Source organism: Osmerus eperlanus, chromosome 25 (assembly GCF_963692335.1).
Source record: "Osmerus eperlanus chromosome 25, fOsmEpe2.1, whole genome shotgun sequence".
Classification (NCBI taxonomy): Eukaryota; Metazoa; Chordata; class Actinopteri; order Osmeriformes; family Osmeridae; genus Osmerus; species Osmerus eperlanus.
In genome coordinates, this window is record NC_085042.1 from 5,658,000 (window position 1) to 5,780,199 (window position 122,200).

The 122,200-nt window shown below is 45.9% G+C and overlaps 2 protein-coding genes and 1 long non-coding RNA gene across 3 annotated transcripts; 1 reads left to right on the top strand and 2 right to left on the bottom strand.

Moving 5' to 3' along the window:
• Positions 1–9,383: 9,383 nt before the first annotated feature.
• Positions 9,384–14,009, bottom strand: atad1a (ATPase family AAA domain containing 1a). Its single transcript, XM_062451695.1, has 10 exons — positions 13,923–14,009; positions 13,073–13,313; positions 12,841–12,939; positions 12,631–12,751; positions 12,298–12,498; positions 11,967–12,073; positions 11,655–11,744; positions 11,497–11,547; positions 10,887–11,059; positions 9,384–10,595 (listed from the first exon to the last, which is right to left on the bottom strand). The coding sequence occupies exons 2-10, from the start codon at positions 13,244–13,246 to the stop codon at positions 10,469–10,471; spliced, it is 1,143 nt and encodes a 380-aa protein (XP_062307679.1). The 5' UTR covers positions 13,247–13,313; positions 13,923–14,009; the 3' UTR covers positions 9,384–10,468.
• A 433-nt stretch (positions 14,010–14,442) lies between these two features.
• Positions 14,443–23,657, top strand: LOC134011907 (uncharacterized). The gene is made up of 3 exons (XR_009928516.1): positions 14,443–14,474; positions 15,109–15,183; positions 23,549–23,657. It is a non-coding gene; the product is annotated as an uncharacterized LOC134011907 (long non-coding RNA).
• Positions 23,658–30,170: 6,513 nt separating this feature from the next.
• Positions 30,171–76,996, bottom strand: galnt9 (polypeptide N-acetylgalactosaminyltransferase 9). The gene is made up of 11 exons (XM_062451744.1): positions 76,039–76,996; positions 69,037–69,217; positions 60,724–60,890; positions 57,824–57,998; positions 52,308–52,505; positions 49,748–49,865; positions 38,716–38,901; positions 36,341–36,478; positions 34,205–34,300; positions 31,251–31,418; positions 30,171–31,090 (listed from the first exon to the last, which is right to left on the bottom strand). Exons 1-11 carry the CDS (start codon positions 76,277–76,279, stop codon positions 30,944–30,946), a joined length of 1,815 nt encoding a protein of 604 aa, XP_062307728.1. The 5' UTR covers positions 76,280–76,996; the 3' UTR covers positions 30,171–30,943.
• Between the last annotated feature and the right edge of the window lie 45,204 nt (positions 76,997–122,200).

Below are 122,200 nucleotides of genomic sequence, written 5' to 3' on the forward strand. Positions count from 1 at the left end.
CACACGCAGACGTTGGTGTTAAACTAAATTCATTGTGATTTTATTTTGACAAGACACTCGTACAGCATGGACTTTGGCAGACAGGATATTGGGCCTGCGCACAGCTTCATTCCCCGCCATCTCAAAACACACTGTGTCATACTGACACTTTAAAGCATGGATTCACGGTATCGACCACAGATGTATGAGAGAGAGAGAGAGAGAGAGAGAGAGAGAGAGAGAGAGAGAGAGAGAGAGAGAGACTGTCTGTCTAAAGAAACATGCCAACCTTCCTGTGTAACTACCAACCCTCTCCATCTTCCACCACCCTCACAGAACCACATTTCATACAGGTCACACATCTTAACCAGAGGCACAATTACAAACCTGAAGGTGCAGAGGGATAGGTGACGTAGAAAAAATAGAAATAAGGTTTACTATAATCAACACTGCACGTAATGGAACGTTTGTTTCATGCAGGAGACGTTAATTCATCTAAACCCATTTCAGTGACAGATAATATAATTTTTTCCGTGGTGTGAGTGGAGTTTGATTCTTCGTCTTTTCCATTCGTATTCAGGAAGGTTCAAAGACGTTTTGAAATGATTGAAATGCTCCATCTCTCAACAGACACACGCAACTAAAGACTAATCTCATAGGATTGCAAACATTCTTGCTGTATTTATCAGGGAACATATTTAAGAAGGCCATGATGAACAGCTATGAATAATCAAACGCATTCAAAATGCTGGGACTGAATAAGTTAAGGGAGTCAGGTGGCTGAGCGGTTAGGGAATCGGGCTAGTAATCAGAAGGTTGCCGGTTCGATACCCGGTGTGCACAAATGACGTTGTGTCCTTGGGCAAGGCACTTCACCCTACTTGCCTTGGGGGAATGTCCCTGTACTTACTGTAAGTCGCTCTGGATAAGAGCGTCTGCTAAATTACTAAATGTAAATGTAATGTAAATGAAATGTAACATTAGGTGGCTGTAACCTGGCAACGTGGTGACATATGGTAGACGTCGCAGTTAGGAGAGACACAAAAAACACCACACCTGAAACATTCATGTGCTGCGGGGGAGCTATCTGTACAAACGCCTTGAAGGTATTTGAGTGTTTGATTTGTGTTCTGCCTCAAAGCAAGGCCTGCTGGCCGCCAGGGGAGGAGCCGAGGAGAGGGGAGCGGATGGTCGGAGAGAGGAGAGAGGGGGAGCAGAGAGAAAATGGGATTTACTGCTCGATCTTGATGGCTTGGCATAGGCAAAGAGTAGATTGTAGAAAACAACAAAAGCTATTTCAACAAAGGGATTGCTGGGAGGTCGGTGTATGATTTGTTCTGCCTGGTTGTTCTTTTGTTGTTCTTTATCTGTGAGCGGAGCAATTTGTGTGGGTGATACTTTGAGTGTGTTTTTTTTTTTTTGCTTCCAAGGCGCAATTATAGAACAAAAGGAGTTTTGTAACACCTCTAGCTTGCAGGGCTGAATAAGGCAGATTACCTCAGCAGCAGACTAGTCCATTTCAGAAGGACGTTGGGAGAAATCAGCATGGCTAGCCAGAAGGAGCTGACTGTTGTAGCCTATGCAAATCAGAAGTGAAAGAAATGAAGTAGAACAGATCAACCACACCTGCCCCCACAAAGCTTCATTTCCAGAACAACAGCAGTAAGTGTTCAAGTTATTTTTAGGGAAGAGGAAGACTCTGTAGCACAAACAGCCTAAAACATGTAAATCCTCCCAACAATGCTGCAGGAAGGCTTTTCCTGATAGATCAAAAAACTAATTTAGCAGGTATTGAAAGCTTGTAATTTCACCTCTTTTCATTTTCATAGTTTTTGTATTCATGTTCAATTGACTTTCTCTGTGTTTTAGTCCCCCCCTTGACCCTTGATTGTCAACGTGTGGCTTCAATGGAATGCAAATGAAGGCTTTTAATGTCAATGTTAATACACATTTGAGAAAGATGCAATTACTTCCTTGGGTTGCAGTCTGAGACGAAGAAAGGACTACAGCCAAGTTCGTTTTCTTCCAGACCTACCCATATTCTACAGTAGTAATCTTGTATTTTAATAATAACCAGGAAACAGTATGAGTCTGATTGGTCATTTATATGAAACCGCTAGAATGGGGGAACAGTAATTGCAGAGCAAGGTCTATGTTTGGTTGTGTGAAACTGCTGTTCTTTGTTAGGGTATTAGCACTATTATTACTACTTCACGAGTTCAGTAATCACACCGTAGATTGAATAGATAGCTTTTATTGTAGCAGAGCTGGTAGCAGAGCTGGTAGCAGAGCTGGTAGCAGAGCTGGTAGCAGAGCTGGTAGCAGAGCTGGTAGCAGAGCTGGTAGCAGAGCTGGTAGCAGAGCTGGTAGCAGAGCTGGTAGCAGAGCTGGTAGCAGAGCTGGTAGCAGAGCTGGTAGCAGAGCTGGTAGCAGAGCTGGTAGCAGAGCTGGTAGCAGAGCTGGTAGCAGAGCTGGTAGCAGAGCTGGTAGCAGAGCTGGTAGCAGAGCTGGTAGCAGAGCTGGTAGCAGAGCTGGTAGCAGAGCTGGTAGCAGAGCTGGTAGCAGAGCTGGTAGCAGAGCTGGTAGCAGAGCTGGTAGCAGAGCTGGTAGCAGAGCTGGTAGCAGAGCTGGTAGCAGAGCTGGTAGCAGAGCTGGTGGAGGCCGGTAGCAGAGCCGGGCCTGGTGTCCGGGCATGGACTCGGGGTGTGGCGGAGAGTCCTAATGGGTCACGGCCGAGCAGCAGCTCAAGCAGATCCCCTGGGAAGCCTGGATAGATGACAGGGAGAAGCAGAGAAGAAAGGGAAGGGTGGGAGGGTGACAACAACATGCTAGCACAGGGACCAGAGGAATGGAAGATACTTTATACAGAACTCTTAATTGACCAAAGGGAGTTTGGTCGCATTCTTCCGTGCTTTACTGGGCTGATGCGTATTAGTTTGATTGGAGAAGGAGGAGTCTTGGTGTGCCACCTTCCTCCCGAACTTTAGTTAACCCTTTCAGGCCTAACTCCATATCTTGAGCTTTTGCAGCAATCAAGGCATGCAGGACTTTCATTTTCACTGTTACTTGGAGAGCTATTCTGGGGCGTGACTTTTGAGATTGAAAAACGTGACCACAATCACCTGACCTTTATCAAGTTACATTTACATTTAGCAGACGCTCTTATCCAGAGCGACTTACAGTAAGTACAGGGACATTCCCCCGAGGCAAGTAGGGTGAAGTGCCTTGCCCAAGGACACAACGTCATTGTGCACGGCCGGGAATCGAACTGGCAACCTTCTGATTACTAGCCCAACTCCCTCACCGCTCAGCCATCTGACTCCCTCAAAACAAAAAGTTCCTCAAAACATCACGGAAACTCCACACAATCTCCACAGAGAGTGGAGTTTCTCCAAAGAAAGTTGAGCAACAAACTCAAACAAGATCAAACAAGGCTACGGTGATTGTAACGTTGAAAACTCAGATTTACAGAAGAAAGGAAGAATGGACAGGGAGGAGAAGGAGAAAGGAAGGTACTAAAGAGGCGTTTTGATGAGGGCAAGCCAGTGGAGCCAGCGGCTGTTTGTTCCACAGCAGAATGTCAAGCAGCCCAGAAGCTGCTTGGACTGAGTCAGAGAAGGGAAAATCATGTCAGGCATTAGAGAAGACGACTCCATGACTCCGAGGACCCACAGCGCCACCCGCCAACATGGGGAGGGTTCAGACAGGAGCATGTGTTACCGTCACAGTCACCGTTTCAGGGAAGCTATGTGTTGTTTTCTTCTCAAACAAGGACACAACAATGGAGGAGACATTTTGTTTACGTTCAGTAAGCAAGTCAACGAACCAGAAAAGTTACTGTCCCTTGCGCCATTTGATGTATAACTGTAAATACGGAACAGAATTATATCCTAATAATATTTGACAATGTAACCGTTTTTCTCAGTCGCTTTGGTACATTTCTATAATCCACCTTTATTATGTGTATGTGCAAATATGATACATTATTATTACATAGCATTTTTACCAGTATGACAATTTCTCAAAACAATTTGCATCGCACAATGAATTACCTGTAAAAGCCTGTAACTTGCTCAAAATCTTTAGTTAATCTCTCAAAAGTAAGTATAGCGTAGATTTCGAGCCACATTGAAACATTTCAGAGTTAGTACTTTCAGTTCAGGTGTCCCTTATCCCTCCCAAAGAGGCTCACAAATGAAATTCTATGTTTGGATTTCAGCTTCGTTTCCCAGGGTCTTTGTGTACGACCCTGCCTCCCTCACATCCATGGAAGCTGGTCCTAGGTCTTAAATCACTATTGCACTGTAAACCAAAGATTATTAAACTCATTGCCTCCCTGGCAAGCAGTGCAGTTCATTTTAATGTAAGCCTCAATTTCAGAAAGATAGGAATATGATTTATATCATTTCATAAAACTGCCAGCTGGTAATTTTTTTTATACTGTCGTCTTCTCTCTCATTTGCTACCTCCACAGAACATCCATGTTTGACTGCCTGGACTGAATCTTGGGGCAGACTCTGGAATTCCACAGCTCTCCCATCCTTTGCAATATGAGGAAACTCCACGCTGCTGTGTGTGCAAGTTATTTCGATGGCTAGTACTCAGTTTACAAGAAAAAACAAGTCCAGCTCTGAGTATACTACCAGTAGTGTTATGCTAGTGTGTAATTATCTGAGAGCTGTTGCAAATTCGATATCTCATCTGTGCCTCACGTTTACCTGTGAATCAGGTTCTGATTAGGGCATGGAAAATCTGTGTTCACTTTCGTAGGCAATCAATAGCATCTATTGATCCATTAACAGTAGGGGCGAAGGGACCAATGGCCGTTGTCCCCCACCACTCAAACCAGGAATAGATTTTCGGAGAAATGTATTAAAATATCCACAGAGAACAAAAAAAAATGTCATCCTTGAATATTTGAAAGAGTTCCGAATTAGTGACATAGCAAATACGGATCCTTTGGAGTCCCAGGCTCCAGGAAATTGAAGTGGTGAGAGGATGAATAGTAGGGAGAGAAAGGGCAAAGAAAAAAGAGGAGAGGGACAGCAGGGAGATTGAGGTTTCTAAAGGGTAATGACTGCGTCGGGATGAGGATTACAATTCTGAAGGATTTGCATCAAGTCTGTAGCTGGGGGAGAAAACAACCCTAGAATCTATACCATCACGGTCTTTAAAGGGGGATTTGTCATATTCCTCTGTTGGAGGAGATGCAACTTAATACAGAAAAATAAAAAGTCTTGTGCGATACTACAGAGCATAAACATAAACTATTGGCCTGTTGAGCTGAAGGCTACTTCCTTCTTCATCAAATTTATCGTTCTTTGATGTGAGAGCAAATGAGGTAAGAGAGCTTGCCTTTGAGGTCCTGTAGGCATAATTCGGTCATTTGCAGGACAAAGGAGGTAAGTAGCCTTAGTAAACGACTAAATGCACTTTCCGCAGGATGACTCACAGACCCGCCGTCATTGGGGGTAAAGGGGTCAAAGGGTACAGATGTCCCCAGGCCCAGGGGTGGTCCATTAAAAGGTCCAGGGGAAGGGCCCATGTTCAGTAAAGTTGTGATCATTTGCTTATGACAGTAAAATGCAGATTCCACAACCGTACAGATGCTCATTGATCATGATGGAGATGTTCTGAAAGCGAGGCTACAGCCTGATGGAGTGTTCTTCAGTTGTGTTATGTTCGAACTGTCTGCAGCTATTCCAAGAACATCATCTATTCAGCAAATGTCAAGATTTCTCAAGATTAAACTGTCGTCTGCAGATTGGCAGCGCACGCCATTCTTCTCTGTCAGATCATTACAATGCAATCGCAGATGCTACTGATGGGCATACTGAACATTAAAGTCAAACTAAAAGCTCGATAACAGATAGGCTACAGCCCATATTGCTCATGGCTGTCATTGTCTCCTAAGACGCTGATATCTTTACGGTTCGGCTGAATAAATAAAGACATCTTGGATAGTTGCACACGTGTTTCTGGCCAGCAGCCCGCCTCCTGTGTCTCCCGCTGCGTTGAGTGAATCACCCGCTCATATTTTTGTGTCGGTGGAGATAAAGCCGCGACCCCGGTGCGCAATTAATTAGCGATCATTATCCCATATCCGCTTCCCGGGTAAGGCTGTACTTTAGTCTTATTAACATAGCTAACATAAAACTGAGGCAAAGCCGCATGATTCAGGAACATGGCAGCCAGTGTGTACTGGCAAAGACACGCCAAGCCCTGCCAAATATTCACACATGATTTATTGGTGGCATTTTGGTTATGAGAGAAGGAAGCAGTAGAAAGGGGCCTCAGGAAGTGGGACTTCGTATAGGCCATGGAGGGATCACACACCCATGAATGGGATATTATCTTCATATGGTCTCGTTTAACTTTAACCCTACGGTCTTAAGTTTACGATAAGGTTTTCAAATAAGGTCAACGTTGTTCACTTAAAAGCCAGCTTCCTAGTTAGCAAGGGAACTGAGAAAGAGAGAGAGATAGGCATAAAGATACAGACTTAACGCACCTACACACACACACGCACGCACACACAGACCCATACCAGGCCTCTGATTTTAAGGGAGCACTCAGTCCCATGAGTGATCTGAGTTAGACCACGCCCCCTGACCCCACATCAAGCCTGAGACGTTGACCCTCTCAGAGGACCCACTCCAGCACACAGCCCCCCACGCACCCTCTGATTACCTTTCATCTACGCATCTGCAGCCATCAGAGACCTCAATCACTGCTCCTAATGGCCCAGTCCCTCTTTAAACCCAGTCTTCCAGTTCGTGAAGAGTAGAAAAGTCAGTTGGCAAGGAGAAAAGAAGCTTGAAAAATTGAAGTTTCTTTTTTTTCCTCCATTAAAGCGCTCAAGCGCAAGTCACCTTAGGCACTGTGCAGGTCCGGTTCTGAAACTCATAAAACTCGCATAAAGGGTTCTAGATGCTCTTAAAGAGTCTTTAAAATAGCCTTATCCGCTTCCAAGAACCCACTCCAAGTTCCATTTAAAAGCACACACATATATTAACCTTTGGACCGAAGAGGGAAACACACAGAGCAAAGTTAATTCATGATGACACTTTTATTATAATCACGTCCGATGCAGTACGGCAGACAGTTTTCTCTGACGCAAACACAAATGAATTGTGACGATTTTCCTCTGACTGCACTGGAAGGCTGTAATCCAGAGAAAGTGTGACTTCCTTGTTCACTGCTGGTTTATAATAGATTCCCCAGAAGAAGAAAAAAATCCATCCATGAAGTGTTTTTTTAACAAAGTACTCTCACCATGACCCTACAAGAGATAGAGTAAATAGTTATTTTAAATCCCCATGGTTGATAAACCAACAGAATATTCTACTGAGTCATGGGGAGAGTGCAACAAGCTGCGGCTGATAACTGTGGGCTCAGTCGATCATCGCATTGGCTGGAGTCTCTCAGGGTATGGATAAAAGAGAGGGTCACAGCACGTATCACGCAGAGACAGTCCTGTCTGTATAGACAGTCGAACAGACCACAGGATGCCTTCCCTTTGGATCTGATAGTGCCGAGCCTAAAGAGTTGGAACAAACCAATCAGCCGCACCAGGCATACTGCTTTTGACTACTATCTCTCCCCATATAGAAAACTCTCTTTCATCTCCAGTCACATATGCTCTGGGGAAAGGGAGGCATTGCATTAAGATGCCCTCTCATCTTGTTTACCGACATGGCTGAAGTATTCTCTGTAATTGAACGAGATAGGAATGGAAGCCTTCTTTTGACCCATATTCCCATGTCTTTTGATAAACAACTTGGAATAATAACAGACCTCAGATTCCTTCAGCGCCAATTTGACACCCGCTGTTAATGCATGCGACTTATTGTCTTAATTGTTGGTATTATGATTATTAGAACACAATGTGCAAGATACACATCCTCTCTTCTCTCACTCTCCCTGCCTCCCATGCAACGTATATTTTATTTTATATTTTATTGTATAGTTTATTTTAAAATAATTCCACTTAGTATTGCTAGTATTGCTAGTTATGTACCCTTAGTTAGTCCTCATATTTACATTTTAGATTCCTATATGTTTAATGTTGCACCTTCCTGCCAAAGCAAATTCCTTGTCTGTGCAAACTTTCATGGCGAATAAAACCCATTCTGATTCTGATTCTAATGCAAGGGGGTTGGGTGGAAAAGAGAATTTCATGACAAGGGAGAAAGACTTGTCAGAATAAAAAAAAACTACCTTTAAATAGTAAGCCTTTAATGATTGAGTAGTGATTACCACATCACTTTGTCAATAAAGCCTTGGGCTTACCGTTTCTCTAATGTTTTAGCGCCCCTGAAGTGCAGAAAACACGTTCCTTTTCAAATATCCTGCCTTAACTAAAAATGCCTGCGTTTGGAAATTGGAATCCAATCCCTGAGATCTAGCCTGAGCTTTTAATATTAACAATGGATTCTCTGGGATCAGGAAAGGTCTGGGGCTACGAGTGTTTAAGTTGCATTGTTGTTTAAAAACAATGCAACTTGGATGCATGGGCTGATAGGTCAGCCCATGCATCCATTCACGCAAGGGAGCATCTCAGATCAAACCTTTTCAATGATTAGAAAAACCTGTGATGACCAGGATCAGTGGTGAAACTTTGACCTAATCTGAAGGAGATTCCTGATTGGAGAGCACTTGATGGGTAGAGAGTTTATGACCTTCGGCAGGAGCCACAGGGGCTTAACAAGACAGTGTGGACCATTATCATTATGATCTGAATTCATATTCCCTAATGCAGAACAAGAAGAAAATAGGTAATATTTTGGATGCTTTGTAGGGTTCACATATGGGTCCCCTTACACCTAGAGGGTCCCCCCCTGGCCTAAATATTATCATATGATAGCCACATTCACCTATAGAATGAATGGTCCAAAATGTGGGTTAGTTAGGGGATACCCTGAATTTACATGCATACATGTAGGCTACTACATTCACATCTCCGCGGCTGGGCTGACTTCTAAACTGTTTATTTCCACACTGACATATTTTCCAGATTTGGACCGTGATCCTGTGTGTCTCTTTAAATCCAGCGATGGCCCTTTTCCTGGTAAACAGCGATATATCTTGGCATCGCTCACCGCTCAGAAAGCGCCAAAGCAAATGACCGCCATAAGCTACATGTAACAACAGTGCCCCCTTATGGCTACTTCGAAGGTAGTAAACAATTTGCCATGGATTGAGGGACTTCAGTGTAAGACCACTCTGTAAGACTACTGCCTCATTAGTCACATTGCATGACCAGTCAAGGCCTGAAAAAACCCCTCTGGTCTGTATGAAGAGATTAGCTTGACAAGCATTTAGTATTTGATTGCTTCTTTGCTGTTTACAACCTCCTGTATACGTCTGGACAACTGGGTTTTAATAAGCATGGGACAGATGGCTAAAAGGTAAAATAATAGGTTTATTAGAATGTAGTAACATTCTGCAATTGAAAGGGGAACACTTTTTTTTCCACGTTACAGTGTAATTAGAGTTACTGTGTTTTATGGTTTAAGACGTCAAATATCCTTTTTATGTTAAATGTCATCAAATAATAACTGCCATGGCACACGCATAACAATGTAACTTAAATAATTAACCTACAATACACCACACAAGTCAAGTCCAACATTATAAACAAAACAGAAAAATATAAATGCAAACATATCCAGTATGTGTGTCAGTAAACCTGATACTTTGGTCAAGTGCAATGTTATATGAACTGACGCAACATTAAATAATTTATTTTTTTCGCATATAATAACACATAAAAATCACAGACATGCAAACAACTCAACGCTGGTGATCATTTCTCTAGTAAGAAAAATAACCGTGTCCATAATTATTCCTTATTCTTTCTTTCCACAAGGAATGCATGATTAAAACATCAATTTGCGTATTTGTGCGTCCTAGTTTGTCTGAATAACAAAAATGTTGCTGCATGTTTGGCGAATGTGAAGACATACAGACAGCCTATCCCCCTTTTCACACAGTCTATCCATGTGTGGACAGCTTAGCTGTCAGTCACGATATTGACCTTTAAGGTCTTCAAGTGCGCTGTGACATGGTGTGTGTGTGTGTGTGAGCATAGGGAAGGACAATTGGAACATGTCCCTATCAATGCCAAGAGACAATTGAAACATCCCCACCAATCAGTGGCAGAGTAGGGATAATGTTAGCATAGGGTGATAAAGATGTTTTGTCCTCACTCCTGTTCAACCCAAACCTATGGCCTTGTGTAAGATTGTGTATGTGCACATGTGGAGCAGCATTAGTTATGTTTATGAACTGTAGCCAGACAGTAAAAAAATGAATTGAATGTCTCAAGTGCACTAGTATGAGATAATATATATATTTTTTTTTAAAAGAGCAAGAATCCTGGCCTCATCTGGAACAGTGATCTGAGAGTGGAGGGGACAACATACAGGGGGGCCAGGGCCACCGACAAGAAAACTAGGATGTCTAAGGGGGGCAGGCCGGAGGGGGACTAGTCCAGAGGGACCTCCCCCAGACATCTCTGGGGCATGGTGGCCTTCTTGGACTCCTTCATCTTATCCAGGCCAAACAGCAAGTCCAGCTGGGTCACGGGCCTCAGTCGCTCCTCTACAAGAGACCTTGGGGAGGAGTAGGGGGGGGCAAAGACGTTTGAGGGTGAACATAAGACACAGGAAGGCATGGGCTACAGAAATATGTAGATACACTGCACCAGAATTGCTAAGGTGTAACATTACTCATGTTCACGTTTTTCTCTCTCTCGTTAAAAGTAAAAGTAACAATTGCGCTAGGCTAACAACACACTCCCATCGACACTGACTCGTAAAAAAAAAGAGAAAAAGATCTCCCAGAGCATAGAGCACCAGAAAAGTGCGAGGTTCTTGGGGTGGAGGTGGTTTTGCGAGACTCACCTGTCCTCCTCGTCCTCCTCCTGGAGCTGCTGGGCTATCTGCTTCATCTGCTGCTTGCGGACGTAGTCCCGGACGCGGTACATGGCCGCGTCCCGACACAGCTCCCGGAGGTCGCTGCCGGAGTAGCCCTCCGTCTTCTCCGCTATCTCCTTCAGGTTAATAGCGTTGCTCAGCTGCGGGGGCAAAGGGGACAAAACATCCGTCACACAGCGGCGAGCGGTTTCGAGTACAGTGCGTTTCGAAATGATCACTCGAGAGACGAGGCTCGTTTGTCACTCAGGACGGGTGACGAAACAATGATTCGCACGGCGCTCTCAGTGGGCCTTTGGTCCAACTGGGACGTTTCCGTTGTGTGCGTTTTCGGGTTCATTTCTTGACAGATGTGTTTGGTCATGTATATTACATTGGTCATGTATATTACATTGGTCATGTATATTACATTGGTCATGTATATTACATTTAGTCATTTTACATTTATATTTGTATCTTGTCAAGATTTCTTTTGTCTCGTCGTTGTCACGTCTTCCTCAAAGAGGAAAAGGCTTTGGCTGACCATTTTAGAGTCAATCCACTCTAAGGAGAGAAAGGTCATTCTTCCACAAACGCTTACATTCTCTCCATCCAGGATCAGCTTCAGAATCTCCTGCCTTTGTCGTGCGCTCTACAGAAGCAGATCAAGAACACAGAAAACAGGATTAACAGTGCACTTGTGTTTTGCCAAAATAGTGAGTGTGTGTGTGTGTGTGTATGTGTGTGTGAGTCTCTTACTGGCAGGCCCACATGAAAGGTGGTTGGCATCCTGCGCAGGATGGCTGGATCCAGATCCTGAGGTCTGTTAGTAGCTCCCATCACCATCACCTGTGACGGAACCACAAACACAATATCACCTCCAAACCACAAAACACACAGCGTGCTTATTTACCTTATTTATTTTCCATTTATTTCTGCATCCGACTATATATCTATCTCTGCGTCTGTCTGTCTGTCGACCGGCATCTGACTGTTTCAGACAGTCAGTCATCCATTGTCATTAACCCCTCTCGGGAATAGAGAGGTAGGAGGCAGGGTGTCGTGGTCTACCTGGCTGGTTGCGCTCGTGTCCAGCCCGTCCCACAGGCTCATAAACTGGGCCTTCATCATGGCTGTGGCCTCATGGTCCAGGCTGGAGCGGTTTCGCAGGAAGGAATCTGACCAACGCGTAGATGGGTAGGTTAGATATATATACAGTGTCTGCTGATGGCTGTTTCGTTCCTTGATTATCTACTGGTGTAGTGCACAACCGTAACCACATTTTTCGAACGACACCGATTCAGGAAGTAAGCAGGTTTCAAATATACAATGGTGGAGTTAACAACATGATATTACTGTTTTGGTCAAAAGTTCATCGTTATTGTGGGGAGGTTAAACTCACCAATTTCATCAATGAAGACGATGCAAGGCTGGATCTTAACAGCCAATGAGAAGACGGCGGCAGTGAGCTTCTGGGATTCACCGTACCACTTGTCTGTCAGTGTGGACGCCTGCAGGTTGATGAACTGGCACCCGGATGCTTTGGCGGTCGCCTTGGCGATAAGGGTCTTCCCGCATCCAGGTGGCCCAAACAACAAGACACCTGAAGAGAATAGGCAACGATTCATTTTTAAAATTATTTTAAAATAATGACGAGATGACTTTATTTACAATACATTGTATAGCATATTATATTCTTCCCAAGGACGTCTTGTAAAAGGCCTGATACTGGTACCTTTGGGAGGCTGGAAGAGTTTGGAACCAGCCAGCAGGTGTCTCTTCTGGAAAGGTAGGATGACTGTGTCCTGCAGTTCATAGATGACCTCATCCAGCCCTGCTATGTCTCTCCAGGACACCTAGAAAGATCAGGCCCCGTGTCAGGATGAGTCTCAGATATTAGCCACAGAAGAACGTGACCACACAAAGGGTTTTCGGAGTGTCGTACCTTCAGGCTACGTGGATCGACCAGGTGAGAAGCGATGTTCATCTCATACTCTGTGAGCTTGACCCCCTCGACACCAATCTGCTTCATCAGCTGCTCTGCCTAAGCAAGAGGAGAAGCGACCATAAACTTCACTCATAAATATTTTGGATCATTCAAGTTATCTTGATCCAAGTTCTTTTTCCATGTGTGAGTGGGTGTGAGTACTGTGTGTGTTTAAGTGACGCAGCAGTACCCTCTTTTTGGCCTGAATCTTCTGTTTGTGTGTAGGGTCCATTGCTTCTACCACCCATTTGATGCTATAATAGGTGGCAGCTCCGAAGATGGTTAGCCTCAATAACATTCCCACTACTTCATTTCGGGATAGTGGCCTCATCAGAGCCTCCCGTGGGATGTCTTTCAGTAGCATCTTAGCATTCGGGTGTCAGTCCATTGGCAGAGAACTGCTATACGTGGATGTTTTGGCAGAGAGCGATCTGTACAAAGTAAACAAGCACAGAATATGGTTATTGTAGTCTAATTACACGGAGATGGCTACAGTGAACATGTCATGGGTATCCGGACTTTTAGCTATAGAGCTAGCTAGCTACTGGAGGGATGGAAGGTGGTTTCACTTGTTTTCTGAATAATGTAGTCAGCTCGTTTAGGTTTAAGATTAATTTTAGGGGGGAGTTAGTAGTGCTTACTGTAAAGGTAGCACTTGACTGCCGATCAAGAGGTCGCAGGCATAAATACCATAGCCTACTATTAGCTATACGTTGCTTTGGATTAAAGAGTCTGCTCAATAAAAACATAATGTTTTATTAACTAGGACAAACGAGTATTTTTATTTATAAGACATGCCAGCAGGAGACTTTAAAATTTAAAGCGCTAGGGAGCTAGACGACTAGTCAAGCAATCAAGCTATTTTAGCAGATACAGTACTGTAGCTAACTTGCTGCTACTGTAGGCTAGCAGAGATGTGCTAGTTAGTAAAGCAACCACGTCGTCACTGATGGAGGATAAAGTATAGTGAATATCAAACCCCACCAGTGAAAACTATCCTTGTATTATAATAAAAAAGGTGTAATGGAAGTCACACTCACAAAGATATCCACAACTACAGTAGCATCCTTTCAGATGCACCTGCGAAACGAGAAGCCAGTCTCAATCGGTAATATCACTTCCGGTTGATATCTTTGTGACATTTTTCAAATTAAGGTCACGAATTTAACGATTTAAGAATTTGGATTCTGAATTGTGATTGGTAAACAATGTCATGTGTTCTTATTAATAAAAATAATGTCCCTTGATAATGATCCAAATTAACTGTCTTCTTTTGATCAAATAAACACTGTCTTCTTAATTGATCCAAGTAAGTCTTCTGAGTTTGTTGTCTCACATGTTGTCTCAATGTCACTCAGACATTTTGTTAAGATTTGTTCTATTATTGAAATGTCTTGTTTTTTATTCTTCCTCATTTATCGATTATCCCGTGCCACCGAATTCTTCTCAGGGAAACCGGAAATGGTACAGAGGACTTTCAAGGCCAGTTTCACTTTACCGGATATTAAAATGTGTAATTTTCTGTTAATCTGTGACACTCCATCACATTTTATAAAGATTCTCCGAGACAAGCGGTGCTGTTTGCGATGTCTGTGAGTATCAAAGGGATTACGTGGTTAAACAGAGAAAATACATACACTATTACTTGTGATCAAATTCTTATTCCACTAGATGGCAGATACAGCACACAAAAACGACATCTGAAGCAACCACTGATTTTATTTTCACTCTGGATTATCCAGGACTCACCAATTAACCTTGCCATTCTACCTATAATGGCAATGACGGGTGATGTGTGTAGTTGTGACAGTTGCACAAGGACATAATTTCATTGAACCAAAAGGTTGTTAACGAACACTTTGGGGATCCGCGTTAGCTCTAGTTATCCAGCATTACTGACAAGACGGTTTGGTAACGGCATGATGTGGGCGGGGTCATTATTCACCAGCACATTTGACATTTTATTTGTTTATCTACGAGTTTGTCCAAAGGGATTGTGCAAATAGTGCAAATAGAATGTACAGCACTAAACTGCATTATGTCTCTGAATGGCACTCCAATTATTCCTTTCCAACAGCACACGCAATTACATACATCAACATAGGCTACATAACACTCAAAGAGCAACACTCATAACCTCCCTTCCTCTGTGGGCTAAACTTGTGAACCGAACTGAATAGGAGACATCGGTCAAGAAACTGTTTCATAAAACCTTTAATTCCACAGTTCTGCAAAAACCAGTCTCCGAAGACCTCGGGCTGACAGGGCCACTTTGATGGGACTGAGCATGAAAGCACAGACGTGAGTATCTGCAAAGTGCTGCCTGGCCTCGATATTCCCACAACACCTTGCACCTTGCCCAAACAGGCCTCCTCATGGGGAGGTAGGAAAGACACATTTAGCTTGCATGGCTCTCAGTCTCCATCACAGAGTCGCAAAATTAAAAGTAACAGTTCAGTCCTGGGGGAAATACGGTATATGCTAGGGTTTCACACAGCAGATATTTTCTGGGAAGAATGATTCCAATAGCTGTTTTAGCTGTTGAATACGTAGCTGTCACTAAGATTGAGTATTGTGTGTGTTTTTGTGTGTATGTGTCTTGTCGTGTGAGTGTATGGAGATTTGTTTATCACCCACCCTACATGTAAGTCACATAAAATTATGAATGACCCTTTAAATCTCTCTAGGAACAGAAATAAACCCTGGCAGCCCATAGTGTATGTGAGTCTTGTTTGAAAAATGACTAGGCTAAATGTAAATGTTGTTAACCAGATGAGCAAAGAGACAATACAAGTAATTTTCTATAAACAGGGGTTGGAGTAAGTGCCGAAACTAGAATGCTTTTGATTTTATTTAATCAAAACTCAGAACCCTGTAAGATTTAATCGTTTACATGTGCTTCGACATAAGAGTTACAGAGGGCTCAGGTAAGAGGCATTGTCACGTTTTTTGTGGGTTAGCTCAAATCAGCTACTCAGCTCACATTGTGTGCTTAGTGCCGAATCTGGATAACAAAGCCTTAAGTGATCTATAATGAACCAAGGCACTATTCCTGATGAAATCATTAAAGTTGCAGAAATAGAATCACATCCGTTTTACGGTTCATCTTCAGAGGGCCGTTATCAGCGGCGTCGGAAGGCATACTGAACACATGCCCGTCAGATGAAAAAAGATGATCGTCCCCATCTAGGATGTGGAAGATGAGAACGGGGAGGGATGAACCGAGAAGACGCGCATGAAAGGGACGACATCTGAGCAAGACGCGATGGAACTCACAAAAGAGATTTCTCGCGGCGTCTCTCCCCGTATCCGCCGGCTCCATGTGCTCTTTGTTCATTCGAAGAAGGCAACACGGGCGGGTAGAGACGACCCAGTGACACGAGCAGAACAAGCAGATTACAGCTGTGTTTTGACAATGACAGTTTGCCGTTGTTCCTTTCTCTCCGTTCGGCAGAGCCCTATCGATAAGAAAAAAAACCATGCTGATTTACACCAAGCAGTATTACCCTCATGCATCTTCACACTTTGCAAACTGTCGTCTGACTAGCAAGCAACATTTGTCACTATGCACAGCGCATAGAACATCCACGACCGAATTGACTTTTCCTCGTTGCACAGTTTAACGGTGTCGTCCTGAAGCTGGAACCCCTCACATGTGAGTCTACAAACGCCATAAAGGTTAATACAGACGCAATGCATCTCCTGACATTTGATGGCTCATTTCCCAATGAGCTGTTGGATGACTAACCATTTTTGCAGGTTGACCATCTTCTGTCGTGGTTCAGTGTGTTCCCTCATGCCGAGATAGCTTCCGTTTACACCAGGGCTGATAAGAATGAGAGGCCACTGCCTGAATGTGTTTAGAAAAGATACCACTGTTATGCTATACCTTTATGGGTGAGCCTACTGCCAAGCACGTGGCTAATGGGTGACCCCTGGAAATGTGTACCATCCAATTAGGGGCCGAGGCATCACAGTGGATGTGGACATTAGTCAACTTAAATTGATCTGCTATCTTTGGACTTTGTTTTCGATGCTGTCAGAAAGAATCAAGTCCTCCGATTGGCTGCAGGTGTTCTGTGTCCGGACCTCAGCTGCCTGGTTATCACACTTGGCCGACCGTGACCCTCCACGTCTTAGCCGGTCATCTCGGACCGTTTTTTTAAACACCACTAACAAGAGAGCTGGTTAGATAGTGACAAGGGAGGCACGGTGAGGACAACAGGCCCCAAGGCCACCCCAGCTACGACTTGGACGTCCAGCATTGTTACCATCTCCACCCCCCACCCCCCCCACACACACACACATACACGACTCTCCATAATACTCACCTGGCAGGAATCATTCCCAGCCACAGAGCTGGAACAGGAGTGTACAGCCCTTAATCCCTCAGGTGGCTTCCAATATTGAACTCTCTCAGGATGACTCTGTGCGGGTATGGGGAGAGTGTGTGTGTGTGTGGTGGGGGTACACTCCTACAAGGACATTTTAGTCCAAAGCTTGCAAGGCTTGTCTTGCTGAGTGAAAACAATTGGCCAGTTCCTGCTCCCATTCATCAAAATGACAGGCAGTGGCCACGTGGAAATTAATGAATAAATAAAGTGAATGCATTCAGTGTTGTAGATGAAATGAAGCCTATTGAGGGTGCCTGGGTCTGAACTGGAGAGTGGGAACAAAAGTGAAGTCTGTCAGCGTACTCATGTCAAGGACTGACATCCCCCGTGGCTGGAACCTTCTGGAATCTTTCTTTGACATGACTCTCAGTTTGTCTGTCAGACAAACTGAGAGGGGGGGGGGGGGGGGCAGTAAAAGCAATGTCACTCCAAAAAAACTACGGAAAGTATTTTCTTTGTCATAAAAAAATGCATTCCTCATTCATGTTTATAATGGCCATCAAATAATAAATACAGTAATCTTGTGCAAGGGTCTTTTTTTTCAGCACACAGCCTTCTCGAGCTATGACCTGACACACAGGCCTACATTATTGATCATGGCATTGCACTAGCTGCTGAGTGTACTGTACATTTGAGTTGCCTTGGTTACCTATAGAAATCCATGTTGGATCAAAAGTCCCCTCGTGCTGAATTCACAAGTGAATAAAAAACACAGCGCAGAACATTCCATGTCATAGTATCATGGATTTGTTCATTGGATCACAAGGGATATAAATCATTCATATATTACAGGAACATCTATATGTACTTATTATGATTTTATTCCGTCATCTGCTGAGTGTCTTCCTTTACCGTCACATCGGCCTGTCCAATTCTCATAAAAATCCATAACCTTTTTATATGGTAGCCAATCCATTGCCATAGTGCAGAGCAGTTACTGCACTCCACTTTTTCAGAGGACAAAAAGCTGTAATTTTCCTTGTTGAATGAGCTCCTTGATCCAGGGAGGACCAAAAAGACAGATGCCTTAATCGTAAATCCCACCGGCACCTTGGCACCTCTTCGCATGTAGTGCCCAATTCTGCTGCGGGAAAACCGCGTCTGAAAGCGGCCGAGTGAAAGCGTATTGCATCGATGCACAGCCGACGGGACATTGAATCATCTTCTGAATCATCTCCATCATCCAGTGGCCATATTTGGCCATTACATTTCACACCGAGGGAAAAATGATGGGTCTGACTCTACTGATGGCTGTAACTGTGCAGCAGAGAAGCTTCCATCAAGCGTTGTGTCCCCCACACAGCTTGGGTTAATGGGAAAAGGCAGATCACTGTCACATCCTAAGGTCCCCGGAGGATTTCAGAGACAACATTTACTTTGGCTGATTAAACCTGCTGCCAAATAACATCACCTCAGCTCACTTAGGTTTGATCCAGGGGCCCTGGCGTGGTGATGTTTCAGTTTTTGAGCTTCCTCTTCCGGGAATATCTTTCAAAACAACAGCATTACTTCAGGGAGAATCAGCTTTTGAGTTTGAGCAACGTCATTCCTCAACGTCCTTGGCAAAGAATCCTCAAGATCAACTCGCAGACCCGACCCCAGGCTTCTGAGGCAACCCTCGCTGTGGGTCGGGTTGGCCTCACACAATGAGGTTTATCCCCTAAAATAATCTCACCTTCTCTGATAATCCCCTCATAAACCCTGGCTCTGTTGAGAAGGCTCACCGTGGTTCTCCTCTCGCTTGGCTTGTGTCAGGCTGGTTTACTTGCTTCCCCCCCCCCCCCCCCCCCCCCCGGCGCTCTCACCAATCTATCAACTCCATCAGTGTTTCATGTAGCCTGTGGGACACCGGTGAGATGTCCAAATGAGCTTACCTCCCCATCCCCCCTCTCTCTCCCCCTCTCCTTTCCCGGGCTGACAACATTCGTTGTCCTCCAGGTATGGAGAGCTCTCAGGTGGACTGCAGGATGATATTATTTCAGAAAGAGAAATTTGATGTCTTTAGATCTCTGAGAGGTGAGAAAACTCTCCCGAGTGCTGTGACTGGATCATACATCACTGTGCGCGGTCAGCCAGATCAATGGCATGGAAGAGGTGTTGCCAACAACTGTTCTGATTTGGTATTTTCTTGAAATTCTTTGCCATGGCAGGACATTGAAACGCTGTAAATGTGTGTCCTTACTCTAGTTTGTCAGACTAATTAGCACTTCAGGTTGGTTTATTGAATACACTTTGGAGTTTCACCCCAAACAATTACGTCGAATAAATGGATTAATGAATAAATGGATGAATAAATGAATCAATTAATGGTATGATGAATGGATGCATGATTCATACAGAAGACTCAGGCGGGGGTTGGGCTCTAGTCCCCTCCTTTGGCTCTGTATGGACCATATCCATAGAAATACCAAGAACAGAGAGTACAAGATATTAGGGTTGGCCTCTATCAAATCCGCAGGTGATCATGAAGTGTCAGCCGTCTTATAAAAAGAGGGCTAAGCCTTATACCATCCCCCATTAAAATGGTGTGCAGGGCTGTAATGGCGTAGCCAGACTTTATAGGGCTGTGAAGGGCACTGCAGGGAGTTGTAATATACAACCACAAAACTCACCTCTTCCACCCTGTCACGACACAGCCTTCTCACGCCAAGACGACACAGGGGATGCCATTAAATCAACCTAGTCATACTTCTTGATTGAATTTACAAACAGTGCAACCTTTCTTTGGAAAGGTCACCACCGCCACAGCAAAACCGCATGAGTAAAAATAGAGGTTTGCAATAGGGCTACTCTTAGGAATGGAAATCTATGACCAACGGTGGGAAATGTCCCCGGAGAGATTGAGTCTATAGATGGGAGAGTTGTACATTATATGAAGTACATGCAGCGAGAACATTCTGGAACCTCATAATGCTGCACACCGAGCCTTCATCCTCAGTCACAGTTTTCTCCTACATGTCCATTAGACAAACACTAGGTGAACCGATTTGAAAGGTTCTCTTGTGTGTTAAAATAGCCCTCTGGCTTTGTGCGGTACATTCTACCCTCCCCCCTCCCCCTCGAGCTGGCCCTAACAACAAATGCTGCTCCTGCTTCTTTTGAGTGCTCTGCGCTCTGACCATTGTCCGTGGTGTTTTAGGAGCCAAAACATTTCTATGTCAGACCACAGAGGACAAGAGGGGCCCTGAAACTCCCTTAAGGGCTGCTCCATCACAGTATATGTATGTTGAATGGATTTAGATTTTAGCAGTGCTTTCATTCTCCATAAAGAGCTCGAAAATTGAGTAGGATTCAAAACAACACTGGTTTTCAAGGCAACTCCCACTTGTTCTCTAATGGGTACGAATAGATAACGTATAGCAACAATGTTTTCCAAAGTGACATTGGCAACAACCATGCTCTGTTTATTGCTTTCTGAATGCTTTTCTGAAATCTGAAATCTGTGTTTGCCTCCTTTCTCGTTTTTCTTGAGGATGGAGAGAACACTGCCAGACAATCCCTGCCCTGCAGCAGTGGTTTATCTCTTCTCTTCCTCCACTCTCCCTCGCTTCTTTTCATCCAGAGCTGCAGCAAACTTGTTTTCTCTGCTCTCTTTTTGGTCACGTGACAGGAAATTCAGTGTGACGTTTTGACAAAGGCTTGTTTTTCCTCCATTTGTCAAGATAATACAATGATGCTGTATAAATCAATTATACCTGAATACTAGTTTGTGGCATAGAAAATATGTTTTTTTCTAAATGGCTACAATACAACAGAAGACCATTGAAGCGCCAGCAGAGACAGTTTTGAGCAAAGTCACTGTAGCTGTATTACAACCAACAAACAGGTTGTCAATATCCCAGACTAATAGTTGTCATCAGCATGTGGATGAAACGCTGTCATGGTGAATACCAGTCCTTGCCAACAACCCTCAAAATTGCACTCAATTAAATTCTAATTAAATTTGTTGTCATGAATAGTGGTCACAGGTGTGGTGAAAAATCTTCCAGCATTTTCGGATGGTGCATGCAGATCGCACAGCCAGCCTGTGGAGGTTTGGGGGTCTGGGGGACACGGTGTTCATACCCACCCTGGTGGAGGTCTGGGGGACGCAGTGTTCATACCCATCCTGGTGGAGGTCTGGGGGACACAGTGTTCATACCCACCCTGGTGGAGGTCTGGGGGACACAGTGTTCATACCCACCCTGGTGGAGGTCTGGGGGACACAGTGTTCATACCCACCCTGGTGGAGGTCTGGGGGATGCAGTGTTCATACCCACCCTGGTGGAGGTCTGGGGGATGCAGTGTTCATACCCACCCTGGTGGAGGTCTGGGGGACGCAGTGTTCATACCCACCCTGGTGGAGGTCTGGGGGATGCAGTGTTCATACCCACCCTGGTGGAGGTCTGGGGGATGCAGTGTTCATACCCACCCTGGTGGAGGTCTGGGGGACGCAGTGTTCATACCCACCCTGGTGGAGGTCTGGGGGATGCAGTGTTCATACCCACCCTGGTGGAGGTCTGGAGATGCAGTGTTCATACCCACCCTGGTGGAGGTCTGGGGGACGCAGTGTTCATACCCACCCTGGTGGAGGTCTGGGGGATGCAGTGTTCATACCCACCCTGGTGGAGGTCTGGAGATGCAGTGTTCATACCCACCCTGGTGGAGGTCTGGGGGACGCAGTGTTCATACCCACCCTGGTGGAGGTCTGGGGGACGCAGTGTTCATACCCACCCTGGTGGAGGTCTGGGGGACACAGTGTTCATACCCACCCTGGTGGAGGTCTGGGGGACGCAGTGTTCATACCCACCCTGGTGGAGGTCTGGAGATGCAGTGTTCACACCCAGCCTGCTGGAGGTGGTCTGGGTGATGTGGAGCTGGCAGTTGCAGGAGAATGAGCTCACCCTCTGAGAGAGCTGATGTCCCGTCTTCTGGGCCTCACAACACTGTGTCTGTCAGACCCCTGGGTCTCTCCCTGTCTCTAGGAGGCTGTGGATCAAGCTCCCTGCCACAGAGAGCTGTCACAACAGTTCTCGTCGTCGAGTACCTAAATAGAACAGACTTGGAGCAATAATACAGTTTACCAGAGCAGTAGAGACAAATACAGACATACGGGCTCAGGTTTCCTCACTAGTGGATTGTATTTAGCACGGGACTTTACATATATCAGAAATGCACGTCCTGTAAGCTGTTCCTGTGAGAGCCACAGCAGCTGCTGGCAGTTTTCTAGACCACAACATAAATCCTCCATCGCTGAAGTTCACAGCCTAGGGGGTGACACCAGGGATAAGGTGGCCTGTTTATTTGTGCTCACGAACCTGCAAAACGTCAGATAGAAAAACAATAAAAACAAAAGAAACTGCAAAAAAAATTATACTATACACAATGCACCACAACCAAGCAGGAGAGAAGTAGAAGAATAACTACATAGCGTGGTTCAGTGTACAGTATGTTGTCAAGATTAATGACCCTTCTTTGGGATCCTAAATTAAAACACAGTTGTTGTACATAGCTTTCTGTCAAGGAGTAATTAATTGCTACCTGCATACAATTGGTTTCTAAAGACGTTGCCCGGTAAACATCGGCAACATTTCAAAATTGTGATTAATAGTTTGAGGATCCCACTCTGGTTTGAAAGGAAATGTGCCAAGCGGTTTGAAGAGCACAAAGAACACAGGCCTGCCTCCTGTTCTACCCCCAAAAATGAGGCAGCATTTTATTCATCATGTCAGACGATAAAAAGTGACCTAAATACAGAACCTAAATACAGAACCTAAATACAGAACCCAAATACAGAACCTAAATACAGAACCTAAATACAGAACCTAAATACAGAACCCAAATACAGAACCTAAATACAGAACCCAAATAGAAATTGTGGAATGGATGGAGGAGTGGACACCAGTAAAGTCAATAGGTACTTGCAGGAAGACAGTGTTCGTAAAATGACTACCCATCTCACTGAAGAGAGACAGCCATTACACAGACGATAGAGAGTGCTCGCTTCAATGTTATTAATGAAATATTGAAAACAATTGCTGGTTATTGAGAGGACTGTGGCACATATTCTGTGAGGGGAAGAGTCAATCGTACAGACCACCTGCCAATTACAATAAATCAATGCGCAGTTTGATTCTGTTCCTAGTTTTGATCTATGAACAAAAAGATATGCTTGCTGTGTGGTACTAGCTTGAGGTGGTGACATTTTCATGAAAGGTAAGACAAGAAAGTGGCAGGCATAACATAATTAAAATTGTATAATTTTTCCTCCAATCTAAAATTGCCCTTTTCAGAATAGGACTCACAGGATTTTTATATCTCGCTGCAAGCAAGCCTCCAGCAAGCCTCCACATGGAACCAATAATGAATGCACTATTGTTATTATGCAGAAGTTAAACAAGGCAGGTGTCATTTCTAATCATGCTGTTTCCCAGAACAGAATTCATATATTTAAAACTTAGAGATGTTTTTTTTTTAGAGAGACCCATTTGGAGAAAGATTTGCAGGAATAGACGTAGGCTATGCATCTAGAATTTACCATGCATGAAATTCTTTGCCATGCAGGAAAAACTGCTCTTGTCTTGGTGTCTGACAACCAAGGTGAAAAGCTATTGATCTCTGAAATGCAGCAAGTGCATTTTCCAAAACAGATAGAGCGGAGAGCCAATTCAGGGAAAGAGCACAGGTGACACGATTGTTCGTGAGTATGCTACGCTTCCATCTCATGAAACAAACAAACCATAAATCACTGCTGATTGGACACTGTGGTCACACGCGCACATGGCCTCTCAGTATTGGCTGCCATAGCCCCACTGATACAAACAAGCAGAAATATCAGACCTTCACTTAAATCTGATGCGAACTCTGGTCTTTTAGGGTTAAATAGCCCTTGGGAACACATTTTTTAAATTAAAATGTCACAGGCCAGTACTCCCTGAAGACATCACATTCAAGTTCAAGTGTGACCCAACCAACAACTCTCATTCCTGCATTGGGATGTACAGACAGCTTAAAATAGCCTTTTGCAAAGTAAATTCCATGGGTAATTTCTTCCGGATTTGACAGTGTACTCTTTATTTTGTTACTCTGCATATTTTACCTATTACCCTGTGTAAGCTACTGAGAGTAGAGGTAATAAATGAGTATGCATTAGTCCAAAGTTCTGTTTAAATGATGGCCCACTTTCCCCTGATGATAATCATCTTCCTAGTGGAGAACAGGAATGGTGATTAAATGTTGATTTTCCATCAGGGAAGCAGCGGGTGATGTACTCTATCACGCTGTCTCCGAGTCCGACTCCCCGGCTGATTGGAGAGGTTATCAGAGGAGGAGAAAGGTTTTTTTTATTTTTTTTTATCTCTTTTTTTTCTTCTGTCCACTAAGACTACCAGCATAGTTCCTCGACTGCAAGGCTACCGTTTCACACCAAAGTTTGTTCTTTTGATAACAACATGGGCTCCGTGTTGATCTTGTTAAGGTCAGGCCTGGTTGGGTTGTCTTCTTGCTGTGTAAATGTCTCCTTCACCAAACTACATCAAGGGCACCAGGGAGGAAGGCATTTAAAGAGACATGACTGATTGTTTAGGTAGATAAAATGAAGGTCATTTGTATTCACAGATGAACAGACAAGAGTGAGAAAGAGGGAAAGGAAGAGAGAGAGAGAGAGAGACAGAGAGAGAGAGAGAGAGAGAGAGAGAGAGAGAGAAAGAGAAAGAGAAAGAGAAAAAGAGAGAGAGAGTGAAGGGGAGCAGAGCGTAAACTGTGACCTTGAGTAAGGTAAGTAGACCATCTTGCAAATACAACAATCAATGGTGGCATCTAAATGTATGACTACTTTATACAGTTAAGAACATACATATAGTGTGATACTACTATTGCAAGAAATTCTGTACTCTGTCTCAAGATAGTGTTAACCACCTGACTGAAGTGCAGTGCGTTTTGAGACTAAAATGTACTGTTAAACTTCAGAAAATCTCCCAGACCTATAACAGAGGAAATACAAAAGCACTATACTCGAGAAGACGAAGAAACATTTTTTTTTGTTTCTTTTTTCAATTACAAAGTTCGACACATCTTGAGGGACTGGTACCCTAATCTCTCATTTTCTTTTCCATCAAATAATCTATGACTGGTATTTAACCAAGGCTGTGCGTGAGCTGGAGGGGATTGACATTTGCTCTGAAGATGTCTGGCATTAATGTTGCTTCTCGCTTAGTGTCTATTTCAGTACATTCATATTTGATCACCCTCACCCACTGATAGACTTTGACAGTGATGAGGAAGAGAAATATGAGTACATTGTAAAGCCCAATCCATCTGCAGCACTGTTTTATCATGCAAATGTTTGAGTGCGATGGAGGCGTTGTCCTTTTTGCTACAGTACTTAAAAAACAAGCAGCACTTTGTCACCAAAGGAAATTGCATGTGCATTTCAAGCATGATTTGCCACAGGGAAACCAGCATTTGCCACAAGAAAACTCAGTTGTCAAACAAAACAGTAGTCCCCACATAAACGATGGATGTGAAAAATGTGCTTAGTGTTACTAAAAGTAATAAGTAAATTCACATTAGCTTTAGATGGACAACACCATAAGCACATTTGACAGCCATTATGAGGTGATGCCTGCCATTTCCACTCAAATCAATGAACGATCTCAATGGATATTACACATTGCACATCTGAGCAGAGATCCCCTGGCCAGCGGTTTCCCATGTGGTATGGGCTACTTCCTGGTTTCCCATGTGGTACGGGCTACTTCCTGGTTTTCGGTGGTTCAGTCCAGCGCACACATACAAGTGTTTCATTACCTCATCACTGTAGAGGTACGGGAGATTGATTCTGTTCATCCGTGTTATTAAAGCTTGGAGGACAGCCAATGGACAGACAGAGGAGTGAAGAGGGCTGTGTGTGTGTGTGTATGTGTGTGTGTGTGTGTGTGTGTATGTGTGTGGGGGGGGGGTGTGTGGGTGTGTGTGACATTTAAATTAGCTCTGTTGTTGTGCCAATGAAAGCTAACCTGTTCCAGTAGTCCTTGGTAGAGATTTCATAGCTACATTTGGCAACACCATATTTGTCTTTAAAGGCTAACCAATATTGTTTGGGTCGACTAAAAGGACTACAAATGTGCCTACGGCGCATATTATGAAGGGGTTTTTCAAAAAGGACTGACATTAATAGCTGACTATGTTGTAAGATCTATAAGTAAATGTAGTTCTGTTCATCCAATGCATCTCCATCAATGTAACTTTGCACTATATAACGTAGCATTGAAACTAGGCTGCTGGGCGTATTTCCCAAGGGGGAAGCGTTTGGTCACAAAGCCGTAGAGTCATATTTCATTGGTGTGATGCAGCTGCAAAAAGGGTTCGAAAGGGTTTTAAAAGCCTTCCTTCGATGACCCTTTCAGACTGGTAATGGATTCTCCCTCAACTCACATAGGTTTTTCCGAGAGACAGTGTGGGAGCTGGTACTGTCTGCGAGTGTAACCAACAGAACTATCTGTATTCATGTACGTGAGTCTATGTACAAACACACAGTATAAGGGATCTGTTTCAATCCATCCTGTAATTCAGGAAACAAGCCTCGTATTCACGTAGTTCAGCTACTATTTCCCACCGTGAAAGAATCACACAAAATGGAACATGTTGAATATATTTGAAAATCTGGATTTCTGTAATGTTCCAGTTTTTTTTTGCTCGTGACATGGCATCCCTATACAGGGAACGATCTGTTGAATAATGTACATGTCTTTTCAGAGAAAAAAGGCTTCGTTTCTCATCTGTCAAACCGATGGCTTCTTTTATCTACTGTATGTATCCTGATAGCTGCATATTGTACTCCACACACATCTCGCCACTGATCAGGTGGTTGGTTTCACCGAAGTGCCTGACAGACTGATAAATTCATCTCATAATTCATTTTTGATCTAGGGAAATGACTCATATTCAGTGTTCTTAGAATAGTCACATTGAAAAACTTATAGTCTGTCATTCAATATCTAAATGCAAAAAAGGCCATTTATTTCATGTGGCTGGATAGTGATGTTTGCTCGTTGAAGGAACCATTCAGGAATGAGCAATGAAGTAAGGTTATGATTGATTCAGTTTGTATACAGTCTGCTAGTTTAGGATACCTACATTCATAGATAAGAATACATTTTTCTATTAATTATAGACAAATAGTCAAATCTTTATTCATGGGATTGTTCCTACCCTGACCTGCTTCTTGGGTTGCTGTTTGTAGTCATGTTGTGCTCTGTAGCAATTAGAACTGCAACTGTAATAGTTTGATTGCCAAAACTCTACAGTATGTTCTTCCCTTCCACTTAATAGCACACACACACACACACACACACACACACGTAAAGACACGATCCACCTTTGTGCTACATTCCCCATCTTAAACTCGGCGGTAGAGCTACGCTGGGCTCTAATTGTGTCTTGGAGCTACTCTCCTGATCTCAGGAGATCTCATTACAGGATCCACAAGCTGTAGAGGCGAATACCCGGCCTCTCCCCTCGCTCATCACATCAGCCTTTAGTTAATGGACATCACAACGTGCCAAGATTGTCACCACACTTCATTGCATCAACGGTATCTATACGGCCATTAATGTCCATTAGGAAATAGGTCACTTTGAATTAGAGAAATACAAAGAGAAAGTCATCCATCATTTGTGGATCATTCCCTTCAGCAACGTACGAAGCAGTCTATTGGTCATTTTTAGTTCTTACAAACGTAAACGAGTTGGATTGGTTCAAAATGTTGGTGGCGTAGCTAGCTAATGTGGTGTTTGTCAGAGGTGGTCGTTGTGGGTATGAGTTGGAGGGCCGTGGTTCGAACTCCAGAGTGAGCAAGTCACAATGACACCTGTTGCACAATTGATGTAGCTGCTACTAATGTGTTCATGAGGTCTCCCAGAAAAGCTCAAGTTAAATAGTACCTCTTTACCATAAAAAGTATGTATGTATCCCAGGTGGTCATAAATATACTATGTATATGGTATTATATACATCTTTAGATATTGTTGCTGAACTGTATGCAGATAACGTAAAGCTTTACCCTTTGATACATATCGGAATCCAACCTGCACCATAAGTAATGTTTTATTATAGTGTATTAGAACCCTGAGTTATGAGCATGTGCTCGCTTCCATATGAAGACATTAAAAGCTGTGAAATATTGGACAGGAGAGATATCATTTAGTCTCTGCTGGCTCATAAATTAAGTGGCAGTAATAGGGAGTCAGGTGGCTGAGCGGTGAGGGAATCGGGCTAGTAATCCGAAGGTTGCCAGTTCGATTCCCGGTCATGCCAACCGATGTTGTGTCCTTGGGCAAGGCACTTCTCCCTACTTGCCTCGGGGGAATGTCCCTGTACTTACTGTAAGTCGCTCTGGATAAGAGCGTCTGCTAAATATAAATGTAAATGTAATATCTTACAATAAGACATGACTCCATTCACATCCTCCATAAAGTTCCTGTTTTAAACGGGTATGAATAAAGATTTTGCACAGCTCTACTCCTGAAAGGAAGACGAAAAGGCTTCTGGTGTGAGTTTGAGATAGTCGATGGTCCGTGAGATGGTTCGGTCGGTTGGCAGGCCGACCAATACTACCGCAGAAAGTTGTGTATTTCGAAGCCACACTGTATTAGCCTACGCTCATTAAAACCTCCCCTAGCATTCTCGCTGTCACACCAAGTCCCCGGCTCTCTGCTCACTGGAACATTCCAGTAATTGCTGTCAATTCCCCTGCACAGAATGTCCAATTGAATGCCGGACCATAGTACTGCACGTAGTGCGAACCGCTTATGGTATAGAATTTCACAGCAGAGCCCGCTGCATTTTGCAACGATGCCATCAGAGATGCCATCTCTTGAACGCTCCCTATCCCCCGCCCATTAGCCAGGAGAACCCTGTCTGTCTGAATGATGAAGTCACCTCTGGCTCTTGGCTGGGGCCCAGGCTGAAAAGGACTATTGTCAGCGTGATGATGGGAACATACACGGTCCCATGTCTGTGAGAGGTCTGTGTCCTTGCCCGCCTGCACCCTCTACCCCGACCATTACCCCATATGGCACCCCGGCCCATCACTCTGTCACCTTGTCTCGAGATGGCTTTGTTGTATTTGTAAATTCTGCCATAATAAAATAAGATATTTCAGCAAGACACCGATGTGCTCTGAGTTTAGAGGACAGAGATGATCTATAGCTTATATGAAATGATTAGAGGTAAAGAAGCCTGCCGTGGTTGAGTGCTCCTGCAATCTCTTGGAGTAAACCAGCTGGAAACAAAATTACAATCTGCAGGATGGGCACATAGGTGCGGGTTAGGACTCTCCTTACAGAAGGAGTCCTTTTTTCTCACCTCGGCCAAGAAATAAGCCAAGAAATTCAGCCGCACGTCTCAATGTTACGGTATTTGCAGTATATGGTTAAAAGTTTTGCTGCAAAGCTGTGAAACTTTTGGACGGATATTGTTGAACTATAAGGGGAAAAGGAGTGTGTAATAGATTGAAAAGCTTTCAGCATTTTCTGAAAAACGTTATTTTTGTGGGTGGATTATACCAAAGAGTGTTATGTAAGACTACTGAAGGAGGCAGAAATGGCTCTAAGTGGAGTCACAACAAAGGCCAGTAATTGTGCTTTTTCTGTGAGCAACTGGCTTCACAACCGCAAAAAAGCAGGTCATGGCTTTTATGGGACATACCAGGGACAGCATTTGCATAAAAAATCTTTTCAAAAAATATATTTCTAACGGATTCTTACTTTTAGAAGTAGTAATATTACAGCTATTAAAGACACTTCAAAGGTCATCATAAAAATGTTTTATTTTCCTAATTGTCATTGATGGTCTGATACCAATTAAAGTTTTACGATATATTATATATTTTTCTTTTTACATCTTTACATTAGATTTATATATTAATCACTTTAAAATCATTTGTACATGCTTGTGGGATTTAACATTCCCTGGTCAGAAGAAGCAGAATGATGGAAAAAGGCACATGATTGCTCCAGGTTGTACCGAGCAACACAGTCAAAATAAGAACGGGAAAAATAAGAGGCTTGTTTGATTTCTCCAAAGAATATTTTCTTCCTGATCATTTTATGAGTGGACATCAGTCTGTCAAAATCCTTTATCCAGATAGTGCAATGTGCTAACAACATCCCAAATCACTGCACCCGTCAGCCCATATCAAATCAAAGCAATGTTGATGTGCCAATCGATAGCGATACCATATTTTCATACCGTATTTTACCAAACCATATATTCAAATACAGATATTTCCCATATCTGCACAGACAAACAAACAAAAATAAATAAAACATTTTTTGAAACCTTTAACCTTCTGGGTTCACTGCATTCCAGTTAACCCTTACTCTTTTTTTAAAATACATGTAGGTAGACATTAGAAATAGAGAGGGTTTCAAATCAACTAGCTTTCCAGTCTGGTGTGACCCCAGGTGCAGATGAACACAGGTATTGATCATATTCTTCTTAAGATCCAGCAGCTGAAAGTTCCTTGCCCTCAGGTAGGACTCAGTACCAGAGGTCCATGGCTGAGTCAGCACACTAGCCTCTCCATTCAGGTCCTTCAGCGCTTATGGGTAGCTTCCGTCCTGACTGTCCACGGTTTCACAACCTGAGTCCGAAGTGGTGTCTCTTTACAAGATCCCGTATGTCATTTAATGCTTTGGATGTTTTATCCAGTTTCTAATCATCCATTTTTGTCCAGAGCACCTTTGAACCACCAGTCGAAGGCCAAAGTTGGCATCTTTGGACATCTCCACCTCCAGGCATCGCCCAGTATCGCGACTAATGATTGGACCGTTCTGCAAACAAGACATGACAAGATTCGGTTAACAGGGACACTGTGAACGCGGGCCGATGGTTAAATGAGTGCACGTCATGGATTTTGTCGATCAATCCGAATACCTTCTTTTAGATCTCAAAATTCAAGTTCTTGACGATCAAGAGTGTCATCTTCCCTACCTGTGTGAAGTCCCACAATCTCTGGGAAATGCGCGAAACACTGTCACATTTGTTCAAGAGGGGAGTGCGTTCTTTGCCGTCATCTATTATACATTTGGTGTCAGGCATGTTGGTGGTGGATCCCAGGGCTCCTAACTGCAGGAGACCTTCTGTGGAGTAACGAGCAAGCTGCAACATGGAGAAACAACACCATGTTAGTGGAGACTACGGAGAGACACGAGCAAAAACGCACATGAGATACATTCTTTACAACTTTCTCCCTGAATTTCCAGTCAGTAGATGTTATGGTATTTCCCTCACAGTGTACCAGATTCAATGTCATAATCAAAATCCAATTTGAATATGCAAAGTGGAAAGAATGACGTTTTGCATCTCTAGTGTTGCTAATACATCACCTCATGTTACATGCTTTTTGGCCTCCTATGCAGTACACTGTATTGTTTAATATTGCTTTAGATTTCACCAACTAAACATGATCCTGAAGTGTTTAGTGCTGCACATGAAAGGCCCAGGGTCTGTGCGTATCTATTACGTAAGTGTACAGTAGAGATAACATAAATTATTCATGGGTGTGATCATTCCTGAAAAATGAGATGCCAAAAGATAGTGGGGTCTTCAATACTACCACACACACATGCAGCACACACAGCACACACAGCACGCACACACACACACTCAGACAAACTCCCTCCATTGTTCTGCCATTTGCAATAAAATTGAGGGTAAGTGGGTTATAAGGGATTCTAAAAGGGGCCCTGGCAGGATCATTGTAAAGGAATAGTATTCAGCCACTGTTCACAACCTGGATTTACATGGACGAAACATTTACACAACGTGTTATTCATTAGTAGAAGCTTTTCAAAGCGACATACAAACAGTACATATGAACGGTTAACAGATAACATAAATATATCACATATATATGTGAACAAAACATATATATTTACATATATATACATACAATATGTATATATATGTAAATATATATACATATGGCTGCTGTGGCTCAGGGGGTAGAGAGGGTTGTCTGTTAATCGCAAGGTTGGCGGTTCGATCCCCGACTCCTCCAAGGCCATGTGCCGAAGTATCCTTGAGCAAGACTCTGAACCCAAGTTGCTCCCGATGGGCAGGCCGGCACCTTGCATGGTAGCTCGCTGCCGTCGGTATGTGTGATTGAGAGTATGAATGGGTGAATGAGAGGCAAACATTGTAAAGCGCTTTGAGTACCGCTAAGGTAGAAAAGCGCTATATAAATGCAGTCCATTTACAAAATATATATATTTACTACAAAGCAACAAAAATATCTCGACTGGTTAAATACAGTGCAACGATAACATTTCAATTCCAGCAGCTAGATGATGAATGGCGATACATACGTAACATGGTGTCGAAAGCCAAGTCTTCTGGCTTGTGAGTTCATGTGGCTGTTATGGGCTGTTACAGCCACTCAAGCTGAAGTGCAAGATCAATGTGTTCTTTAGCTAATGCACTCTCTCTCTCCAAAACTTGAGAACAGAAAAAAGAGACGTAAAATATTATCCAATCCCTGTTCTGGCTGCTCTCCCTAAGCAGTGTGTCTATTTGAAGCAGATGAAAAGAATTCTTTGTTTCTAAAAGGTTTTTCTGATCTTGTCCTTGACAAAGGAGCTGTGTGTGAATTTTGATTGCTACTTTCGTTTCATTTTTGTTCTCCTGTTTTAGATACTTAATGAGGATTTTTCTTTTATATAACAGAAGGTGTCTTGAACTTTATGAACCCTTTCCATTGAACCTTGTTTACAAAGTCTCCAGCCATCCTCCTTAATAGACACTAAAAGATCAGGCAATTTGATTTGTCAATCACCCTCCATTCCAGTTTCGTAGACCTTAAACTGATTTGACATTCTGGTCTGTCTGTCTAACGAAACTCGGAGACGATTTTGATCAATGGTGTAAATGACAATTTGGCTCTAATCCCTGCTTATCCTGTACGTGTTAATGGTTTAGAGTGGATGCCTTTGTATCCTTAATGCATTTAAAATTGGACCCCACAAAATGATAAACATGAGGAATTGAGACTGCCATGGCAATTAACCAATTCTAAAAGACAGAAACACAAGCTTGATTGGTTGCAAGGTTCCACATGTGAACAACCCCCCCCCCCCCCCCCCCCCCTGGAAGGAACGTCCAGTAGGAGCTAGAACATGTCCCTGTGTCTTGCAACGCTAGTCACCGTGATCTAATCACACAACGGCACCAATAAATACATTTCCATGTATTTATTTCCCACAAGGCCAGGATGAAAGACTCACATAGCTGTGCTTTACTGGACTACACCGAGATCCCCAAGAAGACGGAGAGAGACAGAGTCTGACAGAGCAATATATTTCCATATGCGGCATGTGACGGATAATAAACATGCCACCCTGAATCGGGAGAGAGAGGTGGTGGTGGTTGGGGGGGGGGGGGGAGTCGAGGAGGAGGTGTTCAGCCATGAATAACATTTGCATGATTGTTTCTTCGGCGCGTGAGCTTTTGTGTTGCTGCCCGCGACTGAAACGGCCGTTGACCCTCCCTCGCGTCAGCGTTCGCAGGTCAGCACCTATTGAGCGTTCTCTAATAGAAATACCAAGAGGGCTGGTGGGGGAAGTGGATTAAAACAAAGAAACGAGAGGAAAGAGAGCGAGCGACAGGGAGTGAAAGAAGGAGGAAAATGGGAAGGGAGGGTTGAGTGAGAGAGAGGGCACAACACGAGAGGAGGAGATAAGAGAGAGGAGAGAAAGTGAGAGCGAGAGTAAGAGACGAGAGGAAAAGGGAGAGGACAGCGAGCTATCAAGAGAGAGGCAGAGTGAGAAAAGGCTACACAGGCAGATTAACGGCCTCCGGGACAACTTGTGAGCTTCTTACAGTAACACCACAGTCAGGCCCTTGCTAACTGACCGCCGACTTTCCAAAACTCTTTGATATTCTCTCACCTGTGGTGACATCCCATGACAGGGGTAGAGGATGGCTTTGTCATCGTCCTCGGAGCCTTGGTCCAGGCAGTATCCACTGGCTTTGCTGTTTCTAACCTGGCACACACAACAGGCAGACGTGACAGTGGGGGGGGGGGGGGGGGGGGGATGAATGACATTCTTTTGTACTTCTTCCAATATTATGAGTTTGTAAGGTCTGATTTTTAGCTATGCTTTTTTCCACCTCCAACCTGCTTTGTGCTACCTTGTCATCTGTGCGACAGGCAATGTGACCAACGTGACCAATACCGTCCAATATCGGGCCCTCCCGATATTGGACGGTAATCTACAGTTTTCACCGCCACAGACATACACAGCCCTAGTCCCGATGGCAAGGTGCCAAGTGGAGTTCGTGACGGTCCCATTTGAATGTGTATCACTTTATTTCCAGCGTGTGAGATATCTATCATGTGTGTTGTCAGTTGCGTTCTGCTCCGCTGGTCTGGTCAGCGCTGGAGAACACCCGCGCCAGCCAATGACAGATGAGCCTTCTCTTCGGCTGCTCTGCTATGGCAACACAAAGTAACTGTTCCACGGCTTGTCGCAGATTTGAAATAGTGCCATCCAAATGGGCACTGCTCGGAGGAACACATTTGCTCGGTGCCAGAGCTGGATAAAGGAAATACTTCTGTACGGGTAGTCGGACCTGATTAATCGAGAGGTTAATTTTGATACATGTGCTTAAGACGGTTATAGATTTTTTTTTTTTTTTCTTTATTTGTGAATCGATACAGAGAAATGGCATACTTTGCGGTGCTTGTGACTGGTTTGTCTTTGGTGCCTGGACCTGTCATCATCTTTTACCCGCTGTGTTGGGTTGAGCAGCCAAGCCCAAAATAATCAAGTCGGCATCGAAAAGCTAATAAGTGTTTAATTAAAACTCATTATGAGTAAATTGCATCTAATCTTGTCGCCACGCAGAGTTGCTATGGGAACAAGATACCTTTACCTTTGGGTGACTCCCATGAATAAGTTTGATTTTTCCTTTTGAAATGTAATCTTTGAGGTGCAGAGGGGGGGGGATACGCTGTCAGCTAGGGACGTCTCGTGTGCGAACAGTACGATGGCAGTGCTTGTGCTGTTCTCTGTATCTATAAACATCACAGCGGGAGCTTATGTTCGAACTGTTCCCATTATGCAAATGTGGAGTACAGCTGAACTCTCAGAACATGCTGTAGCACTCCACAGCAAAAAGGTAGAAAAAGATCTCACCAAAGATTTGACGAAAACATTTCGGATTTTGATGTTCTAATTTAAAAGACTTGGCATGAGCTGCTACAATAATTTCATCGAACTATCAATGTCAATGCTTAAAAATACAAATGGTTGTGTTTCTACAAAAAAAAGGAAACAATATACTAATACTATGGTATATTGTTGGTTAGTATTCCACACAATAATCTTTTTTATGTGTACTTAAGCAAGAGTGCTGTTGTGATGACTATCAGTATAACAGTACTTGGATGCCTCGCACCTCTACCCAGACCCCAGCCATGCTGATATTCAGTAGAACAGCAGGACCTCCAGTGTGATATTGCTTTCATACAGTTCTACAAGCGCCATCTATTAGTTAACAGCAGTAAGAGCCAATAGATTGTGATTTGTTTGTTTATCATTCATTCCGTACACAAATAGTTCCACAACTGTACTGGACTGTTGCCAAGCAACACAAACATTTACCTGCACACGACTGTGTGTCATTCATATTTATCTGTATGTTTCTCTCTTGGTAAACATTTGTAATTTATGTGATTTGTGAAAATATATTTATATTTGTGGTGCAAAATTAGTTTCAATCTAATGTAGATAATGACTGTTAATGTAAGCGGAGAGATAAATGTTTAGTTAAGAAAAGTTTATTTGTGTAGCACCTCTCGCAGATAAAAATCACAAGGTGCTTCACAACAAAATGCAATATAACACTACAAATTAAGAATACAGGAACATTTTTTATAGAAAACATGAGTCCCAGTACCACTAAATCAGCACTCATGGAGTGCCTCTTGTCCAGTCAAATGACTTGGTCAGAAGTAACTGTTGTATAGTGTAAGATAACCCTATTATACTGACTACTGGGGGCCAGAGTGTGTTCCTCACCTCTCCATAGGTGATGGTGTCATTGTAGCTGCGCATCTCTGGGTACACCTGCTCCAGGTACCAGCGGAAGCTTCGACACTGCAGTCTCTTTCTCAGGGCCACGCGTTCCGACACGTCGCCAAAGTCAACGCCAGGGTTCTGTTGGCAGGAGAGGAATACATTCACCTCACAGACACTTTGTCAAACGCCCGTCAAACAGGAGACCTTTGCAGTTGTCGACTTACAATACAGGGGTGACTCGCGTGTGTTTCTGTGGTGCATATTTGCGTAGGGGTGAGCTTGTGTGTGCGTTTGTGTTTCCGTGTGGGGGTGTGTATGTGTGTGTGGCGATACGTGTTTGTGCCGCGATGGGCTTGTGTATAGGTTGTGTGTGTGGAGTGGCGCGCGTGTGGGGGCATGCGTGCGGAGTGTGGTACGCATGTGTGCATGAGCGTGCGCAGGCACGTGCGCATGCGGGTGCAGAGTGTGTGGGGGATGTTTGGTTCAGAGATGGATGGGCTGTTCCCGCCATGCGGGACCTTCATTGTTCTTTCATTAGACATGATACTATGCTGAGCACATTCTAATCAGCTGCTTAATTATGAGGCCTCACGGCCCTGTCGGCATTATAGAGGTGGCTCCCCAGATTGATGGAGGGAATGCCTAATAAGTCCACGGCTCTGTGCACTGGCCTTCTCTCTCTCTCTCTCTCTCTCTCTCTCTCTCTCTCTCTCTCTCTCTCTCTCTCTCTCTCTCTCTCTCTCTCTCTCTCTCTCTCTGTCTCTCTCTCTCTGTTCCTCCCTCTCTGGCCCTCTTTGTTTCTCTCGCTCTCCGTTCCTCTCTTTGTCTCTCTCCTCTGTCTCCCTCTCTTCCTGTCTCCCCGTGCCTCTCTCTCTCCCTCTCTCCCTCTCTCCCTCTCTCTCAGACTGTCCCTCTTTCTCCGTAACGCTCTGTATCTATTCCTCTCTCTCTCTCTCTCTCTCTCTCTCTCTCTCTCTCTCTCTCTCTCTCTCTCTCTCTCTCTCTCTCTCTCTCTCTCTCTCTCTCTCTCTCTCTTTGTTCATCTCTCCCTGCTCTCTCTCCCTCCTCCCTCTCGCATGCACATACACACTCATTCATCGCCTCATTAACACCCCCGAGCTCTCACAAACTTCCCTGCGTCTGACTCCTCTCCTCCCCCAACTCCTCTGACATCAGCCATATTTCAAGGTTTGTAAATAACAAATGCCGGTATCTGCTGTTACTGACTGCAGAATAACACTAACAAATTATTTCAATTTCAGAGGGGCTGTATGGACTGTGGTGACGACTGTACTGAATCACAGGCTCTGCCATACAACCAAAAGTAATCATCCCCTCAACGCCCCCCGCCACACCCAACACCTCCCTGTGTGGGGGCAAATGGGAACATGTTTTAACAGGCTTTACATGTTACATGTTCCTGTACATTACATACAGGAACCGCACCGCAGGACAGCTGGGTAGTCGAGTGGCCCTGCCACCATAGTTGTAATTATGCTGGATGAGGGACGTTGGCCTGCTGGCTGGTTTGTCAAAGGGTTGTTTCTTAAAGTTCCTGTCTGGCTTTCTCTCTGAAGCACCCCCAGCTGCAGCCCCCCCCAAGCTCCATACCTCGTTTGAAGCAGCTTTGGACTTGTCAATAGGATTAGCTGGACTTGGGCGTGTGTTAATGTGACTTCAGAAACAATCCAAGCTGCTTCCAACCGACAATGAGGTTGGAAAAATGGTTGCGCCATTCCCAACCTTGGCATCTGGCTCCTGACACTGACATTGTTCATTCCGTGCAGTGCCACACAGCGCTTAGCAGAGCAATTAGTATTCCTACATCAACCTTGTTTTAGTAATGAAAAAAGATGTTTATTATTTCCAAGCGTCGTTTCAAAGGCCCTTGAAAGCAATTACACGTAAACTGATGCGTATGAAAGCAGTCCCTGATTAAAGGAGCGCTCCCCTCTCATTCATGCGGCGCGCCTCTCCTCGTCTCAGAGGCCAGACGCCAGCCGGCGTCCGCCAACTGGCCCTGCCCGCCTGAAGGTCAACTGGGATGAAATCTGAATTCTGAATATCCATTGACTCCCGTCTCCAGGGGGAGAGGGAGAGACGGCTGGCTCGTCTGAATGAACAAGTGTGCGGAGCTCCTGGGCCTCAATGGAGAGGGAGAAAAACAGGGAGGGAGGGAGGGCGGGCGGGAAAGAGGGAGGGCGGGCGGGAGAGGGGGCGGGAGAGAGGGAGTGAGGGAGGGAGCGAGGGAGAGGGCGGCTGGGCGGAAGAGAGGGAGGGAGGGCGGGAGCGAGCGAGCGAGAGAGGGAGGGAGGGCGGGCGAGCGGGAGGGAGGGAAAAGGAAAGAGCGAGGGAGAGAAGAGGGGAGGACTCACGTTCATTGGGATGTTCCAGGCCATGTAGACGTGGGATTTGTAGTCGTCCATCCAGACCTCGGCCGCCCTCAGGGCGTTCCTCTTGGCGTAGTAGTCAATGTCGTTGTTGTAGGGCTTCTTGATACGTTCGATGTGGGCCACTCTGGAGCAGGATAGCACCTCCATGCTGCCTCCGCACTGCCACACCTGGGACGGAGAGGGGGAGCAGGGGAACCTAGAGTGAGGACTACAGCTTGTTTAAAGGCCCGGGTCTGCTGTTCTTATGCCTTGGCAGCTCAAAGGACGGCATCAATTGGACGCACCAGTACGGACTGCACAGGCAGTTAATGTGCAAACAAGGTTGTGTTGTGATTCGCAAATGTTGGCAGCAACCGCAACCACAACAACGAGAGCATGTGTTCTGTGAGAAGCCTCTTGTTAAGTCAAAACCTGAAGAGTCCCGCTTCAACGGAACAGAACATTTGTATCGACGAGGGTTTCCCGTTCGCAGCTTCCTTGTTTGTTTTACAAGATGGCGCACTCGGGTTTTGCTTGGCGCAGGTATCAGGAGCCCCGCTTCCTTCTTTTCTGCTGAAGTGAGGCGAAAAGGAGGATGAGAAATAGGTTTGTTAAGGAACAGCCCGTAAATATGAGTGTCCCAGGAGAGCTGTCTGTGACGAACTGGGGCCCTGACACCACATCCCTGAATAGTGTCTACGTGTGCTCTGAGATAATGTATAAAAATAGACCGTAAACGCGTCTCATCCTGGCGAAAACGTCCATCACTGCAAAAACTATCGATTCACTAAGGGCTCGAGAAATGCAGAGGCTCGACGGTGACAAACCCCACACTCGGGTTAGAAAAAGAGTGACTACTCTGGCATACAAGTGATTGGATTTTCACAAATAAATGACATAGTAACAACAGTTCCTTAAACAAAAGAATAACTTGTGATTACAAATGAAAAGCAGTTATAGAGTAGCTATAGCTGAGAGAGCAGCATAGTATGTTGCTATATACTGAGAGTCAGAGACACAGGAGTCTCTTAAAGACCATAATCACCATGCGTAACAGATGTTTCCAACCATTAACATCCCTCTGAACCCAAATGTAATACTGCCTGCTCCACATTAAAAACAGAACACGCCCCAAGTCCCAGTACGAGCCAGGGGAGTGGAGAGAGAAGCCGTTGCTGTTAAGGTTTATCTTACACCATAAATACAAGCTGCCATTCCAAACTGTCAGAAAACAGCAAGACTGCCGGAGGTATTATCATTTTCAAGGATATATTTGAAGTGGTAATCGAGTAACTCTCCTCAGAACGTACAGTAACAGGATATGCCGACATGGGTGCTCTTGCAGTCCTGTACTGGGGTTAGCACTGTGGTTAGTCTCCAGTCCAGCCTCACACCCCCACCCGCCACCTACGGTCTTCTTCGGACCGTCTGGTGGACCCACCTCTCAAGAGCGACCAGTCACAACCCAAGCTCTTCTCCTGTCTGGCCCCCCAATGGTGGAATCATCTCCCCACCTCCATCAGAGATACTGACTGTCCCTCCACCTTCAAGACAAGGCTAAAGAAGAACTTGTTCCGGGAGTACAACGATACTTAAGACAGATTTGTTGGATCAGATGTTAGATTATTTCTTCCAGGAACACAATGACACTTATTGAGGGATTCGCTGCACTTGTTGGTTAGTTGTAACTGATTTAACTGCTTGTACTCGCTGTGAATTATATTATTTTTGCTTACTTTCCTCCAGGTACACTCTAGCACTTTCAAGGATCATGGTGTTTAATTGAAATTAGTTTTACTACATGCTCTTCTGGTTCCACCCATTGGCACTTATTTGCTTTTCACAATGTATGCTTTATGTTTTGGCAACCCGCAATGTTTTCTCGTTGTTTATGATCATTGACCTATGCACTTTTTGTAAAGCTCTTTCTCGTAAGTCGCTTTGGACAAAAGCGTCTGCTAAATGACTAAAATGTAATGTAGCACTGTGGCTAAGTGGTTAACATGATCTTTGTGTCAGTGTCAATCACTTGGTGGACTTCTGGTCTGGGAATAGTACATATCACAGGTGCAGCACAATAACGCACACTTTAGCGACAGATTAGCATATAACTGTCAAAATACGACTTTTCTCTCCCTCCTCCATAATGTTTTCTGTCGTATCGGATGTAAACATTTCAGTTGTTGGATACTGCGTGTCAGCTTGCTAATCAGTAAGTCAAATCGAATAACTGAAGCAGTGTAAATTCTTCCCGAGAAGTAGGTCTACGAAATTAACTGAGACAAGATGTTTGAGTCACTAGGGCCCAAGCCATATGGCAAAGTGTGTCACGTTCTTGGAAATTCGAAAACAATGAAATATTAATCCAAGGCTCTATTATCATAATGCTCATGTGCGGCTACGCTGAGGTGTGTTTATGCCAGTGTGTGTTTAATTGAACGTTAATAAAAGACATTTGAAATGTTGGTCCTCTGATCCACTTCCAAGCGGTGAGACCTTCGCGGAGGGCCATTACTTCACACCCTCGGTCGTCGTCTCACTTGGCTGCTCTTCCGTTTGGTGAACCTCAGTAGCTTAAAAGCATCGTTTACTGCATGAACTGTGTTGATCCGGACTAAAGCAGTCCTTCCTCTCTTTCGAATGTGTATTCCGGGTTAATCTTATGAACAACCACCGTCATTTTGTCCACAACCATTTTTGACTAGTCTCACAGAAAGAACCACAAGATAGAACAAAGATGAGGAAGTACCTACAGTGTGCTGTTTATATGCGGTATAGATACAGTTGCTCTGCAAGTGCTTCAAGCGGCACCACAACCACACGAAAGACCTTCTCTATTTGTTTTCAAGAACGCATTTCTTGGAAGTATGTTCTGGAGTAGGTCCTCCCGTTGGCCCGAGGAGGTGAAAAGCTCCTCTTATGTTGCAGCCTAGCCTGCCACTGATAAGGGGTACAGAAGACGCGAGTGAGACTGCTCAAACAGTCCTGTTCTCTTCGGATGTGACATGTTTGGACACTCTGTGGGCAGTGTATCGGAAGAGTTGATAAAACACTTAGCGCACAGAGAGTTCAATTAGCCAGAGCGCTCCCTCTGCCCTCTCTCCATTAGCGGGCTGTTTGATGTTTTATCTGTCGATCTGAAATTGCTCCACTGTGTTTGTGGGATGGTTGATGTTGCTTGTCATTCCCATCTCCTACCAGTCCAAGCCACCCTCGTGCACCCCAGAGTAATAGCTAGATCATTGCAGGGATTTGCCAGATACAAACACCATCTTTAATCCGGCCAGAAATATTCGTCACTGGTGCCTATCAGCTATAACAAGCGATACGTGACAAGGTAGTCACTGTTGGTAATCCATTCCTAAAAGCTCAAAGGGATAGCTCGGTTGATTACAGACAAGGAATTGCTGGAGTTACCATTTATTTTCTATAAGGGATGTTTTCTCACTGGAATATCCAACAGTCTATTGATGAGGACGGTCTTCATCTGTGTGTGACGTTAATGTCATATGTTTACCTTAACTTTGATTGTCCCCGTTCCTGGGTGTGTGGGTGTGCGTAATTGTGAAGATGTTCTAAAGTGCAAATTACCTCGCCAAGGACTCGAAAACACGCGACGGCGGAGGCTGGGGAATATCGTCTTGATTAAACAGGCAGCGGCACGGAACACGCAGTCTGTGGGGACTGGGGGGGGTTTGTCTTTGGGCATCATCAGCCGCGATCTGACCTTTCCAACGGGCGACGGCTTCAGCCTCGGTAATGCCGAGCAGGAAACAGGTGGGCGCGCGCGGCACACTCCTGGCTTCTCATGTATGTCACGTTCCAGGTTGTCTTATCACGCTGACTCTCCCCTCCTATCTTCGGAGGCCTCAGCCGAAGTATTAGAAAAACAAATCAGACCAAATGCCTTATTTTCCCCCGGACACAAAAGGCATAATGATTATGTGATGATTAGTGCTGGGGCGGGAGACACAACACATGGATGACACGCTGAGCGAGCTTCGCCCCGGCAGCGCATTCTCCTCTTCTCGTTCCGGCGCAGCCAATTATTTCGATGCAGGTGTGATCATCTGGTCTGTCAAGCCAAGTTATGACACGTTTGGATGGAATTAATCAAACGCTTTGCAGTCGCAGCTTAAAGGCTGTTAGACTCATGATGATTATTGGTTCGAGACACAACCCAGTCCACTTAAGGCACAGGCATAACATAGCTGGGTGTTATTATCTTGTATTGTTATTGTTCATCTTTATTGATGCCAGGTTTCAAGCAAACAGATATTTTTTGCATTGGAGCCCTGCCTAAAATAGATATCATACACTGCATTGCCATATGCAGGATGTTTTCATATTCTGATATAAACCACAGGCCCATGACATTGCTCTTTCACAGGATCATCACCACAGCCACACTAGTTGGTTAACTGGAGCAGCACCCTTGTGGCGGTAACCTCCAGGGAATTCAGAAAATAACTGTAAAAACCCCCCTCCCAAACCAACTACTAGCCACAGTAAACAGGTTTGAACCTGAACTGTTGTACTGAAAAATCAATGCTGATGCACCCCCGTAGGAGAAAGGAAGACGATAGCTTTCCTTTCAAAACCGGAAAACGTATTGAACTCTCTACACCATGTCGTCAAAACAGAAGCTTCTTCCAGTGCCTTTGTTTCATGTGGCTCTCTAGTTCTCATATCCGCTTCCTAGTGGTCTCCGAAAATAACACTCACAAATGCATCCAGTCATATCTATCACCCGTCTATAGAGGGAAGAGGCAGGGGAAGATGAGGTCTGAGTATTGGGTCATGAATACCGTTTGGGATGATCTGAGGTTGCCTGGAGCATTGCAGAATTTAATATGACTGCTTCATCTAGCATGACAGCTGAGTGATTTGACAGACAGCATTGAAAATTGCCTGGCAGCTACTCCCTGAGTGTAACGGGTCGTCTGCAGGGTCTGGAACAGGAGCCTAGGGTCACCCACAGTTCATCCCTATGGATATCGGCTATTTCGTATGCCTGGCTGAGCCATTGGGAGCCCTCTCAAGCATGGCCTGAGGCTACCTTTGATTGGTTTTCACACCAAGTATATTACGGAGTGTTTTATTGTATATGGCGTGCAGGTAGCCCCACGGATAGGGTATTGGCAATGTTTTCCAGTATCTTGACTGACAGTCATTGAAATGAACTGCAACACTGCCGTCATTGCAAATGATATAACGGATCTGAGGTTTTGTCGAGTACATTTCAGTATCTTTGTCTGCTGTGTATTGGCGCCTGTTTGCCAGTCTAACTGCTATAGGAATCCATCCCCAGCTAAAGGATCCAAACCATCACCTGTCACATATTATGAGTGTGTCACCACATAAACAACTTGTTTCTAGCCCTGTCCCAACTTAGGGCCCACAGCCAGCATGACCAACCAGTATTTCCTTGTTGGCAGACAGTGCTGTAGAGTGCCCACATGTATGGTGTGCAACTAGGGACAATTCTTTTGAGTTTAAGCTGCAGTGCAGCAATATATGGACCTGCCTGGATTAAAGGCATTAGGCAGCCATATCCCTTAAAACCACAGAAGGTTTTCTCACAAAACCTGGGCCTAGTTGCTAATGTATAGCAGAGAAGAGATCTGTGCAATTAAACGAAGACAGCCTCGTGTCCATAGGGTTGTTCTAGCAGACGGAGTAACAAGCTTAGGATAATCAGCCGAGGCTGGGGAATCTTCTTAATTGATAGGTTCGCCTCTCTAGAACCCCGCGCCCCCGAGGGATATCTCTTTGAAACCAAATATCTAAAACGCTTGCTCGATTCAAAAGAAAAAACAACAAATGCTGATTTTAAACACAAAGGGGTAACCGCACATTCCCTCTCTGATGTGGTCGCACTGTCTCAGCCCTCACTGTGTTGAATTCCCTGTGACAGCATGTGGCTTTAAAGGCTGATTTCATCTCAGAGCCCTGCTGAGCAGTGTTGACACCTAGCAATCAAAGCACTGGTATTATCACGCTTAACAATTACATGCAGAAATGCTGATAAGGTTCTGTAGAAAGGGGCAAACAAAACAGTTAACAGTGTCATGGCTGCTGGAATAATGTTGCACTTCTGAATCTTTATCTTTTGCCATACTTTCTGTTTGCAGTTCGCATGTCGCTTTGGATAAAAGCATCTGATAAATGAATAAAATGTAAACGTATTGTAATAGGACAAAAACATTCCAATGTAAAGTGAAGCTTATACAATATAAATACTTGTACTGCAGAACCTTTATTTACAGAACGGTCTGTAAACAAACAAGGCACATTTTCTCGGAGTGTATACAATGCATGGTGTCAAACAGAATACCATAAAAGCTGAATAGGTAAACAACAAACAAGTAAAGACTCTCAGCACCAGAACCTTCTAGAATCTTCTGTTATCGGCATCAGCCTGAGCATCATTCAATCCGACTTCCATTCTTGTTTGTGCAAGTCAAGGGGTACAGTAAGCCCGGCGTTCAGGAGCGTTACTCTCAATGCGAGGATCATACAGCTCTCAGAACACAGTGACATACAGTAGTCACTGTGAATGCACAATCAGGAGTACAGAGCGCGTCTCCTAAGCCGTTCTGAACAACTTGAATACCCAAGAGGGAGGGACTGACGAAGGGACTGTAGCATCGTAGTTTGTTGCAGGAGTGTTGGTGTCAGTTAATCAGTCCACCCCCCCCTGCCAACCCCCCCCCCCCCCTCCCCTCCCCACGAGGATGTCTTAGAGATGACTGATGTTTCAAAGCAAAGTGTGCCGAGGGCTTTATCCTGCTGTGGGTATTAGCATCCTCTCCGGAGCCTCCCATCAAGTTCCTGCTCCTCTCCACCACATCTACAAAATGTACAGTTCAACCCAGGACATTTTTTGAAGCGAGGAATGCAGAGCTGCACGGCTTTGAACTCCAACGTCCACTGTCAAAGCTTCATTCAAAAGAGTGTTCCCTTTTATACTACCTGGATTAAGGTGACTGAAGTTGGCACCAAAAAAAAAAACCTGGTGTTTTGCTCAGTTACATAATCAAAATGTCACTTTTGACAACTAGGTCTGACAGTTTGAACAGTGGCAATTAACCTAAAAGCTGTTGAAGTTAATGAGAACAATGATCCACTGTAACATCTGCTTCTTGTGAAAGTTTGTCCAACTTATTGGCACAGGCGTCTTCAGAGAGAGTTTGATGCTAATTATCCGAACCATTTTTCCGTTGCTTAATGGGCTCTGCAAAGACAGAAGGATGTGAAACACACAATAGTTCTGAAATGATCTTAATTGCCTCGTCAATGTGTGTTTAAAGATAGTTGCGAAAGGGGGGCCCCTTTAATGAACTTTATGACTCGTGCAGATAATAGGTGAGCTGACAAGTCTGCCTAATTACATGTTCCTCTGGTCCTGATGGATAGAGGCTCTCGTTCTCTTTGGCAGCAGCCTATGTTCTGATCTCACAAACCCTTCGCAAACTCCAAAAGGCATTCAGGGATTTTCCAGGACTTGAGAATAAGCTGTATGCTGTTGTTTGGTGGGTATGAGGGTGGGGAGGATTCATAACACAATCTGTCTCCGCATAAATTAGACAGACAGATTGCTGTTGCTGCTGGTGCTGTGCAGATTGCTGATATGGACCTACTAAAGACGACACAAAATAGAAGATGGAATTGTCCATACTTAACATAAAAATAATATGATAATAAGCGTTATCACCACATGGTGCATGATATCTCTACTCTATCCTCCTCCTCCTGACTGGTCTGAGGTAAAACCGGAACAAATCAGTATATAACTCTAAGTCCATTAAGCCTCTCGAGATTGATTAGGACCCTATAATTAATGCATACACTGAAGAAGACAAACGCTTGATCGATACTGAACGGTCTCCCCCCATTGTCAGGCTAACACTGTACCTATCAATGGAGACCCCCCCCTCCTCCTCCCACGTCCTCTGGTGAAGGACTGTATTCTCAGGGAATTCATCATTCAGACGCTCCGGAGAGAGCTGGAGGAGGAGGAGAGGAGAACCCGTCTACAGACGACGACTAGAAAAAGACCCTGGGGTCTGCTGTCACATGACAGTGCTCTCCTCCCGGACCCCGTGAATACATTCTCGAGCGTCACGACGGATCTAGCGCGTCTCTCTTTCTACGCTTCCCTTCGGAGCTGTGTCACGGTGCGGTGGCGTCACACACTTCCTCCAGCTGCTACTGAATCCGTGGTTCGGAAGGCAGTGCGGGGGCTGGGCTCCAAGTGTGACCGGCAGAACCATCCCGTGATGGAAATGGCCTTGGCAGCGATTTTCAAGCGGCTGCTGGTGGTGGCGGTGAGGGCGATCACAGATGGTGGGAGGCCTAACATTGGGACGGCGGGGGCCCCCGGCGGCATGTGTCAAGGTGACTTCCTGTTTTCTGTGGATGCAGGTGGGAAGGGCTGGGAGAAACACACAGAGCCGCCCCCAGCCTCGCTCCCCCTTTTGATAATGATCCGGTTACTGTCTTCATTTGTCTTTCTTATCAGATGGGTGAAGCTCTCTGCATAGTGCAGAAATAGATAAGCGATACACAGAATCAAGCAGATCTGGAGTCTGCGTCTCTCTCCTCCCAGTATCCAGAAACTCTACTCTCAGAGTATGAGGAAGGAGGGAGAAACTGACTTTAATCAGCTTCTTACCTTTCTTTCCAACCGCAGTGCTTGGTGGAAAGTATAAGTCGATGGACAAATGCATGCGTGACGCAATAAAAATGTGTATTGACATCTGTGTCATTTTCATTCCTCTGCATTTTCATTTTGTTCCGTTTGCAAACTCAGCCTCATAGTAAGCAGTGTTTTAGGCTTTAGGAATCAGAACAGGCTGTTGCAGGAGCTCCAATTCATTTAAACCTTTAAAATGTTTTTGTTTGCAGAAAAAAAAGCGGTTGCTAAGTGATAAAACCATTCAACCTGTTTTCGTAAAACCCCTGATGATGCATGTTGCCCTCTCTCTGCGGTTCAGAGCTGGATCCATCTCTGCTGAAGGCTTTCCTCTCATGCCTTTCCCGCTTAATAATTCTACACATGAATACCTCTGACAAGAAGTTCCATGGTTTCTCAGATGTGAATCCTCTCCAGTGACATTATTCCTCTGACTGCATCACACTCGACACTACTGCGCTGCACGGCTGTCTGTTCAGAGAAGCACCCTTTTCCTGCACATCTTAACCTCCTTCATACTTAAAGAGGCAAGGGCCTGGGTGCCGAGGCAAGCCTTCTACACAAAGCTATACAAAAAGGCAGAACGCACAGTCAATTATACAGAAGCTATAACCTTCATATGTGAACTGTGCTTTTCATAGGGATCCACAGAGAAATGGGCCAGGACAGTGCTACTGAGAGCCACAGTGGCTAATTGTTAAACATGTTCCTGTCAATCAAACCTCTCCCAAATGGCCGCTCCTTGCATGCCCCACAATGAGCTGCCTCAGACAGGGTAACCTTAGAGAAATGATTGCCCTTATCTACCACGAGGCTTGATCTCTATTCCATTAACACCTGTGCTATGTTAATGGTCAAACTGACAGCTGGGGCTATTCTTAGTGGGTATTGTATGAGCTGCATTTGCTGAATAGCTAGCTTTGTGATGTGTACTCTTTCATTCACAGTTAGAATTGTATAGGGAGGCAGCATTTGAGCAGCTGATGTGTTCATAGGCAGACATTTTATGCTGTCGTTTGGGATGTGTTTTTTTGATGTCAGACCCTCTCCTGTCCTATGCTACTTCTCGGACAACCAATATGTCTAAACTGTTCAGTTCTTTGCAACACTGTAAGCTGGCAGACTGAGAAAAACACTTTTCAATAGGTTTCGTCTGAACTCAGCTTCATTCCCTTCGGAACCCACAGCGACACGGTTAGTTAACCATCAGCAGGCCTAATGAATAAGAAAACCTATTCTAACCTTGAAAACAACAGTTGGTGCTGGAATACATCACATTATACAATGACCAATAGCATCAATAAGAAAGTGTTTTGTTTGCTGGTAGCCTAATCAGCAATGTTGAGACACAATTGCAAAGTGTGTGCATGTGTCTTATTAACTGGAAAATCCGAGCTATTGAAGCAACGTTAGCCTAGTCCATTTGGAGTTATGAGGGCATTGAAACAGTCATCACCCGCTATAAACGTCTGCTGAAACCATAAAGGGTTGACGCGATCTATAAATCCTGACCTACGCCTTCGTATGTTCAGAAGAGCTTTTCAAACGCAAGGAAACCCGTTCTGAAGTGCCGTTAAAGTCGTTTCAAGATTCGCAAATGGATGTGACGACAAGGGCCAATGAAGGTGGGATCTTTCAAGCATTTCTCATTTCCAATAAGCCAAGAGTGAGTCTAGATTTAAGAGTGGTTCCACTTGACTGGAGAGAAACATTTTCTGAATTTAAACGCTAGCCAATTCTTCACCAAGCCTCTCCGCTCACATCAAGCGTTAAATTTAACTCAAAGCCGCGGCAAAGAGATTTACATTTTCCGTATATACCGGCTTTAAAGCATTTGGGTTGACTGAAGATGTGCATTAAGGGTTTTCTCCGGCCATCTAAGAATCATATTTCTAACATTAGAAAGTTTAAATGCCGCTCTGTTGACGCCTCTGGGTTTTGTTTCTTAAGATGTAGCCCTTAGGCTAGAAAACATGTTATTTCTTTTTAATTTTTTACATTTAAAAAGTCATTCTAAAGCTTGTATATAAGATTTTCTGAATCCTTATTTCCACCAGGACTTTTCCACTGCTCCTCCTCCCACCTGATATTGGATTTGTAATTACTGCTTTTGTAATTCTCCACACTAGTCTTTTCACTTGGCAACCACAGCTCAAGCCTTCATTTAGAAATCCAACTTTCCCTTCGGCACTGCTCCCATATATGTCTTTCACGAGTGAGAACTTTTTCAAAAAGAAGTTCTTCGAGTCTACAGTAAACTAGAGCACAAAAGTAGTTTCCTAGTTGTTTTTTGTTGTTACCAGGGAGACAGAGCTTTAGAGTCATTCCAGTACTCACCCTCATGCCCAGTTCGATGTTCTCTGCCCCATAGACCTCCATCCCAGGATCAAGCAAGCCAATCTCTCCGAAGTATTCCCTGTCCACCACAAAGGAGCAGCCAATCATGGCGGGCGTTCTAGAAGAAGAGTGGGCATTTTATTAGTGTTGTTGTTTGCAGAAACGGGGTAAGCGGCAGCTGTGAGCTGGCGCAGACGTCCTTGGTAAATATAGATGACTCGGGGAAGCAGAGGGCTGCCCCTAAGAGAAGACACGGGCAGAGCAGGACTGTGACGGCCTGGGGAGAATGTGCCACTCAACACCAGTCTGTTCTCTCAAGGTCTCTGAAGACCTTGTTTAATTCCAGGCCTCTTCTACCCCAGGCCTGCTTTTAATGGGCTTAACCATGGCAGGAAAAAGGCCTTGGGATGTCTGAGAATTTCTTTTGGAGACCAGTATATTCAAATATAAGTGAACTATGTGATGAATTAGAGTTAAAAGGCACTTTTGAGTGGAGTCAGTAGACAGCTGCTATGTAATGCAGTGTGGAGCCTGCAGCAAGGATAGCATACATTAAGTTAAGGCATAGTAGGAAGTGTATTGAGGCCACTTTATATGCACCTTGAAGGAATAGTTAGAGAAAAAACTGGACATTTTAGAAACTAAGCAGTGAGCCATTGACACCACTTAAACTGTGTAGTAAAATGTGATCAAAAGAAAGATTGTTTGGGTTAGGGCAAGTTATAATTATGATATTGTTTGTATTTGGCTTCTAGGTCATAATAATTGTGTATGCCTGCAGTTCTGTTTAAGCGGTATTTGGAGGCCAATGAGATTAAAAAATGCACAAAGGTAAACAAGCACTCAGACACAACCACACACACACACACACACACACACCCACATACTCACACACACACACACACACACACAATCCCCCACGCGCACAAAAAATGCAGCCACACTAAAAGCACAACTTCAGCATGGATAAATCCAACCCCAAAAAAACGCATGGTCACCCCGGACAAGCACTCGGTAGCTGCCAAAATAGTTCTCTTTGTCAACAGACAGATTTAATCCCCCTATGTATGCATGGTGCTATGGTGCTATGCACCCCTGCTTGGAACTCTTTCTGGCACTTTCATCCCTTTATCTTTGGGGAAAAAAACCCAGACAAAATCGTATTTTTATTCATGGTGCCGAGACAACTGACAGAGCAGGCATCAGTCTCGGCTTTGAACAGCCGTGGCCTTCTATTGTTGATGGGCAGAAAGCTGGAGGAAACAAGGGATGAATGATTTCCAATAGAGATCCTCCCACAGCCGACACACTCCAGATGCCCCTTGAGGCGCTCTGTCCATTTCCTGCAAAGTGTCAATAATGAGACTGCAAACAGCGCCACGGCACTCATTCCTCATTGGCGCTCATTCTTTTGCGGTTTCCGACACACTCTACCTGACTTAGATAAGGATTTGTAGGAAGAAACAGGAAGAACACCTCAGCGTGGGGAGAAGACGGCGGTTTTAAGTGAAAGTAAGTATGGTGTATTTGAATGCAGAGCAGATACAGTTACTCTGGCTAGTAAGTAAGTAAGTAAGTAAGTAAGACTTTATTTATATAGCACATTTCATACAAGAATTGTAGCTCAAGGTGCTTTACATAAAATCAATAAAAACGATAATACAAGTGATAAAAGTAATAATTAAAATAGCAAATTATAAAAACAATAATATAACTAATAAAAGTAAAAAGTAAAACCCTTCTGAGATAAAATTACTTAAATGCTTCGGTAAAAAGGTAGGTTTTAAGCTGTGATAGTGATGAGCAAAGGGGTGTGCGCTTGTAGTTAAGTTATCAGAGCGCTCTCGTTTAAGTCTTCCTCAGAGTAGAACGCTCGTGTGGACGTCCCTATTGGTTGGCTCCTGACACTTGGTGAAATTTCAATCAAGAGCTTGTACTCTTTCAAGCCCAAACTAAAAAAAGAAATGTGTCCCATAAGTTGAGTTGTCACATCCAGTCTTCAGACAACAGGTTTATGAATTAGCAATATGATCATACTGCTGCTTGTCTCTCCAGGAAATATGTTGCCATGACCTTGCCGGAGCCAAACAGCTGTCGAGAGAAATATGTGTCCATTTCCGTGAAATATGATACTGCATGATAATCAAGAACATCTCAAAATGATGGAAAACATGATTTACCTGAACGTACATTACAATAGCCACATTTATTCTAGGATTTGACATGTTAAAGGTCATCGACAGCACACCAGTGTGTGGACTTACGATTCTGTATGTGGTACCCGTAAACGATATGCAATTACACTAATGACATGTCATCGCAGCGGTCTCCTGTGTACAGGCTGACATAGATATTAACATATTCATCAGGTAATTAGACACTTTTTCATAGAACTGTTGACTCATGTCTTTCAGCCGGCACACGCACCCATCAAGCCCGGGGTTTGACAGGTCCGAACATGAATAAGTCATAAGCCGGGGGCCGTCCCTATCCATATTTCAAACGTCCTCATCTATAATGGAGCGGGTGGGGGTGGGGGGGCGGGGGGGGGGAAGCTCACCTGATGGGTGCCGTTTCGTCGCCCTTGTCCAGCCACTCCTGGGGGGGGCGGATGTACATGCACCAGAGGCCCCAGTTGTAGCCGTGCGCGCTGTTGGCGTACTGCTGCACCTCGAACGTGTTGTACTTGATGTTGTCGATGGTCGGGAGGATGATTCGCCGGTGGTCGTCCTTTATTCGGCTCAGAACGGGCTCGGCCCTTTGGAAGAGAAAAACGCAGAGGAGGCAGAGATGTTATCTGTGTTCTCGGCGAACGTCATGTTCACGTCAAACTGCGGGATGCCGGGGGCGCGAGACTTAGGGGAGAGTAAGGGGGAAATAAACAGATAGATGAAAACCAATTCTCCGGGTGGAAACGAGCCACTACGTCTCATGTGCCCCGACTGTCAGCCACCACGAGCCTGTCACCCCACGTCAACACTGGCTCTTGCTCCAGGCGTGCTCCGCTTGGCACATTCTCTCTCAGAGTACATCAAGCGGAGAGCTGATCATCCCGCCGGTGTCCCTTGGTCATTGGAGTTCTAGGCCACAGAGTCGAGTTTAGCTTTGTTTTCTTCCAGTCCTTTTGGCCTCAGGCATGAATACTGATACTTTTATGAGGCTACAGTAAATAAGAAGTGGTGTCAATGTCAATATTCCCACTCTTATTGACAACCTCTGGCGTGTATGTATGTATGTATGTCTGGTGTGTGTGTGAGAGAGTTTGCATGGTGGTGACTGCTCACACGTAGCATACATATGTAGCTATAGCTACCTATCATAATTACAATACAGTAGCTACATTGTTTGGTATCCCATCTAAATAGGAGACTGCAATTTGGAACCTCAGAATGAGTGCTGGAGATATAGATATAATTTAAGGACAACTATTATCTCTCTACTTTTCAACCTACTCAAGTCTCAAATGTTATTTTAAAACCATTTTACTCAATACACTGTCTTTGTGTCCAAAACTCCTCCACGTCTTTAAAACATACAACCTTTCATCTCCTAAAAGCAGCATAATTCCGTATCACATTAAAGCAACAAGTGCTTGGGGTCACTTCCACATGGAGCTTCAAATGATTTTGCCAGTTAAGAAACCTGACAGTCGCGACACATCGGAAAAAGGCCATCATTTAATGGTGACGGGGTTGTAAAAAGAACTCTGGGTCTCATTCCAAAAGATGGCTGATGCAAGGTCGATGCCTTACCCCACTTTGAGGGTATAATGACTGTGAGAGAAAAAAAACGTGGTCGAATGTCATCCTGAATAGTCTGTCATTAGAAAGATGGTGTGGGTCCACCGCACTGTGTGTTGATCTTGGTTGACAAATCCGAGTTGCGAGGCTTTGACCGAGAGGTTTCTCTGCTCTCCCAGTACCAAGAGGTTTTTAGGTTTTTCGGTCCGAGAATGGCTGCCTATCATATCCTGAGTATGCCTTGTGTATTTCAACCTGGATGCCATACGTATTCCCTAACCTTGAGCCCCCTTATCCCCCCCGCCACCCTCATCCTACACCCCCATCCCACACACAGACACACACACCAACACTCCAGGCATTCCTTTCCCTGGCCTTGAGAGCTTAGCCTAGCCCCCGAGTAAGCTAGCAGCACACTCCCTGTCCAGGCAGGCTTTCCCTTAGGGGGGCCATGTTGATGAAATCGTTCTGAGGAGCGGAGACACGGGGAGGGATCCGGGGTGACTGATGAGCCCTGTCATTTCCCCCGTCATTCTGTATGCACACCACCAGACGGGTTAGCCACCCACATCTGTCCAAATTCAATTAGATTTCATATTCAAATGATATTTTTCCTCCTCAGCTGTGACACACAATGGCGTGAATCTGTAGTGATAGTGGGTCTTACCATTAGGCCTGCTAGACTTGTATCTCATTACTGCACTGGGTAAGAAATCTCAGCTCTGTGATTTGGATAAATCAGAGTATTGGAAGATTGTGTCACTCTAATATGATATGTGCACGTTTCATCGCAGCCTGAGCAAACAGGCGTGTGTTAACTAACTGGCCCGTCATATATCTGGATCACCATCTCGCTCATCTCAATTTCTGTGTATTTGACTCCTGACTGCCGTCTTCTGAGAGGCCTTCCCTATCTGCCCTACCTTTGTCCTTTGCACAGAGTCTAGCAAGGCCTTTGAGATTACAAGCCAATATTTTCCAGATTAATGGGATTCCTGTGTGACACATCTTGAACTGCAAACGTTTCTCAAACACACATTTATCAGATAATGGGATCTAGTTTCTTTCACTACCATGCCAAAGGAAGACAGGACCCCAAGTACCTAAAATAGGATCTTCAATTCCTTTTTGGGGGGCTAAATGCATCTGAACATGCGAGTTTTCAATGCAGAAAGTCATAGGATTCTATTGACATGCAGTGGCTTCGGTTTAGGAGCAAATTATACAACATGAGATTTTATATGCAAGCTCACACACATTTGTACGTTAGAGAGAGGCTGTGTGTGGAGCTGTGAAAGTCATCTAAGCCTCCTATGCCTCGAGCCTTTTTCAGGAACATTAAAACTGTATGCATCGTCCTGTGAGTCAAATACTGGTCTTGAGGGCTGTTTCTCTGAATAGCAAATGTTAAGCGTAAGATCCTTTGAAACAAACATTTGGCTGAAATGTACATTTTAGAAGCAAGAATAGTTTTTATCTGTAACCGTTTACCGAATGTGAGATTTGTTTTACCATTTAACTTTTCATAAAGCGGGATATGTAAGAGGTGTACAGGTAGCCTAAATGGCATGTCTGTGTTTTGGGATGTTGACCACTTTTCCAGGATGGAAACACACCCATCAGCACTGAGCCATGACTTGTTTCAGCAAAGGAAAGGTTTCAAAGCACGTCAATGACCAGACATGCTCAGCTCTTTTCAATGTAGCTTTGCTAGCAACTGTTCTGCATCTGTTACAGGCAATGCTCCCGATATCCTTTAAAAAGGATTCAAGATTTGTCTTTTTTTATTTTTTATTACAGCATTTAAAACCATTAAGAGATAATTGTTTGGGGAGCTTGTTTCCTCTACCAGTGTAAAAGTGTTAGTTGAAGGTGTGTTGGAGTTATCAATGAACTGACATTCTGAGCCATTGTGTATTTCACTAGCCCTTGTGGATAGATGGACACTTATCATCCCACACAAATGTAACAAGCACTCTGCTAATGATCATCATTAATCATGAATAACCGGACACAGCAATGGTGTTGATTTCTAAACCAAATAAATATCAGTTTATCTCCAGGTCTTCCTGTTGGGACCTCAGTTCAAGAGGCATAGGTGTTCATTACTGCATCCTTCCATTTCACGTGCTTCTTCTCAGAACAGAGATATTGTAATGTAGCTTAGCACCGCTGTGGCTCTAGCCACAGTGAATGGATGCACCTTTTCATGGGATTTGTAAGGATGCATGCTGCCTTAAGAGATAATGGATTGAGTACATTTATATGCTAAACAAATTCTAATTAAAATCATTACAATTCAACCCAGCTGTTCCCCAGATGCAAAACTCTTGGTTAAAACGATTACAAGACTCTCAATGTATAACATGCTCAACAGAAATATCAAAACATGGTCCAAAAGAGGATAATTTCATTCCATATTTCCGGTGATATATACGCTGAGGAAAACAATGCCAACTCAATACACGTGATATCAGACGTAGGCTTGCTCTTCCTGGCTCAGAGTCCTGGCATCCTGCATGCTCTGACAGTTCCCCCAAGGTCGTTTGTGTGGGCCTCGTGACTCCCTCCAGAGAAACCATCCATCTCACTTATCAGTGTATGTGCCATAGTGCATAATCGTATGAGGATGGATGGGTTGCCTCACTTACTGTAACAAATGGGCATACAGTATACCTGCACCTTGGGCTACACTGCAGAACTAGGCTATCTCAATAAAAGCGCTGCATAACCAAAGCGTGCACATGCACAGGCTTAAACAAACTCACGCCCGCGCCAACACGACACCGAAAACCGAACACCAAACGTTGTGGCGTCAAGGAGCTTTCCCTCGGCCATGTCTTAATATTCCTGCCGCCTACTCTGAGGGAGTCGTGAGGACGGAACACCACGGGAGGAGTTTCCGCTCGTGGATCTTCCAAATGCGCCCTGATGTAAAACAAGCGCGAGGCTGCGCTGAACAAAGGAGCCGGGTTATGCAGGAAGGCCTGTGATGAGTGCGTGACTCACGGCGACAGGTAAATCAACTCGAAAGGAAATGCGGAGAGAAAGTGGCATGTAAAACAGGAAGGGAGTAGGGTGTGTGGAGGGGGGGTGGGGGAAACATCTAAAAGAGAGCACTTTCCACAGCGCTGAAGGGGTTGTCGAGGGGGCAGAAAGCACGTCCATATTTGAAAAGGAACAGATGGAGGCACAGATGAGGGAACCACCAAGGTATCAATTATCATCAGCTACCCCCGTCCGGATACTTCCCTGCCCCTCAGTGGAGTAGGCTGTGGCAGAGTCTGGGTTTGAAGTGCCCATTAGGCCCAACTAACGACCCCCCCTGAGGGAGGATCTAGAAAACTGTACGTGAGGCATAAGGAGTCAAAGGGACAAGTAAAAAAAACTGTCCAATCTGATTCAAACGGACTACCCGTGTTCACATTTTTTAGGCATGACCTTGCATTTTACAAACAAGGGGCAGAGACCTTTACAGCTTTGATCTTGATGTCATCTGGTCCAGTCATGTCCCGTCCATCAGTGTATTCAGTAGGTTCTTGAAAAACCCTATCTGTTGCCACTATAAGTCACAATAGTAATCATATTTCAGTAAAAGTCTGTGTTGGTGCTAAGCCTGATGCCGTGGCAAAGCCCTGTAGGTGGTTGAGCTAGGCAGTGAGACAATTTATAATCCAAATGTTTCTCTAACCCCCCCTCCCCCCACCACCCTCTCCCCCCTCCTCCCCCTCGACCAGGCAAGGAACGAAGAACCCTCCGTCTTCAAAAGCTGACAGAATGACAGCCTCAAATTAGGTGCCAATTACAAGTGCCTGAGTGATTTGTTTGGTGGTAAATGTGAGTGTCAGACAGACATTGGGCTGAGACCCCCCAAAGTAATTTCATAACGCTTAGAAGCTCGCAGCCTGAGGGAAAACAATGTGGCAAACACAACATTAGACTTTTTCGCGACTTTAATTGTCTTTCAGCAAACAACCGTGTTTGGAATTGGCTTATGTTGATGTGGGATGCCGGTAACCAGCGAGTGTAATCTCAACCACAATGTCTCTCCTAGACTGATTATCATTCACAGTTAAAGAGTAGTAGACCAGCAGTGGAGCCCCAGGGAAGGCTGGGAATTGAGGGAGGCGGGGGTCATTTCCACGCCGAAATGTGCCGTCTAAGGTTGTTATGTCCATGCACTGCACGGCTGGCACTTTATTAAACTGTTTTACACAAACGAGCATGTGTCATGGATAATGATGAATCTACTCCCAATCCATGCAAAAGAGGAACCACCACCAAGCGAAAAGGAGAGATAGGGCATCTTGTTAAAACCGATCGGAGCCGTACTCACCAGGCAGTGTTGAACTCCACATGAGCGTCGAAAAACCCCACAACTGCCGCCGTGGCCGCGTTCCAGCCGTGGATCCTGGCTCTGATGAGGCCCTCTCTCTTACTGTTCCGCACGATCTTAACCAGGCCTGGGTAGCGCTTGTTCACATACTGTTCTAGGTTGAACTTCAGATCAACTGTAAAAAAAAAAAGAAAAAAAAAAGGAATCAATGGTGAAGCAAACAGAAAGTAAAATCGAACAGAAAACAACAACAAAGACCTGTTACGACATATCAAATGATTTCCAACTGGGCCATGTGGCGCAGAACACGGCTGACCTTATTCATTCTGCACCGTAAAGATTTTCTCTTTTTTAAACTCAAGAATGAGGCTTCTCGCTTTATTTACAGAAAACACACCGTTAGCTGTAAACAACGAGTTCCATGAGTTTCCATGTGTGGAGGATGGATGATATTTTGACGTTGTTCCCTCCAGGATGCTAAGTGCTCTACTTTTGAATGTGGGGGGAGAACAATGGCACTTTCCAAGCAAGTGCAGCTTCAGAACTACATCATTGCCGGGACCCGACAAAGGGCTTTCAGCCATTAATCTACTCCAAGAAGAAAAACAACGCCTGAATCTGTGCATTTCTAACACAGTACATGTTGGCTTTCGGAGTGGAGTCAGAGTTCTGAGTTCAAGTCAGACTCTAAGTTATTCACAAAGTAAGAGAGTTGGGAGAAAGAACCCCCTATTTCTCAAGCAAACTTACAGGCTACATTATTCAACCGGGTATATTCCAGATCCAGGTAAGGTGTCTCTGTGTACCGGGCGTCTTTGCATTGAGGCATCTGGGGTTAAGGTGTCTGGGTATGATTTGTGAGCAGACAGGGAACTGTGGACACACTGAGGCAGCTAAAAAATGATGAAACCCAACAGAGTGCAGTAATTGTGTGGCCTGCGCAAGGAAGAGATGGGTGTGGCTTCCCTCTGATCCTCTGCAAACAAATAGAAAGTTGGAAAGCAACTGTGCCAGGGAATTATGGACCAAGGAATTCGTTTTATTGGATTGGCAGTGCAACACTGAAAAGAATAAATAACTATCCATCATACTATGAATATGACATTTTGCTGTGTTGGGCATATGCGGTACGGAGCTATAGAATCCAAGTGTGAGGATGGGGACTGTGGGAACTCAAACTGGGTGAGTGAGGAGAGGAAGTGACCTTACATTACATTTAATCAAGTTTGAAGACAATTCTTATGTAAATTTGCTCCTGTTACCAGTGCAGTTTAATGTTTAATGTTATCCAATTAAAATACACCTGAGTTGCTATGTTATGTGCACGTTATGGCCCGCGGAAGGTGCAAGAACATTGAATGAAGACCGGGTACATTGGTATTGTCGTTATGACTCGATAGTTTCTTCTATCCGTTAGATATGTACAGCAGGGCTCCAGACTGAAAAAATAGGAGTTTAAATGAGAGTGGTTATATTTAATGACCAGTAATGATCAAGTTCTCTACAGCATCTTCACTGTGTTCAATATGGCCTCTGTTTAATAGATCCAATTGTCGTTACATGAATCGTTAGCTCATGCTAACAGCATGACACAGTACTGAATTCGAAAGGACCATTGAGCATTTCCTTGTGGCGTTCCTGCGTACCCCCAGTGGCCGGGGCTGCAACTGCAACACGATACACCGAGCAGAAGCTCATCAAGGACGGCATGAATCCTGCCAGGCTCCCTCCGCGGAGCCTCTGAAAATAAACCTCTCAACCACCAATAAATGTCACTCCGGGTCCCAGCGAAGGATATGTGTCACGGAGACAAGGCCAACATGCTTCCTCAGAGGGGGGATTCATTATTCACGAGTGATCCTCGCCCCTACCTCCAGTCATGTCACACAGCCTCGCCCCAAATGAGAAGAGACGGCCATAGCCAGCCAGAAAAGGTCAAGCCTGCATGTTAATAGTGTAATATCAGTACGAGGAGCCGGAAGACGCATCCGCACAAATTACCGTCACCCAATCACAAGCCTCCTGAGAGAGAGAAAAAAAGGGGGGGGGGGGCGTGGTGGACGAGGGGGCGGCTTCTGCTGTGCAGGCAAACTGCTGCCATTTTTGCCTCCTCATTGGCTCTAAATAGTTGCCTATTTAAGCCCCTCTACAGGGAGAGGGAGCGTGCCAATGTTGACTCTCACCCGGCCCCCTTTCAGTATGTTATTTATGCGCCTCTGTTCTCCGCCAGCGGAGGAGGGGGAGGGGGGGGGTTGATTTGCTAGGCCCAGGCCCCTGTGCCAAATGATGGAGGGCCAAGTGTCAGCCGGAATCTAGTTCATCGTCCCCCCCGTCTGAACCAGACGGGCTTCTGGGAAAAGGAGGCTTGGACGCCACAGGCCATGCAGGTGTGGAAGCTTCCCTGAATTCTCCATTGGCGTCGTCCTGCGTTACCGTGGAGATTGTGTACGCAGAGTCTCGGCAGAGGACGGAGCAGATCCTCCACCTTTTTTTCCAGTTGCTATTTATAAAGGTGTGACCATGTTGAAGAGCCGGCCCTAGAGGGCTCGATAATCTCCAACACCTCTCTCTTTCCTCCTTGTGACTGGTACCTTCGTCGTGGCGCTGAGCTCGCGTTGGGGTACGCACTCACGCACACAGACTGTTTATGTGTGCAGAAATCTTTGTCTCACGTTAAAGAGCCCTGGTAATCAGGTTAAGCTGATCTGACACGTTGCCACGTGTGACAGACTAACCTCCTCCACAATCACGTGAAGCGTTTCTCACTTTGCAGCCCTTCACACTTAGACAATGATGCAGCGGGGGGTCAGGGGCTGGTGGAGGTAGAATACAGGAGAACGTAACCAGGCCGTAAAGGTCTAAGTAGGGGGGAGTTTTTATTATTATTTTATATGTCTCACCATTGTCACTGTTGTCATCTACCAGGATGATTTCCTTGAGGAGGTGGGCTGGGGTGCGGTTGACCACGCTGTGCACCGACCGCAGGATGACCGAGAGAGCCTCGTTCACAAAGATGAACACAACCGCAATCTGAGGGAGATCCTCTTGATAGGTCAACTGCTTGCATCTGAGGGGGGAAAGGAGGAGAGGAAAAAAGGCAGGCGTTAAGAACAATGGTGGAGCGATTGAATGGTTCTCAAAATTAGTTCTGCCATTCAGTCAAAGTGATCAATCACCTTGTTTGTTTGGTTCCAAATTAAACCCGACACACTACATTAACCCTTGTGCTGCCTTCGGGTCACATGACCCAAAGGTTCATAACGAACCATTGTTGTGTTTACCCAATTTTACCCAATACAAAAACAAATAAAAATAATTTTCTTTTAACCTTTGCAATGTGGGGGGTCTGAGACAGCCCATCAGTTAAAAGAAAATGCTTCACTTTGTTTTTGTATGAGGTAAATTTGTCGCAATACGACGGTGGGTCACAATGACTGATGGGTCGGAATGACCCGAAGATAACACAAGGGTTAAATATGACGTGATGTCTGTCTAGGTGTACATAACAATAACACTTTTTTGTATATTATAAAAGGTGTCTGCACAGTGAGTGGATGGTGTGTGAAAACCTTACTCATCTACTACAGTTCAAAGAGAAAAAGAAAAAGAACTTGTGTTTGCGGAGTCGTAGCGGCACTGTGTGATCCTGGGCAGCAGCATGCAGCCGGCAGAGTGTGTGTTAGCTGGAGGTGACAGAGGCAACCGACAGATGAGGCATGAAGACCAAGGGTGGGAAAGATTCCAGGACGGTTCTCTTTCCTCCTCTGCCTCCATTTCCTGTCTCCTCCTCTGCCTCTGATCTCCTCTCTCTCCTCCTCTGCCTCTATCTCCTCTCTTTCCTCCTCTGCCTCTATCTCCTCTCTCTCCTCCTCTGCCTCTGATCTCCTCTCTCTCCTCCTCTGCCTCTGATCTCCTGTCTCTCCTCCTCTGCCTCTATCTCCTCTCTTTCCTCATCTGCCTCTATCTCCTCTCTCTCCTCCTCTGCCTCTGATCTCCTCTCTCTCCTCCTCTGCCTCTGATCTCCTGTCTCTCCTCCTCTGCCTCTATCTCCTCTCTTTCCTCATCTGCCTCTATCTCCTCTCTCTCCTCCTCTGCCTCTGATCTCCTGTCTCTCCGCCTCTGATCTCCTCTCTCCTCCTCTGCCTCTATCTCCTCTCTTTCCTCATCTGCCTCTATCTCCTGTCTCTCATCCTCTGCCTCTGATCTCCCCTCTCTCCTCCTCTGCCTCTATCTCCTCTCTCTCGTCCTCTGCCTCTGATTTTCTGTCGCTCCTCCTCTGCCTCTATCTCCTCTCTTTCCTCCTCTGCCTCTATCTCCTCTCTCTCCTCCTCTGCCTCTGATCTCATGTCTCTCCGCCTCTGATCTCCTCTCTCCTCCTCTGCCTCTGATCTCCCCTCTCTCCTCCTCTGCCTCTATCTCCTGTCTCTCCTCCTCTGCCTCTATCTCCTCTCTCTCCTCCTCTGCGTCTGATCTCCTGTCTCTCCTCCTCTGCCTCTGATCTCCCCTCTCTCCTCCTCTGCTTCTATCTCCTGTCTCTCCTCCTCTGCCTCTGATCTCTCACTACGCCTCTTTCTCTTTTGTCTCCCCTCTCTGTTCCCTCTCCTCTCCTCTGTATCTCTCCTCCATCCTCATTCTCCTCAGCCCAGTGGCTCTCTCTGGAGGGAGACCCCCACCCCCTCTTCGCCCTCTTAAATGGCAGCGTTCTGGTGCCAATGATTACGGGTCTTTTTCTACTATGGACGCCATGGTAACAGCATCTGTGCAGCAGTGATTGGAATCCGATTTCATGTTGCCATTTTCAATGACCCAGTTAATGGATTGAACAGCACATGCAAATGCACCAGCGGACACACACACACACAATCACACGTGCACACGCACGCATACACACACACATGCATGCACACACTTACACACGCTCCTGCACACAAAATCAGACTCAGATTGTGTGCTGTGAAGCTACATAAGCACAAGCAACATATTTTACATAACGCTGGTAATGTTGTTCTTCCAGTCTGCGTGATTGGACCCTCCCCCCTTCCCATTCACTGGAGCACAGGTTTAAAGATGGCAGCTTTTGGTCACACTGTAGCTGCATGATTCCTATAGCAACCTCCAGCTCACATGATGTTTTCTCAAGCATTCCCCAACGCTCAAAGTCACTGCCGCAATGACAACTAAATTAAATTACTCCCCTATTGTCACTTTTCTCTTCTCCTGTTTCTTGTATTCTGCACTGAATCAGATTATTTGGTAATGTCAATTAGGTGTCAATCCTAACAACTGTGTTTCAATTTGACAAAATATTTTACCCATATAAGGTTTAAAACCGGCAGAAATGTATTCTGCACCTTTGCCTTTTCTTTCAAAGAAGGCAAGTCTTGGAATAGGCATCTTGCTCCAGCTCAGTATTGGACGGTGCACAACTGTGCTCATCTGAGGAGATAACAGGATTGTCTGGCTTGGTGTGGGGCAGGGTCGGACTGGCCGTCGGGAGAGTCGGGAGATTTCCCGAACGTCTGGTCAAAGGCGCCACGGCATATGCAAAAAAAAAATATATAATAATAATACACGGCCGTGGGCCGGTCTGCGTTTCAAAGTCCAGGGTTGTTTTTCAGTCCCAGTCCAGACCTGGTGTGGCCTGTTTCACTTGTGCTGGCAGGGCCGAGCTGAGATCAGACGTGGTCACACACTTTTGCGTGTGACCACGTCTGATCTCAGCTCGGCCGAGTCACTGTTGAGAGGCCACGGTGACAGTAGGGTCATAGTGGAGGGACACAGAGGCAGCAGATGGCACCCAGCATGATGCTACATCCTCTACGCCCACTGGCGCTTGTGGGGGGGAAGTGTGTGTACATTTCTGTGTGTACATTTGTGTGTGTGTGTTTCAGGGAGTGTGTGTGTGTGCAGTCGGCGCTCCACTAATGTCTCCATGCTCCTGAGACTTGTGGGCTTGGCTTGTGTTGGCCGTTCTTACAACCTCACAGAAATAGGACCTGACATAAAAGACATTGACAGTGAAATAGAGAGTTTCTCTCTGCTGAAAGCTCAGAGGAAATGGAGTCAGTCTAGTATTCTTTACAGTATTCTGTGAACAGGTACAGCAGTGTTTCCCCTATAGGTTTACATTTTGGGGGGGGGTTGGCGACCATGTAGAGACATGGTCACCTGACCATGTAGAGACAGAAATGCCCCATGCCGTCGGGTAAATAAGATAAATAACAGAAGGCCATTTAGTTTGTTTAATAAAAGAGCAAGTTAGAGACCTGTTTTATAGGAATGGTAAGCTTAAATGACTTATTTTGTGATATGGCGCTATATAAAAAAAATAAAATTATAAAAAATAAAATTATAAAAAATGTTTTTTTTATTAACTTGACCTTCCAGGGGGGGCGGGGGGTGCCGTTGGGGGGGCGGGGCGCCCCCCTAATATGATGGAAGGGGAAACACTGTACAGTGTGAACAGGTGTCGGGGAAACAACAGGCTGTGCTTTACAATACACCAATACACTATATGGTCTAAGCTGAAACTCTGTACAGTCCTGTTGCCTATACTGTACAATAACAATGGTCATCCTTACCACTACTGAATGAGAAAAGAAACTAGTTGACATGGTGAAGAATTGAGACTACACATACATATATATATATATATACACACTGTAAAATACGGTACATTTATTTATTTATACATGTTACATAAACTGTATTTAAACCCTCGTATGGTGTTAATATATGAAAAGAAAAATTGACACAAGTGGATATTTTGTCAGCCGAAAACTCATTGGCCTTGTCTCATTTTCTGGGAAGAATTAATTTTAATTAACTGTTCCACTGCCTCATTCAATCAACCATTCGAGCCTTAGAAACACAATGTTACATCTGGCAGTGGGTATAGCACAATTTTTTTGTGCAATGCAATGGCTTTCCTTTGTAGAGTCAGAGCAATGGAATGACATTCATCCTAAACAGAATGAAATATCTTTTGTCTTCTATGCGACGAATATTTCATGGCCGGGGAATGTTTAATGGATATTACCATAGTAACGCCTCATCTAAGTCAGAAGGTTCTAGATGGTCACCTTCACTTCTTCACTTGGGCTTCACGTCTGCGTCGACTACTCTGCGTCGAGATTTGAAAAGTGATATTGTAGTTCCTTTGGCCTAGTTACGGAATCCAATTTAAGACATCGCTCAACCTTAAATTTGTACCTGTCTGCAGGACCAAGGGAGGCTTGTAGACCATAACAGGATGAGCAATCGACTCATCTGTTTGTAATAGGACCGCGCTCACTGGCGAGCTCTCATAATTTGACCTGGAACGAGCTTTGACAGAAACAGAGTGCTAGATTAAGACGTATTCCCATCACTCCCCCCCGCCCTCTCCCCCTTTACACAGCCTGCCTGCATGCCTCAGCCCGACAGCCTGTCGGCTTTTCCCAGCTCTCTTATTCGCGGTGAAATTTCACATTAACCTTCGATAACCTGCACGGCACCAGATATGTGGAAAGCAACTTTTCAATAGAGAACGCTCGTCTCCAAAAGACAATCGTTTGCCTTGTCATTTCGCTGCCCGGTTGAGGAGATAAACCGAATGACTGTTGGTGGAGCAACAATTTGCGACAAAGGCTTTTACTTATAAACGGGCGCCATTATGACCTCGAGATCCCATTCTGTGGTATCTGAGGTTTAAGAGATGAAGGTTTAAGAACGTTCTTAGGAACGTTCTAAGAACGCTCCTAAGAAGCTCTTAACGCTATGAGCTTCTTAGGAGCGTTCTTAGAACGTTCCTAAGAAGCTCTTAGCGTTAAGAGCTTCTTAACGAATCTGGGAAACCCGGCCATTGTTGTTGGAGTGGAGTACCCAAGGACAGGCTGGTTTCAACTGCCCGCCGGTCATGATTATAAAGCCTCTACTTGATATCCTCCAGATCTAAGATTTAAATGTCACCACTAGAGGTGACTGGGAACATAAAGACCTGCTGAGCAGACAGTGAGCAAGGATAACAGGTTTTATTCTCAAAAAGGGTCTCTTGACAAATCCCAATTGTACCGGGAACCAGTAGTGGATGCAATTACAAGGAACAGGTTGGCGGTGGGGCAACGGGAAACTACATGCAAAAGAGGAAATCAATATCATAACCAGAGGACAGGCAATGAGAGACTGTTTTCACTGTTATGCAGATGATACTCAGCTATATATGTCTATAAAGTCTGGAGAATTTCCACATGCTATGGAAAAATGTGTTTCTAGGTTGAGAGCTTGGATGACTGCAAATTTCCTTCTTCTAAATTCGGATAAAACCGAGGTTCAAATTTTCGGTCCTAAAAAATATAGAAATAATTTTTCCAATCTGACCTTAGACCTAGACGGCGTCAAAGTCTCTCAAAGCCAGCTAGTAAAAAATTTAGGAGTCACAATGGACCCAGACCTTTCGTTTGAGTACCATATTAAGCAAATTACTAGAACTGCATTTTTCCATCTACGTAATATTGCCAAAATACGAAAATTTCTCTCAAAGGATGATGCCGAAAAACTAATACATGCATTTGTTACGTCCCGATTGGACTATTGCAATGTGTTGTTCTCTGGCCTCCCAATTACCCACCTAAAAAATTTACAGCGGGTGCAAAATGCTGCTGCTAGACTATTGACCAGAACAAGAAAGTTTGATCACATAACATCTACTCTTGTCTCTCTACACTGGCTCCCTATCCAAGCCAGAGCTGACTTCAAAGTTCTACTACTAACCTACAAATCTCTGCATGGATTGGCACCACTGTACCTCTCCGGTCTCCTTGCACCCTATTGCCCCGCAAGGACACTTAGATCTCAAGATGCCGGCTATCTGGTGGTTCCCAAAATTAAGAAAAAAACAGCTGGAGGTAGGGCGTTCTCATATAGAGCGCCTCTTCTCTGGAATAAACTACCCGTCTCAATTAGGGAGTCTGATACTGTTTCGACGTTTAAAATTAGGTTAAAAACGTTATTGTTTAGTCAATTCTACGACTGTTAAAGGTAAGTATGTTACTAGTTGGAGGCAACGGGGGACGGGTTGTTTCCATCCTTATTCTTTAAGTATAACTTATTTTAGAGTTCTCTTCCCCTGGAACAGATTTCATGTTCCAAATGAGGGGGGCTGTTGCTGTCTTGGTGTGTGGGGTTGCATCAAATTCCCCTTTTTTGCTCTGTTAAATTGCTGCACCAGTCCACACTTGACCGGTGGGGATCTCATTCTATTATGACTGTAACTGTTAGCTGCTCCTGGCATTTTCTAATCCCTGCTCTCCTCTCTCTGTCCCCCCCCACACACATCCCTTGTGGTGTGGGGGGTTTGAGTTGTCAGCACCTGCCTGGTCGTCGGTCAGCCAACGCTGGACCTGGTCGCGAGTCTCCCGGTCCTGTCCTACATCTATAAAGTTGAATAATGGATTTTGGTGTTTTAAAAACCCATCGACACTGTATGACTATGTTTAGCCTGTGTTCTGCTCCTCTCTCCCACCAACCGTCTCTGGAGGAGGGGATCCCTCTCTGAATTGCTCCTCCCAAGGTTTCTTCCATTTTTTTTTTCTCCTGTTGAGAATTTTTTGGGAGTTTTTCCTTGTCTTCCTTGAGGGTTTAGGTTGGTTGAGGGGCAGTTCTATGGGCATATGTGAAGCCCTCTGTGACATGCTTGCGTGTAAAAAGGGCTATACAAATACATTTGATTTGATTTGAGAGAATGAGTGGTGGAAATGTGCAGATTATGTATCCCTGAAGCCATCAAAGACCTCTGCTCAAAGACTCCTTTGCAATTAAGAGACCATTAGACAGGGGGGTATTGAGTCCATGCACTTGTATTGAAACATAGTTTTATTTAAACTGCAATGCCAAACCACCCCCACACGATGACTGCGATAGGACTTCTATTCCTGCATTGAGAAATTAGCCTCATTAACTCTCTGCTATAAATGTCTTATCTGTTACATCATCAATATCACTGGACATGAATGGACTGCGTAGTTCTTGTTTCAACCGAATCTTAGTGAAACACACAGGGAGACAGGCTTAGCTACAGTACATTGTTCTATTCAGCATATTGATTTCCTTTGTTTACATGAAACGTGGAGGAATCCATCTTCATTTCCCATTGTGTCTAGTGTACATGCACTGTGTGATTTGAAACTATTTCATGGAGGGTTTTTTGTTCTGTTTGAAATGACTTGTTTACATGGAAGACACAGCTCAGTGAGCAAATGTTGACAGAAGCGGTAACAATGGTCTTTATCTGAAATAGAACCTGGGTGCAAAGATTCCAATTGTGGATTTAGCATTCAGGCCACAGGCCATGGGTGACACATGTCTAGTCTGCTGTGAGAATAGTGTCAAACACACATGACTGAACAGACAAACATCCTTCACGGAGAAGTCACCAAAACATACGTAGCCTACCTGTGGAATCAATCGCGTCAGAACGAGTCATTTCCCCAAATCCCTTTTTTTGCGAGGACACTTTCAGTTAATAATTAATGCCCTTTTTTCCCCTCTTTGACTCATTTTACTCCCTTTCTGCACGTCTATTTTTCACAGCATAAAGAAGGCAGAGTACAAAGACGTGCGGGTGAATTGGATTGTTACCCCAATAAGCCGACAGAAGTCTCCGGCCGGCAGATTTCCTCTCAGCGTCTCTATCTTTCAGTCTGTTTTTTTTTCTCAGACACTGTGATCTAAATGCTGGAGGCAACCCTTGTTATTCCCCTTACACTCATTGTATGGGAGATATAGTCCAACATTCTAAATATAAAATTCACTTAAAAAGACCATTAATATTCACGTCTCCATGCCCTCTTTCATGAAAATACTGCCGGACTTTCTCTTTATTGCATTATTAACTATCCCCAACTATCAGCATCTTCTCAGTGGCCGTGGACAACGTCCTTTCATGTTCAGATTACACGTGTCTTCAGCAATTTCCTTTTGTGTGATGCCATGGCCTCGTTTGCACCTCCAGCTGCCATGGATGCCTGCGCAAACTGGAGTCTGCTGGAGGGGAGGAGGAAGGACGAGGCGAGGGAGGGAGAGAAGGAGTAGGTAGCCGGAGGCAGAGGAGGAGGAGGAGAATTAGGAGGACATAGAGGAGGAGGAGAAGGAGGGAGGAGAATTAGGAGGTGGACACGGAGGAGGAGGAGGAGGAGGAGGAGGAGAGGGGGTGGGGAAAAAACGGATCAACCTACTTTTTGGGCCTGTAGTCTGGGATTCTTCTGTCCAGGGAGATGCGGTCGCTGAGGTGGGCGTTGTAGCCATACTCCTCATACCTTTCCTCTTTGTCATGGCTGTCCATCCCCAGAGTAGCCGCTGCTCCTCCCTGGCCCAGACCCCCAGGCCCCTCCACCAGCCCGATGGGCTTAGCTAGGCCTGGTACACACACACACACACACACAGAGAGAGAGAGAGAGAGAGAACAAGTAGATGTTGGTGAAGGAAGGCTCATAAAGACAGACAGCTCATTGACATTCATGGTTTGCGGGTCGGAGTCTCATGGCAGCTCTTAGACTCGGCGGGGCTTTACAGTAGGGCATCATCACACTCTGTCTCCAGACGAGCTGCAGCCGCCAGCCTGAACACGGCTCTTCAGACAACTCCTCTGACAACAGCCCGACACACACACACGCAGGGCACACACACACACACGCAGGGCACACACACACACACGCAGGGCACACACACACACGCAGGGCACACACACACACACGCAGGGCACACACACACACACGCAGGGCACACACACACACACACGCAGGGCACACACACACACACGCAGGGCACACACACACACGCAGGGCACACACACGCAGGGCACACACACACACACGCAGGGCACACACACACACACGCAGGGCACACACACACACAAGCAGGGCACACACACACACACACGCAGGGCACACACACACACACACGCAGGGCACACAAACACACACACGCAGGGCACACACACACACACGCAGGGCACACAAACACACACACGCAGGGCTGTGAAGGGGAACATGTTGGTAATAAGTCCAGTTTGTAACGTTATAAAATGTCAATGTTACAAACATGTACTGTGGGACTCGTATCAAGTCAGGAATCTTTGATCATCACTACCAACATATTACGTAGAATCACAGCTTTGCCCACATTCGTGTCAGATGTGCAAGCTAATTATTGGGACATAGGGTCTACATTATGAATACTTGCAAGAGCAATATATCACCCATAGATAATCAATTTTCCATGCAGTGTCTTGGGTCAACTAGTTAAATATAGAAACACATTCAGTTATCAGTCCTCAGAAGGATAATAAGCCTGAATGAACATCCACACTCTTCATTCCTCTTCATTGTAACTGACAGGTCTTAGACTAAAACCACCCCTGTTAAAAACCTACTGCAACATGAATTTACATTTACATTTAGTCATTTAGCAGACGCACTTATCCAGAGCGACTTACAGTAAGTACAGGGACATTCCCCCCGAGGCAAGTAGGGTGAAGTGCCTTGCCCAAGGACACAACGTCAATTTCATGACCGGGAATCGAACTGGCAACCTTCGGATTACTAGTCCGACTCCCTCACCGCTCAGCCACCTGACTCCCCATTAATTTAGCAGAATCTAACAAGTCACTGACATGAAAGAAGGATTTGGAATACCGGTGCAATTAATCCCAACTCAGATTTTCAACCGGTCTCACCCTGCTCAAACACATGCTCTTTCATGTCTATGGTCCTCAAATACTCCAGCGTTTTGATCAGTATTGATGCGGTTCTGTCAAAATTCCAACTTCAAAGTCTACATCCTAATGATGGTGCCAGTGTATAACTTTCTCCTCTTACCTTTGGTACACTGTGCCTTTTATGTTATTTTGCTACTTGAGGGTCCTGTAACCTCCCCCTGGCTATTATAATTTGGCAGAGTGACATTGCGGGGACATCTTTGGCTATTCCCGTCATCCTTGCAGAGTGGCCTCTCAACAGTGAAATCATGCAGGCCCTCCCATCCAGATGGACAGGGAGATGGGAAGTAAACAAGGCATACCAATGAAGAGCTCTGGCCTTCCCAGACCGCCCTAGCAGGAACAGCGGTATCCTCTCCAAATGTTGAGGCCCGCTAATCAGCGGCCTCATTTTGGGAGATTTGTAACTGGAGCTGAATCGCAGCTCCCCTCCGGTGGGAGGGATTAGTCATGCGTCAGCCAAACGCTATGGAAATATCAAATGAATGGGAGGTTCCGGACAAATTTTGGTTCAGCTCAGTCTGTGTTAGCCTACTGGCAAAAGAAGTGACCAAAAATGGTCCCTCCCCCCCCCTCTCTCTGCTGAGACAACCCTTTTGTTTTGCTACCAGCGTTGGTGTTCAGTTTATACTCTGCTATAATTCCATTACAAATGGGCCTCGTCTGAATAAGAGTACTGATATGATTGGAAGTCGTGTCCCTCTCAACTCTTTGTTAGCTAACAGGAAGCAGAACCAGTCTGTGGTGACAACTGGACCGGTTGTGGTTTCAGAGCAGTTTTTGTTGTGTACAGGAACAACAGTACTAGCCGCCGAGAAAGTCTTACTTTGACAAAGCTTGGGAGGATCACTTGCGGTTGTTACGGTGATTGGACATCTGCTGATTCACCTTTTCATGTTGCTCATCAGTTTTGTTTTCCTCCAAGAAGCAGAATCATTTTTGTGCTGAGAGGAAAGTGAGCTTCAACGCAACAACTTAATCATGCAAATTGGGCGAAAATTTGCCCTATCATCTTTTTGTTGTCCCGCTTTGAAGAAAATAATGATTTTCTTTCCACAAAGACGTGTGTATTTAATTTACATTATTTATCTGTTTCTTTACAACTCTTGTGGTTTTAATAACAGAAAATTGTCTACCCATGCTATGACTGAAGTACAACTTCACAGCCATAGAAAACAGATCTTGGTTTTGAGTAAGTGCACACTAAATTGTCAGGGGGTGAGTGCAGGAGGTGAACCCAAATGCAAGTAGAGAGGTCAGGCAGGATATTCAAAAACCAAAACGCATTTATTCTTTCAAACTCACAAAACACGAGGGAGTGCGCACATGCAGAGACATGACACAACAACAATCTGACAAAGACCATAAATACACACAAGGACCAAACTAGACACTGCTGAAACCAACTACGACAAACGAGCAAACTGAAAACTCCACAGGGACAATTAACGAGACACAGGTGTAAATAATCACACAGGCAGGACACAGGGAAACACAAGGGGAAGGGGAAAACATGAACTCAATTGGGGCACTGCTGTGGGCGTGACACAAAAGGAATGACTCATCATTACAACAAAAGAAGGACTGAACTTAATTCAGTTAATTACTTAGTGGTCTTTGGCTTGAGCTTAACTGGATGAATTCAAAAGACAATAGACAGTTTGGGGTAAAGCCACAGATTATGAGGTGAGTTTCCGGACACTGTTTAACTCTATATAAATATTTGCATATTTTCCTTAACAAAATAAATTAATAAAAAAAGGAAATTAATAAGAGTGACAATGATGCAATGTCATGCATCTTCATGCTATCCTATGCAATCTCCGTACTGTATCAGTGGAATATACTCAGCCCTAATATCCTCTACCTGGGTCTCTTTCTGTAAAATGCACATTAGCAAAACACCGTAATTATCCCACAATGAGGTAATTACAGACTAACATCTGGCACCACCATTATTGTAAACACAGGAAGGTAGAGTAGCACAAAGCTGGGATGGTCGTGGTGCAGGCTACAGTAGACGAGATGAAGAGTCTTAGATCTGGGACTGAGATGGCTCCCATTCTTCAAGCATCAATCCGCCTGTTCGTCCAAGTACACATAAATCCCAATTTCCACTCCAGAACCATTTGCTAAGAAGTGCGACATGATGCATTTGAGCTATGATGGTGATAAATTATGGAACAACTGTCTTAAAGTGTCTGATTTGCCCTTTTATGTGACAGTTTCCAATGAAAGGACGACCACTTGAATGATTTAAAAGGAGAGTGGGTTTGTGCGTGTCAATGGTGAAGAAGATGCTCTAAATATTGATTTCTCAGAAGCGACTGAGTGAACTGTTGTTGAAGGAAATGACTCATTTATGTTGTGTTGCATGAAAGCTAAAATGCTTACATGTAAGACTATGTATAAAATGCATAAAACATTGACAACGGGGTAAAGTGGTTTTGCTGTGCAGGACAGTGGCAGGCTAGCCCAAGAGGTTGCCAGGATGATGCCCCCATGTTACATGAGGGATGACGATTGTCAAAGAATCTCTGCATGGTCAACTCTGCTGCCACGGTAACGGTTCAAGCTGACATGACAACACAAGTGGACTACCATGGCAAACATCTATAAAAGCACCTTAAAATAACCGAAAAGGGAGATGAATAATGGAAAAAGATTGGCAACAGAAAGGTTGCAAATGCAAAGCCATGGTTACACATGAATGTTACCTTTCCATTCAAGGAACATGAATAGACATCCTACAGGTTTAGTAGGACATTTGTTGTATCTAAAGATATTATTGATAAAGTGACCTAGCCAATGGGGACACTTAGGTTAGAGATCAAGTTTGAGAACTACTCCGTTTTCCATCATAGTCTTTTGCATCACGACGGGTTGTCTGATGAGACAATGAATACAGTACTCAGACTGCTTAAGGCAGGCAGTTTCTGCAGATGGTTTTTGAAGACCATTCCTCATCTACAGCTTATTATTTGAAAATATTTCATTTCATCTCGAGCCATCCCTTACCCTTCCCCAACCTACTGAGCTTTCAGGAGACCCACGACTGAAAATTATACAGACGCTTTGATGAGACTCATTAAGGTAGGGCTGAGGCTTTGAGAGAGAGGGAGAAGGGGATAGAGAAAAAGACAGAGAGAGGGGGGCAGCAGGGGTGGAGAGAGACAGAGCGAAAGAATCATGTTTTGTATTCCTCTTCGATAATTTCTTCCCAATACAGGCTTCGCATACAAACAGTGCTGAGTTCTTCTTGTAATTGGGTTTTATATATAGGCGTCGCGACATATCAGTTGCATCTCACGGGCCACCTTTCATCATCTCCACACGCACCCGGGAAAAAAACACGAGCCCCATCCCTGATGACTCGTCTGTCTACAACGGGGCTAGAGCTACAATACATGAAACATACACTCTCACACACAATGCCATTTAAATACATAAAGTCAACGTAATATCGTATGCTGACACTCTATGCCCTATACATTGTTACATTCTTTCTTTTTTTACTGAAAAGAATGCCAGTCATCATATTTTAAATCGGAACCGATTTTGGTTGTATAGCACTTTCTACAAGCAATCAAGTCAAAGAGGGCTTCGCAGATGAAAATCTGTAGGCTACTGAATCTAAACTAGTGAAAATCAGTAGAGGTGTGTCAGTTTTAATACTCTTCTCAGATGAAAACTCTGTTCCAAAAGCCTGTGAACAAGAAGCTTAGAACCGAGATGGTTATCCAGGGAGAACTGATAACCTCCTTGTCAATCGCTTCTAAACAGTCCCTGACCGATAACAGATTTGACTGTTGTTGTTGCTGTGAGGAATCACATGACCTCCCTCTACTTTGCATTTCTTTGTAAACCGGGAAATGTCCTTCAGTTCAAATGTGGTCCTTTCTCAACCCTTTCAGGAGGGTCATTGTTACACAGCAAACAACAATATGGGCAATTTCATAAAATAGCTAAGGGCAATCTGCTGGCATAGATATTGCCGCAAAAGGTTTAGCCATAGAAAACTCGTTTTCTGATCATCGAGAACAGGTGAGAAATTGATATGACTGTATGGTTGGGTGTATGGAACTAGGCGAAGCGTGTATGTGTCGTAACAAGAGTCACTTTCTGGAATCCAGTCCGTTGTCTACACCACAGGCCAGAGCAGACTCGACTCGCACAAAGTAACCCGCATTTAAATGAGAGGACGCATTCTACTTTTGGTGAGGCTGTGCCTGCTGCCTCGCCTCCAGATGCAAAACATAACTCTATATGAAGGAGTGACCTCTTTCATTCCCCAAATGATGCCAGCACTGGGGCGTAGGAATACAATCAAATAAAAAAAAACGGCCCCAATTGGAGAGTGTTGGGGAACATGCAGCTGTGAAATCAGAGCTTTTCTGATCACCCTGGCGTGTGATGATGCTGGGATGGGGTTCTTTGCATTAACTGGGGTGATAACTGGGGCCCCAAGCTCGATGAGACGCTGTAGAAGGAAAGGTATACACGAGAGAGAGAGAGAGAGAGAGAGAGAGAGAGAGAGAGAGAGAGAGAGAGAGAGAGAGAGAGAGAGAGAGAGAGAGAGAGAGAGAGAGAGAGAGAGAGAGAGAGAGAGAGAGAGAGAGAGAGAGAGAGAGAGAGAGAGAGAGAGAGAGAGAGAGAGAGAGAGAGAGAGAGAGAGAGAGAGAGAGAGAGAGAGAGAGAGAGAGGTGCACACAGAAGAAGGTATGTTGTGTTTTGTGGCTGTACTGTGCTTTCGTGATGAATCATGCAACATTCCCAACCGTTTCACTGCAATGCTCAAGCTGTTTCCAATCTCTAAGTGATGGAGATTTGGTTTGTGGTCCTCTCACAAGATTGTCAAACCCAAGATCAAACCTTGAGTCCTTTTTTAAAATGATTTTAGGAATGCTTCCACAAACCAACCCCCTCGCATAGCAGTCACTAATAGCTATATAATTAAATACACTGGCATTTCATTCTATAAGAAACATCTTCTTGCATCTTCTTTCAGATTTCTGACAGACAGCTGGAGCCAGGGGGCGGCACAATTTAACTACATTAGAAAGAAGAATGGGAATATAACTATTCAGCCGTAAAAGAAGGCCACGTGTCCTCCACTGTGTAGAGCGGCGTAGATCAGGTACAGTATGAATCCCAATTAGCTCTAAGGGCCTTGTAATTACTGTAGGCTCCATTCCTCACTTACAGAGGACATTAGATGACAAAAGACAAAGACAATGCCTCGTACAAAGACACGGGATGACTGCACGGAATGACAGATGAAGCGATGAGACACATTTCACTGATCAGTTGTCTTGTCATATCCAACTGATGGCAAACAGTGTTGTAAATGAGAATTAATCTTCTTTCATTTATTTTTTTAAAGCGAGCTACAAGATTCTTTCTATATATAGGCCAAATGAGGGTATTATATCATGTCGGTTAGCCAGAATGTTATCCATACCATTCAATTGATTGTAGACGACGTCTTCTAGGCGTTCAAGCCTCTGGAGTATGAACTGTCGGTCCACCAAGTTAGAAACTTTGCCATTCCTGGCTCGCAGTCTCTGATCTGAGATTCGCCCGATCGGTATAAGTTCTTCAGAACGGTCCTGAATTCTGCAGTACACGGAGAATAATATAATTCCTACAAAAACTAATATATTAACCGTAAGCAAAGTTTTTATTTTGCGTGCCACAGCCATGAAACCGAAGAGAATAACTGGATTGACTCCGTCAAACCAGATAATAATCCATTTTCAGCAATGCCTCTTAGAAAATTAAAAGCACACGTTCTCGTTGGGTCAACTTTGGAAGGAATGGACGACACCAGGAGCTATCCTTTCAGCACCACGGACACAGGCTTGCAGATTTGCGGTAGTTCTCACTGGGCATTGGACGAAAAAGTAAAACGTTGGCGAGGATGTTGAAGGAGGGTGCTTAGTATCTTTGCGATCATGAGCAACGCCGTATGCTTAAAGGCTACGCACTGCTGTAAAGCATACATGTAGGAACACAGTCGTTACCACTACCGATAAACAACGGCAGACACGCTCTATCTTGTTTTTTGCAAAACATCTACTCGGCGATGTGAAAATTGGTCAAACCCTACTCCCGGTCTTGCTCCATCCTACATAGCACTGCACTATCCCGTATTTGAGAAGCATCGTCTATCACTGCTTTGACATTTCTCAAAGGCGTTGTGGTCATAGGATTCGTCCTCATGAAGAAATACATCCGAATATTGCTAAACTATTAGAACAGTTTCTCTTGTCATTCCGCCATTGGTCGTATAAAAAAATGCAGGTGCCAATAGATAGAAGTTCACGCGGGTTTTGTCCTCAAATGCTGTTAAATGTTCCCGATGCTTGCACTCGCTGCATGGTGAGCGAGTCGACCCTTATGTGTTGCCAGCTTGCACGCTGTCTCGCATTCCACCCTCTCTCTCTTTCAGCCTCTAGCAGGGAGAAAGTCCAGAGGGCGCTACTGCGTTCTTACGTTTAGAGGCAGAAACATGAATATTCAGTACCCATGGGCTGTGCCGTGGCAGGATAAAATAAATAGATATTAAAATAATCTAGCACCAAGACATCATTGGCCACCAATGTCAGCCATTTCAATACGTGTTGATGACAAGCATTTTCAAATGATCTATATTGTATCCTAACTCAGAATTCCATATGTGCCATAACATCCTCTCAATTTTTATATCTGCTCTAAACTGGTATGGAAATCCTTTATAACTATCTATTTGGTAAAATGTTTGATTTTAATGAGCTAAAGTTAATTGCTGCCTATACCTCCTGATTGTAACAGGAGTGCCAATCCCCTCCTATGTGTACTGCAGACAATTGGCAGGGTTGCCTGGATGATGAAAAAGCTGGCAATGCCAACAACCAAGTAAGCCTGGGTGGAAAAGTTAGTCTAGACTTATTTCAAAAATGGGCGAACGCCGGTGGCGTATTGTCCTACTGGGGGGAGATCACATATATTTTTTAATAACATAGGCTAGCCTTAGGAACGTTGGGGGGCATTATGCATGGGTGGGACATGCCCCCGCACCCCCCCCGCACCCCCCCCCCCCATTTTTGTTATGAAAAATATTTTTAATGGCCACATTCTCAGTTATAAAAAAAGCTGGCCCACCCACATGTGAAAGCAAAGCTATGTCCATGGTTGCCTGTTAGGGGAACTGGGGTTAAGGGTTGTACAGTAATTCATCCACTTCTTGTTGCACACACATTCAGAAATTTGCAGAGGCATATGTTGCTAAAATAACACATTTATAGAGTAATATTACAATCTATATTACAAGTGCATAGAGCATCTCCGGATGTGATAAATCAGCGTTAATGTTTACCAATGATTACTTAGATCAATAGAGAATCCAGAGAATCTGTCCATTATTGCTGCAAACCCCCTGCTCATCAAGTGCTGTCTATTCCCAACACATATACACACGCGTGCACTCAAACAAGCCGGTTTAAGCAAATCAGCTCTTATCTCTTCTCAGCACTATATCCCCTTCTTGCTGCAGTAACTGCCTAATCAGTAATTTCCCAATGAATTGGCCTACTATTCAAGTAATTTCAAGCCTCCGAGAGTCAGAAAGTCACTGTCATTTCACCTGATTAGAGATAACTGGACACTTCCCAATACAACCCCTTCCAACCCCCAATCAACCAACAGATCTGGTAGTTTATCTCTAAAAACACGTCTCAACTGCGCAATTCTTGGGAAAGTTGAGAGAGCACATGGAGCGCAAACTTGTAAAGTCAATTCCTTCAGGCAATCGTTTCTGCAGCATAGCTTCTCCCCCAAACAGTGACAGATTTGATATTTTGAAAACTCAACTCGAAGGAAAAGGGTGTTTCCTGTGTTGGTCCTTTTATCTAAGATACATGAAAGTACACTCTTCTCCTCCTGACCTTGTACAGGGGCACACCTCTTTTGTTAACGTCATGACAACAGCACTCACTAAAGGACGTGATCTCATCGCACCTAGTAGAAGCAGGAACCTATGGGCTGTACACTGTATATGTGAGACAGTGAGCGGTTGTGTTGTTGAGAAGCAAAGATTTCTCTTGTAAGGCCAGAGTGAATGTGTTTGTGTTTCCTCACTGCATGGGGCAATAGGGCGTGACTCTTTCTCTGTATCCTTACAGAACTGCAATCTCAAGTATTAGTATTGCCATGCACGCACACGTCAGGAAGATTTCCATTTCACTGTACATTTGTCACTTGTTTTCAGTTCGCAAGCCATGCAGATGTTCGAGATCTCGAATAAAACACTTCTACATTGGAAGTATAGAGCATGCGCCACTGGAGATATCCAACAGTCTTACAGCAGCCTGCATCAAACGGACACACATGAGTTATTTCATTAAAAAAATACAACTACAGAGAGCGTATTTTTACAGGTCTGAGACAGTCCTCGCATGACTTCCAAAGGCCTCCACAACCGGCAGGCGAAGTCGCCTAGAGGCGATGAATTGTTGCTCTGCAACACCATTTGCTTTGTAACAACCAACAAACATTGTGCTCTGATTTCGTCATCGACCTTTCAATCCAGGATCAATTAGATGCACGTTCTTTCGAATTTAGCAATGTATGATCCTAGTCAAAGCATGACTGCCTTTCCCGGTGTTTCTCATACACTTTCTGTATCACTATTATTTCTCTCCTGTGCATGACTGAAATCATTTCTCGATTTTCAAGTATTCTGTTGGCAGTACTTCAGATGCCAACAGCACAACAACAAGGGTCTCCATTGAGTAAATGTTTCGGTTGTTTGAAATCCCAAAGATCAAATCTACTGACTCATCACACAATTCTTTCATTTGACAGAATTCTTACATTCCTGTGATCCTGGCTACACTGTCTTCCTGAAAAAAGCCCTCCTTCAAATCACAAATCACCCGACTGCTAATGTAGCAGGGCCTCTGGGCCTGACATAACTAATAGTTCATACGTTGTCCCTATGACCCCAGGCTAACATGTAAGACCCAGTTATGTCTTCCTTAACATTGCTCATTTGGATCCAAACTAGCCCCTTCTCTCTTCCTCTCATTGGTACGACTGGGACAGTTGATTTGCCTAATGCTGTAAGGGAATATTAATAGTCCGGAGGACTGAAATCTCCATCGTTAGCTTTGGCGTTTAGCTTTGGTGGTTTCAGCAAAGATTAAAACAGGCAAACTGAGGATGGTTTGCTGAATGTTTATTAGCGGCAAGCTTCCTAATCAGACAATGTGCTACTTGACCTTGGTGCACAAGTGGGTCTCTACCCATGATGCATCGCTCCAAACCCAATCACATCAGCGCTACAGAGAAGTGTGTTATTTCATCAAAAAGTTTCATAAAATACAGTATAAAATGGACGAGTGGTCCAAAGATATGAAACGTCAAGCTGAATTAGCAAAAAAACAAGCTCTGTTTATCGTTCACCCAGAAAAGAATAACAGAATGTCAGTTCCTGATGTCGTATAAAAATTAACGAGTGATTATAGCAATACAAACAGGAAGTTGGCATTCATGTGTATTTATATTAATGGAGCAACAACTCCTGAGAATGTTTCTTGATTTATGGCAGAAGCAATTATGGGTTGCCAGTGTGGCGAAAATAGACAGAAGAATTGGTGCAGGTAATTAGAAAGAATAATGGAACAGACAGCCAGGGGAATAAATAATCACTGCATCAAAATTTGAATCAAAGATAAATGGACTATCCACATTACCTAGTCACTATGCCAGCTAAATTGTTGTTTTAAATCCCTGTGAGCGCTGTCCATGAACACTTTGTCATAATTATTTTTTAACATCGTTATTGTCATTTTTTACATTTGAGATTGTGTGCACACCAAATATGTCTCTAAAAAGCTTGTTGGTGCCAAGGAGACTGCCTGAATCTTAGGCAGCTGGTTTCTGCCTGAGAGCGTGACAATAATCTTCATGTACAGAATTTGTACAATGTGGAACGCAATCTATTCACATGTACGTAATCACACGAACAGTGACATTCAACTTGTGCAGCAGTCGTTCGAGTGTGTTGTCAAGGTATTAAGAGGAATGGAATGCTCTCGTGCATTCTGTTGAGTACAAGAACACAGAACTCCATTCAGATGGAATCAGGAAGCTAACCTGCCTTCGTGCTGTTTAGCATCACGTTAGGTGGGTAGAGCATTCAAAAGCAAATCAAGAGCTCACAGGTTCCAATCCGCCTCTGTGCTTCTCTTCGGGGAAAAAAACATCTGCAGTACGAACCCTTCTATTAGCACCATGTGTCGTTTCCCCTCCCTCTGGGAAGTCAATCACAGATAAAGACATGGACGCCTTGGCAGTGTCCTGTGTGATTTTTATGTTGTTTACATCGTCCTGTTTGGGACAACAGGCACAGGTGTGTCGATCCTCACTTCCTTCCTCATCTGTGGGCTGAAGAACCAGCCGCCACGGTTTACTTCTGAGGGGATAACCCTCATTCTAATCAGGCACAGAGTTTGTGTCGTTCACACACAGATGCACGCGCACATATACAGTGGGGAGTCAGGTGGCAGAGCGGTTAGGGAAGCGGGCTTGTAATCAGAAGGTTGCCAGTTCGATTCCTGGCCGTGCCAGATGACGTTGTGTCCTTGGGCAAGGCACTTCACCCTACTTGCCTCGGGGGAATGTCCCTGTACTTACTGTAAGTCGCTCTGGATAAGAGCGTCTTCTAAATGTAAATGTAATGTAAATGTAAATACAGTACTGTTCAGAAGCCTCAGGCACCTCAGATTCTTGACATGAATATTGTCATTTTTGGGGGTCATTTGTATTTGTGTGGCAATTTTGCGAAAAAGAATGTTTAGCCTTTCACACAGTACTGTACGTGCGCACAAACGCACACTCAACGTCTGGATCTTACATTTTACATTTACATTTAGTCATTTAGCAGACGCTCTTATCCAGAGCGACTTACAGTAAGTACAGGGACATTCTCCCCGAGGCAAGTAGGGTGAAGTGCCTTGCCCAAGGACACAACGTCATTTGGCATGACCGGGAATTGAACTGGCAACCTTCAGATTACTAGCCCGCTTCCCTCACCTCTCAGCCACCTGACGACCTCCATCTTTTCACACCGTGTCTATACCAAAGGGGCATAGCCAGTATCGACACCAGGGATCAAAAGCAGGCAGATGGCCAGACCGAAAAATCCACTTTTGTTGCATTGCATCGGGTGCTTTCTGTCAGGCTAAGTCGTCGTCTTTCTCCGAGCCCTTCTAACCCATTTCGAACAAAACGCATCCTTGACTCGCTGTAAATGAAATCCGAGCAAGCCGTGGGAGTCGAACCACATTAATGCCATTTGGAGAGGAAAAGAAAAACGGGTAGGTGGAGGCACGGGAGCAGCCGACATCAAAGCCACTCGTCTTCCTTCCCCTACTAAAGCCCCCCCCCCATCGGTGTGATTGTAATTAAAGATAGAGGCCTGTGCAGTGAAGAAATACATACAAACAGAGATGTGCTGCTACGGGAGGAGGGGTGGGGTGGGGATAATGGACGACAGTCTTCAGGGCTGAGGTGGGCGGCCGAGGGAGAGGTGGGGAGACACGGGGGAACTGCAGGGGTTGAGCTGGAGGGGGATGGGGGGAGGGCAGAGTAGGTCAGCACTCAGCTCAAGAGGGAGAGAGATGGAGGGAGGGGAGGGGAGGGGAGGGGAGGGGGAAAAACAACAGAGAGAGAGTTATGTTTGGGGATGGAAACACAGCTGCACAAGTGTCATTCTAAATTCTAGTCCATACTATGAGGATTAGTTAAAGTCAGAAGTTAGTGTGATATTTTGAATATTTTGGTATATAATGGAAAAACTGCTGTAAACATTAGCTTTCAACAAACTGTGAAAATATTATCCTTTTTAGTTGAAATTCCTTTAAAAAGCAAATAATGAACGGTAAAAATATAGCATAAATTGTAATTATAGACTATTCAGCTGAACAAATTGGCAAATTAAAGTTCCATTGGGGAAAAAAACACGCATGTTTGCTCCTAGTCGAAAATGAGTGTGGCGCACAGTTGATTATAGCCTACTGTCCAGCTGAGGGTGTTTGAGCAATACAGATTGGTTGCTTACTCCTTTTTTTAGTGTGCCATCTATTTTATATCCAGGGGCAAGAAAGTCAATTGAAAGTTAATTCCAGTGTGTGTGATTAATGGCTCCTGGAGGATTCTCCCCTTTTAATCTGTGCTCTCTCCAACTGGTTCTTTTGATACCACCCAGGTAATTATTCCGAGAGCTCTCCAAGAGTAAATGTTTTTGTTCCACCTTTCCTCCCTGACAGCGGGTGTCTTCATTTGTGACCTTTTAAAAAAAGGAAAGAAATACTTCTGGCCGGGTCAGTTGTTGAACGAATGCACATGGTACATCGACATGGAATTGAATAATTCGCTTCTCAACACCCACAGAGAACTATTTGGTGTATCACCTCAGCGAGTAATTTAATGCTTCCAGGCGCTTTCAGTAGTGGGTACAGTATGTAGAACTAGGGATTGTATTGTGTTGATGCTGCTTGAAATGGTTCTACCATGTACTGTAACTTCATGGCAGGGAAACACAGATACACCACGGAGCAGCCACAGAAGCCTATCAGGAAGGAAGAACTGCCATTATGGCTCCAGTAAGTCTCAGCTATGTGGAGTGTCTCAGCAGGTCTGCAGCGTTCTGAAGATAACTTTGTCAAAATGTGTTCTGCCTAAAGTTAATACAACACTTTCATATCATGTCAGGCTACTCAATCATGCAAGTGCAGTGCAGGGCTTACTGTGGAGGTGGAGTTATCTCTGCCTTCTAACAATAATGTTTTCATGTTTAAATAAAAACATGAAAGGGTTTCTTTCTCTGAAGGTTTACATATTATACCAAGGCCACGTTTTGCGAAATTGTTCTGGCACGACTGCAGATTCAGAACATTACCAGTACATTGGGATATCCATACAGTCAAGGAGTTGAAAGGAATATTTACAAAAATAACATTTTTAGGGGAAAAAATCCCTTGACCGTTAAAATAGTCATGATTATTGTGAGGATTTAGATGCAGAGAGAGATACTCTAACTGATTTGAACTTTGAGGTGAAGCATTTAAAACAGCCTCAACCCCTGTTTTCATTGAACATAATACCCTGATCTTCACACGATTGGCTCTGCAATGTCCAGTAAACACCAGCTACTGAAGCCCTGATGGATTTCTTTCTCAACCGGCAAAAAGTTAATTTTTCCAATCTGTTTTCATCTTTGTTGTGCCTAGCTCTGATCAAATGAACGTGTTTCTAGTGCACACTGGGACATCACCAAGGTAACTATTGAAACGGAAGTTGGATGCACTCTCAAGCTGATTGACTAAAGCTCATTATCTGCATCCGTCACAATGAATCCATTTCATCTGAACGCCAGACTCTCGCATTAACTGTCTCAGCTCATCTCGTCCAATGGAATTTGCTTGGCTTTTTATCACGCGCAACCTTGACTCCAGACTCCCTCTTAAGCAGATTAACTTAACATTTTCATGAAACCTGTTATGTCTTATCGTCTGGGGCCACTCTGATGAACTGATGACATCAAGTCAGTGGTGAAACAACCAGGAGAACACAACCTCACTATGAACACACTGGGTTTATGAGAGGATTCCCTTGCAAGTGTGTTTTTCCTCCAGTTTGCCATAGAAACAATTCCATTTACGTTATTGTACAAACGGATGTTTTCCTGTGTCTTAGCATGAATGTGAACAACCTCCCCTTATTGCTAGCCAAAATGCTGTTATCGGGATGTGATAAAAAGAGGAACTTCGATATCTTGGATACTATGACATGACGGAGATGGCAAGAACAGAGGATGAGATGACAAAATGAAAAGAAAACGAGTTGATCGATTGAGAACCTTAATACCCTCCATGGAGTGGATGAAAGGCAAATAAGAACATTGGTGTCCTTGCTTGTCACTTGACAAAAGGCTGTTCTGAACTAATCCTTATTGAAAAAATATGGCAAATTGGATAGGGTGGTTTTGTCATGTCTGTCAAGACATTTACTTGCTGCAAGTATGCTGCAGAGAGAGCTATAACTAGGGGATATACATATTGTATATTTGCTTATGAATCCTTCTACAAGTCAGGTGGCTGAGTGGTGAGGGAATCGGGCTAGTAATCTGAAGGTTGCCAGTTTGATTCCCGGCAGTGAAAAATGACGTTGTGTCCTTGGGCAAGGCACTTCACCCTACTTGCCTTGGGGGAATGTCCCTGTACTTACTGTAAGTCGCTCTGGATAAGAGCGTCTGCTAAATGAAAAAATGTAAATGTAAAATGTAATGTACAAACTGCTGAAAGTGACATCTATAAGAGTATCACATCCCTGTATAAGGAGATTGTTGGATGAACAAGCAAGGAATGTGGGAAGTATAGGAAATTCAGACATACGTATAAAAAAACAGCTTTTTTCCTATGGGAAATTCTTCCCATAAATAACTAATAACCTTCTACTGTTAAAGCCAGTTACATAAAATGTAAGCTCTGACGACAAATATTGGAGTAACATGCATAACAAAGAAAAGCAATTAACTGTACAATCACTTCTGCAATTACCAAAGTCCCTAAAATCCCATGATGCCAATTGTTGTAACATCGTAATGCATTTGTCCTCTCAACAAAACAAGGCAAACAGACAGGTTTTTCTTAGATTTCCACACTATATATAACTGTGTCGCTTAGAGCAAAAGCCCCCCCTCACCCTCCCACCCCCCTCGCTCTAAGTTTAATGCATTTTATATAACCAAACAGAGAGTAGAAGTGTCGCAACAGAATGCATAATGAAAGCAGAATCAGGATTCCTTGATAGCTGTGGAACAAATGCCCCTGCTGGGCTTGCTAATGAGTTTAACTTGAGTGCTCAGCTATTCTCTACCTCATCCACATATTAATTTCATGCAAATAGGGATTTGCCGTCGTGTCTGGGCAGAGGACCCGGCAAGATGTTTTCCCTGCCATTCCGATTGGATGTTATCACGTGGTTGCATCCCTGCTATGTTGATCTGCTGTCCACACAGTTGCCTGGCGGGCTGTGTTCAGTGAGCAGGAAGGACAACATTGGCGTGTACCCCCTAGCAGTGGGCTTACACTACCTGCCCTGGCTGCGGGGGGGAGGGGCTCGGATCAGAGACCCAACCGCGGAATTGTCCTACGCTGCCAAGGCCGGCTCCCAACTCATGTGGCTAACAACGTAGCCTGCATAGTTGAAACAATCAATTAGCAATTTAGACCACTTAACAGTAAGCCTTTCAATTCAAATCAATGCGCTTTTTTTACTGTCGGGAGCAGACACCGTAGATGTGCCTCTCCCTGTTGTTGTCTTGGCCTTGGGCAAGTGAGGGCCACGAGGGGCGGATCGATACCTCCTTACAGCCAGTGGAATCCTAGGGGTCCCCGTGCCGTAGCCAGTGTCGATTGTTGTGTTTCACTGGTTGGCCGAAGGCCAGAGGGCGTAACTACACAGAGCTGCTAAATATTCGAGTAAAAAGCACCCGGCTGTGTCCTGGTGGGGGTGGGGGAGGTCAGTCGTAGAAGCCTTGTGTCCACTCAGCACGGCGAGGGGAGGGGGTGTTGATGGGGGTGGGGGGTAGTTATACAGTCTGTACAGGCCGGATGGAGAAATCGATTTTCTCACAATGGTCTTGCTCTCACACTCCCAACAAGATCCATAGAAACCCATGCTGTTGATTGCCAACAAGGCCTTACAGCATGCAATACTGTGCACATACACTCTTTCTCTCCCCCTCGAAGGCACAGCGCCTATTTGTCAGTTGCTTTGGGATGAGTTGCATGAACATTGTATGATAACCATGGTTTAAGGCAACACCAGCTGCTCTGTGTGTATGAACAGATGTACGTTCTCACAGCTGTATTTCTCTAGATTCTATTCATGGTTACCCCACGCTACGGAACTGGAACCTTCGCGGTATTGTTCCAATTTTTCCACTAAGCAGAACTGCATATCTCAACTCCAGATTATAGTGCTATTAAGACCTAGAAATGTGACAAGACATTCCTTTTTGGGAATGATAAGTGTCAAAGACACTTATCATCTAGGCAATGTAAAATGCCTGGGGGCGGAAGGTACACCTGTGCCCAGCCACTCTGACAAGCAATCACATCCCTGGAAAAAAATCACCACTAAAGCCGTCTTGATTAGGAATTCTCCTTGAATAATTTCAAAGTGAATTCCTCCTATGAGGCTATGTATAGCTGGAGCAGTGTATCTCAGACCTGACACAATCTCTACACAACATGTTCGCCGTGTTTTTCCCGAGAATGTGTCAGCGCACCCTCTACCGCTCATGATCGTCATTGGGTTCACCAGCCTGTGAACAGAAGCTTTTCTACTATGAAGAGGAAGATGTCATCCTTCACTGAACTGATCACCGGCTTCTTCTAATGAACATCCACTGGAGGAACCTCCAGTGCAATCCAAACATTTGGCTATCAAATGTTTATTGAAATGTTTATTGAAAGTCCCCAAACATACTTGTTGAACAAAAGTGTAAAAAGAACGTGAAAGTGGTATTTTGATCGATATTGTGAGACTGCATTGGACACTATGAAGTCCCATTCACGTTAGTCACTTGGTCGACGAACGCAAACACATTTTCCAACAAGAAAGTACGTGTGGCTCAGTTTGCTAGAGTGTGTCATCTGTAACCCTGAGGCTAGTTGTCAAATCCCAGTACATTGAAATGTGCTTTTACAGTTCCTCTGTCGGCTGTTAAGTCTAACCCTCTAACGTATCAATTTAACAATATTTTGACGTGGAATCCGCCGTTGCAGCTTGCAGCTATATTTGTATTAGTTGTAACTGTGTTGGTCATATAATACCAATGTCAACCTGGCATACATTTACCTGTCTATGGCTTTTAATCTTCCCAAAATTGTAAACTTACAAGTGGTCTGGTGTTAATGTGCACTTCCTTATTAAAGAGATATGAACCTGAAGAGATTTGGGTAGACAAGTCCATCAGTTCAATGGGCTTTTCTTCCATGTTTAGTCGTTGTGTGTGACAATGCGGTTGGCAAGGTTGGGAAAATGTGTATCCCCCTCCCTCCCTCCTTCCCTCTCTCCCTATTTATATCACCCCCACTCTCTCTCTCTCTCCTCTCTCCATAAGCCGTCCTACCCTGTCACACTCTGCCTCCAGCCTCTGCCCCCCCCACCCCCCTCTGCCCCCCCCCCCCCCCCTCTGTCAGTCCCCCCTCTGTGTCAATATCCCCCTCAAATCTCCCTCCCCCCCCGCCCACCCACACTCGAGCAGACTCACTTTCATTAGCCGGAGTGGAGTGGAGTGCTCAGACCCCCCCCCCAGACATCCTGATGTTAGCTGGTTGGGACAGATGGCGGCTGGAGGAGGCTGGGAGCAGACGTCACGTGTCACCGTCTCCCGCGCCCTGCAGCGACTCCAGTCCCTCTGGGCCTCGGGGAAGGAGACGACTCCTGTCCCCCCCACACACACACACACACACACACACACACACACACACACACACACACACACACACACACACACACACACACACCTGGTTCCACCAGGCCCCTCTGAGAGTCAGAGGACGTTAAGGAGGGAGGGAACAGATGAAAGGAGGAATAACGCCTTGTTTCTTTCAGGCGCCTTGCTCACTGATACTTTTGAAATTCAAATAAGCCCTCATTGTATTTTGGGTTCTTGCTTGTTTCCTCTATCTCGACGGAATTAGTTCCACCAGTCACCCTCTGGATGTGTTCATTGTCCCCCTGGAAACGCAGCCCAGCGCCGGGCAGCCTTCTCCTTTCAGAGTTATAAATCACAGAGGTAATCATCGAAAGTGCTGAAAATGAAAAGTCCCTCTCTTCAGGACAAGCAGGCCTGTGTTTTTATCATCGGGACTCCCCATGAGGACGAAAGTGTTGACGATTTCGGGTCAAAATATTGTGGTTGAGACGGGTCCCTTTGGGGCTTCCACTGGAAACCCGAGCGACGCTGCTGTGGCAGAGCGTGGAATGTTCTCTCGCCTTAGATTCGAGGATAATCTTCGAGTCTCACTTAGAGCTGAGCAATCCGTGTCCGACACATTGGTTTTCATCAGATATGATTGGGAGAGTGATACCATCTCCAAGGCCAGGGATGATGAGGTGCGCATAGGCTGAAGTGCGACAGTGTGCGTGTGAGACCAGGCCAATGCAGGGGAAGGGCGAGCCTCTGATTTGCGTTTTCTTGAATCCTCCTCCTCGCTGCCTGTGAGGACATTCAAGTCAGCGGTCTCTCCTCCCTCGTCTCCCATGTGACTGCTTCCCCCGGTCCTGAGAGCCTCTCCTGATGAAGGAACGGCTGTCTGGTGTGATCCCTCCGGGGCAGCCATCTGTGAGCTCTTGGGGGTGGCGGGGGGGGGGGGGGGGACTGTCGCTGTCCAGGGTGCTGAACGGCGGGCACTGTCCTGGGTGTTGAACGGCGGGCGCTGTCCCGGGTGCTGAACCCCCTGGCGCTGCGCCGAGCTTAGTGCCTGGCCTTGTCCGGGCGCAGTGTGTGCGTGCGTCTGTGAGCGGTTGCGTGTGCTTGCCCGTGTGGACGCCACCCCCCCGTGCTCCGAGAGCAGTGCTCCCTGGTCCTCAGGGACCGCCTGCCCTGCATGTTCGAGATGTTTCCTCTGCTCCAACACACCTGTTTCAAAGGAACGGGGTCGTCGTCAAACTCGGCGAAAGCTTGAGAATGACACGTTCATTTGACTCAGGCGTGTGGGAAGAGGAACACGTCTAAACATGCAGGGCAGGCTGTCCCCGGGGGTTGAGGACCACCGTCCTAGAGAGACGATTTGCCGATTGCGGACCTGGTCGGCGAGCAGGAAGTTATCACAGGTGTCTCTGTGTCTCTCTGAGCTGCGGTACAATCTAGTCACGCCTCGTAATCTCTTGCCCTGGAGATTGCATCACTCTCACAAGCGTGTGTGACGAACGATGATGTGAAACATGGAGCGCTGAAAGACAACAGATCGAATGTGGATGCAGTCGGTGACAAATCCAACAGGCTTGTCACACTGGGAGGTGTGTGTGGCATGCTATTGACAAACATAATTCCGTCAAACATCCTTCAATAATGAAACGGTGAGCAAAATCAGTTCAGGGAACTCTGCTTGCTTGATTGCATCTTGTTTTCAAGTTGACTTGTATTCCGTCACGCAATAATTTTTTTCCAGATCTGCATAACTCACCGGGTCCCCCCTGAAGGTCGTGGAGAAAGCCAGCCCCTCTTAAAATGCAGATCGGGAGTTTTGAAATAGCATGGTGTTTTTATGTGAGTGTACATTTCATTTGGCGTTAATTCTCTGTGAAGGGTGGGTGTAAGTGGGCCAGGTGGCCCGAGACAAGCATGAAGGGGGGGTTGGGGGAGGAGGAGGGGGGCGTGGGGGGAGGGGGAAGGGGGGGGGTCACACAGCAGTAACAGGAAGGTGGTTATCTACTCCACCCAGACCCGCACGCCTAGATCTCTCTGACTCACCATCCACTCCTAGCCCATTTACAGGACATCATATGAAAATGTTCTGGAAATTTCCCACAGGGCCACAGACTGCTGAGTAAACTGCTGTTTGCTGATGCGGGAGAGGGACTGTGTTTGTGAAACCCCAGGGTGGGAACACATACAGTACCTGAAACGCAGCCTCATGATGATAATAATAGCAATAGTGTTTTCATTTAGCAGTGGCTTTTATCCAAAACAACTTGCAGAGTGGATTTGAACCTGCAACCCCGGCAACTCAAATTCCTTACTACTGAGCCATACCCAAGTTTGGGCATGTTTGGCACTCTGCCTAGTTATTGATGATTCCTGAGTACAGTAGCATACTGTACAAATGGGAAGGTGTCTAACCAATAGATAATCCATACTAAGGCATAACAAAGTCTATCTCCAGTTTTTCTAAGATTTTGAACCAAACAAGTGCCAAATGTAAAAAAACAGTTCTCTGAGGATTGGTTCAATGATGTGATTTTAGATTCCTAGAGGAACGTACATCGGGGTTAAGGAATCAATCTGTGCAAGGGTTAAGATGGCTTTCGATTTGAAATCTGGAGGGTACACCGCTCTACTTGTTCTATCTCTTCTGCCCATTTCCCAGGGTGCATCAGTGTGTCATTACGCCCCGCACGGGCAGAGGGGAGGAGGATCCCACCGTGCCTGTAATAGCACGGGGAGATGTGATTGTAAATCCAGACTCGTCTGAATTCAATCACAGGCGAGCTCCTTCTTCCCATCAGCGGGCTCAAGTTATGAGCGTGTCCCCTCCCCCACCCGGCGTTTTGATTTGCAGTTAACCCGTCTGTCCGGCGTCACACAGGCCGTTGACGGAGGGGGTGAGGGAGAGGTGGGGCAGGGCAGGAAGGGCTAGGCGAGGAGCGAGTCCTGCCCTCTACCCCCCCCCTCGCTCCCCCCCTCATCCTCCGCCCCTTACACACACTTCTCTCTCCCGGTGCCCTTCATGGACTCACGCTCTGCTGAGCAGTGCACCGTGGGAGGCCGGGGCTGAGCTCTCGGAGTGCTGCTGTCAAGGGCAGGTGTCCCAGGTGACACGCCAGGGGGGGAGGAATCCAGGGGTCACAGGCTAGCCCGGGGGCCCGGGGGCTCAGCCACGAGACAGGCTCTGCCTGCGCAGACAGGATGTGGCTGCCTGCACGGCCTGGCAGGCTGTTTAGCACGGCCTCTGATCAAGGCTGGCGTAATGAAGGCGGGGGGGGGGAAGAGAGAGATGTCTCCCCAGTTGCATCAGGAGCCTTTGTAGTCGGGTTAGAATGAAATATGTTCAGAAAAAAGACAAGGGTAATTTGGGTCCAGCGTGTCTGAACAATGCCAGGAGATGAAGTGTGCAGGTTGAGGAGCAAAGTCAGTGACACCAAGTCCCAGGAGTCGGAGAGACACTTTCTGCTATTAGGCATTTGCAGTAGTAAGCATTCATGTAATGTTCAAAGTCAATTTGCACTAAAGAATTTGCAGAAAAGATGTCCTTGGGCTTCTCTGCTTGAAAGTTTTAGCCAGAGGGAATTGTAAAAAGAACGATTTCAAGGCTTTGAATATGCAAGAGCAGACAAAACAACAAACATTTGTTTTAATTTAGGTGGGATGTGATAAGGTGTCAGAAAATTGAATTAAGGGTCATGTTTTTTTTGAGAGAGAGCAAGGTGAATTTTTACTTTAGTCAGCATTTCTTCCCCCAAGAGCGATACATAAATGGCACAACAGTGTTTCCCTGAAAATGCTGAATTTCTATCATCTCCACATGTCTCCTACTGCCCAATATGTAAAAATGTGTTTAGTCACTATAAAAATTTGACAGTCAGGCCATGATTGGTTTCTGTTTATTAAGAATGACTTTTTTTCAGAGAAGTTTCTAATAGCTACAAGTTTTCATAAAGAACGTTCCTTTAAACGTAGTCCACTTGAAACACTTTAATTAACGGCGCACTCCCTTTAATGTCTCAACAGATCAATAAAGTAGCGCTGTTGCCATTAGCAACATTAACTCCCTGCCAGAAAACAACCGTCTTTTCCCTCCACCACTCGTCCATTGCTGCTCACCTTCAGACACGGCGGACCCAACTTTATTATCCGTCACTGCTGTCACAGCCGCCGTTGGCACGGCAACCGCACTGCGCCACGGCGACGGGGCGGCATGCTCGTGCGAGACACACGACCCGGCAAGGGCAACGACAACAAAGCCTGCGTGTATCTCTCCTCTCATCACTCCGGGGGCTTAGTCACCGCTCTCCTGCTCCGACACGACTGTCCTCGCCTCTGTCCTCGCCCCGCAGCCCCTCCCTCCTCTCCCCCCCCCCCCCCCCCCCCCGCCACCCCCCTCCTACCACGGCTCATTCAAACATGCCCCTCGACCCGCAGGGAGTCGCCAGCCACTCCTCTGAAATTGCTTGCCCCCGCCATCCGCCTCCCTCCGTCCTCGGCGGGGGAAATAAGACTCGGCTGGGGGTCTCGGTGGGTCGCGGGGGACGGGGGCAGGCTGGAGAAGCGCCCAGGAGGGGGGTTGGTGGAAGCTCTGGCAACCACGGCACACTGAGGTCAGAGTAATAAGGAGAGAGAGAATGCTTCTCTGACATTTCCCTCAGATCAGAGGGAACACACACACACACATACACACACCCACAAGCGCACTACAGTTACACGGCCACACACACACAGTCAGTCTTTCCCCTCAAAAAGCAACTGTTGAAGTAGGCTCTTTGCACCGATAGTTATTTTGCAGCAACGATAGTTATTTTGCAGCTCTTTTTTTTAAACCCTTTTTACAACCCCTAAGGCAGAGACGCAGGGTTGTGGGGGCCAGCGGTCTGCCACCCCGTCCTCCAGAGGCACATGGATCCTGGCTGTGAGGCTCCGGGTAGGGCCACGTCTGTGGCAGGGGTACCGGTAGCCGGGTCGGTCTGGTTTCAGGCCCTGTGGCCTTGCCCTGCAGTATCAGGGGGCAGGCGGGTAGGGTGGGGGGTCGTTGGGGGGGCACGTGAAGAACCCTGGGTCTGTAGATGGGGAGGGGGGGGGGGGGGAGGGGTGTAGCGCTTCTCCCAGTCGGTGAGGGAGGTGTGTTGATGGATTGTGGGCGAGTGAGTTCCTGGACTCAGCAGGGGCTGATGAATGCACCTCTCAGACACTGACTGTGAGCTAACCAGAGTATCAGCATGGGCTTGCTCCAATGCCTGGAGCCGTGTGTGTGTGTGTGTGTGTGTGTGTGTGTGTGTGTGTGGGCGTGCACGTGTGTGTTTGATCAACAGCCCATTCCAGGGTCCCTCACCTGGCTGGTTTCATAGGTGCTTTTTAATTAGCAGCTGATGAAGACTTGGGAATGGCTGCACTGATCAATTGAGCACATAATTAGATTTCCGAAAAGGAAACGGTCGCAGATGCACAAAGGGGCACGGTGACAAGGAATGTCACGGTCTGGTTTCATTCATTTGTTTGCTGCACCCTGTATCCTCCTGGTGTTTCCATGATGCCAGGGATCTCAGAAGAGCGGGTGTGGAGATGAGGGTGGGCAGCTACTGCCCTCTACTGTTTGAAGATGATGATGCCTCAGTCTCTCCCTCCCTCCCTCCCTCCCTCCCTCCCTCCCTCCCTCCCTCTCTCTCTCTCTCTCTCTCTCTCTCTCTCTCTCTCTCTCTCTCTCTCTCTCTCTCTCTCTCTCTCTCTCTCTCTCTCTCTCTCTCTCTCTCTCTCCTTCCTCCCTCCCATATTTTCTAGTATGAACACCATCAAATCCTCATAGGGAGATAGCAGGATAAAAAGTGGGTGAGAGAGAGAGAGACTAAGGGAACATAGATACAGTCAACATTCTATCCAGTTAAAGTAAATTGGATTACTGAAGTACCTTTCAACGTGCATATATAAACATCGGTAAGCCTTTTTGGCTGACACCTGAGATTACAATGAGGACACTGAAGAAGCATGAGCTGGTAATTGTGTGCAGTACAGTCCAACACCACTGGGTGGTGGTGTGTCATCACAAAGGTCACACTGTCAACAAGAAACTAGAACTGGAAACGGGGAATTGTTTGAAATCTTATTTAACTGTTGTTACAAGGACTATTCATACATTATTAATGTGTAACCACGCTTGAAAGTGCTATGGAGCAGCTAAGAAAAAGATGATACTTTTGTTTTTATCTTGACCCTGTCCTCCTACCATCTCACAGTGAATACATCAGCTCACTAAGTGGAAGGTCGCCCAATGGCACAGTAACAAAGTAGCTTGTTGATTGATATTTAGAGAACTCAACGGTTGCTATATGAATCCCCATGATTTATACATTTGCTTCTTTAACAGTCACTGTGGAAAAAACAACAAGGTTATGTCCTTTTCTATTTGCTTTTGAGCCGAGGTAAATTGCTTGGCAGGGCTCTACTCAAGTTCTCACACTGCCTTGCACTCAGAATAGATATTTTATTCAGTGTCATGTACAAACCGCGGGTCCTGCCTGAATATCTGATGTCGAATTTGAATACATTTGACAGCGGAATCGGAATGTACGTTGCAATGAGATTATCTTGTGATGCATTACATTCCCATGCGTTACATTTCAATACGTGTTTGTTTAACTTAGCGGAAAAGGTGCCATTTCACAATTGATTTATCAAGCGGCGAGCTATGAGGGTCCGTTTATATTTGGAGAACGTCACGGATCGTTCCGACTAGTTATTACCTCGGGCCGCAATTGCAGACTTTGCGGCACGGCTTTGTAGTCATTTCAACCATTTACTTACGTAACATTCCCAGCTGCTTCTACACTGTTATGACCTAGCCCCCAACCCTCGTGAGGTCCATATGCAAGAGAATCATAACTAACAGCTAAAAAATGAATAGGTAGGCCTACCAACCTTTTAGTACATAAACTGAAGATGATCTTGATATCGTACAGTGGTAAAGCATCTAGACAGTGTAGCATAAAGTAAACATTTCTGGGGTGGAACTGTCAACTGTGACATGGATTAAGCTGAGACGCCCCCACAGGATGTTGTCATACCCAGAAATGGATGAGTTCCTGGAAGCGTGAGCCCCTCAGGCTATATGTGACACCACGGAGGAAGGGGCCAAACCGGGCTGGTGTTTCTCCTGTGGTCTTCCTCTCCAGCTCAATACAGAATCACCACAGGGAGAGGCCACAAACACATAAACAGTCTGTTAGGCATGATTGGCTGGATGTGGAACCCGGTCACACACAAGGCAACCAGCTGCTGTGCTGCCTCATTTCGTTTGCTGTGGTGTGCAGCCAAATCAGTGTGTACCACAGTGAGCTGTTAGTGTACCAAGTCACATCCACATTTGATATATTTCTCATTTTAGCAAACGCTTTTGATCCAAAACGATGTAAAAATAGAGCCATTTCAGAGGCAGGGAAGTACATGTATTGTAAGTTGTAAACGTACAGTGTTTTTATAGGCAGAAGTGCTGGCTGTGCTATATGAGGATCTCCCCGAAGAGTCTGCTGTTATCTCGCATACACAACCTCTGTTTTCAGTAGAGCCCAAACGACCCAGACGAGCGTTGCCTCGCAGGAAGTCGCACTCGTCTACGAAAGAGGAAATGAAAACCAGCTCTCGACTTCGCCTATCTCGACGGGAAGTCCTCCAGACGCGCTCGGCTCTTTTTTTTAGACGCCTCCTTTGATCTGCATAGGGTGACGCCTCTTTCTGTGGTCACCTCATTAAACCCTGACTGAGACAACAAATATCGCTGTTTTCGTCTTGAAATGAGTCGAGGCCAAGAGCTGAATGAAGCTACTCATAATACAGAGACGGTTAATCATGGGAGCAACGGGATGTGTGCGTGCGATAGTGGCCTGGCGATCGTGACGTGGGCTACATGTGCCAAGTAACAGTCAAATTTATAAACGTCTTTATCACCTTTGCGGGAGGGCAGTCTTTTCTGGTCCGTTCCTGCACTCTAAAGCCTAATATCAAATCAGCTTCTTTCTTCCCAAGGGAAATGGTGTAATGGCATACAAACCAGTGTTAAAACTTTCTACAATGGACTTGTCTGAATATACCGCGAGTCTTGACATCAAGTTAAGTAGTCTGTCAAGTTAAGACATTCACACCGCTGGACTGGGTCTTTTCAACCCTGTATAATATGTATGCAGAGTCTGTGCCCTCCCCTGACCCCCTGGACGGCCCGGGGGAAGGGGAGTGGACGGCCCTGGTGCTGACCCTGAATATGCGGGGAGGCACGTGAGATCACTGCGACTCCGTTACTTAGCGGAGGTGCAGCCCTAAAGGCCAGGGGCCCGTCGGCGAGTCAGACAGACAGACTCGCTTCCAGGCGAGCGGAGGGGTCAGCACACACAGATAGATTTACAATAGCTTTGCTCAGTTGGCCGAGACACACAGGCAGTTCGTTTTCTTTTTTTTTTACCTTTCGAGACGGGTTTCCCCCGAGCAAACAGGATTAAAACGAACGACGTCCGACGAGACACACCTTAGGTCTGGCACTTGGAATTCATTGTTTTTTTTTTTTTATTGCGCTGACATTTCTAAAGGTTGTGCGAGGCCGGCGTGTTGAGATGCTGGACTGGATGACATGCAGAGGGCCTGAGAGAGCCCCACTTTAACAACCACAGCACAGGAGACTCTGCCCCGGCACTCTGCCCTTTCCATTACCACCAGTTTATAGGCATTAACATCAGGGACTACGTATCGCTTTACAGCTGCACAGGTTCAAGTAGATTTATGGATGGGAAATGTAGTTTTTTCTTGTGCCGGGAAAGGTCAATGTACTGTACTTGACCATGGATGTGACCATCTAGATCCTTTATGTAATTTAAATGGTTCTCTCCGCAGAAGGTGGTCTACTGTGCTTGACTAGTCACATTGGGGGGATAGGTTTAGCTCTGTGGTCAGGGCGTTTGACTGCAGACTTTAGAGGTTGCCGGTTCAAATGCCCCTAGGTATGTTTCTTAGGACGAGAACATCTGCTAAATAAATATGGTATCATCTTATCATCATCGTGGGGTACATTAAACCATGGCATAATTCTCTTGCTTGTTTGCGTTTAATATCTTCTTCTACTTGTAAAAACATGTCTCTTCAAGGTCATTAAATGACATTGGCGTGTTTCGAATTTGAATAGGATTCTTCTTGCCTCAGGGCTCATATGCTATTAAATGCTCATTCAGTAGCATGTAGCACTTGACCTGAATAACAATTTCACTGTTTTCAACACTGTCTCTCCATGATATGATGATATGTGCGGCATCAACCTCACAACGAGAACAGTTCGTGCTATTTCACGTTGGGAAATTTCCTAATGGAAATGTTTCCAGCATCTGTTTGAGGTTGATTGGTTTGTGAGCGTTCCCCCGGGTGATTCAAATGGGCGTCGTGACAGATGGTATTGATACTGTGTGCATGTACGGCTAGGCCCCTTCATCAATTAAAACACACTACGACTGACTGACTGCAGCTAAACAAACTGACAGACATCTTTCTCACAGTGGTCAGGTGTCCTCGGCGTCTGGGAGGGTTTGGGTGATGTCTAAAGAGAAATAACTGTCACAACATAGTTTTGTTGTTTGTAACAGTTTAGTGTGAAAATGAAAAAAATGGTACGCGTCTGTTACTTAATTAGTTAACTGGAATTACTTGACTGTCCTTGAGGTCATTATAAAGTCCTCTCAATTGGACAAAATAACTCAAAACAAAGGGCAGTGGATACAAAGGTACTAGTCCTGAGCCAATGTCCATGATAGTGGATATACATGTGTTGCTGGAAGATTCCACAGAAAAGACTGATGTGTATTTTTCACAAAGTGTGCGCAATATTAAAGAGGCACCAAAAGAAGGCTCTCTTAATGTTGGTATGAATTCTGTCGACGATGCAGGTTGCACGTCTTATGTAGATTCGCTGATCCCTACTATCTGGAAACCAGCCAGTGAGGAAGTAATTCCATTGAATCTATATATGAGCTGCCATGCATCTGAGTCCAGTGTTCCAACTCTGCAAACACATCATGTTTCAAACGACGGCTTTAAGTGTTCTGCTCATACTGAAACACTTTTCTGTACCATACCACCGCGAGAAGGAGTGTATTAGAAAACCAAAATGAGATCCTAAGCAATGTTTAACAGATTCCTGAAGATAAAATGTGAGCAGTGTTTAAAGATGTGTGTAGAGAGGTGAGCCAGACACCATTAATGACCATGTTATCATATCTGCCACATTTTCTTGTCAGAGGACAACAGCACTGGATGAGATGTGCTGTTTGGATGGCCCAGCCAGCGGGAGATAAAAAAAGATCGACTGTTTATATAACTTTTTCAGACAATCCAGCTGCCACTGTTATTCCATAAATTCAAGCAAATTCAAACAACAACAAAACAGGAAACATGATAGTGTAACACTACAGTATAAACAGACCATATAACAGCTTGGTTTTCTCCTTAGTGGGCAAATGTTATACAGGAACCAAACTGTGCAGCTGGGAGGGTGAGAAACCCACGTCACACTGCCACATAGAAGCACCTCTCCGGATTGCTCGCACACATCCACCGACACCAGCATCCGTCGACACACACACACACACGCGCACGCACACACACCCAATGATGACACAGCTGAGGATTTCAAGTCATTTTTCTATTAGCTTTGTAAGCACCATTAAGAGGCTCCTCGGAGATCCTTTCAACAAGGCAAACAAACAAACACAAATCAATGTTGTGGAAAAGCGAGCGCTCCGCGCTCTCCCCCGAGCGAGGCCTGGATTGCTCCCGTCTGGCGGCGAACCGCCAGCCTCTTCAAAGCCGTCAGACTTCAAAAGAGGCCCATAATCCCCTCCTAATGACAGCCGCCGGGAGGAACGGCGACGCCGAGTTCGGCGGCGTTGCGCTCGCCGCCTCGTGTCTTCCTGAACCGTTTACCTTGACGGGGGGAAGGAGGAGGACGAGCCGGGGCCATTTACCCGTCGGATAGAGGGAACACGCCGGAACACAGACACTTGGCTGTCTGATGTTCCATAGAGTCAATGTTGCTTGTGAGAGCCTTCACTGAGCCAAGCTGAAGGGAACACAGTCTCACAACTTCCCCCCGAGGGGGCTTCGGTGTGTGCCGAGTTGAGCATGTCGTTTGTGACAAAGACACCAGGTGGCAGTCTAAGTCTTCTCCCTCGGATCCTCTGCAACCCAAGCCATGATGTAATCCCGAGAAACCGTTATATCACATTGCACAAAACAGGCCTCGTCCTTAACTGTGAGAAAGAAATAGATATTGGTACTTGATTCCTCCGTCACTATCGAAGTACAGTATCGCCCACCAGAGGGATCCTACATAGATTGTGGTCTAATAAACTAAAACCAGAGCGATAAAACACGAATACACACACAACCGATTCCGTGATGCTGCCTGTTCACCATTCACCCTGGGCTTCATGGATTATAGATAAGGCCCCGACCTTAGAGTAATAAAAAGCAATTCCCATGTCACTAATCCTCCCTGCTCTCAACCCTCTTCTCAGTTTGAATAGCTGAGCACGTGAAGCCTGCCGTTGATCAGGAGAACAAGAGGCAGAGACGCCTCGGTACACCCTCCGCGCTCCCTCTGTAAATTTGCGGCGCGGCGGCGGCGGGGTGACATCGCCTCGGAGCGAGCGCAGATTACGGAGGGGGGGGGGGAGAGCATCTGCTTGAGAGAGACACAATTCCACTGCTTCTCCTGAGGGGACCACGCAAGTAACAGACAATCAAAAGCAGAGGGACGCAAACCAGCCTTGAGAAATATGGAGCCATCATAGTCACACACCCCTAGGGATGTGTGTGTGTGTGTGTGTGAGTGTGTGCGTGCCCGTGTGTCATTAAATGTGTGTGGGCTGGCGTGTGTGTGCTGGCGTGTGTGTGCACGCGCGTGTGCATGTATGTGTGTGTCCTTAAGTGTGTGCTTGCATGCGTGTGTGAGTGTGTCCTCTCGTGTGTGTGTGCTGGCAGGTGTGTGTACACGTGTATGTGTCTTCCTGTGTGTGTAGTTGCCTGATGGTTCCATGCGAAGTGTTGCCTGTGTAGTCCCTTCTGTGTTGTACCAATGTGACACTCTGAAATAGCAGCTGTTTACCTTACAATGGCAGGATGACAATAAACCTTTCCACTTGCTAATGTAATTAGACTCTGAACAAGTTTAATAGGAGATAGAATGGAGTGAATAAGATTGGCTGTTTACATTAGACGATATTACATTCCTGAAGTTGTGACAGCTTGTTGCTGTGCGATTCTAGTGTCATGGCTATCAGATCAGCTTGATTGCCGAAGTATAGGATGTGGCCGTTGCCTGCAGTGCGGCCATTAGGGTCAGGGGTGAGGGGTCAGAGGTCATGGTTAGCCATGGTCTGGTCCAAGGATGAGTGGAACATTGACTCAGGGTACGTGCCGACTCTGTAACAAGGCTTATGACAACACATCTGTGTGTGTGTGTGTGTGTGTGTGCACTGTAATTGCAGCAGAGCATCCTTCAAACTGATCAGAGCTGTGGCCACACCAATGTCCCTGGTGTGTTCACTGTGTGGGTTACTCACGAAATCCTCTGTAGCTATGGCCTTCTTGTGAGAGGTGTTAGCACCTCTCACAGGAAGAGTTATAGAATATTGTACCAGTGTGTATTGGGCATTTGAACCGTAGCAATGAAACGCTCTGCTGCTTCCCACTACGATGTAATATGAACCGAAGCATTAATCTTTGTTCTTAAACTAGCTATCTCACTCTGGACTTTTGGGTTGAAAAAATAGAAGCCTGTGACAAATACCTTCACACTTTGAATGGGATTAAAACCAGCAAGTCTCGAGGGGTCAAAACCACCAACACGGTGTGCCTGTATCAGTAGTTCTTTTCTCCCTCTCTTTCTTTCTTTCTTTCTCTCTCTCTCTCCTCCTCCCTCATTCCCTCTCATTCCGTCTCTATCTCTCTCTGTGAATTCACCGCCGCCCGCAAAGGTTAATGGGCTTAAACACAGCTCAGACTGAGCTCATTAACCATGGGCTGAGGAGATGAGGGGGGGGGGGGGGGGGGGAGGGGGGGGGGGCACGGTGATGGAGAGGGGGAGGAGCAGGAGGGGTCTGGCGGGTGGGATGAAGTGACACATCCGAAGAGATGAGAGACAGAGGGAAGAGGACGACAGAGACAACAGAGTCACGTGCTGGAGCTTTGTCACTGTTATATATACACTGTTTTCGATGCAGTATTAGTGGCCGCAGCTGTTTGCTCCTCTGCCTCTCTCCCTGCCCACAGCCCCTATTATAGTTGAGTGAAAAACGGCTGGCAGAGGCAGTCACAGGAATGATTTGCCGTGGCTATTTGGTTCCCCTTCATCCCAGCTCCAGTCCTGACTGTCTCCGAAAACATTCATCACCCTGTCAGTCCCACTGATGGCTTTACTCGTCACTGCAACGCCCCTCTATACCCCACCCCCCCACACACACACACACAGACCCGCACGCACATCTACATGTTACAGGTGGCACTGCACTCAACAGTCGAAATTTCCCCTCTCTCTTTTGCCCACACCCGGGTTCGAACTCTGGGTAATCCTGAGTTCACACACATGAACACCTCTCATAAACATCCCTTTAGCCAGCTAAAAACCAGCTTTTCCAATGGCGCGGTAGGCGGCATTTATACTGAGGAATGAGATCAACCCGTTCAACTCGATTAAACACACACACACGCTTACCCATACGCCAAAGGGCAAAAGATTAATTTAATAACTTCACTATAAAGTTCTATTCCAGGATCTGAATTCATTTATATTAGTCATATCTTGTGCTTTTCTAGACCTTATTTCAAGCGCTTAAAAATGATTCAGGAATGATTCATGAAAGACCTCAGAGAGGACATAAATGTCAAGTAAAATCTTTGGTGTTAAACTCATCATTTATCTTCTGCAAAGGTACTGTACTTCCGGAATGTGATTTGCATAAAGACAGCACCAGTGACTTAAGTGTGGTGCTAAACCAAACACCACATGACTTCAGATGTCGAAAGTGCTTTTGATCGAGGTCATGACATCCATCTTCGTCCAAGCAATTAGCTGTAAAATAGACTGCAGCCCACACAATTGGAGTGGGGGAAGCTTACCAGCAGCACAGCTGAAAGCGGCACATGACTTAATTGTGACACTAATACACTGAAACCCTCCGCTCATCCACCAGAGACGTCCACACGGCTCGACTCTCACCCACAAAGAAATCGTCAGGACTCCATCTCCGTGAACGGAGCCGAAATATATTTTCGATTGGAAGATGGACTGAACACGAAATCAAGGGAAGAATCCAGCCGGTCTCCGCTGATCAAATCCCGTTCGTCGTTTGGGGCGTGTGTTGGTTTCAAGGTCACAAAGATGAAATATTATTTTGGTGTGATGTTTTGATGATAGAGAGACGTTTATTTGGGCGATGACTATGCTCCAGTGTCTCCCCTACCACCACAAGCACCCCACATGGTTATTTCAGCGAATCACAGGACAGCAGTTCAAATTCAACTTTCAAGTTTAGTTTTGTGTTCATTGCCATTTGTTAGAAGTGCAGGTACTGGTATATTGGAATCATTTAGTCCTGCTCCTCTTGGCAATCTCAATCTATGTCTATGTTTACCTATAATTAATTAAGACCTATCATCCGGTATGGGGCAAATAGTTCAAGTATGATCTCAAGAAGAGAAAGCCTTCTGGATCAAGAAACCCACAGATGGATTTCATCTAAGATTTACAACACATTTAGCTCAGTTTAATTGCCTATTCAATCAATATACTTATACCTATGCAATGCACGTTGTATAAACATGTTCTAAGCCAAAAGCAATGTTGCAAATGTCACACAGAACCTTTCCATGCCAACCTTTTCATGTGGAGCCACGTGAACGTGGTGCATTGTGGGATGCTGTGCAGCTGCCCCTGAGGAATGTCACAGCCCGAGGGGTCAACGTCCGCCAGGGGTCAGAGGTCACTGCGTTTACCACCCATGTTGGAGAAACAACCTCTGGTGTGAAGGAAGCTGATCGGCTCTGAGAAGAAATGCTCGGGCAAGTGTCGGGGAGCAGAAAGCACCCATTGTTGGCAAACGTTTCCTTTCTGTGGGCCGTTCTGCTGGGGTGCCCTGGGGACAGACTAGGGCTGAGAAGGTGGATGCTTGGTGGGCTGCTGAAGATGTCTTGTGGTCTGTGTGGCGTTGTGTAGTGCTGCTGGTTAGGTCGAGGACACAGCATTATTGTCCAAAGCGCTTTGAACACGCGGAGAGAAGTTCGATACGAGCCAAGCAGTGGTTTTGCATGCTTCTTTGTCCATGTCTCTCTCTCTCTTTCTCTCTCGCTTTCTCAATCTCCCTTTAAAACCTCAGCTAAAAGTGTCAACCACAGTGGCAAGCACGTCATGGTCAACGGCATATCGATAGAGACAAGCAGACATACTGTGCTGTGGCCAGCCCACCCCCCCCCCCCCTCTCCCCATCCATGCCTGCAGTTCTCCCCCCGCACATGCATTTGGGATCACCACCAACGTCAGCCCAAGACGGCTTTTATGACTTCATTTCCCGGGCACGCACGACTGGGTGGAAAATGAGGAGGGATGCAGCCAGGGCGCAATCAATACCGTGCTTTTTTTGTGTCGTTGTTTTTATATTTCTTTTTTTTTTTCTTCTTCTTTTTTATTTCATCGGGTCGAGTTCCCTACACGGTGGATTCATCAGCTGTTACCGTGCAGAAAAGAGTCTCCTCCCGGGCCAATCAGGAGCCGGGGTTGGACAGAGTGGGGGGGTTCAGAGGACTTGGAGCGTGGATTTCCCCCCAGCCATAACACAAACATCAGCACTTCTGTTGGGTTCGGCTCCGAGGTGGTCCGAGGAGGGCCGTATTTCAGGGCCCCTCCGACAGACTTACGATGTCGACAGGAGAAGTATTTCATTCTGAGAGGGAGACTTGATGTTGACTTAGCAATCGAGAGAGCCGTTAACGGCAATTGACATAAGGGCTGCAGACTGCAAGTTGTCATGGAATCACTCCCTTGGACGGCGTCTTGTGTGTAGGAGAGTGAATCCTGTCATTCCCGTGTGGAGGAGGCAGCACACTACATTCCTGTATTCATGCCGACCAACGCGATTCAGCCCAGAACATATTCATAAGTCGTTTTTAGTCTCACGCACAACACACGGCCTCCAGGCATCCATTAATTAAGACTTGCTGAACACACATTCACACATGGAAGCATGTTTTATAAATTGCCCAAAAGAGAACCATCATTCCGGAATATTCCCATACCAGAGGAACCTGCCCTCTGTGCAGCTGCGCTAGCCAAAGGGACACACACACAGATCAAAGCCGGACAGATCCCAGGGGATGAAAGGAGATGACGCATGTGCGCGCTGGGCTGGTCCCCCATAGATAATGAATGAAGAGGATAACGTGAGTGTGTTTGATTGGCCGGTGAATCAGCTGGATAGCGGCAGGCCTACTGTTTGCCTGCGGGCATCGGGCACACGGTAGGCCTGCCCGCTTTCTCCTCCTTGCCATTTCCACTTAAGGGGCGCACAGCCGAGGCCGTGTCCATGAGGCTGTCGACCCAGAGGTGTCGAGGAACGCTCGCCCCATCATCATTTAGCGGCGATTCCCTTTTGAAGGTTGTTATCAAGCGCAATTACTATTATTATGATAATACGTTCTCCAAGCGGAGAGAGAGAGGGAGCCTTCTGGGCCTGTCAATCAGCCCAGGGCCTGACACAATGCTGGGTAAACTGCGGCTCAGGGCTCGCAGCTGTGTCTGTTTGTGAGACATGAATTGTGGGGAGGAGGAGAGGAAGGGAGGGGAGGAGAGGAAGGGAGTGTGAGAGGGGAGGAGGGGAGGGTTGGAGATGAGTGGAGGGGAGGTAGTGTAAGAAGCGAGGGGAGGGGAGGGGATAAGGGGAGGGAGACAGAGAGGGGAGGGGGACCAGTGAGATATGGCTCGGAGGGAAGACTGGAGGAAAAGCGCAGGGTAGAAATACAGGACGAATGTGTCAAGGATGTCATTTGGGCCGCAGTGACTTTATACTGTGCTGCAGCTTGCTATGGCAGAGGCTAGTGTCGAGGTGCTCTCTGATAAAACTGTGTGTGTGCTTGTGTGTGTCCAGGAAGAGAGTGTGTGCTTGTGTGAGTCACAGGGATGATTGGTGAGGGATATGGTCTTCACAGGGGTTAGGTGAGGGTATGAACAGGTTGTTGATTTATATCCGGCGTCTGAATGACTAAAATCTCAGAGGTGTTTTTAAGAAACGAATAACTCTTGCCTCCAACCAAAATACCTAGGCTTTAGCACATTAGCTCATTAAATTTTGTGGATTTTGCAAGCAGCTATTCTTCATGTAATTTATTTAATGTCAGTTTTACAGATGTAATTAAGGCATAGTGATTAAGAAATACTACCAGACCATAGTAACAGGTTACAGTTGTAAAACTGTGGTTGTGCGCAAAGATTTCCCAGTTACAACATACCAAGGGACCTACAAAAAGTGTCATGTTATGGTCACTGTAACAAAACGCCATCCACATAAGTAGCAGGGAGTTGCAGGGAGTCAGATGGCTGAGCGGTTAGGGAATCGGGCTATTAATCAGAAGGTTTCCGGTTCGATTCCTGGCCGTGCAGAATGACGTTGTGTCCTTGGGAAACGCACTTCACCCTACTTGCCTCGGGGGGAATGTCCTTGTACTTACTGTAAGTCGCTCTGGATAAGAGCGTCTGCTAAATGACTAAATGTAAATGTAATGTAAATGTAAGTAGCGCCGCGATTTCACCAATGACATGTTGTTTTTATGTACTGTCATCGCAGAACCCGATGAGCTTTCCGGGTGTTTCTGAGGCAGGATCCCATCTGGGCGGGAGAAGGAGTGACAGGATGGCTGTTTACGTGTGCTAATCAGCCCCTGGCAAGGTGTCTATTGGAGGGCTCCTGTCGTCGTGGCTACAGACCGACAGACAGACGGGAGAGACCGTCCTGTGCCCTGGTCGCCATGGCCACGCCATCTGTGTCCGTCGACGCGAGGGGAGAGATACAGGGCCTGTGTAGGTCAAGGTCACACTAGCTGACTGCTCGGTTTCGAAAACCTGATCCCCCCCCGTTCCATTGGATCGCCTGAAACCTCCCCAGCCTTGTTGCGTTACGACAGAATCCTCACGCAGCAACAACCATACAACAAGCAAATCACTTTAGATGTATTTATATGGCCTGCATATTTAGATGTCGGTGTACAAGAAGAGACGCCCGCTTCCCTTAATTATACATGTGGGCGTGCGATACAGATTCTCCATGCAGTACCACGGGGCTCACTGCTTCCTTCAGCCCAGCAAGCTGATTATGGAATTCTGGCAACCCGAGTGCTTTGAATTATTCAAATCTCTGTTAAGCTTCTATATAGCATATATCAATGGGAGAACTGGATTCTTGTGTTGACATGTCCCACCTCCCCTCCCCTCTGCCTCCACACACACACACACACACACACACACACAACAACAATAACACACAACCTCACAGTCTCCCTGCAACGTAGCCACCAGACCTTATAAGGTCAGCTCCTGCTCCTCCTCACACATGTGGAACGATGGGCCAACCGTGTTCGGTTTAGCTTGATTGGGATTGGGATTATGCCACGGGATTAAGTACAGGATCAGAGTCTGCAGAGGAAATGTCTCGGGGAGGCTGTGGAGGGGGTTCCTTTGTCCCTCCAGGGAGTGCTGAGGCCCCAGCGAGCCCGGGCAGAGCTCGCTGGGGTGGGCTGCAGGCTGATGGATCCTCGGCGCGGCCTGGAAGAAAGCACGCAATCAATATTCCTCCAGTCTGTCCCCCAGCACCTATAAATGGGAACACGGTCCCATAAAGAGATGAATGAAGAAAAGAAGGCCACTCTCCTTTTACATGTCGGTAATTGTGCACGTAGCCAAGTGGATATTGCATTTGAGAGGGACCTTAATAGCCTCTCACACTCTCAGCATGGCGCTCGGCACACATTTTATAGCTGAAGTGTACGCATACGTTCAAAGCGAGGGGAAATTGTCATGGGGTGTTTGTGTAAATAGGCTTCCAGTGACTAGATTAATGCGAGTGTTTTTCGGTTAAACGCTGGGCAGTGAGCCTGTCATTGCCCCCATCCTTCTAAGTCTCTCCGTGTTTGTCCTCTTCGGTCTTGCTGTCTGCGGCGTTGCTTTCGCCGGACAGCCGAAAACGAGGCGTTGCATTCGTGAATGGCGTTTTTTCTGGAGGGAGGTCACGGCACGGCGTCGCTCTTCTCCGTCTCGGTCAGACGGAGAGAAAGACACGGCCCGAGGTGTGTCTGTCAGCCGGAGACGGTGTTGATTGGCAGGAGATGAAATGAGCTGGTGTCAGCTGTAGCTCCTAAGACAGACATGAAAGACAGGGCTGCATACACAGGGAACTGCACTCTCTCAGACTCTCCCACAGACTCACTCGAGAGGCAGAATCAAACAGCCTCCACAGAGCATCCATTTGAAAATCATAGAGCTCATTTTGATGGGACAGTACCTACGAATTCCAAACAATCCTGGAAAGTAACCACAATCAAGCTGAAGTTGAAATAAACCCCTCGGTGGAAGACGTTTTGGATGGGTGAATTCATTAAGCTTCTGTCACTTCATCAAGCGCTATCTTTCCTAATGCCTGTAGAACACAAAGTCGTTTCTTTGTCTTGTTTGGCCAGTGCCAAGCCGAAGGCTGCTTTTGTGCCTTATTATTCGACAGAACTGTGACAGGTGACACTGATGAATGCCTGCTTCAAGTCTGGAATGTAAATTAGCTTAGCTGGGGCTTCAGAAATGAGAATTGATAATAGTATGATGGTGTATGAGGTGCCTGTCAGTGAGCTGGACGAGTACTGATAGATTTAGTAACTGAGAATGAAGGCGTGGAAGATGAGTTTTGTCAGGATAAAGAATCGCTAGGCAGAAGAGGAGTAGCGGTGGTCCACACAGCCAACAGAAGACTTCTGTGAGCACGCAGAGGGGTCATCCTCCCCATATGGGCATCGATCGAGCGCCGTAACATCATCTAAATTACACCTAAAACGTGACAGTAAAACACTGGAAAACATTCCAAGCGTCTCGTGGCGACAAAAGGCGTGTGATGACAGAAGCGCGAAGAAGACGGCGACCACGCGAGGGCATGAGGATGAAACGCGTGCCCATCTGTTGTGTTTGTTTTCCAGGGTCCTTTTAGAACAACACTAGACAGTGACACCGATCCGCAACAGCAACATCTGCGGTATTGTATCCACTGTCTCATCTCCTGTACGATACGTTTCTCGGTGTGTGAATATTAGCTTCTCAGCGGCTGCATATCAGCTTGGAAGCTGGCCTCATCCGCCCAAAGCTACCTGTCCTCCTCCGACTGCCTCTCTAATGGGTAATAAAAAGTGTAATTATCCCAGGTCAAGGGAGACAGAGGTAGGGAGACGGGGCAAACTGACCTATGACTTCATTTAGCAGACTATATTATCCAACGTTTCTGGCTCATTTGATACCAAGTCATCCGGATCATTATGCTTATCTGTTTTGCGTGGTGTGATAGGGTGGAAGGAGTCTACAGGCATCCGGGAGGGCATGGCGGTAATAAGGGTGTGTTGCTGGATTAATTCATATTGAAACTAGGTGGCTGATTTAATCAAAAGTCATTGAGTATACAGGGTTTCTGGGCTTCAACAGTGTCATCACTGCTTTCATTGAATTCTCGATTGATTTCTTATCTTGCCTGTATAAGCACAACTGATATAGCCTACACTAACTTTTTTTGTTGTTGTTTGAGTATTGAGTAGCTTGAAACAGCAAAGAATACATCCTGTCATAATATCAACGTTCAGGAAATAATCAACTCTATAACTAGTTGTTCACCTTCCTCACTAAAACAAAACTCATCATTTGAATCCTTTGCAAGAACTACAGATGTTGCTAATAGCACAGACAGTTCCTTTCCTTCAAAAGGACCCTCAAAATAGACTTAAAGCTGTATTTTTAGAGTGCTAAAAATACCTGAGGCTAATTCATTTTCTGCTCTCCAGGCACCTACCTCTGCCTCTCAATTATAAATGAGGGGAAAGTGATCTGATTTCCTGCTCTCAGAGGAAGTGGATGGAGGTGACGGGAGTCGCTTCTGCGGACAGATGCCAAGCACACATATTTGGCAAGGATACAGCTATGGTTGGTTGGTTAACCTGGCTAATACGGTGAAAAATGACTAAATAAAATGACTAAATGTAATACCAGCACTGGTTAGCAACAAGTGACTGTGCTATGTGTGCGGGAGGAAGGAGGAAGGAGGGGGGGTGATACCATGGAACATGTTCTCCGCCTGGCTCCTACAGCTTCGGAGAAATATATTCATTACTCTTGTGAGCGACAAGTAGAGCATGCGGGTAAATTGGCTTTTGCTCCTGACCTTACTTGTGTGATTAATGGGACTAGTGTTGCCGGCAGCGCAGGGGGTTCAGGGCCCCTGTGTGGGAAGCTAATGTGACAGAGGCTCGGGACCTCACCCACCTCTTCCATGCATCCTCGACCTAGATATTCAACTCGGACCGCAGAGCAACACCCCAGCAGCTGAGAGCCTATGTGGACACGACTGGTGTCTATGATTTCTTTGTCTCAACATACAGCAGCCCCTGTTGCGTGGGTTGGTTTCGAGGTCCTTCTCTGGTTACTGAGACTATGACTAACGTACAGCAGGTTTATCAGGACACATGTCTGCACTTGACCAGCAAAAACAATCCCATTTCGACGGGTGCAATCCCCAAATCGAATCCCATTTTACAGAGTGGACTCTGAAGAACAGGGCAGTGTTCCGCTGAGCGAGCCTGACTTCCTGACTAGGGTATCTGCCACGGAGGAAGATTCTTCCAGCCAGATAATCTCGTTTGGTTCCTTGGCCCCCTGTATTATGACAAATTAAGGAGGTCTGGAAGCCATATTTTTCCGAGCAGCATCTTAGCTTGTTATTACCTAACAGACTCGCAAATTGATTAGTATTGATCTCCTGCCAAAAGCTGGCCTCGGCCCGCCTAGGCTTTTGTAGTTCTTGGATGGGAGCTGAAGGAAAGGTCACATCACACTCAGGTCCGATGGGATTTGACAGGGTAATATCTCAGAGGTTAAACTTGTAAGGTTGGACGTGAGTGTCTGTAAAAGCTGTCGGTGAGATCACAGAGCGCTTGGTCCCGTGGCACACAGGGTTTGCTTAATAACGCTGACTTAGTGACAATAAAATGCGTTTGAGTCCATCTTGCCAGGCTTTTATTCAGCCCGTTAAGGAGTAATTACTTCAGTTTTGGCTAGTAATTTACCAAACAGGCCAGGTCAAAGGCCAAAGTTTAGTTGGAAACAACTTCTCCCACAGGACCTGGTCTGTCAGTATTAGAGGCAGGGGAAGGGTCACCACGGAGACTTAGACGAGGACGGGTCAGCCGGCCGGCCGGGTTCAAAAGAGGGCTTTTGGAAGTGGCTGCATCTCCCGCGTTGTCATGGTAACAGGACGAAGACTGTTTTTAGGACTGTCTCCTTTGGCCGACGGTGCATCTCGAGGGGGTTACTGTGGCGCGTCGCTCTCGGAATGGAAATGTTTACGAGCGTAAACACAATGATGGAGGCAGAGCCCTGGAAACCAGAGAGACGAGAGAATCTTGTATGAATGGCCGTTTTGTGCCAGCAGCATCTTGTACATTTGGTTGATCTGGGATTTATGTGTGCAATGTACTGTATAATGTGTGCTGACTTGTATACTGTCTGTGTGTGTGTGTCTTTCCGTGTTGTGTGTCTATGTCTGTACAAAGCATGTGTATTTGTCTACACAATTTGTAGGTATCCACAATCAGAAGGTTTGTTTAGAGGTGTGCATGCATGAGTGTCTACATTTTTGTGTCGAAAAGAATGCAGAATAGATGTAACTCAAATTCTGTTCTAGAACTCCTTATTGGGAAAGAAATGGGTTTTAGTCTGTTGTCAAACAGCTAGTTCTGCCTCTAAATCGACGGTTCAGCACGATCTTCCTAAAGCATTCTGACATGAGTTCAGCCTGTGTGTGCATTACCTCAGGATTGGCTCAAATCCAATTAGTGACTCTACGGTTCAAAGTGTTCAGAGAGGATTTATCCATAAAATGGTGGATTAGATTTGGATTAGACAACTAATAGGTCTGGGAGAATGTGCCCCATGCAGTTGGTCACCGGGAGGACAAGGGACTGCAGGAATTCACGAGGAGAACGTTCTAGAGCCGCTGCACTCAGAAGGATTATGTTTCAATGATGTTTTGGATGATAGATACATGGGAAAACAACATTAGTAATGATGTTATAGTCTTCTCCTTCATCTTTGTGGACATAGGTCTACATAAGGTATTGAGGTCTAGACTACAGACCTTTGGTACTGAATACTGTACATACTAGTATATACAGTGTGGTCTCCTACCAATATTGCTAAATTGGAACCGTGACTTGAAATATTCTACTTGAGAAATGCCATCACACAGGAGGTGTGCTAGGAAGACAACCAGATCAATCGTATTTGGTAAACAACACATCTTCAATTAGATTTATTCCAAAAATGATTATCTGCTTATAAACACTCCTTAGGATTATTGATCATCAACCAGAGTCATTTTATTAGACTCCGTAATTCTTCCCTTCATAAGCTATGATGTAAAAAAGGCCATTAATCCTCAAACAGAGATTATCCATGCAAATCTGTCATGCCTCATGGCATATGCTCTACCCAGTATGCATCACTGCACCACATTACATTTGTAATCCTGAGAGCAACTCATATCATCCCCTAACAATCCTCGCAATTCAAATCAGGCTGCACGGAAATCGTCAAACATCATCATCACCCCGATAGCACATACAATACAAGACCGTACCATCGCAACGTCCAATACAGAACGTCCAGTGAGGGGAAATGAGTGGAGAACTGGTCTTCCGTGGTGCAAGTGCACCTGTGTGAGGGGATGGGCGCTGACCTTTATCTGTGGCAGAAGCTGGAGAGGAGATGGCTGAGTGGTGGGCTCAGGGCGTGCCCGCTCCCGCTCACACAGGACGCCTCTCTGACCAGGTATCCTGCCACCCCACCTCAGTGTCTGCAGCTCTGTCACACTCACAGCACACGGAGAGATGGACAGGCAGGTACCACCAGGCAGGTTTTGGTCTTACTGTAATGTACATGTGTAGATCGAGACAGTTCTCCGTGTTTTTAGAAGGTTCAAAATAAACAGATTTATCCGCCGTCTCAGCATTTTGTCCCCATTCAGCTTCATTACATTCCGCAATCAAAATGAGCGCTGTAGTGGAAACGCGGACCATAATCAGATCTAATCTACATGCTGGAGGACTTCCTGACTAAACAGAAGTTGGTGTTTAGCAGCTGCTCACTGAGAATAATTCAAGGAGAAAAGCATGGTGTGGCCTCCAGTAATTACCCAGGACCGTGGCACCATGGTAGATGAGGATGTTATGACAGTGCTTGATGGGATGTTGCTGTAGCACGCACCGATGAGTCGGCTCCCTCGGGGGGGTCGCTTGGAGAGACAATAAACTCAGGAGCGTTTTTCCATTATTTATCATCACAAGAGCAATCGCTAAATGCGGGGTTCAAGGAGCACTTTTCTCCCCTTGGGATGAGCTAGTTGCAGATGTAGGAACACAAATAGATTGTTAGCAATTAGAGCTACTCCTTTTGTGATCTGCACACGTCACCTCAGATGTGAAACGGAGCGGGAGGATTCGATTTGCTGGCCTGTGTTGTGCACGTCCGCCTGCCTCCCTCACCCCGACCAATCAGAGAGGACCAACCAGGACGCCACGCTAGGCTAATCCAAGATGGCACATAACCCCCCCCCCCCCCCCCCCCCCCCCCCGAATTCTGCAACACCTCGTGTTTTTCACTTGATGTTAATGTCCCTGTGAATTATTTATCTATGTTACTTCACTCTGCTTTTTCCTCTCCTCTCTCTCTCTCCTTTTTTCTCTCTCTCTCTCCCTCTCTCTCTCTCTCTCTCTCTCTCTCTCTCTCTCTCTCTCTCTCTCTCTCTCTCTCTCTCTCTCCCCTCCTCCCCTTCACTCTATGAAGGAACAAATCAAAGGTAAAACCACACATTGAACCGACAGCAGGATTCAGCACTGGGACTATTGTTTACCACGCTCACCCGAAGGCCCGTCTCTCTGCTCACATATCTTTGCTTTACCATCCCGTTGACATTTAGTGCAGGAGTCTCGCTTCATGTGTGTACATGTTTGTGTGTGTGTGTGTGTGTGTGATGAAGACATACACAGATGCTGCATGTCCAGGGGAATGGCAGATGTTCCATTTCATGTTGAACATGAGAATGTGTATCAGTAGGCTGCAAATGGAAAACAATCCCTCGAGCCTAGAGGGTGTTGGCGCGCACACGCACACTCTTAGCGTGTGCGCGGAACAGCACAGCATGTGTTCGATTCTCGAGTTCCACTCGCTGAAAAACCGAAGAGACGGCTCTCTCCTTTCCTCAAGTGGTCTTTCCGGAACAGTCTTCTGTGGGTGTCGCGGGCGTCTGAGCTCACCTGACATCGCTGATGTGTGGGGCTCATCCAGGAGGAGGGCTCTTCCTGCGTGCCCTGGCCTCGTTTCTCCTCCGGCTCTGCCCCGCGTCTTCGCCCGCAGTCTAATTGGCCTACTTCAGCACTTACCTGTCGCCATCAGTCAGTGAGTGGCGAGCTCACCCCCTCTGCAATGTGTTTTTGATAGCAGGTCCCACAAGGGGGCGTCCCCACGGTAACGCTCCCATATGTAAACATTGACTTAATGGATACTAAGGGCTGAACTGGGAGAAACATCACTTTGGAGGCGAGAAATCCTCTGTGGCAAGCTCGACTCCAACATTTCTTGTGCAAACACAGACTAAGTGCTAGTTAGTAAGCTAATCCCGGCCCCTCTCTTCTCCTCCTACCGTTGCACACCCAGGCCAAGAGTCAAGGGTGAAGCTGGGTGCCTGAGGCTGAATTAAATTACTGTGATTGCCCAGTCTTTTGTAATTAGTCTGCAGAGGGCTTAAGGTTCCTAATGGCTGGAAGCAAGGCGGACTGAAGGACACGCACTGATTAAAAGCTGCGTCCGATGATGAGGGCTGAGCAGAGGGCAGTGCTGGACCTTGCCACTTTGACACGAAAGGTGATTCACCCTTTCTTGGGGTTATCAGCCAGCCTGGCGGCCCCAGCGCTCTGTCCCCATTCAGACGGTGTTACAGTGACCGTAACGGTGTCAGTCCTTCTTTGGATACAGGAAGACGTTTGGGTTGCCAGGTTGTCACTGTCAACTGGTAAAATGAGCTGAGTTCTGCAGAGCAATCTCATGTACGCTGACCCAGAGGATGGGATTGTCATCCGGTTACAAGTTTATCGGGAGTTGAGGAATGTCGCCTCAGGACACGTATTCACTACTAGAGTGTTTAGACTTTTCCGGAATGCATCCACTTAGATCACATCCAAAGGGCTAAAAAGCAACCCTCTTTTTCCAGCGGGATGCCACATTCCTGTAAAGAGTAAGGAGGATCTCTAGGTGGAAACGAGCTGTAATGCTTCCCATATGCAGACATTCCTGCACTGGAACCTCTAAGCTCACAGTTATAAAATATCACTTAGCTTAGATCTGCACCTACTCTGCAGGAACAGATTGCCAAGCTAATGAAAACCCCCTCGGCGGCCTGGATTAACTTCTTCCAGGGGTTTTCGAGAGTCCTCGATTGCTTCTTTGCCTCTGGCAATTTCTCTCTTCTCCTTTAGCTCTTTCTACCTTTTTTTTTAGCTTTCCTTTTCTCTCTCTTCCCCTCTCTTCCTCTCTCTCTCTTTCTCTCTCTCTCTCTCTCTCTCTCTCTCTCTCTCTCTCTCTCTCTCTCTCTCTCTCTCTCTCTCTCTCTCTCTCTCTCTCCCCTCTCCTCTCCTCTCTCAATTTCACCTGGAAAGCTCCTGTATCCTAGTGACAGAAGCTGATTGCGTTGACTGAAGCAAAGAGGAAATTAACAACTCCAGACTCACTGCTTTTATTGCTTTGTTTTTGGAACAAACGGTTCCGTTTTGTGTGTGTGTGTGTGTGTGCTCCTAAACCGAGACAGGGAGGAAAACAAGACTTTCATAATTTTCATTATAAAAAAAAATATACTCCTGCTGCGTCTCAAATGTGGATCAAATGTCCTGCTCTGCTCGCCTCTGATTGGCTGAGAGGTATTGGTGCCAGCTGTGACTACTGTCCTGTGAGACGTGTAGCTCAGCTCTCCAGGCGAGGACACATAAGTCCCACACTAAATATTATTTTATTATATTGTATATTATAATAATAATAATAATATTTCCACCAGCAAATGCAAGGATGTGGAGATACATGGTATTATATCGGAGTGAGACATTTCAGTGTGTAAAACAAACCTGGGAACCAGTCCCGTAGGACATGACAGTGCTGTATTTCTTCCGATATATGTCAAAGAAAATCTGAGCTCAAAAGTCGTCCTGAACGTCACCCACAAGACGAGGGAGCTTCCAGGTATCGCCCAAAGATTGAACAGATCCCATCATCAAACTGTCGTCTTACTGGGATGAAGTGTCATCTAGATGGGCTTTCAGCTAAGGGTGCCTGTTCACAGAGTAATTGACTACAGCCTGGGAGATCATTTGAGGTTAACCAGGCTTCCTCACAATGAGGTTTTGATGAGCTTGAATCAATGATGGCCTCAGGAAAAAAAAACGTTACATTTCTGTCTCATTAATGCAATATTCATATACCCACAGATGCAGGAGTGAGAGGAGCTGGACTGTTATTGATCTTTATCTATTTGGCATTCCTCCAAACAACAAACGGGTTTAAAAGTTCAGCATTCAAAAGAAACCTCTGATAATGACCTATTGAAATCAATAATGGGCACAAACGCAAATTCTATAACGCATCTCTATCAATTACCAGCCTTGGGAGCTGTAACTACTTCTGCCACATGTCGAGAAACAAAATATGTGTTATGATTGGATTTACATGAACAGATGTTTCGCAGAGACGAACGACGAGTACGAGGGGAGCGGAGGGAAGCTTCTAGACTCCAGTCTGTTGTTTGAACTCTCGGAGTGACACAGAGGTGGCTTTGGAAAGCAAGCAGAGTACACACACCGTTTTCACCTCTCAGGCATCCCCCGGTTCTCTTCAGTGACGGTCGGTTCGCTTCAGCCCGGTGCTCCAGGCTGTGCCCCCGGGCTCTGCTTGGATCCGCAGAGGGCTATGCCAACAAATGGAACTGTTTAATTTATCGAAGGCCTTAAGATAATATTAACATAACCAGTGTTGAAACTAAACCTTGCAGGCCCCAGGGTTATTAGGGGTAATTATGTTTCATAAATCCATGCCCTTCGCTTGCCAAACACACTTACAGGCCCCTGTGGCTGGCATTTGAAGTTTGCGAGCTCGATCGCAGAGAGACTACACACGCACACTCGCAGATAAAGAACGACAGTGCCTACCCACTTAAAGGATTTCCATGGCAGACATATTGGGAGTGTTTATCTGGATCAAAGGGCCGTTTCTCTCTTGTGTGAATTAATTGATTTGTCATTTGAGCTATCAGATGTGACAGCGCCGATAGACTGGCTGCATGACATGCTTTCCATAATGTATGTCTGGGAGCCAAGCTTTATAAGATGTGTGCTTCAGAGAAGGACACTTGGAAGGAGTCCAAGCTGGGAGAACTTGGCTTTTCCGAAGGAGTGTTCCTCTCCGTGTTTATTTACATCGGGAGCCATGACATTTCTTATTTTTGGGGGGGGGTGTCCCCCCCCCCCCCCCCCGGCAGCTCAAGTTCTTGTATGGCAATGTTACCTTAGTAACCCCAAAAGCAGGAGTCAGGATGACTTAAAGTATGGAATGATACGCACCCTTAAATCCGACCCCAAAAAGTCCGATTCGTGCCTCTTCTCTCCGTCCACACGCGCAGAGCCCAACGTACAAACCGTTAGGTCCTCTAGCTATTCAGACCACGATGTGAAGGATTGTTTATCCTGGTTGGTCTGGTCGATTCCCCCATGCCTACTGACAGGCTGTGTGTACCGGAGGATGTAGGTAACCCAGAAACATCTTGGAAGAAGCGCACACATTCCCCCACCCATTGATCAGTGCGCCCCCAGCTCGTGTAAGCTCTTTCCTCCCAGAACTGTTGACACGGCAGATGACTTGGAGGGCTCTCTGTGTTACTCCGCGCAGCGTCAGAGTCATTTATCAACCGAGGAGAGAGGTCTCTCTGCCCCGGCGCTCCACTCCACCAGCTGCACTATTTCCCCCAGTTTAGTGTACAGTGAGACGCCACAAATAATTCCTTACATATAATGTAGTGGGGAGAAGCTGAATGCGGGGGAGTCTATCTAAAGCCCATTAATCAGTCGCCTATGCATTGCCAAGTACCCACTTAGGGCTTTTTATATGGAGGCAGAGGAGAGGGATGCATCCATTGTTGCGTGACTCCAGGGCCGCCCCCCGTTTATGCACACACACATCCACACACGCTCATACTCACACACACACTCACACACACACACACAGAATCCAGTGAGGAGAAAGGCCGAGTGGGTGATGTCAGAGGCCCACCGAGAAACAGAGTGGCTTCATTGTGGCTCCGCCGCCGCCACGCCGGAGGCCCCTTAGGGGGAATCCGGCGGGGGAACGAGTGGAGGACAGGGAGCGGGGCGTACGAGCCTGCCGGGGCTGGTCTCTCTCTCTCCACAGCTGCTCCGCACAGCCAGGCTGGGGTTTCTGTCTGTGTTCAAGGTCCTCAGGTCAGCCGGGCTCATTAGCGCGCCCGGTGGGGAGAGACATTGATCGACACTGAAACAACAGGAGAGGATAATAACGCCGTGTTGCTGTGTTATTTGTGCTTTGTAATGCCGGAACGCACCCTTGGGGGGGGGGGGGAGTTCAGTTATTCGGTGCTGCCGTCTTGTTCCAGGATGTTTTTTGTCGTCTCTCTGTTCGTAGGTGAGCTGTCGTCCATTGTTGCGCTCTGTTCCCTGCCGCGGCTCATTTTTCGCTCGCGACTCGTTCTTTTGTTTACATTTTCGGTTGGGTTCGACCTGCTGAACAGTGTGCGGCCCCGTCGCGCCGGCTGGCATGGTAGACCACAGTCTCAGAATGGAGTCATCACATTTCTGTGGCGTTCTCGCAGGCCAGCGCACTGAACTGGAATGACGGCTGCTGCAGCAGCAGCGCTGAAGCACTGTCTGGATATGGATACAGTACACAAGCGCTGTGGGAGTTTATCTTAACTGCCTTGGAATGCTGACCCCCTCAGATAATTGAATATCTGTGTAAGAGGCACCCCCCCTCCCCCTCCCCTCCATCGCCCACACAGCCCGCCCCCACGCCCTCTCTATTCTCTCTCTCTTTCTCTCGGCGAAAGAAAGACTAACAGAGCGGTTGAGAATGGACGTGGAGAGAGAGTTTGTGTGTGTGTGTGTGAGAGAGAGAGAGAGAGAGAGAGAGAGAGAGAGAGAGAGAGAGAGAGAGAGAGAGGATTATCAAGCCTCCCTCACTCACTCTCTCTTCCTCTCCTCCTCTCATCTCCTTCCTCTCAGCAACAGTAAAACCACAGAGCAGATTTGCTGTGACCCATTTCCCTCAGCCTTTTGGTTTTTGCCACTGATACGTTTTCGAACGTAACTGTTCCCAACCATGTGTCTTTCTTCAGCCCACTCTAACTCTTATTAATGGCTAGTAACAATGCAAACATACTACGTCTTTAATTCTTATTGAGTTTCGACTGGTATGATTCTAGTTATACATGCATTTCCAGGTCTTCTCAGTTTCTCAGTATATTGCCCATGGGTTACAGTATGGAGTGGAGAGTGGACTGAATATTTGGACGGAATATTTCAATTCTGCGTGGCATTTTAATGCACAGTCTATAATGATTAGAGTAAATACCCATCGGATGCCATCTTCAAGTATTGTCTCAACGACAGCATGGTTTGACTGCTTTGGTCTTCAATCAGAAAATGGGGTCCCTTCAAGCACTGTGTGTTTGTAGGGTGTGAGTGTGTAGGGTGTGTGTGTGTGTGTGTGCGTGTGTGTGTGTGTGCGTGTGTGTGTGTGTGTGTGTGTAGCGTGTGATTATGTGCAATGAAAAGGCAGAGCTGACAATCACATAGTCTCTTTATTTACAGTAATGACAAGTAGTGTCTGGTAGAGTGGAGAGAAACGGAGAGATGCTGTCTTCCAAGCGATTTATCTGCACTGCTTTATCGTGCAGTCACACTGCTTGGAGATCATTAACTGCGCCTAATCTCTTCCTTCCTATAAATCATCACTACTCTGAATATTTCAAACCAAAGAGTACATCTCTAATATAAATATTACATAGACTCTCCACAAGTGGATGGCATCACTCTGGCACTTTCCGACTCGCATAACCACAAACCATCACCCATCAAGGTGAACTCAGCCATTTCCCTTCCAGTGGAAACTATTTTTATTCAGCAGCTGAGTGAAATTTTAAATGAATGATTGCTAATCGGCAGGACATCATCTCCTGCTGTGGGCCCAGGAGATGAGGCAAAGGTTTGATAAAGTCATCATTTACCAGCAATCAGAAACCCTCGCGGAGGAGGGTCCTCCCTAATTCTCTCACTTCATGGTTCAGCAATTCTACTGTTTTTTGAACCGGAACATTTAGCGGAGGAGGGGGGGGGGGTGAAGAGGAGCAGGAGGTGGAGGATGAAAATGACTAGGAGGAGGAGGAGGGGAGAGGAGGAGAGGAGAGGAGGACGGGAGAGGAGGGGGGAGAGGAGGGGGGGAGAGGGGGAGAGGAGGGGGCAGAGGGGGAGAGGAGAGGAGGAGGAGGGGAGAGGAGGGAGGGGAGAGGAGGATAGGGATGGGGATCGTTAATTTTATCGATATTGATACCACTATCGATACATTTCTGGGGTGAGCTTGAGTTAACCACCATCTAAATGAATGAATTTGGCAAATGTTAAACATATAGCAGCACCCACACAACCCACGCCACACTTTATGTAAACAAGATTACTGAACAACATTTATAACAATAACTTAAGTAAAACAGATGTCAAATAGAACAAGGGGAACGTGCTGCTCTTAGGTGGAGGCTGGATAAAAGGAGCACATATTTGCACAATAGATCCTGGCTCTGGCTAAATCTACAATTGTCCACTACAGATGTACTATCCACAACCTGGATGAGTAAATAGTATAAATGACTGTGATTGGTTGGTTGACATAAAGTGACGTTGACAAGCCGTCTTTGTTCAAGACTTAATGAAAAGTTTAACACGTTTCAACAAAAGGCACCTGATCTAGCTAAATGACCAGCTAACCAAACCCAAACCTTCCTTATCTCATCCCTATTGTGTTCTGTCCCCTTTTATTGTTTAACGAGCTGCTTAAGCAGCCCACAGAGCCATGCTCCCGGTGACTATGTTTTGAATGATCAGCAGGGGCGGGGGAGGCTAGTCTTTACTCACACACTGACTGTGCTCGTAAACTCGCGCACGCATCAAATTTTTGGAAATAGGCGAGTGAAATAGTTGCACTGTAGAGCCCTGGCTCTTATTATTGAGGGTTATTATTGTCAACAATGGATACTTGCCACGAAGTTGGGTTGCGCTGACTGCGCTCACCATGCAAACTTGGGTTGAGGAGGAGGATTGTCCGGCAGCTGGAGTTGGCACCGTTGATTCTCGAAGACGGTCGAATACATTTTACATTTAGCTGATGCACAACGTTGAGGTGCTTATTCATTACAGTAGTGGCCCCCCCCCCCTTACAAGAAATGAAGAGGAGGGGGGGAGGAGGGAGGGAGGGGGGAGGGGGAGGGGGGGGAGGGGGAGGGGGGGAAGAGGAGGGGAGAGGAGGGGGGGAGAGGGGGAAGAGGAGGGGGGGGGGAGGGGGGAGAAGAGGAGGGGAGAGGAGGGGGGAGAGGGGGAGGGAGGGGGGGGGAGGGGGGAGAAGAGGAGGGGAGAGGAGGGGGGGAGAGGGGGAAGAGGAGGGGGGGGGGAGGGGGGAGAAGAGGAGGGGAGAGGAGGGGGGGAGAGGGGGAAGAGGGGGGGGGGGAGGGGGGAGAAGAGGAGGGGAGAGGAGGGGAGAGGGGGAAGAGGAGGGGGGGGGAGGGGGGAGAAGAGGAGGGGAGAGGAGGGGGGGAGAGGGGGAAGAGGAGGGGGGGGGAGGGGGGAGAAGAGGAGGGGAGGAGGGGGGGAGAGGGGGAAGAGGAGGGGGGGGGGAGGGGGGAGAAGAGGAGGGGAGGAGGGGGGGAGAGGGGGAAGAGGAGGGGGGGTAGGGGGGAGAAGAGGAGGGGAGAGGAGGGGAGAGGGGGAAGAGGAGGGGGGGGGAGGGGGGAGAAGAGGAGGGGAGAGGAGGGGGGGAGAGGAGGGGAGAAGAGGAGGAGGGGGCAGGGGAGGGGGGACGCACAGACACGGCGCTAGTCATGCCCTGTGACCTGCCTGGGCTAAACCGCGGCCTCGCCCCTAAAGGACATCGCATGACCCTCATTCCGCACTTCTCACGACGCCAATCAAACCGTCCCCGGCGTGAATACTAGACGAGGTGTGCCGTGCGGGAGGCAGGGAGCCGGTAGACGGCCCCTCGTTCGGGTCGTGAAGGAGATCCAAGCGGGGTGAAGAAGGAGGGATGTGTCTCCTCTGTGACGGGCTGGAAACACATGTTCCATTTCATGGGAAATAAAGAGAGGCAGGCCCATAACTGAGCCTAGCGGCGCTGCGTATTAATGGCGCTGAAACCGCCGGCTCATGTGTATCTGGCTCACAAAAGACTTGGCGAGGTTAGCTGTGCAATGCTGCCACGCACGGCAAGGGTTCCATTCGTCAAACCCTTGGGAGTCTGGGCGCGCAAGTGCTAAAATGTGGATTATGACTGTGATTGAAATCGGTTTTGTTCTGCCGGTCCGGTTCGTTCCTCATTCAATCACAGCACGCCCGGCTGGTTGTGCTTGTGTGTACATTAGTCTCCACAGTGCACATTATTATCAGCAGAGGCCTGCTACAATGAGAGGTGTGTATTGTGTGTGGTGTGTGTAGT

Coding starts and splice junctions, on each gene's coding strand:
- atad1a (XM_062451695.1), bottom strand. CDS start 13,246: ATGCTACTGAAAGACATCCCACGGGAGGCTCTGATGAGGCCACTATCC. Junction 12,074..12,297: donor CGTCTTCATTGATGAAATTG/GTGAGTTTAACC, acceptor CGCGTTGGTCAG/ATTCCTTCCTGCGAAACCGC. Junction 11,060..11,496: donor TGATCCTGGATGGAGAGAAT/GTAAGCGTTTGT, acceptor TTGCCCCCGCAG/CTGAGCAACGCTATTAACCT.
- galnt9 (XM_062451744.1), bottom strand. CDS start 76,279: ATGGCTGTGGCACGCAAAATAAAAACTTTGCTTACGGTTAATATATTA. Junction 60,891..69,036: donor CCAGACTACAGGCCCAAAAA/GTAGGTTGATCC, acceptor TTCCCCCCTCAG/ATGCAAGCAGTTGACCTATC. Junction 31,091..31,250: donor GATTGTGGGACTTCACACAG/GTAGGGAAGATG, acceptor TCTTGTTTGCAG/AACGGTCCAATCATTAGTCG.